We start from the raw sequence: 128,263 nt of genomic DNA, 5'->3' as shown, positions 1-128,263 counted from the left end.
GGACGTACTCTGGGGAGTTCCCGGTCTTTGGACAAATAGGCTGGGTTTCCCAAGAAGAAAAATATTTTAACTAGCATAATACTTATCAGGATTTTTTCCCATACCAATTCAGCCTTTTTTATTATTGGCTTTATTAAAATGGACTAAATTAAAACAGAGGCATTGGAGGAGCCCACCTGTTGCCTGGCAACGTATTCAGCTGTGACCACTAGTCCGGCGTCTGCCGGCGAGTGCGGGGACGATCCTGGTGTTGGCTCGCCCCCGGCCGCTTGTTAAAGGGATTTTCGGCTGGATTTCGGCCGCGGCGGCGTCCTTGCTGGCTCCGGAGGTGGCGGCGGCCATTTTGAAAGCTGCGTGTTGGCGCGCTTTTCAACGGCTGTTTTAGACGTCTGGCTGCATTCTGGGCGCGCTTTTAAAGCGCACGAAACTAGCAGCGGCCATTTTCCCTGCTCACTTTAACTACTAGCAGCAGGGAAAGAGCTTGGATTCTCCGCACCTCTCTGCCTCTCAGCAGATCGCCGCGGAGAGCTTGGAGTGTCCTGCTTGGGTCTCCAGCAGTACCGGAGCCTCTTGATTGTCCCTTCGGCTGAAGGAGCGGCTGTGGAGTGTCCTGGTGCCTTCTTCCAGCCTCCAGAAAATTTGAAGATCTGCAGACGCTTTGGAGCCGGCTGGCCAGCGTCATCTACCCTTCTCCTGCAATTTGAATTGATCCAACACCCGTGCAGCCATGGCAGACGAAGGTTTGGAGCAGAGGGACGAGCTGGCTGGGCCATCCGCTAAGCGCAGTAGGCCAGATCCCTCGGGCCAGGGGAGAAAGGGTGGAAAAGGGGCTGGGGGAAAACCCCTCCATAACTCCTCAGGAAACAAGGGCCCCAAGCACCTAGGAGATAGGAGACTTGAGGGTTCCAGAGAGCAACCTGACAAGGCCCAGGCCCCTCATCTTCCTCAATCCTGTGAGGCTGAGCTTGGCCCTGTCCTGAGCAGACGTGAGAGAGAGGACTCTCTCTCTAACCAAGGGGATCAATCTCCTTCCATTAGTGGTAGGGATTCCAGATCTGTTTCTCCTGCTGCATCTCTGGGTTACCCAGATTCCCCCAGTTCCTCTGTAAGGGACGATTTGGGGCCTTTCCCTGGCTGTTCCCACATGGAGGGGCCTTTAGCTCCCACTCACTATGCAAGGGGTTCAGGCTCTTCTAGGCCCAGGCCTGTTGAGGACAAGGGCCCAGCTATTTCGCCAGAAATGCAGGAAATAATTACTCAGGCCATCTCTCAGGGCGTGGTTGAGGCCTTGCGCCACATGGAGAGCAAAAAGGGTAAGGCCTCAAGGCCTACCTCCTCTCTAGCAGCGGGCAGGGGCCGTGAATCTGGTTCCCCAGGCACCTCTGTCACCACAGAGGTGTCCACATGGGAAGATGAGACTGCAGATGAGTTCCAGCTTTCAGAGGACGAGGATATGCCCCCGGACAAACCTGCCTTCACTGGTTTGTTCAAGCCTTCTCTGTTTAAGGCCATACTGCACAAGGCTAGAACCTCCACAGAGTTAGGGACTAAGCCTAAAGACAAGGCCTCTATCCCCATTCCTCAGGACCTTAAAGCGGGTCTCTTCAGTGAGACCACTCCAGATCCGGAACTTATCCCAGTTCCTGACATGTTTATGGACGTGGTGCAGCGTCAATGGGTGCAGTCGGGGACCCTGGCCAACCCCAGTGGCGCAGACAAATCTCTGTTCCCCCTGGAACAAAAGTTGGAGGATGTACTTAAAATGCCTGAAGTGGATGCTCCAGTAGTTTCTCTGACCTCCCCTTCCTCCCTCCCAGCTGACCTGCTGGAGGGTTTGAAGGCAGAGGATAAGAGGTCTGAGAAGGCCTTCCTTAAGACGCACCAGGCGGCTGCCTGGGCGATCAAGGCCTCCACCTCCTCTTCCTTCTTCCCGAGGGCTTCCTTGTTATGGTTATGCCAATTGAGATCCAAGCCTCCCTCCGAGGCATCTCGCTGGCGTCATGATCTGGACAAAATAATTACGGCTGTAGAATATTCTGCTGACGCTTCCCTAACAGCTGCAAAATTTGCATCCAGGGCGCTCGCTTCCAACGTGACCTCACGTCGCTTGCTATGGCTCCGGCACTGGCAAGCTGACATGAAAGCCAAATGGAAGCTGGCCTCAGCTCCCTTCAAGGGGGGGTTCCTCTTCGGGGATGCATTAGACAAATTCGTAATAGAGATGAAGGACAAACGTAAAGTCCTTCCGTCTACTTTCAAAAAGAATGAAAGAAAAGGTTCTGGGTCCTTCAGGAAGCAGCCTTTTCGTAATCAGGACTCCGCCCAGGCCTCCACCTCTTCCTATTCCTATCAGAGGCCCTACAACCAGTCCACTGACAGGGCACAGGACAGGGGTAGTTTCAACCCCAGGGGTAGGCAGCAAAGCCAGGGCTCCTTTCTTAAGCCCTTTCGAGGGGGAGGCAACAACCGTCAGTTCAGGCGTGGCAAGTGACCACCACAGGACTGCTCCCATCGGCGGCCGCCTGCAACTTTATGCAGATCGGTGGGAGGAGATCACCACGGATTCGTGGATCCTAAACACTGTCAGGAAGGGGCTGACTCTAGAATTTCTATCATTCCCGCCCCGGACATTCATTCGTTGTCCTGTAGCCAGAAATCCCATAAAAAGATCCCTCATGCAAGCAGAGATCGATCATCTTCTCTTGATAAGGGCCATAGAGCCCGTTCCCCCAGAGCAGGAAGGGCATGGATTTTACTCCATTCTATTCCTGGTCCCCAAGAGCTCGGGGGGGTGGAGGGCCATATTAGACCTAAAGCGCCTGAACCGGCATCTGGCCTACAAGTGCTTCAAAATGCAGTCCCTCCAGTCCATTCTCAGCTGCATTCGGCGAGACGACCTGCTCACCTCCATCGATCTCAAGGAGGCGTATCTACATGTGCCCATTCATCCGGCTCACAGGAAGTTCCTGCGGCTGTTCTACAACGGCAAACATTATCAATACAAGGCACTGCCGTTCGGACTCTCTTCAGCTCCACGAACGTTTACGAAGCTTCTTGCAGCTGTGGCGGCCCACCTGCGCAAGCTTCCCATCCGTCTGGAGTGCTACCTCGACGACATCATCATTCACTCGAGGAGCCAATCACAAGCAGCAAGGGACGTAAGTGTCACCATTCGCACCTTGCAGGACCACGGGTTCTCTGTGAACTTAGAGAAGAGCCACCTGGTCCCTGCCACTCGCATACAGCACCTGGGCACCATCATAGACTCGGCCTCGTGCCATGTTTTCCTGTCTCCAGACAGGCTGCGCAATCTCAGAGCCAGAATCCGTCAGTGTCGCAAGACTACCACAATGCCAATCGTCCATCTATCCCAGTTACTGGGGATAATGATATCTTGCATCAATGTGGTTCCCTGGGCGCGTCTTCATGCCAGGGAATTGCAATGGTTTCTCCTGCCAATGCAGAGGGCAAAGGCAAGCAACTCATCCAGGAAAGTTCGAATCCCATTGAAGGTGTCCCGCTCCCTGAAATGGTGGCAGTCACGAGCAGTGGAGAAGGGCTGTCTGTTCAAAGAGCCCGACAGGATTGTTGTCACTACAGATGCAAGCCTCTTCGGTTGGGGAGCGCATTGTCAAGGTCAGCTGGCACAGGGCAAGTGGTCTCGCGCGGAAGCGGCTCGAAACATCAACTGGCTGGAGCTGAGAGCTGCCAGACTCGCTCTGAGACGGTTTTGAAAACAACTCAGGGGCCACCACGTGCTTCTGCTTACGGACAATATTGCCACAAAAGCACACGTGAACAGGCAGGGTGGCACTCACTCCAAGAGACTCATGGCGGAAGCAGAAGCCCTGGGTCGTTGGGCAGAGCTTCACTTAGCGTCGCTGAGAGCAGATCACATCTCAGGCACCAGCAACGTAAGTGCAGATTGGCTGAGTCGTCAAACACTCGACAGCTCCGAGTGGAGATTGCATCCGGATCTGTTCGACCAGATTGTACAACGGTTTGGCCCGCCACAGGTCGACCTCTTCGCCACGGCAAAGAACACTCACCTGCAGAGATTCTTCTCTCGGTACCGGTCTCATCAGGCGGAGGGGACGGACGCCCTGAGGTCCCAGTGGCCTCCCGGGCTGTTATATGTGTTCCCGCCTCTACCTCTGATTCCACAGGTAATCTCCAAACTCCTGAGGGAGAGGGCGGAGCTCATCCTGGTAGCTCCATATTGGCCCAGGAGATCCTGGTTTGCGGATCTGACCGACCTCTCAGTGGAGAGACCATGGAGAATCCCCCCACAGAAGGTGGTACTGACACAGGGGGCAATCACTCACCCAGAGCCCCAGTGGCTCCAGCTAGCCGTCTGGCGCTTGAGGGGCAGCTCCTGAGGGACCTACACCTCTCGGACAAGGTTATTCAGACCATACAAGCTTCCAGACGACCGGCCACGACTCGAATTTACGAAGCGACTTGGTCTGCGTTCTCCACTTGGTGCGAACAGCGGAACATTGTGAGCGCTGAGGCTTCTGTGCCTCAGTTACTGGACTTTCTTCAAGCTGGACTGGACAAAGGTTTGGCACCTGCTACTCTTCGAAGGCAGGTCGCGGCCTTGTCTACCATTCTGGCGAGGCACCAGTCTCAGACATTGAGTCATCACCCCCAGATCAGGAGCTTCCTAAAGGGGGCCTCCAATTTGCGACCCCAGGTGGTGCATAGATACCCAACCTGGAACCTACCATTTGTTTTGCAGGCTTTAACTTCTGCGCCCTTTGAACCGTTAAGAAAGGTCTCCCTTCGGCACCTGTCTCTAAAAACCGCCTTCCTGGTAGCTATCACCTCGGCCAGACGGGTGTCGGAGATTGCGGCTTTCTCTGTCAGAGAAGAACTTTGTATCATCCACCCAGACCGTGTCATCCTACGTCTGGACCCAACCTTTTTGCCAAAGGTAAATTCTCCTTTCCACAGAGCGCAGGAGGTGATACTCCCGAACTTCTGTCCCAAACCTCAGCACCCCAGGGCGCGCGGCTGGCACAAACTGGATGTGAGGCGTGCTGTTCGGATCTATCTGAAGAGAACTAAGGACCTCAGACGTTCTGAGGCCTTCTTTGTATCCTTTCAACCGGGGTCGTTGGGACGCAAGGTTTCCTCATCAACTATCGGACGTTGGCTCCGGGCCTGCATTAAAATGTCTTACGAACACCAGGGCAAGACAGTTCCAGCCCGTGTGACGGCTCACTCCACGAGAAGCGCGGCCACGACTGCAGCATGGGCGACCCAGGCGTCCATCCTGGACATTTGCAGAGCTGCTACGTGGGCATCTCCAACTGCCTTCATCAGAAATTATAAAGTGGATTCCTTTGCCTCCGCCGAAGCCTCTTTTGGGAGGAGAGTATTGCAACAAGTGGTTGAGGCTCCGGCCAGTGGTGACATTTCCCTCCCTGGGACAAAATAGCTTGGGCATGTCCCTTCCTTGGACTCTCCAAGCAGCGCCATGGAGAATGACCATTGTCTTACCTGAACGGTCGTTCTCGGGGCGCTGCGGGAGAGTCCAAGACCCACCCAGGGTTCATAGATAAATATGTGACAATTTCCGTGAGCTTGCAGAGGCATTGAACTTCCTCGACGGTCAAGACTTCGTTTTTAAAACTGACCCTGTGGAGGCAAAGGAGGCGTGACCAGGGGAGAGGTTGGGCCAGTTTTTGTTCACTTAAGTATTCAATGAAATATGTACTTTGTCCAAGTAATTGTATTTCGTACAATTATATGAAGATATTTATTACTCTCAACACTTCTGAATGAATGGGAATGCTGCAATGTCCGTAAGTGTGAAAACTGGTCGTAAGTCACTTTCTTCAGTGTCATTGTAACTTTGAACGGTCACTAAATGAAGTGTTGTAAGTCAAGGATTACCTATATGCCTGAAAGGCCAGTTTTGTCTGAGAGGCAGTTCGAGCTAAATGGATCTATGGCATACTAGGCCCAAAACTAATCCCTATTGATATAGATCTTTTGGGAGTGCAGCAATGCAGTTTGCCACTTCATGTCTCACTGAAAAGCTGAGTAAAGCTGACATAGCTTTTCCATGACACAAAGTTAAAAGTAAATTTGCATATCCATTAATAATTTATGTGTTTGCAGATTCAAAATAAGAAAGCAGTGTGCTAGCTCAAAAACCTGCTGACATAGGTATAGTTGCGTCCATAGGAGACTTTGGCTGAATGCAGCCAAATAGTTTAATAGATTTGTAAATTCTGCATTGTTAACTGGAAATAGTATCAGTGACAACAAGAAGTAGGCATGAAAATGAAAACAGAACTTTTTTTGTGGGAATCCTGCACAATCTTTTCAAGCAAATGTGAAATGATTATTATCACTTTTTAATGGAACATTTGGAGGAAACAAATCTTTTGTTATCTTGACTTCAGACATAAACTATAACTACTATGGTAGTTTGTGCAATTGTGCAATATATGTTCATTTGCCTTCCACTAAAGGTGAGTTTTCATTAAAATGGCTTAATTTCTCATCTTGCAGTGAATAGAAGTTATGTTAGAATGTGCTACTTCCTCTTTACATAATGTTGTTGCAAAATGTTTTGTAATCATTGAAGAAAGAATTGAATAAAATTTTGTTCAGAAACAAATGCTAACTGTATGATATCTCTGTTTTATGATATTAGCATGCCTACTACAGCAGAACAGTAGTGCTAAGGCTACTTGAAAAGAAATACAAATCTTTGGTAAGTCTGTGCTACCCAAATTTTCAGATACTATAGCTTTCAAAAGTTCTAAGCATTTAGAATGTTACTTAATTTAATCAAAATGTTTTGGGGAATTATGCTTTGCGGGCATTTGGGCACTGGATTTAATGAAACCCAGAGTTAAGGTACTTTTGTATCAATAAAAGAAATGAGGTACATGTGATACCAATTTCAACTGAACTAAGAGATACAGATAATTTATCATTTCTACTTGCATACCAATGTGAGCCTACAGGGAATTGCCACATTTTAAATATAGTTTATAGAGAGACACTTTCTGTTTCATCTTATCACTTATATGCCTCTTTTATATAGAAACTGTACCCACAGTAAATTTGCTAATGATCTAAAAGGAGGGAAACATTGTTTGGAGGGTCTAAAAAATTGTACAATATATGGTCTTAGTGGTGAGGTTTGTTAAGATTTGTTGTTTTATGCTTTAGATCATTGCAACTGTTGAGCAGTGTACCATCTATTTGGAAGCTTGTGAGTCAGCAGTGACTGGATCAAGAATGTTGAATATATTTTCTACGCCACATAATAGTACGCACTATTTCTATTTGCCGTATAATTTTTTAAAAAATCCTTTTATTATTTACACTATTCTAATACGGTGTGTAAGCAGAATATCAACAAGACTTTTAATAGCAAATTTTATTTCTTTTTGTATTGTCATTTCTAAGAATCCCAGTCCTGAAAAGCTCTGTGCTGCTCATAAGACACACACACACAAAATTGTAACATTAAGCCAAAAATGTGGAAAACGGCAACAAAACTGAATGAGAGTAAAGTAGCTAAGATATAGAAAATAACTAAGACAGATGCTCACAATTTGATCAGCCTGTGTCAAAGGCTTTCCGGAATAATACTGATTTTAATCATGTATAGACTACTACAAATAGAGCTACTACAGAAAAGCAGTGTGGTGGCCTAGTGGTGAAGATGTTCGTCTCCCACTTGGAAGGTTGAGAGTTCAAACCTAGGTAGCAGTAGATGTTTCTCTCCTACATTGCAAAGAATAAAATGTCTGCTATGAATTCAGGAAGGGTGTCCGGCCAGTAAACGTTTGACTGCATCCAGTTGCCCCAACTCTACCTTAATTAAGGGATTGCAACGTCTTAAAAAGGGAGGTTTTTATAGACTACTACTACAGATATAGGGGACTGTGAGGGCTACTATAGAGTAGGCCTGTTGTTTCCCTGCATGCTTGGTAGACAAAGGATGTAAATTTTAACCAACTCTATACAGGTAATCCTTGACTTACAACCATTTGTTTAGTTACCATTCAAAGTTACACTGAAAAAAGTGACATGACTATTTTTTCATAGTTACTACTGTTGCAGCATCACAACTGTTGGGATATATTCAGTTTCAAAATTCCTAAATCCATTTTTCTGATTGTTTTTCTCTATTTTGTAAAGGTTCCTCTTGAAATGTTGAAACTAGCTGTTGCTAACAGAAGTATTTTGTATAAAATTTATTAACATTAGTGTTAATTATAGGGGTGTACTCTGCATTCAAAGAGAGGGCAAAAGAAAGCACTTTTACTGATATAAGTTCTCTTTTCTTTCAAGGTAATAAACAAAAGAATTTCTACACAGGAAAAGAATTGCAATATATTTATTTTGTTCATTCCCTGAGCCTCTTAGGCAGATTATTAATATACAAACAAGGCAGAAAATTCTTTCCTATTCAACTGAAAACCCGAAAAGGTAAGGACTTAATGAAAAAGATAACAATTTGTTCTATTTTATGACTGCGTTTCTCAAATGTTTCCCATTTGGGATATGTTAAACTCATCTTCTGTTTAAAAAAATGAATAGATAATACTGTGGAAGAGAATGGAAACTTGGTATAAGTTTTATGGACACTCAGAGGACTGTGCCAATAGCAGAGATAGAATGGAAAAAATAGTAATTCAGCTAACAGTAAATCATAATCTTCATATGCACATAGCACAGTGTCTTGGATTTTCCTTTCCCTTCTCCAGCATGACTGCAAACAGATCATTTCATTTTATAGTTTACCGGGGTATTTATAATATATACATTTGTAATTCTGCCAGTAAGAAAGGTCACCAACCCTTCCTTTCCCAAAAAGCTTAGAAGAAAAGCTGCCATAACTTGTATTATTAATAATCCTTAATACACCCCCCCACACACACACAATAGAATCTAGATTGTACCTCCAGAAAAGAATAGACTCTTTTTCAGAGCTACCCTTTAATCTGTTTAAGAAGTAAGTACTAAACTCTCCCCATTTGATGCTGGAGGTGCCAATATGCCTACCGCATCCATACAAACAAACCAGTGGTGGGTTTCAAAATTTTTTGGAACCTACTCTGTGGGTGTGGCCTCCTTTGTGGGAGTGGCTTGCCAGCCATGTGACCTGGTGGGAGTGGCTTGCCGGCCATGTGACCGGGTGGGAGTGGCTTGCCGGCCATGTGACCGGGTGGGAGTGGCTTGGCAGTCATGTGACCGGATGGGAGTGGCCAAGACAATGTCACTGAATTTTTTGCCCCAATGAATGATCTACAAAAAGAAAATATAAAAAAGGAAATTTATTATTTTGTGCACTTACTACTTAAATAAGATTAAAATAAGTACACAAAACAATAAAAGAGCTACTTACGGAAGGGAATAAATACATATTTAATTTTACACATGTTAACAGCTGTTGGAATTGTGTTTGCACAACAGTGGAAAAAACAAAGATATGAAAATGAATAAATATTAGAATGTGCAAGAATGAATAAATTGACAATTAAAACCAAGAAGGCTTTGAATACTTTTTCACGTGGAATTTGTTTTATCAATTGCTAACTAACAGAAACAGCAATTAGAAATCTAAAAGTATGAAAGAAAACACCAATTATGAAAGGAAAGGTCATTAAAATGTATAAGGAAATATTATTAGTACTTGATCATTATTAATGTGTAGATAACTGCAGGACATTACATACCCACAAACACAAACTATGACAGTGCCAGGAAAACACACACACACACACACACACAAAACAATTCCCCCCCAAAAGACTGCAGATGAAACCAGTTTTTTTCCCTAACCCTAAGAACAGGAAAGACAAAGCCACAGGAATAAAAACCATCAAGGCATTGTGGGAAATTATAAAGGACAGTGCCAGGAAGCTCACAGAACCAGCAACCACCTCACAATTACCTAAACAACCAGGTATCACACAGAAACACACAAAATCTGGCAAAGCTGCCTTGCACCAACCTGGCCTGCCCATAGAAAAGAAGCCACCTTGAGACACATACCATACACCAACCTGTACACTTAAAAGCAACATATTGCATCACAAATAAAACATTTGCAAAAAGGAATAACATTTCTTGTAATAAACATTCTATAAACAATAAATAAATAAAAATTCCCTAAAAATAATTAAAAACCACCAGGTTCAGAGAACACCAAAGGACCCCACAGTCCTCTCCCTCCTTATCTTTTTCCTTTTTGTCCTTCGACTTCTCCTCCTCCTCCTTTCCCCACAACCCCATCTAGCACTGATGATGTTACCTAGTTTGGTAGTGAAATGTCTGTAAAAAAAACCACCAAGCTCAGAAAGCAGCAAGGATCCCACTTTCCCCCACCTCCTCCCTCTTTCTCCTTTTTGTCCCCCCCCCCCCCCCCCCAAAGACTGCAAATGAAACCAGTGTTTTTTTCCCCCCTAACCCTAAGGACAGGAAAGACAAAGCCACTGGAATAAAAACCATCAAGGCATTGTGGGAAATTATAAAGGACAGTGCCAGGAAGCTCACAGAACCAGCAACCACCTCACAATTACCTAAACAACCAGGTATCACATAGAAACACACAAAATCTGGCAAAGCTGCCTTGCACCAACCTGGCCTGCCCATAGAAAAGCACCCACTTTGAGATATATAAACCTGGTCTGAACACTTTTAAGCAACATATTGCACCACAAAGAAAACATTTGCAAAAAGGAATAATATTTCTTGTAGTAAATATATTTTATAAACAATTAAAACATAAAAATTCCCAAACAATAATTTAAAAAAGATATTCTATAAATAAAAAAAATCCTTAAAAACCATTGTTAAGTATTCCACCAGCAATAATTTATACTATAACTATTTTAAGGTATTGTACCAACTGTAACCATTATTCCACCAGCAATAATTTATACTGTACCATTTCAAACTACTCCACACACAATAATTTAAAATGAAACCATTAAAAACATTCAATACACAATAAATTACAATAAAACAATTTAAAACAATTCTATACACAATACATTTTAAAGTATTGAGTATAGAATATTTTAAAATGGTTTATTTTAATTTATTTTGGATAGAATCTTTTTTAAAATAGTCTGAGACAATTTTAAAAAAGAATCCATACACAATAAATTGAAGTAAACCATTTTAAAATATTCTACACTCAATACTTTTAAGTAAAAAATTTTTAAAAAATTCTATGCACAATAAATAAAATATTATTTTAAAATACATTAAAAAAATAAAAGAAAAAAAACCAGGTTACTTACCAGCAGGCAGAATCAGCAGCTCTCCGATGCAACAGGCAGCAGACAGGCAGAGAGGCAGGAGGACAGGTAAGACTGTTTAAGACTCTTAGGGCTTAGCCAGCCAGGCGAGGCTGGAGAGGGGAGGGTGGGGGGCTTTTGGCCTAGCCTCGCGGAGGCTTGCCGCCCACGCCAGCCTGGTGCTTTGTCCCGGAAAGGCCCAGGGGCCTCTCCTGGGCGGAGCTAGCTTCCCGGCGGCCGCGCGTCCCACGCGACGCCGGCGCTTCGTCCCGGAAAGGCCCAGCGGCCTTTCCCGGGCGAAGCTAGCTTCCCGGCGGCCGCGCGTTCCACGCGACCCTGGCGTTTCGTCCCGGAAAGGCCCAGCGGCCTTTCCCGGGCGAAGCTAGCTTCCCGGCGGCCGCGCGTTCCACGCGACCCCGGCGCTTCGTCCCGGAAAGGCCCAGCGGCCTTTCCCGGGCGAAGCTAGCTTCCCGGCGGCCGCGCGTTCCACGCGACCCCGGCGCTTCGTCCCGGAAAGGCCCAGCGGCGCCGGCGCTTCGTCCCGGAAAGGCCCAGCGGCCTTTCCCGGGCGAAGCTAGCTTCCCGGCGACCGCGCGTTCCACGCGACCCCGGCACTTCGTCCCGGAAAGGCCCAGCGGCCTTTCCCGGGCGAAGCTAGCTTCCCGGCGGCCGCGCGTTCCACGCGACCCCGGCGCTTCGTCCCGGAAAGGCCCAGAGGCCTTTCCTGGGCGAAGCTAGCTGCTCACCGCCCGCACGGCCCACGCCAGCCCGCCGCTTCAGCGAGGGAAGGCCTAGAGGCCTTTCCTCGCCGAAGCTAGCCTCCCGCCCCCCCTCGCGCTTAGTTGCTTACCTGAAGGAAGCAGCAAGCTCCCAGCGAAGAGAAGGGAGTTTTGAAATGGAGGACAACCCGCTTTTAAACGGGTCGCCTCCAGCCCGCTCACTGATTGGCTGAACTCCAGCCAATCAATGAGCGGCTAGCTGGGCTAGCTAGCTTAGTGCGGACGGGCGGGGGAGCGAGCGAGCTCCGTTGGGATGGCAAGGGGGATAAAGTGACAGGACCGGTGCCGGTTCCCGGTTACTTCCGGGTCCGGTTACTTCCGGGTTCGATCTTCAACCGGTTCGCGCGATCCGGTGCGAACCGGTAGGAACCCACCACTGAAACAAACATACATATAGATATCTGTGCCTATCTCATTTAGTTCATGAGCGCATAGCAATGAAATATGAGAGACACATTCTCTATGGCATGGGTGTCAAACTCGCCACATTACGTTGCTGTCATGTGACATTTTGCAATGTTCTTCCCCTTCGTGGAGCTGGGGTGGGCGTGGACTGCACGTTACATATCCGACCTGTGGGCCGTCAGTTTGACAACCCTGCTCTCTATAGCAAAATCCTAACCATAAGCATTGTTATTTCCGAAAAGGCTTCTGAACTTGAAATAATAGAATAACAGAGTTGGAAGGGACCTTGGAAGTCATCTAGTTCAATTCCCTGCTTGAGCAGGAGACCCTATATCATTTCAGACAAATGGCTGTCCAGTCTCTTTTTGAAAGCCTCCAGTGTTGAGGCACCTACATCATCTAAAGGCAAGCTATTCATTAGTTAATTGTTCTCACTGTTAGGGAATTTCTCCTTAGTTCTAGATTTGTTTCTTTCAATTTGTTTCCATCCATTGTTTTTTGGTCTTGTTTTCAGGAGCTTTGGAAAATAGTTTGACCCTCTCATCTTTGTGGCAACCCCTGAGATATTGGAACACTGTTATCATGTCTCCCCTAGTCCTTCTTTTTGCTAGACAAGACATACTCAGTTCCTATAACCGTTCTTCATATGTTTCAGCTTCTAGCTCCCTAACCGTCTTTGTTGTTCTTCTCTGCACAAATGAAAATAATGGATGGCTACAGAGTCAAGGGCTTTGTTTTGAAATATGCTCCTTGGGTCAAAACAAAGGCAGAAATAATCAGGGAAAGGCCTATGGTATGGTAGATAAGAGAATGTGATAATTAACATCATCCTGGTAGATTCTTATTTTGTAAATGGCAGCCATTTTCAAGAGCACTCACAACATGGTCCCAAAGTTGCAATATGCCCATCAATTTATAAAGAATGGAGATTCTGGTTGGCTATATATAATAAAGCATTGCATAGGCTATACCAATGGTGGCTAACCTTTTTCTGTCCGAATGCTGAAAGCGCACGTGCACCCAAGCACACACCCAAACCCCCAAAGTGCTATGTGCTCACCCCCCCATGCATGCACGCACTTCCCCCCCCCGCACATGCACAACAGAGAACTGAAAACCAGCTGGCCAGCGGGAGACATACTTGCATGCGTGGCGGAGCTGAACTGGGGTGACGGCTCATGTGTCATCAGAGAGGGTGCTGCGTGCCACCTCTTGCACGCGTGTCATAGGTTTGCTATCATGGGGCTATATTGTATGATGTAATCAGTTCTACTTTTCAACTCAATTCATCTATCAAAGAATCCAGCCAAGAAGAGCCAGAAGTAATTTAACATAAACCAAATCATAGACTATATTAACTAAAACTTCTCAAACATAGCTACCTAAACACATTAGAGACTTTAACCTTTGAGAATCCCTGGGATTTCACTGTTATTCTTTTTTTTTAATAAAAGTTTTCTTTTATTTTTAATTTTCAAAAGAAACACAACACATAAAATCTTCCTTCTTTACATACTGTAGAAAGTGTATCAGTTGGTTACAAAAGACTTTTGTGCATCTCTTCCACAGTCATCAAGCATAATTTATATTAACTCAAGTATTTTAACTCAGATATTTATACATGTTACTGTCATCATACCTCCATTTTCATTTGACAATAATTGTTTAAAAGTCCTTCATCATAAAATATACCAAGATTTAATACATGACCACATACTGGCATTTCATTTACTATTTCTAAAATCCTCCAATGACACTAAATCCTTATGTCCTATTCTAGCTAAACATCGATAATATTTAACAACAAAGTTTCTGTCCTTCTTTCCAAATCACTGTTTACAATTTACATCCCATTTCCTTATGTTGTACCCATACCCATAAAGTATATATATATACACGTTATTATCATTATCCCTCCTTTATTTGACTATATCCTGCATCATATCATTTCCCCCCCTAATAATCAAGACTTAACTGAATCTAACTTAATACTTTTTTTATTAACCTTTATATATATAATCCAAAAGGGTTTCTAATCTTCCTTTCATGGGTACCATTCAATATTCATATCCAGTTATTACTTATCATAACACTACACATGTATACATTATTATCATTATCAATTATTTATTTAACTATATCTATTATCACTAAGTTTTGCTAAGTTTAGCTAGTTTTAAATTATACTCTTCCATCTATCAACCTGTATCTTTCCAGTAGCAAAACAGTCTCATATCTTCTGCCATTTGTGGTGTCAGTCCTCTAATCATCTCCTTAATCAACTTTGTATGGACTCCTCTTAGCAACTCTTTGCTTATAGAATCTCTCATGTAATTTCGATGCCCTTCTTCTGTTTCCTTAATCAGCTTATCTTTGATTGTTGGTAGTGTTATCAATGATATTGCTAATAAAATTTCTCTCTATAAAATTCAAAAATTCTTTTGTTTTCCCTTCTTCTGTATCTTGCCATCTGGGGAAGATTTCCCCTCCATTTAATTCCTCTTTCAGTATTCCACTCTCCCTTTTCAGAGACAAACCAATCACCATAAATATCAGCAATTTTAATTTCTTTATATTCATTTTCCTCTTCGATTTTTAGGATTTTAACCGTCACTTTTTCCATTAGCATCTTCAACTTCTTCATCATATTTTGCTGTTAGGTGCACTAAAACTTCCAACTTCTTTTCTATCCTCTCATGTGTATCTGATAATTTCTGTATTTCTGAGAGTATCTTTTGCAGATTTAAAACTTCTTTCTGCCGTTGAAATTGTGCCATTATCTCCAGCTAACAAACACTGCTGCTGTAGCTTAGAAGGTTTTAACAGAATTAAGCATCACAATAACATTTCACCTTTACTTCAAAGGAACATCTGTGTGCTTTTCTTCTTATCACTCTCTATAAACAAGCTGCGAGACCTTGAAGTGCAAAGCCAGGATAATCAGTGAAAAAAGTGTTTCGTTTCCAATACACAAACCTCTAGCCTCCGAGTAGCAGTGTTACAATGTATTTCTTTGTTTCTTTGTGTATCTTTTTTGTATTTCAAGTTCAAAAAAAGTCTGATTCTTAAATGAGTTAGAAAAAACCCCACAGTAATGAAAGAGGAGAATTTTAGTCCATAGATTACAGAGAATAGTAAAAGAAAAAAAAAATAGAAGAAGGAAACTTAATCCATTCATTTTGAAAGGCTTGTATAAATTCCATCCGTGAAGATAGCGTTTAAAAAGTAAGATAACCCACTGTCCAAAACCAGTCCAAATTTAATTCCGCCGCTTATTTCTTCTGTTCTCCAATTTAAATTAATTTTAAGTTTTTTTTAATAGGCAGTCACTTTTAAAACAGTAAAAATTCCTCACCAGCTGGAAACTCTCTTTCCAACCATGGCTGTTATTCTTCATCAGTCACTTGATTAAACCCATTTAAATTAATGACTTCTAGGGAATTGGGAATAGTTTCCAAAGAGAGAGAGATATTCTTCTTCCCTGATTGGATTGAATGTTTTCTAAATGATTCTTACAATGCCAGTTTCACATAAGGCTGAGTCATCAAGAAAGTCATTTTCCTAGTTTGTGTATATCTACAATTAGTTTTCTAAATGTTGCCCTGATTTGCATAATATTTAAGCCAAAATGTCACTAGTCCTAGTGTGTTAATTCTACCATGTTCAAATGTGTATATCTTGCCCGACCCTTCATAGTTTTTAGCTGGAGATTTTATGACCGAAAAGAAATGCAATGAAAATTAGCTTTCTCACTCTACAAATTGGACCACCACATCTCTCCCTCCCTCTCCCTCCCTCCCTCCCTCTCTTAACACACTAGGACTAGTGACATTTTGGCTTAAATATTATGCAAATCAGGGCAACATTTAAAAACTAATTGTAGATATACACAAACTAGGAAAATGACTTTCTTGATGACTCAGCCTTATGTGAAACTGGCATTGTAAGAATCATTTAGAAAACATTCTCTCTCTCTCCCCCTCCCTCCCTCCCTCCCTCCTTCTCTCTCTCTCTCTCTCTTTTTCAGTGCTACAAAATAATTTCAATTGAATTATGATAAAATAATTGTGATGTTAAGATACTGACTAAAGATGAGGAAAGCGGCAAAATGCTGTCACTTTATATGCCATTCACTTATATGTTTATGAATATAACTTCAGTTTTTTCATGGTCATTTGGTAGAAGTAACTTGCAACAGAAATTCATTTTTAATGTGGGCCAGTGTGTTTACACTAAAAAAAATTACTCCCCTCCCACCTCATCTCATCTTGTGGTCATTCATGTAGTGTGCATGTATTTATTTATGTTGTACAGGTAGTCTTCAGCTTATGACCACATTTGGGACAATAACTTCCACCTCTAAGCAAGGTGGTTATTAAGTGAGTCATGCCCAATTTAGGACCTTTTTTGCTGTAGTCATTAAGCAAATCACCACAGTTATTAAGTGAATGACAATGAGGCAAATCTAGCTTCCCCCACTGACTTTGCTAGGAGAGTGATCACACAACCCCAGGATACTGCAGTCATTATAAATACATGCCAGTTCCCAAGCACCCAATTTTGATTGTGTGACTATGGAGACACTGAAAAGGTCATAAGTGTGAGGACCAGTTGTAAGTCACTTTTGGTCAGTGCCTTGTAACTTCGAATGTTCACTAAATTATTAACGGTTATAAGTTGAGAACTTCCTGTATGCAACATTTCTCTGCACTTGTGTCAAAACACTAGGAAAAGATCCTAGAAAATAAAGATGGAATTTCTTTGTATGGTCCCCATACCCTGTGGCTGTTAAAAGAGCAACAAAGCTTTTTGATTAAATTATTTGGAGGAATAAATGAATCCAACAAACTATTTTGACCTTGCTAGAAGAGCACTATACTTGAAATTAGCTAATTATGGTGAATTTAATGGCTTCAGTTGATTAAGCTGAAAGAAATGGTAATGCAGCTTCATTTGTTTATATTGAATTGGTACATAAATATTGTTTCACACATTGTTACTAAAAGGATTTACATTGCTTTCGTTTTCAAGTATTTCCCCCCTTTCTGATTTCCCTAGATCTGATGACACTGACAGACCTCATCATAATGTTTACGCGTCTTATTTATTGTTCCCCAAATTGCCCCAAACCCCTTACTGTGCATTCAGGTAATAATTCTCATTTATATGCAGTTATTTTATAAACAACTTGCTTTGAGGAAAGTGTGTCTGCCGAGGGTTAATCTATTCTGTGTCTGTAGACAGATGAATATCCAATGTGCTAGGAAGCTGCTGTAGCCTTTATTATCTGGCTTTTGGAGTAGAAATGAGGGAGGGAAAAGTAATAACAAGAGCAGGTTATTTGAAGGGCCACCTCACCTTGAGGGTGTCCTACTACAATAGATAGGATAGTCCCTTCCTTTAAATGTTTCACCCAATGCAAGGATCCTCAACCCCTGGGCCACAGTCCACTACTGGGCCTTGGTCTTTTGGAACCGGGCTGCACAAATGCATCCCCGCTCTTGCAAACAGCGGGCAAATGTTTGTGTGCGTGCTTGCCCCACCGTACACACGGAACCACCCCCTTCCCCCCCCTCCACCAGTCTGCAAAGCTGAAAAGGCTGGGGAACTCTGACCCAAGACACTCAGAAGCGTATCTTCTTTGGTGACTATTCCAGTCCTTTGGAAGAGCTTCCCACATGGGATTTGAGGGATTTCTATCCTCTTAGCCTTCCAGAAGACAGTGAAGAAGATCTGTCTCTTCCGCTAAGCATTGACCAGAATGGGGGTTGAGCTAGAAGGCTGTTTGGTCTGATGTCTCTATTGGGAAGGGTACAATTTTGTGAACCATGTGGAATTATGTGTGAACCAGGTGGCTATGTAAGTTCTGTAAATAAATAAGCACATGGTTGTATATTTTTTGCCTTGCCACTATTTTGAAAAACTTGTTTGTTTGTTTTTACATTTTTGCAGGTAATTATTCTCCAGCTGGCCTCATTACTGATATACTCCGGGTGCTTTGTGATGGAAAGGAATGTGCAACTGAATGCCTATATACAAATACAGTGATAGAAGAACTTCTTCAACCCCTACATTATTTACTGAAAGGAACAGAGGTATCTTTCATTTTTATGCAATTTCCTATTGGAGGGGGGAAACGAGGAAATCCCCACAATGGCAGTGTTCCATCTAGAATCTAGTCAAAGTCATGGCTCTGATATAACTGACTATATCCGAAATCCGTAAGTGAAAGAGAATACATATTTCATTTGGGTTGGAAAACACAAGAAAACACAAGAAACCTGAATCCAGATATTTGTGGGAGCTTTACTTAGAAGTGTTCAATTCACTTCTAGCAAGATAGGAATTAGATAATTGCTATCTTCATCCAGAGAAACATGAACAAGGTGGTTTCAAAGCCTTAGAGTATAATCTTGTGATTTCTATTTAAAAGTAAGATCTGTTGAATTCCATGGGCCTTTTTCGCCAAGCAATATAGAACTGCAATGTGAAATTGACTTTGTGCATCAGGTTACTTGCCTATAATTATGCATTAGTGCTAACAAACCATCTGGGTGGTATTTAAGGTGTCACTTTTTTCTTCATAATTGCTGTAATTTTAAATGGGAATGGTGTTATTTTTACTTGTAAGTGAGCACTTGTGGTGACTGAAGCCAAGCAAAATTCTAAATAGTTTGGCAAGCACAGTGAAACGAAACATAATGGATTGGAACTGAATCTACTCTTCAGCTAAGAGAAGGACGTATTCCCAGAAGTTATTTGCATCCAAGATCAATGTGGAGTGGTATAGTTGTCAGTTGTTTTGGTTTAGTTTACTTTTACCAAGCAATCTGCAGTACTAAAAAATTATGTAGCCTTCTGTTGAGGCAGGGGGGAGGGGGGATATAGAGGAGAATTAGCCCAAATAATCTTCACCTTTCTCTGCCTTTGTGTGCATCCAGTTTTTAGAAACTTCTGTCTATGAACTGACTGACCACAGTTTAAATCTGTGAAGAGTTGAAGGGATTGGGCCATTTATATTTTTTTCCAGAAATTATGAAATTAATCTAAACAGTAGGATTTCACTGAGGAAATGAAAAAGAAAGGATATCAAGAGAAATCTATAGTTTCATCTACAAAACTGGTTTATAGTCAGGATTAAAAAAAATGCCTTAAAACCAATTAATGTTGTTATATTAATTTGCTATTAGCTGTGCTTACAGAATATCTTCAAACATTTTTAAATATCCACACAGGTGAATTTGAGTTGTCCAGAAACAACTCTAACACATGTAGCTGATATTTTGGCACGAATTGCTGCTGCAGACGATGGTCTTTCACTACTTCTTTATGGAGGAGAAAAGCCTCCTGCCACAGAAAGCACAAGGTATGACAGCATCCTTAAAAACTGAAAGCAATTCTCTAGCTGTCCCACTAATAAACTGTTTTTCCTTATAGCAAATAGAATGGATAAGATTAGGGTATGATTTCTTTGTATGTTACGAAATGAATGAACTGGTAGATCAAGGGGATATTCTATCTGCAAAGCACTTTGTCTAGGAACCACTTGAAAAATATTTAGGAAATTGTCAAGTTTCTTCATGGATTAATGTGTAATTGCGTTCAGAGGCAACAATGAATGAATTATGTCAGGTGAAGGATATACATGTAATTGCCAAAATGTATAAACTTCCACTAAATTTGAAACAGAAAAACAAGTGAAAGAATATATGGTAAAGTAGGCTACATTTTTTGGTTGCAAAATACAGGTGGGATAATGGGAAAACATGATTATATATGGGAAAAACATGATTAAAAACATGATATATTGACTATTTAGCTAAGTAATTTGGATTTGTACGTTTGGGGTATTGAAAAGAGGGATTTCCTTCATTTTATTGAAGTATATTTTGTGGGATTTTTTTTGTTGTGAAAAGATTCTAATATGAGTGGAAGACTTTCTATAATTGGAAATACACTTAGTAAATCAGTTTGTTTCTGCAGATATAATAATGATGCAATCTTATTTGTTTGATTTGATGATCTTGGGATCTCTAGGAAGGGACAAAAAAGCTGGAAGGTTGCACTCCTCATCTTTTCTATCGACACAGAGTCAAATTCCTGCATCCATATTATGTCAGCTAATTGATCACTGCCTTTTAAACATTTTGTCTTGTCTCTAGCTTGAAGGGCGCACATGTTATTGCCCAGTTTACAAAGAAGCTTCTTGATGAAGATATTTCTGTTTTGTCTGCATCTGAGATGTTACCAGTCCTCAAAGGAGCTTATATCTTTGTATGCCGCCAAATGTATAGTACCTGTGAAGGCTTAGAGGTGCTGCTACCTTACCAGTTACATAAATCTATTGCTGAAGCTTGGAAAAAGGTAACCTTATACTTGTTCTTGTAGAGAAGTTCTACCATGGGTTCATGTATTCCGAAATGTCACTCTTCATATAAACACATTGTAGTATATACTTTAGAGTCAGTTTGGTGTAGTAGTTAAGGAATCGGTCTAGAAAACAGGAGATCCTGAGTTCTAATCCCACCTTAAGAACAAAGCCATCTGAGTGAACTTGAGCCAGTTACTCTCTCTCAGTCCTAGGAAGAAGGCAGAGGCAAACCAGTTCCAAAATCTTGGCCAGAAAATTTGTCCCGACATTACCCGAAATAAAGATTGTCATAATTCCACCCCTACCACAACTCCCCAAATGCAAACTTTATCAAGGGAATAAAATAGATACTACTTTTTTCTTGAGGCATGATTGTCCTATAACAAAGGAGGGTATTGTTACTCACTTTATATAATTGTGGCATACAGCAATGGATATAGTTTGCAGCCATTTTTGTATAATGAACCTCAATTTACAGTATCTAGCTTCATCTTGCTTTGAAAACAAGATACCCAATGTCCATGGAGATTTACATTGTTAGCCTAATTATATCATCATGCAATTGACATAAGTCACCATGGAGACATATTTTCTAATTAAACAGACAGTTGTGAATAATGGGCATCAACTCCTCCCAATTAAATTGAGTTTTAGAAGCCCAATTTGCTATTGTGGTAGTAATGTGGCTTTGACAAGATTTTAAAAAGTTACTTTTTGTTCAATTGTTAAGTACCCATTTATTTTATAGAAGTCATAAAAACCAGAACAATATTTTCTAAACACAATTACAGAATTTAGTTGAATTTTGTTTAAAGGGTAAAGAAGTCCCTGTGGATTTTACTCTCCTATTATTTGCTGATTGTGGGGGCAGTGTTCATCTTTGTTTTAAGGCCATTGAACCAGTGCTGTCCAAAGACATTTCCACACTTATGTGGCCAGCATGACATCATGGAGCACTGTTGCCTTCCCAACAAAAAAGTACTTATTTATCTACTCAGATTTGAATGCTTTCGAACTGCTAGGTTGGCAGGAGCTGAGGACAGGAGCTCACCCCATTATATGGTGCTCGAGTCTCGAACCTGGGCTGCCAGCATTCCAGCCCACAAGCCCAGCATCTTAACTGCTGAGCGTCCATGACACTCTTATTCAGTTGAATAAAGGGTACAAAAATTTCCGTTTGAAAAATTATTTCTACGTATTTTAATTTAACATGCTTTATTGCTCATTAGTACTTAAATTTGTTTTATTCTTATGATCCAAATTTCTGCTCTTTTTTTATCATTCAACAGTCTAGTTTGCTTTCAGAGAGAATTCCAACACCTATAGCTGGGGTGGACAGTGTTTCTTCAGTAAACCAAGAATCTCAGAATTGGTAAGTGATTTTATGTTGGTATGTAGTTGGGATAGCATTTAAAAATTGATGTTATTGCTGATAAAAGAGTTTTTAGTGTAATTTGTTGTTACTATGGTTGCAGATATTTAAATATTGCATGTAATAGTACAAGGCTTAGTGTCACAGATACTTACTCTTGCTTAATTGTCTTCGTACCTAATATTTCTGGTTTACTCATATTCAGTTTTGGCTTATCCATCATTTTTCTTCTTTTCTTATTTTGCTGGTACAGCTTCTATTAGTTTGATTTTCAGCTCTCCTCACATCTTTTCACTTACAACTTTTGCTTTTTCTTACTCCTTTTTTCTTCATCTCTCAGTTAGAATGCATTTAGTCCCTTCCTTTTTTAATGTCCTAATCATTGCTCTTGGTTTTTACTGCTCTTCCTTTTCACCTCACCCTGCCTGGTGACTTTCTGATTCTGCTGTGCAAAATCTGAAGACTCAGCCATGCAGTGAATACCTTGAATTATTTAGGGAAGAACAAGAGCAAATTTGACTTGTCTTCTTTAAGAGTGATGCCGCATTGCTTACATAATTATCAGCATTTGCGCTGTGACGATGATCATTTATTTAGTTTTAGCTGGGTTGCTAGAATTGTTTTCCAGAACTCATGAATTTTATATGTGAATTCATAGGACCCTAGAAATTGCTATAAGCATTGCTAGCCATTGTTCGTTAATAGTGGTTTTCAAGGATTCTAAATTCTAAATGGAGATTTTCCAATTCCAATTCAGGGGGAGATGATGATGATGGTTATATCCCAACTTGATGCACTTAAAGTGGTCAGAAAGATGCCAGGGTTTGAGCCCTGCCCTTCTTTGTCTATCTCCATATTTCTACAAATCTATATAACTTTCTCACAATGACATTAGCAGCCACTGAAACCACTTACTATGTACGTCTATGCCTATGCTTCATGATTCCATTCCGTATATGATATATGCATTTCCAAGGCAGTCCTGAAGGGACTTTTCCAAGAGGCAACTAGACTTTCTTTGTTTTTCTTTAAAGATATTTCATTTCTCATCCAAGAAGCTTCTTCAGTTCTGATTTGAATGGTGAGGAATGGAAGGGTTTGTATTCTTTGTATTCATTGGTCATTAGACTCTTTTGGAAAGTCGTTGAGGCCCCTTGGAGGTTGATCGGTGGCCTCAGCGTCACCTGAATAGTACAAATAGGTGTGGAACATTTTTTGAACTGCTGAAACGACTGTGTTTACAATGGGTGTTCTACATCCATTTGCACTATTCAGGTGACCTTGAGGACTCCAAGAAGCTTCTTGAATGAGAAGTGAAATGTCTTCAAGAAAAACCAAAGAAAGTACAATTTCCTCTTGAAATAGAACCTTTGGGACAGCCATGACCTGGATGACTGAGAACCTCCATAGACATTTGCCAAGGCATTGATCCGTATTCTACACTTTGGTTGATTCTTCCCATTGCAATTGTAACCAGCTTTTTATTTTTTTTTTAATTGTCAGCTTTATGTGTGAAATGTGAGCATCATATTTCTGCCAAATTATAGGAGAGCAGTTATATTGTTTTTTAGTATCTTATACAAAGTATTGGTGCTGAGAAAAAAAATGTTATATAAAGAATCATTAAAAAAACATGTTTAGTTTTCAAATCCTACAAAAAGCACTTTTAATGCCTTGTTTAAAACAGGTTTGTTGCCCATATAATGCCTTCCGTGCTTTCAGTATAAAAACTTTGCAGGGGGAATTTTGTCTATTGAAGGTCAAACCAATCCTCTTGCCTGGGTTTCCTGGGAAATCTATTTGCAGATCAATGTTTTTCTTTAGATCATAATAACTCATGCCTTTTCTGTGTAGTTTGCAATAACAAAAAGGAAAAAAAAAACGTGAATCTTACCTGGTCGTGTTTACATTTAATCATAAGTCATAGTTATGAGGAATGAGTTGTATGCTTGTAATGGCTCTTCCTTATAAGAAGCAAACAAGTCAGGTTTCGTCATCCGTTGTTTGCTTAGCATTATATGCGAATCAGGGACTGATTTATTATTCTCTCAATAATTCAGAATCATAAAACATTCTTTTGTTCTGGCATGCGCTTTTTGCTCTGTTAGGAGCAAAACAGAGTAGACTTCCCTGTTAACACGTATAATGAAAACAAATCACAAATGAAGCCATAGGACCTTTAATTTTGGGGGGGGCCCGCTGGCAGGAGGAATCTAGCAGCAGCAGCATAGAAACAGGTAGAGAGAAAGATGATGAAAACACAGTTCATGCTGAAAGTACATCTCTAGATTTTGGCTTATCAATGCAAACAAATGCCAGCAATATGCTATAAGCAGTTTGTGGAGATACAGCATGCGCTTGTATCCGTGGTGGGGAGGACTATAATAGGCAGTACTATACCATAAGAACGTCACATGAATAAGCAGAGCCAAAATTTTCTAGGATTTCATTTGTTTGTTTTCTACTTTAAGTGTCTGAAGCTTATCCAAGGTCCCGTCTTTTTGTTTGGTTTTGGTAATAATTGTCAGAAAATTAATCATTGGTGGTTGTTATTATTATTATTAAACTAATTTTATTTTATTATTTATATTTATTTTATTTTATATATTAAATTTATATGTCATGCAGCTTACTACTGTGTGACTTTGGGCCACTTGCCACACCACAAAAACAAAGAAAATATAAAGATTAAAATGTTTAAAATATTAAAATTTGTGGGGAATTGGGTAAACTAGGAACCAGTATACGGATGGGATTGTGGATGGGATGTTTTTCTTAACCCAACAGCTAACTCCAATGTGAAATGCCCCCATCGGAGCCCCAAGTGAGTCAAGCAGAGCCAGGCCCTTTGGGTAGGCCAAGAAGGTGGGGTGGATCTCACCTCAAGTGACACAATATTCCACATGTTCTGGACTCTGGACTGACAGGGTCTGCAGCATGCCCTCTATGCTGGAGTGAGTGGTGCAGGCCATAGTGACCTGTGACTATTTTTGACACTTGCAGCTGTGGCAGCATCCCCATGATCATGCGATCAAAATTCAGATCCTTGGGAACTGGTTCACATTTATGACAGTTGCAATAGCCTGTGGTCATGGGATCACTTCTTTTGACCTTCTAACAAGCAAAGTCAATGGAGAAGCCAGATTCGCTTAACAACTTTGTTACTTACTTAACAACTGTGGTGATTCGCTTAACAACTGTGGCAAGAAAGATTGTAAAATGGGGCAGAACTCACTTAACAGATGTCTTGCTTAACAACAGAAATGTTGGCCTCATTTGTGGTAATGAGTTGAGGACTATCTGTACTATGAATGCCACTAGTATTTCTTCTTCGCTGTTATTCTGAAGCAATGAACGTAGCTGTGGGCCCACACCAGTCTCACCTAAATTATATCAATCTGAGAATTGACTTGGGTGGTTCGTTTGTCACACTGGATTATACTTATCATCATGTGTTCTACATTCTGGAACCATATTTTCTTGAATCAAATCAATCTCATCCTTGTCATCCTCATAAAAACAAGAGCTTCCGCTCTTGAATATAGGAATGAGTGCTCTTTTTAAAAGATCCTGCTTTCTTTTTGTCACTCAAAAAGTACAGGGTACAGTTCAGATGCCCCAAACATTATTTTTCAATTAATCCCTGGTAATATCAGTATCTTTGAGAAAGGTCCTGCTCCTTGTGATTGAATTTGCAGATTTCTACTTGCCAGGGACAAGAAAGTAGGAAAATTCTCTGGAATAATATAATATCGAGTAGATGAGCTGTAATTGTCATGAGTTCTAGGAGTCTTTTTTCAAGGTGGCTCAGTGACTAAGACAGTGAGCTTGTTGATCAGAAAGGTCGGCAGTTCGGCGATTCGAATCCTTAGTGCCGTGTAACAGAGTGACCTCCCATTACTTGTCCCAGCTTCTGCCAACCTAGCAGTTCGAAAGCATGTAAAAATGCAAGTAGAAAAATGGAATCACCTTCGGTGGGAAGGTAACAGCATTCTGTGTGCCTTCAGCATTTAGTCATGCTAGCCACATGACCACGGAGATGTCTTTGGACAGCCCTGGCTCTTTGGCTTTGAAATGGAGATGAACACCACCCCCTAGAGTCGGGAATGACTAGCACATATGTGTGAGGAGAACCTTTACCTTTACCTTAGTCATGAGTTCTAGGAGTCTTTTTTCAAAATCATTATTAAATAGGCCTTCTCTCACTAATGTTTACTTTTAGTGGATTGGAGTGTGTGTTTTTTTATTTTAATTCTAGGATTAAGGATTTTGTAAACTGCTTTCAGATTCCTTTCAGTAAAGAGAGGTATAAAGATGTTTTCATAACCATAAATAAAAAGTCTTGACTTGAAGACATGGGGAGTTTTGTTGTCTGGGCATGGGAGAAAAATGTGCTTAGCAGAGTTAATAGCCAAGCCTATTAGAGAATGTTGGACCTTCAGGGGAGACAGCTGCAGTGTAGGTAGAACAGACATGGATATGCAGATGATTTTGCACATGAATTAATTGCAACCAGATGGTGGATTGGGCAACAGAGGCAATATGGAAGGGAAACATTTTCATAACAAACATTATGTGTTAATAGAATAGCATATGTCTTTCATGTTACAAAGACGTCCTCTGTATAAGAAAAACAAAACAAATCTTTAAATGCTATTACAGTTTTTATGGGAGAAGGAAGTGTTTGGTTTATTTTGCTGTTTATTGTACTCAGAGAACTGTATTTGATTTTTTTTTCCTCTCTCTCTCAGTATTGTATTAGAAGAAACGTTGTTGGATGACTTGCTAAATTTTGCTACCACACCGAAAGGTCTTCTCCTTTTACAGAACACAGGAACAGTCACTGAATGTGTCACCTTCATGTTCAACAGGTTCATGAAGAATCTCCAGGTTGGCATTATCGTTCTTAAATATACATTTGGAACAAAAATTCATAAAAACAATTATTTTGCTTACTCAAATAAATAACTTGATTGGGTTGCACTGTAACCTTTTCCTGCCAGAGCTATTTGTTGGTCTCATAATGCTAATTAGAATCTAATGATGCATTTGATTATCAAATCCAAACAAACAAGAGATGTATATGCAAAAATGCATTACTAATTATTGTGTCCATTAAGTTCTGCTCATTTTGTGAAAATGATATGTTTGGGGGCTAACATATTTTCTTGTTTGCACCAGGTGAGTGGATGTGAAAAGTTTGGCTATGGAGTAATTGTTTCACAAATAGCTGCAACTACCCCTGGGGCTGCAGCTCTACAAAATTCGGGTAATTTTGTTTTGCTTGATATCATTTTATTGTACATCATTGTAATTAAAGCTCAATAATGTAACTCCGATTTCTCTCTACATCAGAACATCTCTCCCACATTGATAATTATATTCTATGTTTATTTATTTGATTATCCCTTGATTTTGTGCTAGTCCTGAGGGTAATTTCTAGTTTTGTGTAGAGGAGGAGGAAAAGTACCATGAGGGAAGGGAAAGAGGGAGTTCAGCAGCTCAAGAGACCAAAGAACATGAATCATGTTCTCTGTATTTGCAATTATGGGCAGCATTGCATTGAAATAGACAAAATATTCCCATAGATAATTCATAGATGTGTGAAGTTGGTTATATGTAATCAGAAATGTGCCAAAAAAAAAAAAGGCAGGGTTCCCTGTATGGAACTTTTCAGTATTCTCTGGAATAGAGGCTTTAGCACCCAACTGTAGTTAATGTCATGTAAACTATTCTGTATATGGAGAAGAAGAAAACGTGCTTGATTACTTCATTGGTGTGATGGAATCTTCACTGTATTTGCTAAGCTGTTCTTGCAAGTTTATGATATCACCTTTTGGATATCATCATGGTCAAACCCAGTTCATCTCTTTCCCAATTCCCACCAGGCCCAAACTGACTCTTCCTGTCCCTGATAGAACCTCTCTGCTATCCCACCTAAATCAAATAGAAGCTTCCACACCAGTTGCAACCTAATGTTCCCATCCTCTATCATCTGATACCTTTTCATTCCATCTCCTTTAACAATACACTTCTGCTGCCCTTGTGAAAGGCCCATTTTGCCTAACAATAGGACTAACTCCAGGTCCACTGACAAATACCTAGCTTCCCCACATTGTCCAGCCAACCAGATCTCTAGGATTATCCTCTTTATAGAAGCCCTCAACTTCTATAAAATATTTTCCCCCATTGTCCATGATCCTTCTTTTTTTATAAAGCAAACACCCAACAATTTTTGCAGTAAGCATGATTCTTCTCCTCAGTGCTGTACTCTTTCTTCATACTGAATTCATGCTAGTCCTACAGATGCTTTAGCTGTTCTCAAACAGAACAGGTCTTCCATGCTTCTAGCAACCTATCAAATATCTTTTGTGAACCGCTTTCAGCAAATGAATGCTGGAAAGGAGCAAGGCAACAGTTAAAAGAGGACCTTTGTTTGCTGTATATGTCTGGATGCAGCAGCAGCATGCAGACACTTTCAGTCAGGGATGCTTTAAATCAATTCTTATCAAGTATTCTGCATGCTCCCTTGTCCTTTCACAGAAAGTATGGGATAATAATGTTTATTTATTTTAACTTAGCTGTCTTGGAAAGATCTATAATTAAATAATGGTATATTAACTGATGGAAATCAGGTACACAACTTTTTTCCCCCATGCATGTCTGGACACTGAGCTATTCAGAATCTATAACATTTATTCTGTTAAACCAAGTTAAGGTTTACAAATGGTTGTGAGATTTTGGCTCTCCAGAGCTCATCTTCAGGGATCATGATTGAAGAGGAACATTTGAGGAAAAGAGCCTTTGATTATTTTGCATCATGTCTTATTGTAGTTTTAAAAGCAGTGAAGGAGAGTGCCTAGACATATAAACGGGTCACATCAGATTTATAAGTGACATTTGATTGCACTAAAGACTGTCTCAACATTTGCAGGAAGAAAAGAGGGAAGATAATAATAACTGGACACCTGGTTTGGAAATATAAAATCCACTTGAAATCCAGCTGTTACAGTTAATAGCAATAGCACTTAGACATGTACCACTTCACAGTGCTTTATAGCCCTCTCTAAGCGGTTTACAGAGTCAGCATATTGCCCCCAACAATTTGGATCCTCATTTTACCCACTTCGGAAGAATGGAAGGCCGAGTCAACCTTGAGCCTGGTGAGATTCGAACTGCCAAATTGCAGGTAGTCAGCAGTCAGCAGAAATAGCTTGCATTACTGTACTCTAGCCACTGTGCCACCATGGCTCATAAAATAGGTGCATTGATCTCAGATGGAAGAGAACAAAGAACCAACTTTGTTGGAAATGTATATAAAGTTATCGTCTAGAATGTGGAGTGGTAGTTCTGTGGATAAATAAATAGATAAATTAATAAAAATAACCTCGGAAGTATGGAAGACTGAGTCAGCCTTCAGCAGGTAAGAATCAAACTCCTGGCAATGAGCACTGAGTTAGCCTGCAATACTGCATTCTAACCACTGCACCACCGTGGCTCAACATTAGGAACTTAGTACCAAATTTTGCATATTATATTGTTCTGAAAGAAATATGATGGTATTTTTACTGAATATAGTAGGATAGACAGATTAACATTAATAAGGGAAAGCACTCCATGTGATGAAGCAAATATTCCTGACAATATCTGTTTTTAAGATGTTTGCTAAGTTCCATGGCCACATTTCAAGATTATGCAAGCATTCCTTCTGTTGCCCTTCTTCCTGTATCTTCTAAGTACATCCTCAAAGGTCATGCATGCCTCCACCACAGTAAGTGATCAAGAATGAAGAGGAACATTTTTTTCCCCTTTAGCAATTGTAATACTTTAGTAGATAGGTGACTTTTTGAAAAAAAAACATTATTTCCTAGGATTTATAAAGGCCCTTATTACTGAGTTGTGGGGTGTTCTGGAGTGTGGAAGAGATGATGTCCGAATGACTCACCCCAGATCAACGCCAGTAGATCCAATTGACCGAAGCTGTCAAAAGGTGAATTGATTTTTTTTTTCTCTTCACAAAGACTACTGTGAATGTTCTGTCTGAATGTATTATGTCTCATGTTTTCTTGAGGAAAGCCTTGGGTAGTTTGACATTTCTAATTTTCTTAATTTGATACTAGGACATCAAAAGTTACTAGTCCATGTATGAGCCTCATCTTAGTAGAGTACTTTACATAAAACCGAAAAGCATACACGCTAACTTCTTTTTAACTGTTGGGGTTTTAATCTTTGTCAGTTGCCCAGAGTTACTGCTGAGAGATGGGTGCTCAAATACATTATGTAAATGAACAATTAAATAAATCAAATAACTCAAATAAAAATACTCAGTTTAGGATTCATATTTTCAAAGTACAGCATATTAAGGTGTAGAAACGAAATTGTTTCAAGAAGAGTTATATGTAATCACTTCAGGATATTTTTAGCTTCAGTATATATCAATCCTGTTTTATTATCTCAGCCAGAGGCTATAATACCTAATGCATTTACTAACAACCACAAATAAAAACAATTATCCAGATAAAAATGATTCCCATATAAAATCATGATTGTTTTTTGTTTTTAGAAATATTCATCACTCAGCAAATAATATATTCTTTGTTAGAATGTAAACGAGTGTATTTTGCAAAGTAATATTAAATGGCTACTCCTGCGGTAAAATGAAATTGCTGTTGCTTTGTGAAGCATCAAGTTCTTTCCTGCATTCTATTACAAGCCTCGCTTTTTATTCTTATGCAATACAGCAATAATTTCCTTCACTGATTTTTATTTGGCCAGCTTCTATGTTGAGTATAAGAATATGTGTGTTTTGTTTTTAAAAGGGTTCTGCAAGCTGAGTAAAAAAAGATTGGCCAGTTTATTATGTCCTTAGACTGTTCTATAAGAATTTTTGAACAGTCCATGAGGGAGGGAGGGAGGGAGGGAGGGGAAGGAAGGAAGGAAAATACCATGGCCTCTCAGTGGCATGTGCCACCTAAGGAGCAAATAAGGGTTATATGCTACCAATTTTTGCCAGTGTTATTCCCAGTATAGAAGAGTCTGTTTAGTACTCTTTAGTTGAGACAAGAGGTAGCTGGATGTATCAACATTTAAACTTCAGAATTTGGGAGATGCTCCTGACCAGGTTCACAACTTAAAGTTGTCCTGGAACCAATCTTGATATTAGATTGGCACATGGTGGTAAGGAGAGCATTTATTACAGTCGCATCTATTTGTGGGTGTGATGAATCCTACACTTGGTGTTACATACACTGGTAATGTATGCCTGGAAGATTTATTTCTCTGTCTGTATTTTAAACAATTTATGAGGCCTCCTGCTCCCAGAAGTGATTCCGGGCAGCATACAAAGTTAAAGCCAACAATTAAAACATAATAATTGTCCAGTTTCACAAACAGCAAATTCCAATTTACAACATAACCTCCCAATGTTAGGGAAGGTTAAAAGACACCCCCCCCCAAAAAAAATGTCTGAGGGGAAATAGTATGGAATAGGGCAGCAGGATTGTGTTATACGTCCAGGACTGGTTTCATAATCCCTGTATGGAAACAGGAGAGTGCGTTATTCTTTGTTTTTCAAGCTCACGAAAATCTTATATGGCTTGGACCCAGATTACTTACAGGACTGCCTAGCGATGAGGAACCTTGGCCTTTTTATGACTTGTGGACTTCAATTCCCAGAATTCCTGAGCCAGCATGGCTCCACAAGTCATAAAAGGACCAAGGTTCTCCACCCGTGGCCTAGACCATGCAGCCTTCCATCTTTGCTAGAGGTTTTTTTTTCAAGAGAGTATTTTTTGCAGGTCCACTGCCATACTCAACAGCTAATTCTGCTAACTCAACAGCTAATCTAGTTTTTTTTCTATAGCAGGCCTAGAATATAGAATGGCTTGCTGATGAAGCCGTGACAGGTCTTGTCATTACAATTAAGGAATGTGATTTCTTACCCAGGTCTTTAAAATATATTATAACCATATTTTTATTCTTTGGGAGGGGGGGGAGCTGTTATATCTTCATATATGTTGTATGTCCCTTATATAAAGTGACCAGCTTTTTAAAAATCTGTTTTAATTCTAAGAATTACCGTATTTTTCAGAGTATAAGACGCACCTTTTTCCCTCAAAAAAAGAGGTTGAAAATCTGGGTGCATCTTATACACTGAATACAGCATTTTTTGCCTCCCGAAACTCCACCCCTTTCACCAAAATGGGCGTACATAGCTTGTAGGAGGCTTTCAGAGTGCTCCTGGGGGCTGAGGAGGGCAGAAATGAGCGAAAAACGGGTCATTTTTCCCCTCAATTTTGCTCCCCCAGCCCCCAGGAGCAGTCACAAGCCTCCTAAGGGCTATTTGTGCCCTTTTTTTGAAAAAGAAAACAGGGAGGTTTTGGGAGGTTTGCAGAGTGCAAAACCTTTTTTTAAAAAAAAAAAATCCTCTTCAAAACCTTGCTGCGTCTTATACTCCGAAAAATACAGTAGTTTTGATTTCAGGAAGTTAAGAGTTCTTGTTGCCTGATTGGTATTGAATTTGATTCCTCCTACTCTATAATCCATGGAAGGCCCCCTGCGAATAATTCATTAATAAATAATTACCCATTGTCAGTCTTGCTCTTTTCTCTCTCTCTTTTTTTTTTTTTTTTTGCTGTGTGTGTCTTGAAAGCTTTGATTGAAGCCAAAAGTGGTGTGATAAAATTTTGGATATTTTATACATTTTCCCAAAATAAATGGTAATGCTTGTGTAAAAGGCTTTAAATGAATCACCATTCCTATTGTCTTGTCAACTGTACCACTATCCTCCTTAGTTTTTCCTAGCTCTGATAAATTTGCTGTCCTGCCCTGCTGTTTATGAACTGATAGGTGATCAAGAGATACCTAATAAAGCAGAGTATTCTCTTCGTGAAGTTCCTACAAATGTTGTTGTAAGTAGTTTTTTTTTCTTATCATCTTTAAAAGATATGTGGAATGATTGTTTTGCAAGGAATGATAAAAATGTGATGTTTTGATTTTCTACTTCATTGGCGATAAATCTTTTAATATGTTTTTGGTAGTTTTATTACCCGCAGCATGAGGGCAGTTTGTGTGCAGATTATACTTATGCTTTTTCCCAGAATCATAGCAAAAGTTTAATTTGCAAAAGCTATTTTCTTTTGTCTTTGTACAAATATACCACCTAAATGGTAGGTATGATTATGGTAAGAAGGTTATTTATATAATATAAATCATATATATGAGAAAGCCTGCATAACTAAATAAATACACTTTATAACTAGTTTCCAGCTAAGAGTTAGAAATCCTTGGCTTCTTTTCATTGGAAGACAAATTGTGATTTTACCTTACTGTTTGAAGTGTAAGGAAGTGATTCTGCTTGAAACTTCTGCTTTGCTCATAGATAACTCAGCTAGAAAGATCTTTCGGATTTTTCTTTTTAAAAAAGCAGCTTCATTTCTAGACCTAAAATCAAAATGGACTATGTGTGTGCATGTGTGTGCGCATGTCTGTCTGTCTGTCTGTCTATCTATCTACAATACACTACAATACACTAGTAGAGTTGGAAGGGACCTTGGAGGTCTTCTAGTCCAACCCCCTGCCTAGGCAGGAAACCCTATACCGTTTCAGAGAGATGGCTATCCAACATCTTCTTAAAGACTTCCAGTGTTGGGGCATTCACAACTTCTGGAGGCAAGATGTTCCACTGATTAATTGTTCTAACTGTCAGGAAATTTCTCCTCAGTTCTAAGTTGCTTCTCTCCTTGATTAGTTTCCACCCATTACTTCTTGTTCTACCCTCAGGTGCCTTGGAGAATAGTTTGACTCCCTCTTCTTTGTGGCAACCCCTGAAATATTGGAACACTGCTATAATGTCTTCCCTAGTCCTTCTTTCTCTTGAACTAAACATACCCAGTTCCTGCAACCGTTCTTCATATGTTTTAGTCTCCAATCCCCTAATCATCTTTGTTGCTCTTTTCTGCACTCTCTCCAGAGTCTCTACATCTTTTCTACATCGTGGCGACCAGAACTGAATGCAGTATTCCAAGTGTGGCCTTACCAAGGCATTATAAAGTGGTATTAACACTTCACGTGATCTTGATTCTATCCCTCTATTTATGCAGCCTAGAACTGTGCTGGCTTTTTTGGGAGCTGCTGCACACTGCTGGCTCATATTTAAATGATTGTCCACTAGGACTCCAAGATCCCTTTCACAGTTATTACTGTTGAGCAAGGTACCACCTATACTGTACCTGTGCATTTTATTTTTCTCGCCTAAATGTAGAACCTTACTCTTTTCACCAATGAATTTGATTTTATTAGATAATGCCCAATGTTCAGGTTTGTCAAGATCCTTCTGTATCTTAAGCCTATCTTCTGGAGTGTTGCCTATTCCTGCCAACTTGGTGTCATCTGCAAATTTGATGAGTTCCCCATTTATTCCCTCATCCAAATCATTGATGAAGATATTGACGAGTACTGGGCCTAAAATAGAGCCGTGGGGTACTCCACTGCATACTTCCCTCCATGTATCTATCTATCTGTCGTCTATGTCTGTCTATCTGTCTGTCTGTCATCTATATATGTCTGTCTGTTTGTCTACCTATCCACCCACCCACCCATCTGTCCATCTATCTGTTATCTATATATGTCTATCTGTCAAAAAAATCAGTATGGTATTGGGTTAATGACCACATTATAGAAATTTGTCCCTTTGTTATATACATCATCATGTGACCTATAAGAAAAGGATGGGGTTTCAGTCACACAGTCCCAGCTACCATCTTGCCTTTTTGACCATTCCCTATAGATATGTCTTTGTATAAAGATAAGGTTACTAAGGAGCTCAGTATTTAAAGCCTAGAAGATCTAAAGGTATTTTCATCAAGTATTCATATAATTTGCGGGATCGTATCCTGCCCCATATATCCCTGCGACCAATTCGCTCTCACAGAGAGGGACTCCTCCAGGTGCCGTCCACTAAGCAATGCCAGAGGGCGCCGCCGAGGGGAAGGGCCTTCTCTGTGATGGGCCCAGCCCTCTGGAATGACCTCCCCCCCAACATTAGGACAACTATCGATCTCCGCTCCTTCCGCACGAAACTTAAGACCCACCTGTTCCAACTAGCTGGCCTGGCTTAAATTACAACTACATTTTCTAATCCCTCCTGGACAATTTTAAATTTAAATTAACTGATTTTTTGGGTATTTTAATCATTTTAAATTTTATTGTGTTGTTTTTAACTTATGATTATTTATTTATTTATGAATTGTACAATGTTTTGATTACCTCCTCCTTGTCTTTAATTGTCATTTATTTGTATATTGAGTTGTACACCGCCCCGAGTCCCTTGGTGGAGAGGGTGCGGCCTATAAATTGAATTAATAAATAATAAATAATAATAAATAAATAATTTAAACATAGCTTTTAAAGACTAACAGCAACTGTAGCAATGATGATCAAAAGTTGGTAAAACCAGTTTTTATATTTCAGGATATAATTGACAGGCTTATAGTTGTTAACACTGAAGCTAAAATCCATTCATTATTCAACTATGAGCAGTCTCATATCTTTGGACTGAGGTAAGGTGCTTTTTTGTCTGATTTATTTAACAAGGTAAAATGTATAACTTTTTCTCCTTCTTGTTACTTCATATTGCCAGTGCCAATTAAAACGAGTTCTTAAAAATCCAGGCAAAGTGAGAAGGAATATGGAGACAAGTAAAATATCTCACATTGGTATATAATGTGCATATAACTATTATATTCAGTATTTGATTAGCTAGAAATACACAGACAGCAAGTTTTCCAGTTTTGGAGGGATCTCTTATCGGAACCAGATTCTTCTAAGACTTTTGCAGAATTATGATCTGAGAATGGAACCTTGTGTGACGGCTTTATTTTTCATTTTAATTACAAGTTTCCATTTTGTAGGTATTGTCCTTGGGTGTATTTCTCAAATCCGTATGTACTAATTTAACATAACATACATTTCATGCCCTACGCTTGGAAAATAGAAGATCACAACATGCACCTCAGCCTCTTGCAGCTGATGTCAATGTTGTGTAGGCCAGATGTTTTCTCTAATAGGCATGATGATTTCTAAATCTTACTGATGCATAAGATGTCCATTTTCTGCCTAGAGTTGGCTACACTTAAGTGAACAATGTGTCATGTTCTGTTCTTAGAAGAACACAGGAGGCATGAGTTCAGATACCTGGCAATGCTGCTTAGTCACAGGAGACATGAGTTCAGATACCTGGCAATGCTGCTTAGTCACTGCAATTGTCTAGTGCAGGGGTGTCAAACTCAAGGCTTGGTGGCCAAACCCAGCCCACAGGGTGCTTAGATCTGGCCTATGGGGCCACCCTGGAAACAGTGAAGGACCGGCCCACAGTGTCTGTCAGCGAAAATAGAGCTCGGGAGGGCTGTGTGCAGCCCTCCCGGATTCTGTTTTCACTGGCAGAGGGTTGCAGGAAGCTGTTGCAGCCAAAAACGGATCTCGGGGGCCCGACATGAGTGATGTTGAGCTGGCTACACAGCCCCACAAGGTCAAACACCACCCTGATGTAGCCCTTAATGAAATTGTGTTTGACACCCCGGATGTAGTGCGTTTGTTTCACAAAATCTTTATCTGCAGTATTATGAATGAACATGGGAATATGCATTTCTTCTTTCAAACTGCTTATCCTTTCCCCAAAGCTACCATTTTGAGGGATAGCTGTGCTTGGGAGAATTTGCAGCAGTTGTAGATGCCTGTTCGATAAGATTGCTGGGGAGTCTTAAAAAAAAAAAGATTTCTCCATAGATTTCAGTTGAGAAATCAGCAGTTTCCCAGTCTCTCTGACAGCAGTTCATTAACACTCTTGAGAATGTGCAGCATTTCCCCAAAGTAAGTAATTCAGCATGTTCTCAAGTAAATGTGCTAAAGTAATTGTCATTCAGTTATATATGCATGTCCTTTCTGAGCATAATGATAAGCCCCAAGTTAATTTTAGCTTTTGATTTGTACCTGAAGTGCCACAAGGCTTTCTCAGTGCATAAGGATTTTAAATTGGATTCTCTGTTTTGAAGATGCATTATCTGGATTAAAACCATTATTCTCTTCTAGTAATCTTGCAACCTGTCAAGACTAGTTATTAATATAGTTGTTTTAGTTCATTTCCTATATCAGATATTTTATTGTTGGTCTTCATTGCCTCTCTTAGGAGAGCACACAGTATGGAGAGTTGCTGTAAGGAGTTGCAGACGGTACTCTGTTTGTGCTCCCATGAGCTCGAAAACATATTTTTGGAATTGAAACTGAACCACTGTGTGGCTTTAATAATCAGCCATATTATTACCTCTATTTTTGTTTTATGTTTGTTGGAAATTCTACTGCAGTCGCTCCAGTTTTTATTTAAAACAAAGCAAATGTGATTTATTCTTTTTTCCACATTTAAGTTAACTTTTAAATATATTTTATAGAACATCTTTTCTAATAGTTCTGGAAAGCATGTACAATATCCTAGAAAATTGATATGTTATCACTTTTATTGACAATATACTAATCATGCAACATGCCGGACTTTAATGAATAACATTCTATTAGTTTCTCGTTTGATTTTTCTCTAAACAGCATTTAGTTGGGGAGGGGGGAGATATGCCTCTGAATGCAAGAAACCAAGAATGAAATAAAGCACCTGTTACTCACAGTTTAAGATAGTCCGGAGTTTTTAACATTTAAAACCAAAATTAAGAGAATTTAATGAAAACTTATTTAGAACAATATAATATTTAGAAATGGTTATCAACAATTTTCTTTGGATTTAAATTATACATGTGGTTTAATTTGCCTACAATTTTTGTAACCTGCTCCAGTCAAAGAACTTGTTATTCAATATTATTTAAACCAACATATTAAAATTATTAACACACCCACCCCAATGAGCACCCATAAACTATTAAAAGCATGGTGGACTAATGCTGTTTTAATTGCTTTATGGAATGTCAAAAGAGCACAAACCATTGAAGAAAACTATCTAACCCGTGCTCCACGTTATTCTTGTGGGTGGGTGAACTCTCAGCCTAATGCCGATATTTATGTTTTATTTTTGATGCAATCGATTAAACTGTCAAAGACTTTATGGCTGTGAAAAGCCATTGATGTTTTTTTTTTACAGTTTGCACTGATTTAAGAGTACACCATAGCACTTTTCCCCTCCCCCCCAACTGATTAGTTGTAAATAATTCATACTTCGCTTTTCAGAGTTGAAACATTATAAAATGACATGATCATAAGTCATAAACCTATTGTTGCATAAATATTTACATACACATTGAATACCTAAATATTTACTTTATTAATCTTACAGTATCATTCCTTGAGATATATCAACAAATGAATGATTTTTCTGAAGTTTATGGAAAATAATTTTTATGAATAAAACATATGAATATGTTTTTAGGACAAAATATTATTATTTTTGTATTGCCTGTAGTAGCTTTGTGCTATTATTTACACACAAACGTAGATATATAAGCTCTCAAAGTCACACTTGACTCCTTGCAGGTTACTTGGGCATGTCCATGCAATTTTCTAGGTAGCATTTTCAAACTTTTGCCATTTTTAGCAGCAAACAAATGAGAGGAAAAATAGTCTATTGCTATTATTCCCACTTGCCCATGAAAATAGGTTCTTCGAAAAATAGCAACACTAAGACCAAGCTCTGTGATAGACCTGAAAGTGATTTTTTTGAATTAAAAAAAATAAAGTTTGCTTCCCTGTGAGTTTTTGTTCTATAAAATAATCAGAATTCCTTCCCTTTCTTCATCCATTTTTCTCAAAGAATATAGGTAACATACTTAAAAATTGGTTCAGACTAATGGTGTACATTTTTTTTGTCATCTGTTTTTGATTGATTTAAAAAACAGAATTGTAGTAGCACCAGATTTCTGTAGCCACATGGAGTTGGCTAAAGTTACTCAGCTCAGCTGCATTTCTAATTAAAAGCTTTCTACCTGCAGGTAGAAATTTATTCTTTTTACAGTTTTCTATTCTGCATGTGTACTGCTTTAATTCTGATGAATTTCTTTTTCAATACATAAAGGAATGAGGCTTGAAAAATGATGGGAAGAGCTCTCATTTTGTGGTAGTAAAAACTAAAATTGGTCCACTTGACAGTCTGCTTGAGACAAAGCACCACAAAGCAATATAATTCAATGCATTGTTTTTTTTTAAATAATCAAATACTGCTGAAATGTCATAGGGATCAGTTTTCTTCCCCTATTTTTTAATATTTATGTGAAGCTGCTAGGGCAGGTAATTCAATGATTTTTAATATTACTAGTAGGGTGATGACACCTTGTTTTACATCATGACTTTGGTTATAGCAATAGCATTTAGACTTATATACCACGTTATAGTCCTTTATATCCCTCTCTAAGTGTGGTCAGCATATTGTCCCCAACATTCTGGAACCTCATTTTACCAACCTCAGAAGGATGGAAACTTGAGCTGGTGAGACTCGAACTGCTGAACTACTGAACTGCAGTACTGCATTCTAAACACTGCTCCACCACAGTTATGCTGGAGCTGCTGCTGAATTCTGGTGATTGAAGTACACACATTTTAAGTTGCCAAGTTTGAGAAACACAGGATTAGAACAAAGCTCTTTCATAAAGAATTTGGGGACTGGTGCAATTTATTGTTTCTTTCCTGTTTGTTTATTTATTTATTTTGAAATCTAATTTTTACAATCAACATTTTAATATCTATATCTGTAAACCACTGAGATTCCTTAACTGGATTTCAGTGGGATATGAATGTAACATAAATAAATACTGGGGGTGCTTAGATAATGTAATTTATTTTAATCTATTTTATTGGAAAAATAGGTTTTTCTTTCTCCTTTGGTGAAAAACAGATGGAGTGGCTAGAGCAATGTCTCTCAACCTTGGCAACTTAAAATGTGTGGACATCACCATGGATAGATTTAGATTTTAGATTTATTAGATTTGTTAGCCGCTCCCTCTCCACGAAGGGACTCGGGGCGGTGTACAATAAATAAAAAGCACATATTATACAATTAAATATTTCACATTTCACGGAGGAGGTATAAAAACACACAACAATCATTACAGTACACAGAAATAGTAATAATAAAATTAAGAGTTAAAATACCCCAATATAAAATTACGAGTTTAAAAAATTGCCAGGAGGATTAAGATGGAACTATGGGTGAGCCAGGCCAGCTAGTTGAAAAAGGTGGGTCTTGAGTTTTGAACGGAAGGAGCGGAGGTCGGTGGTAATCCTAATGTCGGGGGGGAGGTCATTCCAGAGGGCTGGGCCCATCACAGAGAAGGCCCTGCTCCTGGGCGCCGCCCTTTGGCACTGCCCGTGGACGGCACCCGGAGAAGTCCCTCTCTGTGAGAGCGAATTGGTCGTAGGGATGTATGGGACAGGATGCGATCCCACAGGTAACTAAGTCCTCTGTCATGGAGTGCTTTGAAGATGGTAATCAATACCTTGAAACGCACCCGATAGACCACAGGGAGCCAGTGCAGCTCGCGCAGGAGAGGTGTTATATGGGAGTATCTGGTACTCCCCATAATCACCCGCGCGGCCGCATTCTGGACCAGCTGTAGACTTCGGGTGCATCTCAAGGGAAGCCCCATGTAGAGAGCGTTACAGTAGTCTAGGCGGGATGTCACCAGCGCATGAGTGACTGCGCGAAGGGCATCCCGGTCCAATAGGGGGCGCATTTGGCGCACCAGGCGAACCTGGTGAAACGCCCCCCTCGCCACGGCTGCCACATGGTCATCCATGGACAGCCGGGCATCCAGGAGGATGCCCAAATTGCGCGCCCGCTCCATGGGGGCCAGTTGTTTGCCTCCAATGGCCAGGGATGGAATCAGCTGGTTGAACCGGGGGGGGGGGGGCAGAAGCCACAGCCACTCCGTCTTGGAGGGGTTGAGTTTAAGTCTGTTGTCACCCATCCAGACCCGTACGGCTTCCAAACACCGGGACATCATTTCAACGGCCTCGTTGGGGTGGTTCGGGGTGGAGATGTACAGCTGTGTATCATCAGCGTACAGATGATATCCCACCCCAAAACCACAAATCTCACCCAGCGGCTTCATATATGTGTTGAACAGGAGAGGCGAGAGGACCGACCCCTGTGGCACCCCACAAGTGAGAGGCCTCAGGGTCGACCTCTGCTCCTCTGCCAACACGCGTTGCGTCCGGTCGGAGAGGTAGGAGCAGAACCATTGTAAAACGGTGCCCCTTACCCCCAGCCCCTCCAGCCGGTGCAGTAGGATACCATGGTCGATGGTATCAAAAGCCGCTAAGAGATCTAATAGGACCAGGATAGAGGAACAACCCCTATCCCTGGCCCTCCAGAGATCATCTACCAACGCGACCAAGGCCGTCTCTGTGCTGTGCCCGGGTCGGAAGCCGGACTGGCGCGGGTCTAGATAATCATTTTCCTCCAGGTGACGTGGGAACTGTTGGGCCACCACACTCTACAACCTTCGCTAAAAAGGGAAGGTTGGAGACAGGACGGTAATTGGCTAGCTCCGTTGGGTCCAGGGAAGGCTTCTTGAGTAAGGGTCTCACAACCGCCTCTTTCAAGGCGGCTGGTAAGGACCCCTCGCCCAATGAAACGTTCACTAGTCCCAAGAGCCAGTCTCGTGTAACCTCCCAGGATGCCAGTACAAGCCAGGAGGGACACGGGTCCAATGAACATGTGGTAGCTCGTAGTCGCCCGCGCAACCTGTCCAAATCCTCGATGGCAACCGAGTCAAACTCCTCCCAGAATGGTCTCTCAAGACTCGCCTCGGGCGTCCCTCCTAGCCCACTGAGAGGGACCCATTCCCTCCGGATTTGAGCGATTTTATCCTGCAGATATTTCCCAAATTCCTCTGCCCTGCCCTGTAAAGGGGCTTCCCGCGGCCTCTGCGACAGAAGGGAGCGGGTCACCTGAAACAGGGCGGCAGGGCGGTTATCTGCGGACGCAATAAGAGTGGCACAATGTCGACGTTTGGCCGCTCTTAATGCCACAAAGTATGTCCTTAAATAGGTTCGTACCTGTGTTCGGTCAAGTTCGGAACGTGAGGATCTCCATCGGCTCTCTAGGCGTCTCTTGTGGCGTTTCATCACCCTTAGCTCCTCGGTAAACCAAGGGACCAGGGTGGTTCGTTGCCGCAGGAGAGGCCGCAAGGGTGCCACCCGGTCTAAGGCCCCGGCGGCCGCACTATTCCATGCGGCCACCAGGTCCTCTATCTGGGGGCGGGTCAGGTCTACAGGAGGTGGCCCAAGCTCCGTCTGGAACCTATCCGGTTCCATCAGGCGCCTGGGGCGGAACCATCTAGGACATTCCGGTTCCACCTCCCCGCAGCGGGGGGTAGCACCAGGGAAGTCAAGTCGGAGAAGTGAGTGGTCTAACCATGACAGGGGAATAATAGCTAAGTCCCCTATTCCCAGATCACTCATCCACTGGCCAGAGACAAAAACAAGATCCAGCGGGTGGCCTCCCTCGTGCGTGGGGCCCTGAATTAATTGAGTCAGGTCCATGGCTGTCATGGAAGCCATGAACTCCCGAACCACCTCGGATGCTTCTCCCATCGATGGCAGGTTGAAGTCCCCCATAACTAAAAGTTTGGGGGTCTCAACCGCCATCGCTGCGATCAGCTCGAGGAGTTCAGACAGGGCCGCGTATAGCGAGGAGCCAGGTAAACAATCAGCAGGCCCAACTGTCTCCCTGGACCCCATCTCACGACAAGAGACTCACACCCGGATATCTGTGGCACAGTGAACTCTCTCGGCTCCAGATCTTCCCGGATAATCACTGCTACCCCGCCGCCCCTACCCTGGGCCCGTGGCTGGTGGAATGCTCAATAGCCTGGTGGGCACATTTCCACGAGGGGTACAACTCCCTCGTGGCCCAACCAGGTCTCTGTTATTCCTGCGAGGTCCGGCTCCCCCTCCAAAATCAGATCATTAATGAGGGGGGCCTTGTTGACAACGGACCTCGCATTGCATAACATCAGCCTCAGGCCCTGGCTCTGTAGATCCTGGCCACCTAGAGTGCGGGGGTTGGTACAAGCGACCGGGTGTGACCAACAACCACGGTCTCCCAACCGACTGCAAGTTCTTAGTCTGTCCTCGCACCCACCCCTCGCCATGACCGTTGGTATGACAGAGCCCTGTGCTGGAATGTTATTTTCCCTCTCCTCCCCCACTCCGCTCCCTCCCCTTCCGACCACACCTATTCGCCTGGCTCTACTTTCACTCCTGGCCTGATTCACCCTCCCTCCTTCCCTGGAACCCCTTAAAACAGTTAAAAAACAATTGATTAAAAACCCCCTTAGTTTCCGCTTCCTCCACCTCTCTGGGTTAATAAACCCGTCATCAAGGTGGGCCCTTGAAAGGGCTGGGGGCCATACCTGCGAGAGGGGGGACTCTCGCAGTAGCAGCAGGTCTGACCTTGAATGTATTGAGTTCATATAGTTGTCATAGGGGCGAGCTCATTTTCGGGTGCTGTGGTTGGAGTCATGGGTTTGTTCGTAAGCCAGGACTCCCTACAAAAGGAGTAAGCAGATGATGGTTGTCCTTACCTGGATGGAAAGGGTAGGTTAGTGAGCTAGCCGGCTAGCCAGTTGGATAGTTGGAGAATTCTGGTAGTTGAAATATTGGGCTAGAGAAGTATTGGGCTGGAGAAATTATATAATTTATTTATCAAATTTATATAGCTACTCATCCCCCCCCCCCGCAAAGGATAGTTTCAATAATAAGTGAAAGGTTCAAAATAATTGCATCAATTGATATCTTTGTGTGGAGAATATGTGAGTTATCTTTTGCCTGGAGTGTATTCAAATCAGTCCTGGCATCTTAGAAGGATCCCAAACAAGGAGGATACAGAGCTGTTCATCAGAATAGATGATAATACCTAAGTGGATGAATCGCCTGACTTTGTACAAAGTTGACTTACATGTGATGTTTTTCCAGCTCAAAATGCATAATATATTAATTTTTACAACAAGTGGGGATAAAAAACAATATTAGCCTCCCATATTATGTTACTTCATGTATAAAGGACAAGCTGAGTCTGAAATCTTACTGTTTAGGTTTTAACATGACTGCATGACCAAGATGTCTAACTGTCATTCCTATATATTGTGTCTTGCAGGTTATTAAATGTGCTGTGCTGTGATCTAAATACACTTCTTCTTCTAGAATCTCAATACAAAATATCAGAAGTGCTTTTAGATGCCCAGAATGAAAATGTCATCAGTATTTCTGAAACTCCTCGGTAAGAAACAATCATTTAAAATGTTGTGACTCCAAAACATGGTTCTCTGTATTCTTCCCGGTCCTCTGTGCATATTTAGAGAAGCCAGTTTGGAGTAGTGGTTAAGGTGTTGACCCCGAAACCAGGAGAGTATGAGCTCTAAAACACCCTTAGAAATGAAAGCTGTCTGGGTGATTTTATGTGAGACACACTCTTTCAGCCCAACCCACTTTACAGGGTTGTTCTGGAAAAAATAGGAGGTGGGATAAATGTAGTAATAATAGTAGCAGCAGTAGCAGAAAAGTGCTGACTTTTTTTTATTACAGCTTACTCTTGTTTTCTTAAAACTTGTCTCTAAAGGAGTTAACAATGATTAGTATATCTGTCCATCTGTTTTCTGATTGAAGATGTCAACCACTTCCAATTTTTAGCTTCTGTTTTATAAGATGCTCTTAAGAAGTAGTGTTAGTAGTGTTAGCTCAGAAACCAGATGAATAATCCAAATATATAGGAGGGGGCCGCACCCCAGGTCCGTGAACCGGCACCAGTCCACAGCATGCTAGAAACCGTACCATGCAAACAAGCGAAGCCCCATCCGCAGGATGCAGACATTACACAAAACCACACCCTCTCCAGTCCACAGAAAAATCTCTCTCCATGGAATCAGGCCCTAGTGTCCAAAAGATTGGGGGGGGGGGCACTGCTGTACAGTATAGATCAGGGGCGTCAAACTCAAGGCCCAGGGGCTGTATCCAGCCCGCTGGTGCTTAGATCTGGCCAGCAGGGCTGCCCTGGAACAGTGAAGGAGTGGCCCACAGTGCCTCTGCCAGTGAAAGCAGAGCTCGGAAGGGCTGTGGGTGGCAGAGGATTGCAGGAGGCTGGCAGAGGGGCAGCTGAAAATGGAGCTCAGGAGCCCGTTTTCTCTGGCAGAGCGATCGAGCCACACATGGGCCCCTGACGAGTGATGTCAAGCTGACCACGTTCACCCTGGCCATGCCCACTCCGCCCCCCCTCAGGTCAAACACAATCCTAATGCAGCTCTCAATGAAATTGAATGACTCCCCTGGTAGACCTTTAATAAACTCATCTTGTGTGGCATTAAGGGAAGATTATGTAATGGAAGATGGTGTATGCCAATTCCCCATTTTTGTAATTGTAATGCCAATTGCTGGAGCCTTGCTCAAAACTGAGTTTGCCGCTCCCATATTGACAAAAGGATGGGAGCTGTTTTGTGGATGATCTGGATCCCAAGTGTTACATTTTGAGTTTTGTAGTCATTTCTCAGTTCAGTTTTGTTTTGCTGCAGGCAATTTATAATTGATGGCTTATCGGTTGAGAGAAACCATATTCTTGTTAGAATAAGTCACGTTGGGGGTCCAACCGAACGGATCTTGCCTCTGAGAGTACTGCATAAGGTTGTAAATATATTTTATGTTTTCCTTTTCCTCTAGCCTCACTGTAGGTTGCAATTGATTATTTTCTCTTTTATTTAATCAATGATTTGTTTAAAACATCTGCTGCTCTTCTGAACAGCTTTAGAAAATCAGTGTTGGAATGCTTCTCATAACTTCTGAGATTATGCCCCAGATATGCATTGCTTATTCAGTGTTAAGGTTTATTCCCCAAATAGGTGCAAAATATTAAACTCCCAAGGTTGAAGACTCCAACTGTTGAGAATCTATAGCAAAGCTGAGCTACCGCTACTCCAAGTAATCCCTCTATATCAGGGGTGTCAAACTCAAGACCCGGGGGCCAGATCCGGCCTGCAGGGTGCTTAGATCTGGCCCGTGGGGCCACCCTGGAAACAATGAAGGACCGGCCTGTGGTGCCTCTACCAGCAAAAACAGAACTTGGGAGGGCTGCAGGCAGCCCTTGCAAGCTCTGTTTTCGTTAGCAGAGGGATGCAGGAGGCCATCACAGACAAAAACGGAGCTCGAGATCCTGTTTTCGCTGGCAGAGCACTTGGGCCTCCACAGGTGCCCCTGACATGAGAGACGTCGAGCTGGCCATGCCCACCCCGCCATGTCCAACTAGCCCCAACACAACCCTGATGCGGCTCTCAATGAAATTGAGTTTGACACCTCTGCTCTACATGCATGCATTTTAAAAAAATATTGCACTTCATTTAATTTTGATTAACCCTGTATTTAATTTTTATTAATTAGCTATAGAATTGATAAACTGTTTCAATCTGAAAAAGACAATACGAACACTCTACCAATACAGTAATTATAATAAACTAGCTGATAACCTGGCGTTGCCCGGGTATGTATTTATCCCAATCCTGCATTAGACAGGAATGGCGAATGTCAAGTGGCAACGTAAGTGCGGAATGGGCTGTCCTCCTTCCTTCCATGAACGTCGCCGCAATTCCTGAATAGGCTAACAAGTGTCTTGCTATTTCATATACTAATTATATCTGTAAATGACTTGTAATACCTCCATTATGTAGTGTTCGTTTTGTCTATCCCTCTATTATCTTTCATAATTATCTATGGATTGTTGGTTTTTTATAGACCAACATAGTCAGTCTACTTCTGCCAGTGAACTCAATGTATAAAATTAGGAATGATACGCTTTTTAATAATAAAATTAAATTGTAGCACCAAGAATAGTATGCTGGAATTAAGATGCCGATTCTTTGAACAGTTAAATCAATTAAGTTAGTTGAACAAAGTATACAACTTTCTTCTTCACTGTGCTCTTCCTTAGGGTGATGATCCATATCCTTGGCCAATGTTTTCATCATATCCCTTGCCAGCATGCTATCTTGCTGAATTTCCTAGAAAAAACCATTCAAGGAAAGGTACATTGTGGTTTTATGATGTACTACAAAAGTATAAAGTATGCATTGTTTAATGAGGCTACAATTTCATGTGTTAACTACAGTAGTATATATTCTCTGTAGCTATTTGGTAGTTCAGCCATCTTTACCACTTCATTTTTTTATACATTGAAACGTATCTTTAAGGGAAATTCCTGTATGTGAGATGAAATATACACATTGTTTATGAGGTAACAGAAGGTTGTTGGATTCACTATATTTTCTTTCACCTTTTGGCTTGTATGTGGTCATTGAGATGCAGCGTGATTCTGTTTACTGTTGAATTATTCACTATCACAGATGTAGCAATCGCACCAAGCACAATTTAAGTGGAAAGAAACAGAACATGTGGAGATACCTGTCCAGACAGGCACTGCAGTCAGTTCATAGATTCTAAGCATGTACGGTTTTTTAAATAGAACAAATACATAAAATATTTTCTTTCTTAACTCTGCAAAGCAAGGAATTTTCCTTCACTTGATTACTGTTCCAAGGGTAGTATTTATTCCCTGGAGAAGATCAGAATTGAGTTATCTGTACCTATTATACTTTTGTTTTAGTTTGAAATATAATTATTCTTTGGGTATAACACCTTGGTTCATGCTTATGTACATTAATAAGCAATGGATCAAGAGGAGATAACTTTGCTATTATTCTCTGAATTTAATATGAACACAGCAGATGTTTTTAAAATATGATTTTATTGAAAATTTTAAAAACAAAAGTAAAAACTAATACAAACTAATAAAGTAGTAGAAAAAATAACTTTGTTTAATAAATAGGGTTATCCTCATTTGTAAGTTATTATTTTATTTGGAAAAATCCATTTGAAATGGGGCATTAGCAATCTGATATTAGTTAAAGGTAAAAATAAGTAAACTGTAGCACAAATCTTGTCAGTATAAATAGGGAAAAAAAATCTCGATCACTGGAAATCCAATATAGACTCATTTCTAAACAATAGCTTGCTAAACAGACTTTTTAAATTCCATACATCTCAAAGGAAATAGTTTTCAAATAGGTTAATTAATAATATTACATACATGGGGGGCGGATTGTGCACATGTAAATAAACCATCTCAGATAGTATAAATGTAAAAACAAACTCAAAAATTCCTCACCTACTACATTTTACACATTTAAACATAGAGGTGAAACTCGAAAAATTAGAATATCATGCAAAAGTTCATTTATTTCAGTAATGCAACTTAAAAGGTGAAACTAATATATGAGATAGACTCATTACATGCAAAGCAAGATAGTTCAAGCCGTGATTTGTCATAATTGTAATGATTATGGTTTACAGCTCATGAAAACCCCAAATCCACCATCTCAGAAAATTAGAATATTACATGCAATCAATAAAACAAGGATTGTACAAAGAACAATATCAGACCTCTAAAAAGTATAAGCATGCATATGTACTCAGTACTTGGTTTGGGCCCCTTTTGCAGCAATTACTGCCTCAATGCAGCATGGCATGGAAGCTATCAGCCTGTGGCACTGCTGAGGTGTTATGGAAGACCAGGATGCTTCAATAGTGGCCTTCAGCTCTTCTGCATTGTTCGGTCTCATGTCTTTCATCTTTCTCTTGGCAATGCCCCATAGATTCTCTATGGGGTTCAGGTCAGGCGAGTTTGCTGGCCAATCAAGCACAGTAATCCCACGGTCATTGAACCAGGTTTTGGTGCTTTTGGCAGTGTGGGCAGGTGCCAAGTCCTGCTGGAAAATGAAGTCAGCATCCCCATAAAGCTCATCTGCGGAAGGAAGCATGAAGTGCTCCAAAATCTCCTGGTAGACAGCTGTGTTGACCATGGACTTAATGAAGCACAGTCTACCAACAGATGACATGGCTCCCCAAATCAACACAGACTGGAAACTTCACACTGGACTTCAAGCATCTTGCAGTGTGTGCCTCTCCATTCTTCCTCCATACTCTGGGTCCTTGGTTTCCAAATGAGATGCAAAAGTTGCTCTCATCATTAAGAGGACTTTGGCCCACTGAGCAACAGACCAGGTCTGTTTTTCTTTAGCCCAGGTAAGACACTTCTGACATTGTTTGTTGTTCAGGAGCGGCTTGACAAGAGGAATACGACATTTGAAGCCCATGTCCAGGATCTGTCTGTGTGTGGTGGCTCTTGATGCACTGACTCCAGTCTCAGACCACTCCCTATGAAAGTCCCCAACACTTTTGAATGGCCTTTTCCTGACAATCCTTTATTTTATTTGTTTCGATTTATCAGTCGCCCCCTCTCCGCAAAGGGACTCGGGGCGACGTACAATTAAATCAAAAATACAGATGTGGCATGGAGGAGGTGACATCAATATTTTACAGTCAAATACAAATGAAAGCCACTAGGTTCAAATAAATAGCAATAAATTAAAACAATTGAAACAGTTTAAAAACCCCAAAATTTACATTTAAAATATTAAAATATTAAAATTGCCAGGGAGGTTAGAAGGTTCTAGTTAAGCCAGGCCGGCTAGTTGGAACAGGAATCCTCTCCAGGCTGCAGTCATCCCTGCTGCTTGTGCACCTTTTTCTTCCACACTTTCCCCTTCCATATAACTTCCTATTAATGTGCTTTGATACAGCACTTTGGGAGCATCCAACTTCTTTTGCAATTACCGTTTGAGGCTTTCCCGCCTTATGGGGGGTGTCAGTGATGGTTTTCTGCACAACTGTCAGGTTAGCAGTCTTTCCCATGATTGTGATTCCTACTGAACCAGACTGAGAGACCATTTAAAGGCTCAGGAATCCTTTGCAGGTGTTATGGCTTAATTAGCTGATTGAGTGGGACACTTTGAGCCTAGAGTATTGCACTTCTTCACAATATTCTAATTTTCTGAGATTGTGGATTTGGGGTTTTCATGTGCTGTAAGCCTTAATCATCACAATTATGACAAATCACAGCTTGAACTATCTTGCTTTGCATGTAATGAGTCTATCTCATATATTAGTTTCACCTGTTAAGTTGCATTACTGGAATAAATGAACTTTTGCATGATATTCTAATTTTTCAAGTTTCACCTGTATCCAGAAGTCGTCTCCTTCCAAATCTGCATGAATTAGCAGCATGCTGTGTTGATATGCCACACTTTCGATCCTCAGTGTTTATCAGATTTGTAACTATGTGGATAGCATTTTAGTTACCCGATATTTAGAAGCAGTTATGTAAATATTTCATCAGACTAGAGATTGCAAAGATGAATAGATAGATAGCCTTTATAATGACTCCCATAGGGGGTTATGACATCTATCAATGAAATACTATATGAGGTGACAGCTTTTCATCCGGTCTGCAGCTAAAACAGGCCCCACGAAAGCAAAACAATCACTTTTATATGCTTAGAGTAACCTTAACATTTTGTAGAAGTAGAATCAGCCTTGGGAGGGAATACATCTCAAAAGGAGCCCAAATTAAATGAGGAATAAAATTTCCCGATAACTACAGAACGCTAAAAAAATTTCTGGTATGGAAAAAGAAACTAGGGTGCATGGTATATGAGTTGTGTAATATGAGATGTACATATGTGCATGGAAAGTGCAAGGGATGAAGCTGGTGAGTATCTGAGCTGGACAAAAGTATTGTGTAAACACTGAGCAAGTACCTGCCAGACTCACAGTAAAGGATCGCCATAGATCCATTGATTTGAAAGGGTAATAGGAAAGGCATATGATTTATATGTACAACCTGATTGTTATGTTCTGCAATAGGCCAGTCTCTATTGGTAGGTAGGCAGGTAAGTATATGCATGTTTTTCTTGTTTGCAGTAAAGCATCTTATCCAGTTTCATTCAGCCAGTGAAGCTTCTGCTATCATGAATGCAGATTGAGTTTCTGGAGAACAGACATATATATTCCTGTCCCTGTGTAAAATTTGACAGATAAGAAAACGCCATATTGCAACTAACTGAATAACCCTAAGTGTGAATACAGTAACATTAACTAGAAAAGCTAGCATATCTCTCTGAATAATTACAGGGGACAAATGGCTAACTCTGAAATCCCATTTATAATCCCCTGAGTAAATTTAGCATATATTTGTCATAGAATCAATGTTCATTTCCATGAGGAAATATTTCATTCTTTGGCAACTTAGTGATTTCATAGTGGCTAAGTATTATATCAAGGTCTTGGAGTAAATATTTGTACAGAATATAACTCCTTTTTCATCTATGTGTAGGTGAAAAATCAATCTAATTCCAGTTGCTAGATTTGGACCGCTTTCTTGAACTTCATGTTTAAAGAGTTTGAGTGTTTTTCACTTCCGAATTGAACACTCTGACTTTGATGCCTTTGATAGGAGATATTCTACCAGTCATACCAGCATTGAACTTGACTTCTGGTGATAACACCGCCATTGCAATGGTGCTGTCATCACCGGATGCAAGGTGGGGATTAGGCAGTTCAGCCTTCTCCCTGTTGCCTGCCACCCTCTTGCCATCTTCTTGAAACTGTGGACTAATTTTTACTTTAACTTTCCTCTTTTTCTGCACAAGTCCACAGAATCCTTTTTGTTATTTTTGGAATTCTTAGCAAACTTTAAATCAGTTGTATCCAACCTATGGCCCAGGACAGGTAGTAATGCTGCCCCATAAGATAGTTAAAAAAAAGATTAAAAAAACAAGTTTGTTATTTATGTAACTATACTATATATTTTATATCGGTGTAAGGCAATTCCTCTTCACTTATTGTGACCCAGGCAAACCAAAAAGTTGGACACCCATGCTTTAAATCATACTAAGCCTTAAGTTTTCCAATTCTTTCCTTGCAAATTTGTGTTATTTGGAAATTCTGCCTTTGTTATACGCCCTTCTTTACATTTTTGAAACTTATCTGTTGTTTTCAGTTTATTGGAGCTACTTGGTAAAAAAAAAAATTGATAATTATAGCTGTGCTTTCCCAGTTTGAAGTTAGACCTGAATCCACAGATAAAGCAATTGTTTAAAAGATATAGAACCCATTTTCTTCAAATTTAGGGCAACAGAATAGTCCTAGCAAGAGACCTTTTTACCACTTTCAGATGTGCAATGGTATTTTCATCTTTGTTTCAGATGATGATGTTAGCAAACTTTTATCTATATTAAAAAACCCAAATAAACAGACGGGATGGCTTGAAAATGTTCAAAGGCAGTTTTGTGAAATCATGCAAAAGAAACCAGATGTCATAAGTGGAGCCAGTAAGTTTATTTCTTTGTTTATTTATATACAAATGCTCTTTCAGGTAACTATTCAAAGAGACTGACAAGATTTAAAAATTAAAAAAGAAAATGTAAAAACAAAAATTAAAAGCAATGTTAAAATTAATACTGAAATAGATTAACAATGAAAATCCCTGGTAAAAGAAATGCACCTTTATGATCTCCTAAATATCAAGAAAGAGGAGGCTGAAAAAGGAGTCGGAAATGCATTTTGTAGCCCATAATTCCATATTTTTATCCAAAACAAGTAACTTTTCTTTGTTCACTTATATCAGGGGTCGGCAACGTTAAACATTCAAATAGCCTCAAAGATCTGAACTGGAAGCCCCCCGTTCAATTCTGGAGCTGAACGGAAGTCCAGTTCCCCCACCATAGAGTCTCCTCCTAGTGCGGCATCCTTTCTCCTCTACCTACCCTAATCAAAAGCCCTATCAATTGTAGAGCTGACAAAGACAAGGAGCCACAGCAAAGGGATGAAAGAGCCACATGCGGCTCCAGAGCCATGGGTTGCTGACCCCTGACTTATATTAATAACCCTCACTACAAAGCATGATATGCCTGTAGGTTGTAAAAGAGGAAGGCTTTATATCCAAATGTTATTTATCTGATGGGAACTTATTTTGGAGGTTAGACTTATGTTGGGAAGGATATACTGTAGATCTATAGTTGGTAGAACCTTTCTGTTTTATGAAGAAGATGCAGGTTCACTTCCTTTCATCTCCAGATATTGCAGGGAAACCATTCCAAGGTCAAGCATAGAATGCATAAGGATTCACTTTGTGTGAATATGAGTTCTCCTGTGCACTGCTTGGAGAGTCCAAGCATGGGTTAACACAGTCTATCTGCCCTAGGACTGAGTGAATTTTTCTTTGACCACACCTCCCTTTGCCTCATTGGGATCAGTTTAAAAACGAAGAAGTATCCATTGCGGGACGCCCATCCCATAGTCAATTGAAAAATAAGAGTCTTGAACACCTCAGAAGACCCCGGGTGGGTTTGGACTCTCCCACAGCACCCAGAGAACGACCGTTCAGGTAAGCCAACGGTCTTTCTCCTGTGCGCTGCTTGGAGAGTCCAAACATGGGACATACCCAAGCTATTGTTTCTCAGGGTGGGAAGTGTCCAGATTGTCCGGAGCCTCGGCAACTTTTTGCGAAACCCTTCTTCCAAAGGAAGCTTTGGCTGAGGCAAAGGTGTCAATTTTATAATTTCTGATGAATGCTATGGGATAAGCCGATGTAGCCGCTCTACAAATGTCAATGATGGACGCTTGGGTCACCCACGCTGCTGAAGTGGCAGCACTCCTCGTGGAGTGTGCAGTCACGCAACATGGCATGGCCCTGCCCTGATGTTCATAGGCCATCTTGATGCAGGCCTGCAGCCAACGCCCAATGGTGGAAGATGACGCTTTGTGGCCCAGTGACCCAGGATGAAATGATCCAAAGAAGGATTTGGAGCATCTAAAGTCCTTAATCCTCTTAACATAAATGCGGACAGCATGTCTCACGTCCAACTTATGCCAAGTACGCTCCTTGGGATGCGTAGGTCTAGGAGAAAAGTTGGGAAGAATCACTTCCTGGGCTCTATGAAAGTTAAATACATCCCTGCGACCCACTCGCTCACACAGGGAGGGGCTACTCCGGGTGCCGTCCTCTAGAGAGTGCCTGGGGACGGTGCCCAGGAGTAGGGCCTTCTCTGTGGTGGGCCCTACCCTTTGGAATGACCTCCCCCCAGACATCCGGACAACAACCGATCTTCGCTCCTTCCGTATGAAGCTGAAGACCTACCTGTTTTGTCAAGCCGGCCTGGCATAACGTTACTATCTTGCCACCCCAGGTCATTTTACAATGGGAAATTTTGTTTTTAATATTTTTGGGGTTTTAAACTTTGTAAGTATGCTTATTTATGGACTTATTTTTACCTCCTCTGCACGATTTTATGGTGCTATCTTGATTATTGCTCTGTACGTCGCCCCGAGTCCCTGTGGGGAGAGGGGGCGACTAATAAGTTCAATAAAATAATAAATAATAATAATAATAATAAATGTAGTTAAATTTTGAGTATAATGTATAAGACAAAGTAATAATAGCTATAGTCAAATAAATGATCAATAATGATAATAAAGCAATTATATATACTAGATTGATAATATGAAATTTTATACAAACTGTAAGTGAGGATGATGGAGATGATGTTGAAAAGCCTTTTTATAAAAGATAATTCCATATAGAAGACAATATAAAGATGTAATATCATTGGATGATTTCAGGATGATGGAATGAAACTCCATAATATAAATTTATTTCAAATTTAATATGCTTTATATAAAAAGGATGTAATAATAGTTAGTTTAATGGATGTTTAACAATTATACATATTTGTATACATGTATATTAGATTGATGATACTAATAATGGAAAAAACATGGAATTGAAAATTATTAGAGAATGTTATCAATGCTAAAATAATAGAATGATTTAGAATAGGATATCAAAAAATTCTTTATTATTGGATATATTGAAGATGATATAATGAATTATTATAATATAAATGGATACATATTTAGAATACCATGCTTAAAAGAGAAACAATAGTGATAATCAAACAAATGAAGTATAATAATAATGTATACAAAGATATTTGATTGACAATATGTGATTTTTGATAAAACTCAAGTGATGACTATAGAAAGTATGCAGAAAGACTTTTTGACCAATCGACACTGTATGCAGTTGAAGAGGTTTTTATGTTGTATGTTTTGTGTGTTTGTGTTTGTTTGAAAATAAAAATTTTATTTAAAAAAATAAAATAAAATCTTGATGTCCCCTCTGTGACATATAATTCTTATTTTATTCAAAAAGGGAACTACTCATGCAGAGGAAATCTAAAAGACCATTAACTTGGTTTAAGCAAGGTTCAAATTGCCCCCATTAAAAATCAAATTGCCCCCCTGCGGGGCATGGGCCCCACGTTGGGAACCACTAATGTAGGCCTTCTTTCAATTTTTTTTAAAAAAATAACCTTGCAAATCCCTACGAGACCAAATTGCATGAAGGAAAATAATATGATTACATACAGCAACATTGTGAACTTAAGGAAAATTGTTTAGCTTCTAAAATGAAATGTTCTGTGATAACTTTATTGGGATATTGTATTTGAGTGCCATATGTTTGTTGTTGTTATTCATATTTCTCAATAATATATCTGGGTGTTCAGCTTTTGTTTTGTTTTGGGAAGGTTGATGGTCCATTCCCAGAACCACTTATATGATTATTTTTAAAAGAATTAATGCAAACTGGTTTCCCATTTTTCACACTTTTAAGCAGAAATTCTATTGAATTTTAGAATTGTAGTAACCATCCTGTAATTTATCCATCTCCTGGAAATGTAGGTATAACTTAGGACAAGGGCCATCTTTTTAACTGGGGCATTTTAATTCCTCAGTTTAGAATCACCTGAGAGAGATCAGGAACAGGAATGTGTCTTCGATTATCTGAAGCAATAAAACTAGGGAATGCATTAGAACATCAGGTGAGATTAACTTATTTAAGGCAGCATTATTTATTTCTCAATCTGCTACTTAAATTGGCTTTCCTATTATTCAGTGAGAATAGATATAGAAATAGAAATAATAGATTAGCAAAAGCTAGCAATTGTTATATTTCAATATTGAACCATCAGTAACCGGAAAAAGAGCTGCTGGCAGTTTGCCTTGTAATCTCATACCGAAGTCTAAGAATATAACTCCAAAGCTAATTTCCTCAGCCTGAAGTTCCGTTTTGAAAAACACTGGAAGCATGAGAACTTGGACATTTTGATTACTTTCCATCTTTTGATAGATTGGATATGTTCCCATCTCCCAAACCCTGTTTTGCTGCATTTGCAGAAACTGCTTATTTGCTTCCTTCTTTTCAAGTACAAAAACTAGATGGGCTACAATCATGACTTCCATTTCAGGGCCTGTTATGAGTATCTGTGTCTTTTAACATATGAATAACTTACTGTAAACTACAAGGTGTAATACATTTACTCCAATAATATTTTTATGTAATTAAAGTTTTATTAATAATTACAGATCTTAGTATTTTATTGTTGTACTTTCTGGCCCATAGGTCCTGACAAAAGTTTGATTTGATTTGGATATCCATTGTAAATCACAGATTCTTGGTCATTATTTTTATGAGATTATGTAATGTGAGAACCAGAAGAAAAATCTAGGACATTCTGGAGGTTACATTTAACTTGGTCACCTAAGTGAAATGTAATGTTTTGCCCTATTTAAGCATTTTTTAGGGCATATGCTGGCTTTAATAAGACTCATCAGATGAGTTGCTTTATAACTCAAACATATAAACAAGTGCTTATATTTGAATGATTAAACCTGTTTTGTTGTTTTCAAAACATCTTGCAAAAGATATGATTTGAAGAAAAGAGCTTAGCATTACTGCCAATTACAAAATATCTTGTTCAAATGCTTTGGAGCATCTACTTCAGGGCCATCAAACTTGCAGGCCGGATGCGTCATGCATTGGCCACCACCACACCCCGTTTAGCGAAGGGCGGAAAAGTCCCGATACATCATGTGATGACGCTGTGAGTTTGACACCCCGATCTATATTTTTAGCATATGTGCTTATCACATTCAATTCACAGTAGAATATATAAAGATTGGTGATTCATTAAACACATCACACATCTCTATATAAACAAAGGGCCTATATTTCTTTAAAAAACAAATTTGGTTTGCCATTTATCAGTGTCCATAGTCACTTTTTTTTAAAAAAAAATGACACATAGAATACTTTGGTAAATTTTATGAATATCTATGTCGGTTTGTCTATTAGATTTAGTGATTGTATACGAAAGGGGTGTCAAACTCATTGAGGGCTGCATCAGGGTTGTGTTTGACCTCAGGGGGCTGGAGTGGGCCAGGGTGGGCATGGCCAGCTCGACATCACTCCTGTCAGGGTGCCTGTGGCGGCCTCAACACTGTCAGCCAAAACAGGATTCCGAGCTCCTTTTTCGGCTGCCACGGTCACTGCAGGACTCGCAGTGCTTCTTCCCCCCTAACTCCCATTTTCACTGGCACTCCTGAGCTCCGTTTTCACTGGCAGAGGGTTGCAGGAGGCAGTGGCAGCTGAAAACAGAGCTCAGGAGCCCATTTTCGCTGGCAGAAGCATCGCGGGCCAGTCTTTCACTGTTTCCAGGGTGGCCCCACAGGCAGATCTAATACCCTGCAGGCCTTGAGGTTGACACCCCTGGTATACGAGAATAAGCAATGATCAGTCTAATTGTCAAACTTCGGTACTACCATTCATAATAAAGCCATATAAATAAAAGGATCTTGCTTATACTGAAAGAAAATATCATTGCAGATATGGGATTTTTTTGCCCTATAACATTTAGCATAGAGACACTACTTCATGCAAAAAATGCACATGAAATTTATTGCCCTTTGAGGTAATCTTGCTCAATTCAAACAACTGTCTGAAAAGTGGCTTTTTATGCAAAAGATGTGGATGGCTGACCTAGAGCTCTTTATCACAAACTGACCTTTATATCAAAATGAAAGCCAAACTTTTCTCCTCAGTAGACAAACATAGACAGTGAATGTAATTACAGCTAATTTTCCTTATGCTAAAACTGTCTGACATATTCTAAAGCAATCCTCGGAGAATCTAAGCATAACAAATGTTTCCCTTTCAGTTTACACTGAATAGATTGTCAGTGAAGCCATTAAAATTTTAATTTAAATTGGGAATATTATGAATACAAAACTAGATGATAAGTTTTGAATGGTTTTTACTCTGCAAGTATGAATAAACATTCAGTTCAAATTGCTTTCCTCACCTATATGCTTTAATTTAGTTGTTGCTTTGGTTCTGCATTTTATTTTATGGTACTCTTCCTTTAATCATTTTGTCTTATTGCAGATCTGGCAGAATTAATTGAAAAAATTGTGTTGCACCTCTTTGAAATACCATCAGAACATTATTTCAGCAGCAAAGTATATGAAGGTAATTTTCCAATATTATTATTCTGCCTGCATTAGTGAACTAAAAGAAAGATACTTTCCTGTTCAAGCTTCTCTTTTGAAGCTAAATGGAGCTGTGGAGAGAGCATTTCTGGCTTAGGTTGATGTGATTGATTTATATAATACCCATATTGCTTTGGTTGCTTTTAATTCTTGGCCCTAAAACAAAAATATAGCATACAAACATAATATATAAATATATATATATTAACAGAACAATCATTGTTTTTAATGTTAATTGTATTTGAGTAATTTGACCTGAGCCAAAAGTTCAGTTTCTAGGTTACCATAAAAAATACATTTTAATTATTTTTTTAAATAATTATTAATTGTATGCTTGCAATATGTCTGTCTATTCTTCCCTATTAAAGTATAAAAAATACTGAATTGTTTATTGCAGATACAAAAAATAGCAGATACAAGAATTCCAAATAGAATGACGGAATATATAAAAAAAATCTTAGTATGTCTTAATATTTTTTAAAGAAACCTGATAGATTTGAGATTTGCAATGTCAGCAGATTACCTAGTACAGCTAGCATTCATATCCAAGCACATAAACACTTTGGCTAAGTATCAGAACACAAGGAGCATGAGAAGACTTGAGTTTAGTGTTCTGGGGAATAGAATCAATCTGATATGGAAGTGTGTTTCCGGACAGTGCATTGATATTCTATGTTATCATGTTTCTGGAAATGAGAAATTGATTACCTTAAATTACAGTGGCTTTCTAAACCCTTGGGTGGTTAAAATTAAAATAACACTGTTCATCCAGCTGTTCTGAAATCTCTCAGGATTTGAATCCATTAAAATGTGCAAATCAGGAAAAATCACATTAATTTTGAACGAGAGTTTCAAAAGCGAAGGAGAATAATAAGCTCATATATTGACATTTATATAACTGTAGTTTTTAATGGTAATAAAAAAGAGTTAACTCAGGATTGCCTGCCAGTATTGATCTGGAGGAGCACTCTTCTATCTAACTGAGTGAGAATACAGCTTGTTATCATGGGAAAATGTATAAATGACTTGGATGACTTACCTTTATATTCTGCCCAAACAAAATGTTGCGCTGCATACAACTTTGAACATCTCTCCTAGTTTCAAATAATGAAAGTTGCATTACGTATATATGGGAGGAAATTTTGCCTTTTTACATTTCTATTTCATAAGTAGCATCCAACTGACTTCTAGCTTAGTACATGAGGTACTGGGGAAATTAGTGAAGCTATAATATTTATATCTGCCAGTTTTGAATTAAGATATTGTGAAGGGAGGACAACCCAGGTGTGGAACTCTGTTACTTCAAAATGCTTATTAGAGGTTTTACATGTCTTTATAGAGTGGCAAGAAGTAGTAAATTGGAGCACATCTTCCTCATTGGCTGATTTTTATAGACACACACAGAGAGATGTATGCATACATACAAACATACACCAACACACCAACATCACATACAGAGAAAGATTATATTAGTAGTAGTACATTATTGAGTACAATGATTTTATGTAGTACTGACAAAAGATTATAGATACTCCTTGGTTAAGAACCATTCATTCACTGATGGTTCTAAGTTGCAATGGTGCTGAACACTTCTGATTGCTGGCTGTTACAGCAGCCCCACCATCACGTGATTGTGATTTGAGTGCTTGTCAACTTAGAATATTTGCAGTGTCACATAATCACTGGATCACCATTTACAACCTTCCCTGCACAGCTTCCAAAAACAAAGTCAATGAGGAAGCCTGCAGAGAGGGTTGCAAGTTGCTCCTGTTATTTACTCGCACTGCTTCTTCTCCCGAAGAGCCTGCTATGGAGATCTCAGGAATATTGCACTCTTTAATATATATCTGGTTGCAACACCTCACATATGCCATTCTCAAGTAGTGCTGTAGCATCTCATCCTCTGCTCACTTATACTTGTGCCATTGCACTCCACCTGTCCATATTCATATGATGCTGCTGTACCCATCTGGACTTTGTAGCATTCACCTGCCCACTAGGTTGCTTGCAAGCCCCCCAGGACTTACGGTTTTTCTACCACCTTCCCCATTGACTTTGCTTGTTGAAAGCTGCAGAAAGTTGCAAGTTCCTGTCACAGGATGGCCTCACTTAAAAACCCTTGATTCCAGCTTAGCACTGGTAAGTGATTACTACTGCTGAGTGATGCCACATTACTCAGTGGGATACTCCAGACCCAATTGCCATTATTAAGCAAGAAATTGAATTGAAATTGAATTGAATTGAAACTAGGTTGAGTTAGATAACTTAAGCTTTTAACAATAAAGAAAAAAATTAAAAAGTTATGTTAACTATGTTTCCTAAAATGTTAATGTTTATAAAAATAAGATTGCTTAAATTTTACTTCTACAGTTGGGTGTAGTATTGATAAACAAATGTAAAAATAATTTGTTACATAATAATGCCCTCTATCTTAATCTTAATACTTAAAACTGAGGTCTCCCTTGCATTATTACTTATTGTTGTTTGTATTAGAATTGATGTGCTAATTTTCTGCATGGTGGGATTATTTTTACTTTTCTTTGGTTCTGAGATAACATTAAATTTTATGGTCTCTATTTCCCTTTGAAATATATGGTTGAATACCAGTTTCAATAACCAATTTGAGATGGTATGTTCTCTCATTCCTTATCAAAGGATATTTAATAAGTGGTTTCTTTTATGGATCATTATGTTGCAATGTTGAAGGGACTTGTGCATTGCACCGACATCATGAGCTATAGTGTTGACTATATATGTTCCCTAAAGAAACCTATGATGAATATGTTATAGAAAAGCTAAGAGGGAAATGGCAACACATTCTGCTATTCTATAAAAGGGCCAAGTGGGCATTCTAAATTAAATCAAGGCCAACATGATTTCCCCCAGGGTTGAAAGGTCTCCAACAAGCAATTGAAAAAGCGCCTGTATGTATGAGTAATACTAGTGTTTATGATGTGACTGGATTAAATCCAAAAGAATGTCCAGCTCTTGACATTCCGAGAGAGAAATAAAAAAGTTTGAGGTTGCAGAGGTAAGTAGCGCATTGATTCATGGAATGTCAGAACCATAAACTAAGGTGAACTTGTTATGTCACAGCAGATGTATCAAGACTGATTCAGCAAGCTGAAATGGATTGAAATAGAGAAGACAATATAGCAAAGTTCTCTTGCATTAGTTTCTTACTCTGATCTATCTTGTAGGGCTGACAGTAGTGCAGGAGGATGTGCAAATATGATGTAGACAGCTCATACCTTGAAGAAAATGACAATATATATTTTATACATAGTTTTACAAATGCATTCTTACAATCTGATGAGCAAACTGTACCAAATGGATCATATGAAATCAACACAGATCAACGAACTTAGTTGTCCACTATTTGTTTGAGTTCATTGTTCAAGAACTTTTAAAATCTTTTAAATCCCTACCCATGACTACAAGAGCAAGAAATGTAGAAAGATTCACCATAGCATATTCAGATTTTAATCCCAGTCAATAAGGACCTCATGATAGATCACCTAATGTGAAATAATTAAAATGTAACATACATTTTAAAATCACATGATCAGTATAAAGGACTTGCTGTAGAATCATATCTATCACCTCACAAAATCGTAGAAGAAGTGGGATAGCCATCTTTATTAAGAAAAAAGTGCAGCCCTCAGAATGAATCTAGTTTGAGTTCAAGGCAATAAATTACATATTCTAACCATTGAAACAGGAAGCAGAAGTTGAATAGCTCTATGGCAACTTATAATAACACACAAAGATGTCTTTCTAATTTTAATACTGCTAACTCTGAAAGAAAAACAGCAACTGGAATAAGAGGAACATTGGTCTCAGTCTACAGAACAATTCAGGAAATAGAATTTGGCATGGAAATTGAATGGCAAATATCTAACAAAAGATAAAAGAATTCATCGTATTGACATCATTGGATAGAGAGCACTGAAATTAAATTGTGTACTTTCAAGCAAAGCTACATTTAAGTAGAAGATATTGATGATATAAATATGAACTCTTAAAAATGTGAAGAAGCAGTTAGAGACAGCTCTGGTTAGAGTATGTGTATGAGGTCACAAAAAGTTAGAAGTGACTAAATGAGCATTAACAAAATAAGAAATTAGGAAATAAGTCTTCCAAACAATCAGTTTCTGAATATCTTTTTTGCCTATCATTATTGTTGATGCTCCTTGGTTGTATGCCACATTGGCATATGAGGACGCTGGAAATGTTTTAGTGCTGCAAGATGTTCCTGGCAACAGTTATTCATGGTTTTATTACCTCAAGACTGGAATATTGTATTAGATCACTCAAATTTCAGCTAATGTAGAATTCAACTCTGCAACGTGATTGGTGAAAGCATTTTCAAAGCTCTCCCAGTCTTGTGGAAGACAGGTATAGATGACCTCCTCCCTCCTAGACCAAGGCTTTAGGGAACCATTAAAGTAATTGCCCCTTTTTTTCTGAGAAAACTTTGAGGCACAAGTCAGTATCAACGAAAATGAAACTGCCATTGCTTGTAAGCAGATATAAACTCCATGTTTATGGTTTCATTTTATCACAAGACTCAGCAATAATCACATACTTATAAAATATAATGTGTTTGCTCACTTCGGAATTAGTTTTTAAAAGAATATTTTTTCTTTTGTTGACTTCTACAAGTATTTTCATTTGTGTGGTTATTATTTGATTCGCTGGGATTAACTACATCCTCTTAAAGAAAAGATCTGCACTTTTGGTGTTAATCTTTTTTTCCACCCTTGAAACATTCTTGTCAAAGGAACACTTATTTATAATTCACTTTGAAGAGAGGTTTTTAAATGCTGGCTAACTTAATGCTATGTTAGTACTTCGAGCTGAATATGTCTTATTTAATTATATCTAGAGTAGATCATACATATTATTTTCATTTTAAGGTAGTGATAAAATCTGAAGCATCAAGTATAATTTACAGTAATTTTATAAAATTGTGAAATGTCTTCAGCTATGCCCAAAACTAACTAGATAATTCCGCCCCAGGCGCCTGATGGACCCTGAAAGGTTCCTGATGGAACTTGGGACTTTTCCTGAATCCCTTGCTCACAACTCGACCTAAGCCCTAGTGGAAGCCTGGGATAGGGCTTCGGTCGAGGGCATTTTCAGGGCGCTGCGAAGGAGAGTCCACCCCACCCTGGGGTCTAGCTCCGTTGGTGACAGTTCAAACGTTTACGGTTCCAGTTGGTTTGGTTTTTCTTATTGATTTGTTTACATTGTTGGACAGTTCATCGATCTCTCCTTTCCGTATTTCGCACTTATCATTTCTTTCCAATCTAGATTTGCTGTCAGTGTCAACAATTTTCTTATCAATTTCATATGTCTCTGTGTTTTTTTGAACCCTGTCCTCAAATTTCATCATTGTTTTATAAGTATTTTCATCTCTTCCCTCCGTACCTTCTGTATTTTGATCTATAATTTCAAGTCTCTTTTCAATTCTCTCTATGATTATTAAGACTTTTTGAATTTGTAGCATAATTCTTTGCAATGTTAGTCCCTTTTCTTCTTCATATTGGGCCACTTTTCCAGGTTATAAATGCTACCACTAAAACATCCAAGGCTTTTTCTAGGTTTCAAACAAATTCAGTAAAGTTTTTCAGGTCAAATCCTTCTCTTTCCTTCAAAGAAACATCTGTATAAACAAGATGTTTTCCACTGACCCTTTCAGTAAACAAAGCCAATAGCTTTGTATTATCAGATGTTGCCAAACCTCTAGCCTCTAGATGGCAGTGTTCCTTTCCCTCTGTTTTTGCCTCTCTTTCTAAGCTCCGAACTCCGGAAGAGAAGAAAAAAAATGTTTAAAGATTACGATCCGTCCGAGCCTTGCGAGGAAAGAAACTTTTAATCCACAAATACAAAAAATGGAAAAAGTATAGAGGAAGAAGGGGGAAAAAAAGACCAGTCCAGTTTAAAGATAAGAGGCATTTGTAAAAAGTCCAATCATAGAAAACAAACAAAATTAAAGTGAAAAAGATAACACAATAGTTTTTAACCAGGGTTAATTCGCTGCTTGCTTCCTTCTGTCTTCAATTTTATTTTAACTAAGTCTTTTGGATTTTCTCTTCTCTAATAATAAGGATTTTTCTCACCATTTCGACACACTGTCTCCCGTCTTCTGCTTCCATTTTAGGGGTCTATCCCAACCTTCTGCAGCCATTTTGGCTGCTTCTCTTGTAGCCTGCAAAAAGAGCTTTCTCCTGGATCAATCAGAGGCTTTGCAATGCTTCTGAGATCAACAGGACATATTCTTCTCTATCACCGTTCCTTCAGAATGGTTTAGATCCAAAAAGGATCGTCCAGCAACAGAGATATCGACAGCAATCCTAGAGCCCCAAGATTGCATGTCATGTCATAGTGACGTCAAGCCCCGCCTCCCCCTGGACATCAGGATTTTAGAGACGCTTAAGTGGGGCATTGCCAAAAAAAGATTGGGAACCACTGGCCTACATGAAGGAGTTCCTGAAAAAAGCATTGACAATCACCATAGGAAAATGCTTGCCTTATCCAACATATCCTTATCAAAGTTGGAACACACAATTCCTAGACAGACAATGCTTCTGGTTTGGATAGGTACACCTGTTTCAGGAAGGAGAACCTTGTTGCCAGAACAGGGCACAATTTTTTTTCTCAAGGCAAATCTAAGTTACCCTTAGTTTTCTTGAGGCTTTGCGATGCCCCTGAGATCAGCAGGACGTGCCCTTCTCTATCACCGTTCCTTCAGAACGGTTTAGATCCAAAAGGATCGTCCAGCAACAGAGATATTGACAGCAATCCTGGACCCTGAAGATTGCATGTCGTGTCGTCGTGACATCAGGCCCCGCCTCTCTGATGAATCATTTCTTACTCTTGCAGTCATGTATTAGGATTTAAAAGATTTTTAAAAGTTCTTGTACATGAACTCAAGCAAATACTGGACAACTAAGTTCGTTGATCTGTGTTGATTTCACATGATCCATTAGGTAGAGTTTGCTCATTAGGTTGTAAGAATGTATTTGTAAAACTATGTATAAAAATATAGTGTCATTTCCTTCAATATGTCAGCTGTGTGCATCATATTTTAACCTCCTGCACTACTGTCAGCCATACAAGATATATCAGAGTAAAAAACTAATACAGGTCAGTATTACATTTCTTGTAATAGCTATAGTAACAACATTTTGCAAGTCTGATTGTGCTTCACCATTCCCACACTTTATCTAAAGTGAACTAGGGAGGGGGCTTGTCTGAGTCATTTTCTCAAATTATTTACTTGGTCTGCGCTCAAGTTCCACTTATCTGACTCTTGCCATAGTACAGCTCTTCCTCCTGTCCTTCAAGGCCATTTTCTCTTCCCTCCAAGCTACAAACTTTGGAAATGTGTACAATCTAAAGACTTAAATGTTTTTCTAGCTTCATAATAGTCAGGGAAGTTCCAATTGGGGCATTTTAAAATGTGTATTAAATGTCACTCTATCCATATCTAGCTGAAATTTGTCAAGAAGATCATAGTTGCAGTAGGTCTCCAACACTGAAATGAATTTCCTCCTTTTATATCAAAATGTAGAGAAACAGTGTCCAACCTTTACAACTTAAGATTTGTGTACTTCAGCTCCCAGAATTGCAGCATGGCTGGCTGCGGGATTCTGGGAGTTGAAGTCCACAAGTCTTAAGGTGCCAAGGTTGGACACCCCTGATATAGAGCTTCTTTATCAATGAGAGAAGTCCCTGGTATTCCAGCATAAATCTCCTCCTGTAGAAAATGGACAGAGTAGACAGAAATGAGAGAAGGTTGGCTTCTTTTAAATCATGTCAAGAAGGGATAATTCCATTATATTTTTTGCTTACTGCTATCGGGCTTGGAAAAGAATATCGGGAATATTCTTGTTGGTAAATTCTCTGTAAATTCTCCATGGTAGGCATATAATTGATTGTAAAGAGTAAATCATTTGTCCTCCATTTCAAAGAAGCCAATTGGACCCTGAGAGAATTTGTTCTTCAACAGTATAGGGAGCTTTGAAGTTTCTTAGGTTTTGAAAGGATATTTCATTCTTCCTTTTTTTTCAGATACACCGGTCTCTGCCTGAGGCAGAAAATAGAAAGAAATATTTCATGGTTTCATTTTATTGGACTGTATTCCAGTGAACTTTGGGTTTGTTTCTTAGATATTGCTGTGATATCCAAGGTTGAAGAGTGGTTTAATACATAACATCGTTTCAAGACATTCAGGTCCATTCTGCCAAGGTCTAGTTCAAAAGTATTTCATCAAATTTAATAAACCGTTTTAGTGTAGGACAAATAGCCCTCACTGCTCCCTTACTCAGAAGAAAATCCTCCTTATATCCAAAGAAATTTATTTGGGTAAATCAAATCAAGGAATAAATAATAATGAATTGGTATCAACATCATCTGGTATACACATCTGACTCAGAGGTGGGTTCCTATTGGTTTGGACGGGTTCGGATGAACCAGTAGTGGTTTGTGGGCCTGGGTTGCAGAACCGGCAGCGACCCAGGCTGACCACGACCCCGAACCAGTTCCACGGTCACCGCCATTACCGGCACCATCTTTTTTTGGGAGTTCTGTGCATGCACAGAACAATTTCCATTGAACTCTGCATGTGTATGCATCCAGCACGCGCAGCGGCATCCGACACATGCAGTGCACATGCACAAGCGGACAAGAAGTAACACTGGCTAGAACCCACTCCTGATCTGACTACAGCAAATATTTATCAGATTACTATTTGTGTAACATGTAAGGCAAAAGTCAACTCTGACTGTAAAAAGAAAATGAAACAATGTTATAATGCATGTCAGTCAGACAGAATGCCTTCTTACTCTGCTCATGGTTTCAGAATTAAGGAGGATTAGAGGCTGTTTTAAAGGCACAATTATTATTAAAATGTTTGTGCACAAGTATCAGTTTTGTATTATTTTTATTTCATTTTAAACTACATCCATTCACTTCCGCTTTAAATCCTTTTCTTGAATTAGACAGCTTGGGAGCTGCTACTCTAGGGTACTTTATTGTTTCACTGTTTAGTCTGACAGTTCACAGGTACTGCAGCCTTTGTTTAAGAAAAATGACTTTCTTTATGAGCCTTGAAACCTACAGTAATTTGGGACATTTTAATGAAACTAATCTCACATCAGGTTTTTTTGAAATCAAGTATCACAACATGAATATACCAAATATGTTTTCTATGCATCACAACTGCAAAATGGTTGTAGGAGGTTATGCTAGTCTTCTGATCAAAATAAATATTTGATTGGTTGTGGGAGGGCCTCCTAAACTAAGGTCTAGTTTCTATTGTTTTGCAAAAGGATGAAGAAACTGTAAGATTAATAGGGCCAATTAATCCGGACATGCTTTGGGGCTATTAAAAATTATATTTAAGTACTACCATGTTGGATCAGGGATTCAGTCATAGGATCCTATTATATATACTTAGTTGCAAAAGTTCTCCTTCAGATTGTTTTGATGATTTAAATTGCAAACTTTGCAGCATGTAAACTGCGTATAAAATGCAACACAACTAACAACAGCGTTTACAGCATATAAGTATTTGCTCAGAATACATGACTGGAATAATAATCAAAACACTGTTTTTCACATCCATTTCTTCCACGAGTAGTTTTGCTCATACTGTTTTATATAGTTACTCTGGGAGAAGTAAACTGTGATTTAATAGTCCTTTATATCTAACTTAAAATTGGAAGTTGTACTGAGTACAGTTGTTAAAAGTAAGGCCAAAGGTAGTTAAATGTGTATTTTACTGTGATAATAAAAACTAAATTTCTTTCACTTCATGCATAATATATAAAAATATATCACACACACCCTTTTAAAATATATCTTAGCTGAACATTAGTAAATGTACTTATGTTTTTAGTTAAAATGATTATGAAAATTTTTATTTAGCCTTTGTATGTTTTTTCCCTTTTTGTTTTCAGCTGATGTAAATATGGAGATTAAAAACCTTACAGCAATTCAGCAACTTGGTATTAAAATGACAATAAGGTAATTTTCACTGGAATATTTCATATGGATATTTATAATAGGCTTCACTTTTCTGATTATTTCCATGAGTTGATGTGAAAAGGCATTATTTTAAAGATAATGGCAGTGAACTATATAAATGCTTGTAATATTTGGCCAGAACCCTGCACCTTTAAGGAATCTGCTAATTGTGTTCCTTGAATAAACATTGTGCTAAACATGATTGGATTGGATTGGATTTATTAGATTTATATGCCGCCCTTCTCCCAAGGACTCAGGGCGACGTACAGCATTAAAAAACACATAGTACAAAAGTTAAAAGGAAATTATATTTGATATAATATATAATATGATTATTAAATGATATAATAAATACAGTCCTCCAAGTCCTTTGAGACAAGCAGGCTGAATGACAAAAACTAAAACAACTCTTTAATCAAATAATAGTAGTATGCTGTGTTTTGACTAATGAATGTGAGTGATTATATCACTGAATATTGTAAAATAATAGTCCAGAATTTTTCAGGGAGAATCTGCAAATAAACATTGAATATTGATATTGTTTGGTTCAATTATTGGGGCTGGTAAAGCATTCAGTAGGGACGCCAAGCAAAGCACATGGGCACAAAGGACTCTCGCTGGAGCATTAGAGTAGCTATATCCTTTGGAAAATGTACCTGCGTTTGTGTATATGAAAAGCCTTTCTACAGGATCTGCCTGCAAGGCAACTGTGCATGCATATATAGATTCAGGCAGCTGCTGAGGCAGCTCTGCAAGACTTCCAGGTAATAGAATTACCTTTTAATGAAGGATTTGTGATTTTAATAGTGATTTCTTGGATTTAATCTGAACATGTGTAGAAGGAATTTACAAACTATTTATCCTCAGTAGCAGATCAGTGTGCTCTAGGAGAAAGCAGGATATCTAGAAACATTAAAATGACTTTCCCTTGAAACCCACAGTTCTAAAGCCCACTGGAGACTACTACTTATTATTTCATTGTATGCAGACACTGTATGAAGCATTTGTGAGCAATCATTGTCTTCTCCTTGCTCTGGAGAGAATTTCCAAGGAGCTAATCCATTCTCCGCTCCATGTTCTGCCATAGTCAGTTACACTCTTGCAGAACCATTTTCAGTCCAGCTTTGCCTCCCCTCCATTGCTTTAATCTTGTTATAAGAATGACAACAATTTCATTTATTTGTTCATTCACTTATTTATATATCATATTTATGTGGCTGCCCATGTCACAAAACATGACTCTATGGATATACAATAAAAAATCATGAAACAACAACATTGAAAAACATTCTGCATTTAAACGTAAATACTATTATTAAAGAGAGCATGTTATAAAAATAATGAACAATGAAAAGGTGATTTCTCAGGGGCAAAGTAGAACAATAGATAATAATTGCTGAAAAATATTAGAACCATCACCAAAGCTACAAAGCTAATTTTTTAATCTACGAATATAGCAATAATCATAAAGATCATAATTTTCATGTTCAGAAAAATAAATTCACACACCTTAGCTATTTGAAATTTTAATGAGGAGCCTAAAGGAGCCTCAGCTTTCTACGTCCAGTCTTTCGGAATGTAGATAAGGTTATGCAGCAGGATTACTTATTTAGTCACTCTTTATTTAAAGCCTTTTAACCTTATTTTTTATCTAAAATAACTCCCAAAATAGCTTTTCTTAGAAGTCTCACAAGAGAAATATTATGGGAAGGGAGGAAGGGTTAAAAATGAAGATCAGGCACTTAGATGTCAGTTCATTTTACAATCTCTTTGGGCAAACACTTCAAATAGCCTAATGGACTTCTTTAATGGGACAGCTGGTCCCTCCAGAAGAAGTCATGGGCTAGGCTCTCCCCCTCTGTTTGGCAATGTGCTAGAACAGTTGGTAGCATACATCCAAGAGATCTTGTCAAGGCTGTTTTATAAGCATATTACAGATTGTTTCTTCTCTTAAGACATCTTACCTATGGTCAACAAATGTTGACATTAATATTATATACTTCTTCCGTTTAAAAAATAATTAAAAAGTGTTTTGCTTCTACTTAACAGTTTATTTCTTTTAAAGCTATGGTAAACATTTGAATCTGCTGAAGGAGAATGCAGAAAATGATCTACATCAAGTGCTAATCTACTGTGAGAAATATTTGAAACAACAGAAAGTACCTTTAAGGAAATCATTACGTATCCTTTTGCTGTAATAAGGTAGAGTTGACCAACTGTTTTGTCAGTAAAGGTTTTCCTGTCCAGTTGTGTCCAACTTTAGAGTGTGGTGCTCATCTCCATTTTCCATGGTCATGTTGCCAGAATAGCTATATGTAAAAGGTGCACGGAACACTAGTACCTTCCCACCAAAGTGATACCTCTTAATCTACTTGCATTTGCATGCTTTCAAACTGCTAGACGGACAGGAGCCTAGAGCAAAGACTGGGAGTGCACCCCATTGTGTGACACTTAGGTCTTGAACCTGGGCTGTTGGCTTTCCAGCTGACAAGCTCAGCATTTTTCACAGTTGAGCCATCACATCCCCATTTTGTTAGTATAATTGTCCAAATCATTCATTGTTTTCTTAAATTTTACAATAGTTGCTTATAATTAATAAAACTAAACATTGATTGATTGATTGATTGATTGATTGATTGATTTGATTGATCATATGATTATCTGCCATCAAGTCATTTTCAGCTTTTTGCCACTACATAGATTTTTTCCTATGGAAAAACAGATCCAGTTTTTATGAAATATATTCATGTTGGAAGGAATTACATTTCTTTTTGGAAATTACATTCTTTTTCACCCATTCCTCTGTAAAAATAGATATATAACTGTGCTTCAAATGTGGGTTCACTATTGGAAAGAATGGGGTGCCACATAATTGTAAGATGTAGGTGATCCTAATTTGATCTGAGTTCTGCAATCAAGTTTATCTCTATAGGGGCAGATACAGTGAAAACAGTGTTTTCTTTTGTATCTGGGACAAAACATCCTTGCTATTCCATTGTGTTTCTTTTGAAATAAAACTTGAAGCATTTCAAGTGTTTCGGGCTCCAAAGGTATCATTATTTAAAGCATTTCAAATACACCAAACTTTCACATTTCAAATTTACTGTGGGAAACAATTGAAACTTGAAAGAAGCCACTTGTTTTTTGTTTCTATAATTGGAAGTGAAAAACGTAGGGTGGAAATCCATGTTGGCTGTTGACTACCTCCCAATCTACAAGAAAAAAAGGCCAAAGAATGTGCGTAGGGTGAGATAAAGCTGTTGGAAAATTCAGACCAGGGTGTTCAACCTCCAAAAACCACCATTTTTTTCTTTTTGCCAACAATTTATATTTTGTCATGTTGACCTTTCTTTTTCTAATCTATCGTGATGTTAGTAGAGATGCAGGGGCTCAGTGACTAAGACGCTGAGCTTGTCGATCAGAAAGTTTGGTGGTTCGAATCCCTAGTGCCATGTAATAGAGTGAGCTTCTGTTACTTGTCCCAGCTTCTGCCAACCTAGCAGTTCGAAACCATATAAAAATGCAAGTAGAAAAATAGGGACCACTTTGGTGGGAAGGTAACAGCATTCCGTCCACTTTCAGCATTTAGTCATGCCGGCCAATGACTATGGAGAGGTTTTCAGACAGCATTGACTCTTCGGCTTTCAAATAGAGATGAGCACTACCCCCTAGAGTCGGGAACAACTAGCGCATATGTGCGAGGAAGACTTTACCTTTACTTATTGTGATGTTTGCTAATTGTCTACAATGGAGAAGACAAAAACATTGGAATTCCTTAATTATTCTTACAGGTAATCAGCAGGATGGATACGTATGCTACGACTGGTTTGTATCGTCTGTGTTTCTAATAATGATGGGAAACCGAGAGAAGACATTAACATTTCTCCACCAGTTCTCCTATCTCCTTGTTTCAGCCTTTCTTTGGGCACCACGGCTGCATAATTCTGTAAGATTTCGAAGGAAACGTAACCTTGACAAATTGCTTTGAGCATTTTTAGTGAATGCTTATTAATTTAGCCTCTTTAAAAGGACACTCACTTAAGGACTTTCCAACTGGATATTTCATCCGTACAAACGTACTCCCATGCAAAAATAATGTGGATTTGACACCAGCTCGTTTTCTAACAGGAGGGGAAAATAGACCGATATCAATTATAGTTATTGGATTTTAAAATGAGAAGTAAGACACACTTTATTAGCAGTGTTAAATTGTGTGCAGGCAGAGAGAGCTATTCAGTGCCCTTTTATTACTATTGCTCTGTGTATTGTTTTCGTTCTCTAGATTATTAATTTTTGTTTTATTATACCATAACTAGGCACTGCAGGTAGTCCTTGACTTATGACCACAACTGAACCCAAAATTTATGTTGCTAAGTGAGGCATGTATTAAGAGTATTTTGCCTCATTTTACAACTTTTCTTGTCACAGTTGTTAAGTGAATCCCTGCTGTTGTTAAATTAGTAGCACGGTTAAATGAATCCGGCTTCCCCACTTACTTTGCTTGTCTGAAGGCTGAAAAAGAAGAGAGAGAAAAGCTGGACAGAGGGGGAATCAGAATCAGTACTCATGTCTTGTCATTATTTTGGCATTTGAAATAGTGAGATTTTTTAAAGTTAGTATCATTAAACAAAATACACAATGTTTCAAATGTTATCATATACTTTGCCCCTATTTGGAAAATTAAGGATTTTTTTCAGTATCCAAAAGTTTTAGCATATTCTGAATGCAAAATGGAAGGAAGAAACCTAGAGACCTTGCCTTTACGTAATCTATGAGAAACAAATGAAGATTCCCCTACCCCAAAACTCAAAAAGGCATCTTCTTAATAGCATGTCTTCTAGAAATGTCCAACTCTATAGTAGACTTGGTCTACCCAATGTTCTTTCCCATTGTGATGCCTTAGTATTTTAGAAAATCATGGTTCTAATCCAAGGCTTCTTCGACATTAAGAAAATTCTAGTGTTGGTGTTTTGTCACCTTTAAACATATGCTATGATTTTATATAGGTGTTCAATACTTTGCTTCGGTTAAAGTTTAAAAAATAAAAAATAAAATCTAATGTTAAAATGAGTAGTAAAATGGGAAATCCATAACCACATTACTGTTATCCCTTTCTTTACTTTAAAAGTGGATCTCACTATGTCTGCTTGCCTTGGATCGGCCCTGCCCTGAGTTGATTTCTGGGTTAAATCCTAGAGATAAGAATAGAACAGATGGTACCTAGTTCTCTCCCTATCCCTTTAACTCAAAGCAACTTTAAGTAGCTGAATGTCTATGGAGATTCTCAGTCATCCAGGTCATGGTTGTCCCAAAGGAGGTTTTTCAAGAGGCAACTGGACTTTGTGGTTTTTCTTTGAAGATGTTTCGCTTCTTATCCAAGTTGTCCAGTTGTCTTTTGTTTAAATAGCTGAAGGTTTAAAATGGCTGTCCTGTATGGGTGGGTGGGTAGCAGTATAAAATATTCCTCCACATCATGGCTTTTAAGCAAATCTTTTTATTTTTAGCAGCAACCAATTATCTTCTGCTGGCCTGCAAGATGCCTGGGAATTGCATCTTCCTGCCAGTTGCAAGGAAGTGCTTGCTTAATGACCCACACTTAATGATGGCAATGTGGATCGCAGGGATCCATTATCCCTAAGCAATAGGGATTGCATCACTTAGTGATGGAAATATATGAAAGTGTACAAGTAAAAATGGTGCTATGGTGTCATGTATAACTTTGTAAGGAATTCAGGGGCACATATTTTGGTATTGGCAATCATTTGGCTTGGTCTAGTTTTACTCTGGGCCTGAGAAGGGATAGAAATGGGGTTCTTAGTTTCCTTTCTACAAGAGGGGAAGGAGAAGAGGTGTATTCCTGCTGTTCTCTCCATCTAATTCTCCATGTCTGATAACTCAATACTCTGGGATTTTCAGGAGACTACACAGAGGATCAGAAAAGAAAATTAAGTTATGAGTTGATATATGCACATCTTTGTTTCAATTTGTTTTTCTGACACATTATAATGGCTTCAGGTCTTAATTGCATATAATATGCAAGACATTCCTAATGCCTTTGCTTATCTGAATTTGGAATAGAAAGCAGCATGGAGTGCTTACCTTTTCCCTGCCAAAAAGCTCATTCAAAACGACTCTCTTTTTCCCCCCTCTGGCAGTAGAGGGGTTCATAGTTGTTTTGCATATTCATTTGCAACCTCTTAACTATCTCTGCAGTAAATGAAAATATTCCTTTACTGCCAAGTAAATTGAAAATCAAGTGAAGAAAAGAATGCTCATGAACTAGTATCAATAATAATTAAAAGCTAGAAAATGTTGCTAACATTTGTCATATATTATGATGAAGGTTTCTGTTTTTTTCTCGAACCCAAATTATTCCTTTTGAATTCTCCAAGAACAGAGCCAGTCTATGAGTAATAGTAACAAGCTGCTCCAATTGCTGTGTAATAAGGAACCATTTTGTGTGTGTTTTTCCAATGGTTAGATACATCTGCCTGTAGACACAGCAGCATCTGGCATCCATCCAGTCTACTTCTGCAGTGCTCACTATGTTGAGATGTTGCTGAAAGCTGAATTGCCACTAGTTTTTTCTGCTTTCCATATGTCTGGATTTACATCATCACAGGTAATAAGAAAAAGTAGCCTTAGGGATTGTCTTAAATGTACCAGTGAAAAAGACTTTTGCATAATTGTAACCAAAGTGATACCCTTTTCAGTAATGTGATCCTATAATGTTACTGAGTTCAAAGGAGCTTACTGTTTTTTAATAGTAATTTTATTAAAAATTACATTTGCAATGATAAAAAAACTAATACAAGCAAAACAAAAGTTAAAAGTAGATGATGCAGAAAAAAATTGAAAAGAAAGAAGAATATAGTAAATACAAAAAATAAATATATAAAGAAATGACAAAAAACATGTATAAAATACATGACATTTTTCCCATATTCCATATCTAACCTATAAACAAATCCTTAAAACCTCATTTCAATCTTGATCATCAAATGTCCATTCAGAATTACTGAAAATAAAAAAAATACTTATTTTAGCCTTGATAAAATAAACCGACTTCATATTTCTTCTTTTAACAATCTTGATGTTTAGTCTCTTCAAATAATGTCCTAGAACTTGATTTCTTTTCATTTTTTCTTTGTCCCTTCTCACAAAATTCTTCAAAGCCTTAACAAGCCTCTTTTGTAAATTCAAAATTACCCAGGTCACTCTTTTGGTGTATTACTTGTACAGATGTTTTAAGTATGAAAGCATCAACTGATTTCTTTTGTATATCCAGTGTAGCATCTTTTGCTGTATGATTCTTGCAACCTATCATTTTTAAATACACTTCTGTGTATTTTGTTCTTCTTGCACAGCTTCTTTTAAATACAGTCTGCCTATAGAAGCAACTTCTCAGTCCATTTTCAAAAATATCCTTCAATTTGGCCAATGTTAAAATATTTTGCTTCCTTCTGAATTAGTAAATCAAATTTAACTGTTCTCCTTTCATTGTAATCTTTAGTTTCTAATTCTCTCTAGTGGAAAAATCCCATCCTACCATGTCATTTTTAAAGCATTCAAAACAAAAACATTTCTCCACAAAACGGATTCTTATAATTAATTCCAAAATCTTATTTCAAATCTGTCTGGACTCTTAGTCCATTTGGTATCTTTCCAAAATGAAATTTGTTTTGTTATTTATTCCAAAATAAAAAAGAATTAAGTCCTTAAACTTGTAGCTAAACTTCTTTTACTAAGATAAAAGAAAACTCATCTGGTGCTATAGCACTTAGGCTTATATCCCGCCCAGAGTGCTTTACAGTACTCTCTGAGCGGGTTTACACTGTCATCATATTGCCCCCAAAAATCTAGGTCCTCATTTTACTGACCTTGGAAGGATCAAAGTCTGAGTAAACCTTGAGCCAGTCAGGACCGAACTCCTGGCTATGGGCAGAATTAGCCTGCAATATTGTGCCACCACTGCTATAAAATATGTTGATCCAAAAGTTCCTACTAATTGATAAACAGTTTACAAGCAATTTCTGAAAATGACAGGAGTAGGAAGTATTCGAACCACAGTCAGTACTTTCAAAAGGATACTGGATTCCAATACTTCCTTCTCCTGCCTTTTTCAGAAATGACAGTGCTCCAGACAGTTGCTCCTTGTGAGGAGAATAGCAGTCTCCTATGGGTTTAAACTCTGGGAGACTGCTATTCTCCTCACAAGGAGCAACTGTCTGGAGCACTTGTGGGCAATCTCAAATCCTCTCCTTCTCTGGAGAAGAATAACAAAGAGCTGGTCCTTCATTTGTGGATCTTCATTCAGCTGCAGTCCTTAGCTCCACTTTTAGCGTAACTGTCATCATTTTGCTATTTCTTTCTCAACTGTCAAAAGAGCTTACTTTCAAGTAAGTTTCACTTGTAGAGGTGAAATCACTTTATGCCTGGGGTTGTAAGAGAACCTGAGCTGGAAATTATAAAGAAAAGAACAATTATAGAATAATTCATCAAATTCTTAAATATACACCAGTGGGCACAACTCATAGTATAAATTAAACTTATTTCTGGTGTGTAATCAGCAGGGAAATCCAACTGTGAGCCTCCGAAATAGCATTATTTTGCTTGCTTGAAAATTAAAAACATATCATAGGTGGCTTTTCTTTGTAATGTTTTGCTGTTACACAGCAGCATGCAGAATTGATCAGCATTCAGTTTGAATCCATATCCTGGTCTATGCCCACCTCAGCCCTAATGTCTTACAGAATATATCTTATGAACTCACTATACTATTTATATACACAATAATTAGTTACACTGAGATCCAAGCATGCATGATTAAAGTTACCAGGGAAATTAATTTTGCCTAAAATTGAATTGTATCATTATTAGGTTCCTTGACAACAAATATATTTGTCACAGTGTCATTTATACTTATGGGGTTTTTTTTATTTCCCTTTTTGGCAAACCACTCTTAAATTAATTCAAAATTTATCTGAAAGTTTCTTTCTGCAGTCAAATTAAAGTATTGTTTTTGGGTGTGAATATGTAGGGCAGATTAACCAAATAGTAATAGTTAAAGAAAATGTGCTAGAGTTTAAATATGAAAGATAACCATTCTTTTTTAAAATCAGTTTATAAGCACTGTTTGTCAGATTTATTGAAAAAGTATAGAACTCTTCTTCATTGAAACACATATTAAACTAATACAAATACTACTATAAAGATTCCAAACAATAATTTTGGTGTAATGTAGAAGGTTTTTTTGTTCTAGCTATGCTTTAAAAGGATAGTAACTGGTTTTTATGCTAAGGTGGAGACCTACTTAAGCCTATGCTTGACAGATGGGAAGGATGCCGAAAATTATGATGCAAATACTCATGCCCAAATTTAAGCCTGCTCAATGGCATAGGAATCTGTGTGGACAACAGTAAATGCAAATCACAGAAGATGTGCCTCCTACCTCTGAACATTATAGGATGGCTATTATAGGGAGCTGTGCCTTCTCCTAAATGTAATGGGACAACATAGATCCTATCTGAGCCTTTATAGGGATTTCTCATCTACCTTCCTTCAAAACTTCCCCTTAAGACCTACTTGGTCCCTCCCTTCAGTGATTTCTAAGGCTTTTCTGAGGGGGGGAGGAGAGAGAGATTTATTTATTCATTATTTATTTGATTTTTTTTATCCTGCTTTTATTACTTTAAAAGTAACTCAAGGTGAATATAATTAATACTTCCTCCTCCAATTTTCCCCACTGTTTTAATCAATAAAAGAACATGAATTCTTTTGTTTATATTCCTGATGCCTTGTTCTCTTTCTCACCTCCAGGAAAATGGAGGGCAGCCTACAACAGAGAGTGAGGAAAAGTTGTATTTAAACAAATTACTCTCAGTAGTGATATGGCCAGTATGGAAAAACCATTTCTTTACTAGAAAAGAATAAAAATACTTTGTCACTAAAATTGGATTAGATTAGAATGATCCACATATGGAATGCTTAAATAAGACTTAAATGAATAGTAGAATACGGAATTAGTCAGAAATGTTCAACTTGTGCTAACATAAAATACGATGAAGATAATAATGATGATTTTTAAAAAAAATATTTTTCTAGATCTGTCAGCAGTGGCTCACACAGTGTTTCTGGAATTATATGGACTGGAGAGAGATTTGTCATTATATTGCCATTTGTATTTTCCTTGGCCCAGATTACCAGATATATATGTGCATATCTGTGTTTAAACATCTGCAACAAGAAATCCTTCAACACACCCAGGCTCAGGACCTTCAAGTTTTTCTTAAAGTAATTGCTTCTTTATCTTTTTGTTGGACTGGACAATCTTTTGGGGCATTGGTATCCATACATGGTTGGGAGGGGTCTGTGGTGAAAAATGGCTGAGTTGTTGTTACCATTTTTTTCCCTCAATAGATTAGGGAAAGCGCTTTTTAAAATACTATTTGGATTAGAATTTACAAATGTTTTTGTTTTTTCTTCCTTTAAACTGGGAAGCTATTGTTTGGTTGCTGTCTTTGGCAGTCAGGTCAGAGGGGGACTTCAAAAGACCTGTGAAAAACAGGATGCCCAATTCTCTTTTTATGGTTTACAAGTCTTTGAAATTAGTCATTTGGAGACATCAAAAGCAAATGTTTTATAATGGTAATTTTCAGCCGGTTAATTTTTATTTATATGCTTCTCTATTGACAAAAAAGAAACATATTAGTGCTTCACAGCAAAAAGTGCATAAGATATCTATATCACATGGCACAGATTCTTGTTAGTTTATTCTACCAGGAATGAGCTATAGATCCAAAAACCAAACATAGTGACTTTGACAGACATTGAATCAATTATCTCCTCGTGGAATTTTGGCTGACTCCATTAGAAGTAAAACATTGGTTTAAATAGGTCTTTGAAATTCTGATCCAACAAGACAACTTTTAATGTTCCTAATGCATTTAGACTGTGCATCAAGTATGCAAAGAAAAGGGTGTAGTACATTAACTCTACAGAACTGATAGAATTTTTGTTATCTTTTTTGTAAAGAACTCAACAGTTTGTACTTCTATTTGTGGTTATGGGGTGTTGGGGGTGTTGGTCTGTTTATTGAAGAAACAAAATCACAGGTAAAAAAACTGTTTTTAAAAATTACTGGATTAAAAAGAAAAATTGGAAAAAATAGAAGATGATTTTTTTTAAAATGGAAGGTTGTGTTTGTATTTATACTGAGTATATGGTATGCGTCTATATATGTACAAACATATGCATGGACTTATGGAGAAATACCAAGATTCCTGTTCAGCATTTCTGCCCAGTTTGATGATTGCGGCTAACCACTAGGACCATAAACTAGACAGAATTGGACACTTGGTTAGTACTCATAATCATAGGCAACAGCAAACACCTTCCATGAGGTTGCCAAGACATTGGTTTCAATACTGAGCATTGCTTTAGGGTGACTTTATACTTTGCTCAGTAACTTTATCAAGAATGTCATTTATATGGATGAAAGTAATATAAAGAAAAAAACATTGGATGGGGAAGGGATGATTTCTCTCATACAAACTACATGGTCCATCCTGGAATGTATCTCCCCCCGCCCAACCCTTTCCTGGAATGCACAGATCTAAGAATTCCCCAGCTGATTTTCCTATATTTTCCAAAAATTCATGCATCTATAGAAAATAATTTCATTGAACAGGAAGTGGTTGATCAACACCTTGAAAAATATATGGCCAGGCATTTTGATTATATTAAAAATAGTGAACCAGGTGAGTGGAATTCCCTTACCTAAAGCCTTTTCTTGAGATCATGTATTGTCATCAGATGATCAGGGTTGAACAGACAATTCCTGTTCCATAGCTCATTCTGTTCTTTATCAGTTCAAGAAAGGAAATACTAATTTGTAGGACTACTGTCTTACCAAGAGCTTGTTGAAGAATTCTACTTTAGTGCTGACCTGTTCTAGAGAAGAAGTGAATATGTCATTTTGTGATTGTTAAATTGGGTAGTATATTTTCCCCTAATCCCTCTCCTCTCCTCTCTCCCGGGTTCCTAATGTGGGATTCATATTTGTCTTTTTATCTTTTAAAATCTTTTAATTGAATATAAAACTAAAATTCCAAGCTTGACTTTTGTGTATGAAAAAGAAATGACTTCACGTTTGTAATTAGCCCAATAGGCAGAGTAATATTTTTAAATAAGAAAAATCAAATTAATTGTTAAAGCATATTATTAAGCCTCTGTCTATCTATAACAGCCTTATCATATGAATGCCCAAGTATTCCATTAATTTGGTATCTTTGACATTAATTTTAAAATACAGTGGCAGAATTTTAGGTCTCATCATGTAGTAGGTGACAATATACCAGAGCAACTCTCCTTATGTTAACATCTGATGACAAGCTGTCAAAACTTCATAGTTCTTAAGATACAGAGGCCAAAGTATAGGTCAGACTTGTAAGGCTCTCATTAAAACGCACGGAACACAATTGGGAAGAGCAGTTTTTATATTCTATAAAAGAAAAATATTTGAAGAAAAAGCACAGAATCCTGATTTAATTGACTTGGCAGGGTTGACGAATCAAATCCACAACATACTGATTCCAGTTGAGGCTTAATTAAACCACTCTGGATTTAGCTGGTTAGGGATTACACTCTTAAGAATATAATATTTGTATTAAAATAAACAATGCTAACAATATAAAAGCAAACCAATGCATCATTAAAATGGCTATTTACCTCTAGCTCTAGCTCTGGATACGAATTGGTTGCAAATGAGCTTGTCTATTCCTATCTTAAGCCACTCAGCCATCTTCCATTTTAATGGAATTCAGATGAGCATTGTAACAAAAGAACATCTGTATCTATATTGGTGACTTCCATTATACCTTGGTTTTGCATACAAATTTCCCATGCCTTATTGAAGCAAGTGACTACAAAGCTGTCAGATAACAGGAATATTAATTGCTTTATGATTTTAGGGAACAAAAACTTTCAGAAAGGAAAATAATCCTGCTCCAGGTTGACTCAGCCTTTCATTCTTCCAAAGGGGGAAAATTAGGATCCAGATTGTTGGGAGCAATATGATGACTCTGTAAACCGCTTAGAGAGGGCTGTTAAAGCACTATGAAGCGGTATATAAGTCTAAGTCCTATTGCTATTACCCATTATACCACTGATTCTATTATACTACTGATTCGAATCCTTATTTGTTCCTCATTAGAAGTCTTGACAGTTCCCTTCTCCCCCCTCCCCCCTCTTTCTCCGCCCCCCCTCTCTCTTTCTTTCTCTTTCTCCTATAGGACTGAAAGGTCTAGCTTTCTCTGTTGACATAATGTTCATTTAGCATGTTAAATTCCCCAAAGTACCAATTAATAGGAAAAAATTAAATAAATATTAATAGTAAATATTAATAGGAAAAAATAAAATTAGCTTGTTTTGAAAAATAGAATTTCTTAACTTACTATCACATTCTGCGGTTTTGTTTTTCCCTCCTCTGATAATACTTTTCTTCTGTACAATGTGCAGGAAGAAGCACTCCATGGATTTCAGGTGAATAATTACGTTGAGTATATGGAAAGCTTGGCTCAAACCTACCGACCAATTCTATTAAGAGACATGAGGAATATTGGAGTGCCAAGCACGTAAATCAAGCAGATGAGCACATCATTTCAAATTTTGGTTATGTACTTTAAGGGGGCAGTGATTGTTTTATTTCCTTCTCCGTAAAAAAATGTATTCATTGTTGCTATCCTTGCAGCCAAATCAATAAGGTTTTTCAGCATACCATTTTCACAAGACAACATCCTCTAAATTGGATCATTTGAAAAATAATGTGTTTTTCTAGCCAGGTGTCATTATTTGTTTACAGTTGGTTTCAGAAACTAGCTTTGAATTACTTAAATGTTCTGTTTATATTTTCCGAGAAGCAGTGTCTATACTATTAAACTTGGCTTCCTAACATTTCTAAATTGCTGAAGGTTCAGTAGTAAGGAACGGTAATTTGAATGTGCACATAACTTTTGAGCGCTACAAAAATTATCTTGGGAGGTCAAAAAATAAAATACAGAATGGCTCAGTTTGAAGTGAAATGAAAGGTTTGTTATTGGTTTTTGCTGTAAATATTTTTTAAAATAGTACTGTACACTCTAAAGCATTTACTTGAAGTTGTAGAAGGGAGTACATTAACACTTCTGTAGATCTGTTAATACAAATGTAGATTTTATTCTCTGTTTTATTGAAACTAAATGTAAAAAAATAAAACTTTGGGAACATGCACGAATATTGGTAATATGTTTATTTGATCTTCAGTTATGCTATCAACAGACCTGTTGAGAATCATTATGAATCTGTAGGTATCCATCATGGTACATTGAGGAATTGTGCCTGTTTGATAGCATGAGTCCTTTGGAAGAAGTTAAAATTTTTGTCCAGAATGAGTGAGAAGCTTCAAATGAGTTCTTTTCTGAACCCTAAGTTGTTTATAAGAAGTAATTAACCAAAGCAAAACCCTAGGTCATTGATGGCGAACCTATGGCACGCGTGTCATAGGTGGCACATGAAGCCATTTGTCAGGGCATGCGAGGTGCTGCCTTGTCAGCTGGCCAGCGCGCATGTGCATGCTGGCCAGTGGAATTCACCCTTTTTTAAAGCCAATTTTCACCCTCCCCAGGCTCCAGAGGTTTTATAGGAGCCTGGGATAGGCGAAAAGAGCCTCCCCTCCCCCCCCCCCCCCCCCGGAGGCCTTCCAGAGGCTTCATGAACTTCCCTGAAGCCTCCGGAGCACAAAAAACTGTCCCTACGGGCAAACCAGAAGTTCAGGAACAGACTTCCTGTTTGCTCAGAGGGTCGTTTTGACTGCTCCAGAGGCTTCAGGGAAGCTTCCCGAAGGTCCCTGAAGCCTTCGGAGCACTCAAAACGACCCTCTGAGCAAACCGGAAGTCCGGTTTGCTCGGAGGGTCGTTTAGACTGCTTTGGAGGATTCAGGGAAGCCTCCTGAAAGTCCCTGAAGCCTCCGGAGGGCTTCCGGGGGGGCAGGGGAGGCTGTTTTCGCCCTCCCCAGGCTCCTATAAAGCCTCGAGCCTGGGGAGGGCGAAAAAAGCATGCAAAAATGGGGGTCGCGCCTGTAGTGCATGCATGCGCACGGGGGGGGGGGGTGTCGTGCATTGCATTATGGATGCAGCACACCTGCAAACGACCCCCCTACGCTCCCCCCACTTATGGCACGTGAGCCAAAAAAGGTTCGCCATCGCTGCCCTAGGTAGAATCCACAGGTGGTCTCAGGGCAAATCTTTGAACTGTATAAATATACTTGGCTCAGATCCCCTAGGTTATCATATGAAACTATAGTTGCACAGAAGACCTGCCTTTTGGAAGCAGTGATTCACAATTCCAATGGATGACAAGATCTACAAAAAAATAAATGAAAGGCATTGATCTGCTTTGTATCAGTTCCTTATCAGCAGAAATAGTATTGACCATCAGAGTTATTGAGCCTAGTTCTTTTATCCTAACTTACTTGGGTTTAGCAAGCAATCATCAATTCATTTTTGATTGAATCAATCATATTCATTACTTTCAATTTATGCAACCCTAATGATAAGAAAGAGGGACGTAGTAGCTCTGGCTAAGACGCTGAGCTTGTCGATCAGAAGGTTGGCAGTTCAGCGGTTCAAATCCCTAGCACCACATAACAGTGAGCTCCTATTACTTGTCCCAGCTTCTGCCAACCTAGCAGTTCGAAAGCATGTAAAAATGCAAGTAGAAAATAGGGACCACTTTGGTGGGAAGGTAACAGCACTCTGTGCGCCTTCGGCATTTAATCATGCCGACCACATGACCACGGAGATGTCTTCGGACACAGCTGGCTCTTCGGCTTTGAAACGGGGATGAGCACCAGCCTCTAGAGTCAGGAACGACTAGCACATATGTGCGAGGGGAACCTTTACCTTTAATGATAAGAAAATGCCAGATAATATTTCTCAACCCATCAATTATGCTGACATCTTACAACATGAGTGATTATTGCACAGATCCCTGGATGCTTTTCCCCTCCTTTAATAAGGCAATTGGCTGAGGATGGTCTGTGATGGCTTTACAATGTGGTGGGAAATAAGTCAAATGCAGTTATGTGACATTTCGTGATTTCATTGCTTAGTGATGGATTTGTGAATCCCAATTGCGGTCAGTAGGTGAGAACCTCCAGTACACTTGGAAGTCAAAGCCAAAATCTATTAAGTCTGTCCTCCATTTTATTATGAAGAAACGTACATGGAGATCTGTAATCACTAGATTTTCAGCATGAATTGAAGGAAATGTTATCTTTTCTCAATGTTTCAAAATTTAATAGAAGTTACACATATGTATAAGAAGATGCCACTATTCCTGTCTCAAACTATGTTGACTGAAGCAGATGTTCTATGACTCTTTTGACTATCTGATTCTTAACTTGAGATCTCTCTAATGCTCCTTGAAATTGCTCAAATGACTCCAGCAGAAATTCTTATCTCAAAAGCCTCTAGTGATTTGTCTATTTACCACTTATTTTCTTGGGAATCTGTGTATCAGATTCCTCCAAATAAATATGCTATACTAAATTATATATAGTATAAATATACATATACATATACATATGTCAAGTCTGTATTGCAGACTGATGCAGAGGCTTTCAGCTACGGCTTCTTGAACAGCTAATTGGCGTCTAGAAATAATGCCCAGAAGATCTTTCATTCCTGATTGCTGCTTTCTTTTTACTTTATGCCAGAGGCTGATCTGTAGGTAAACTGTATTTGTAGATTGTCAGCCTCCATGCCATGACTAACATACTACCCACACACTTCATCTTAGCCTAAAGACAGAGAAGCGATTAAGAAGTTGTCAGTGTGCTTTGAATATTTCAAAAAAAGAAGGCTTACAGTTGTAAACATATTTTATGTGCTAGACGCATGATGGCGAAGCTATGGCATGTGTGTCCAAAATGGCATGTGAAGCCATGTCACCTGGCACATGTAGCCTTGCCTGTGTGTTCCGGGTTTCTAGTGTGCATGCGCATGTGATGATCAGCTGTCCTTTGCGCACGCTGCAGTGCTGAAAACCAGCCTGTGCATGGCCACCTGCCAGCTGATTGTCAGGCGTGCATGCATGCTAGAACCCAGAGGTTCGGCTTTTCTGGAGCATGGCCCCGACGGGTGCACATGTGCTTGCCCACGATGTTTCCGCACAACCTTTTCGGCACTCGGTGCTGAAAAGTTTCGCCATCACTGTGCTAGACCATCATCTACTGAGTACTCTGGAATGAGACTTCCAAAGCATTTCAGAACCCAAGCCATAGCTATTCTGAAAGGAGAATGGTAAAGAAAAAAAATACAGCTTTTATTTATCCAGACTGCATTTGAAGATTTAGTGACAATCCTACAGCAAAGGAGGCAATGCTTTTGAAGAAAGAAACACCAGTAGAATACAACTTGTAAGCAAGAAAAAAAGGAAAGGGACATTCTATTTAGCTTCTGTCCTTAATGTCTATAGTAACACTGCCTGCCTTCAAATATACCTTGCAATACAGTGTTAAAACTGCAGTCTGCGTGGTACACATGCTTTCAAAATATCTAATTTAATATGCTAACAAAAAAAATTGCCTGTTTTGGAAGAAGAGTTTTCCCAGCCTTTAAATTCAACATTGATTTAGAAAGCCCAAGATGTTAAAATATTTTTAACAGCATCTAGTTTTCAAATTTAATTCTGTGTGGAACCTGACTTGCTGATATCTTATATTTGTTCTTCGTGCTAGTTGACTAGAGACATACTAATTGCTTCTTATCCAATTTCATAATTGTATTGAACAAAGCTGCATATTTAGATGCATTGAAGCCCATGGCTGTTGTCAGCATGTAACCGATGAACTGCACACAAGATTGTTGATCCAACTGCTGGATCACCTTCACAACTGGGAAGTGCATTTAGAAAATCCCAATGCAGAAGCTGCCATCTATATTTCCAATGACTATTGTGTTGCCAGTTAAGGTAATATAGAAGTGACTCACTCCAGAAATATTTCAGTTAGTTCCAAATGAATAAACTCCAAGTAAAGATGTATATTGCACCACAAAAATATTTCAAAGACGTGTATGATACGTGTGATATAGAAATGCAGTCACTGGAAAAACTGGAGCCTTGGTGGCTGTGAGCTAATTTAAACACAAATACGCACACAAATTACTGAAATAGTACAAGGGTAAAATATATATTCTATTAGTGTTCTTCATTACTTGCTAGGCTTCTCTGGAGACAATAGCATGCATAAAATGAAACCCTATTCAGAATAGGGGGAAGTGACATGAAAAAAGTGTGACTGAGTGTGCAGTTATTAGCAATAAAAGCTGCTTCTACTGTACATTAATTGCATAATCTGAATGTTAAAGCCTAGTGCATATGAAATACTGAATATGACAATGGTTTCAGATTTATTTTCTATGAAAGCACTAGGAAATAGTTGAACTTTTTTTTTCATTGTACTTTTTTGCAGAGCTATTGCAAGTTGTACGGTAGTAAAAATCAAAATGGTGACCCTGACTGAAATATAAACACTCCCTGGTTTATTTGTTTGCTTGCTTGTTTGCAATTTGTGACACACATAAAAAAATGTCCGGAGTTTCAATCTCACCACCATTACAATGAAGTGGATATATTTTGTTCAGCTATTTTATTTTGGCTGCATTGCATGGAAAGGCTAATCACAATGAATACATAGATATCCAGGAAAAAAAAATATTCACGATTTCCATTTTTACACCATTTCCTAATGCACAACTCATCTCCGATGGAACAGCACTTGAAGAAACCATTAGAATATTTTAGAGCTGATCGTGGACATCAGTCTGTAGGAAGTATATAAAATATGCAGTTTAAGGGCATTTCCCACAAAATCAGTGGCATGATGGATGCTCATCAGTTTACAACCTGCTTGCTATGGTAATTAGGACCTAAAAAATCTGGATGGCCCTTCCTTCCCATAACATGATTTTTTTCCATTGCTTCAGCTTAAATGTCATGCAGATGGGCATACTTTGGGGGGGGGGACTTCTGGGCTACAGGTTCCTGTGCACAGAGATATTCTCCCCTTTTCTTTGTAGCATGTTGGCTTTCCATTTACATTTACCAAAAGAATCTAAACCAAAGGGTTTGAGCCTTTGGTGCCAGGTGTCAAGTTCAAGCTTTTCCAAGCATATTGGTGGCCTTAGAGTCATCTTACCTACCTATGGACCATGTGTTCCATCAATTCCATTTGAGAGCCTTGAGTATACTTGGAAATGGCAATTAGAAATCTTCCACAATCCACTTCTGAATATTTAAAAGAATAGTACATACTATATAAGCCTATATAAGAAACATCTTTGCCAATAGATCCATCCCATTCAATGAATACAAAATGAGCACTGCATGTTCCAGTGGGCCATAGCTCTCAATATGGCAGTGATGGGGCCTGGGAACCCGTATTTCTGTGCAATCTACCTTACAAATATGCTTGATATATGGTGCGGTGACATTGGTCCTTTATTAACTCCGTTTAAAATGATGATTTGAGGCAGCAGAGTAGATTCTGCCTTGCATGTTAACCTAACTTTTCTTTCTCTCCAAGAATTTACATTCATACTGTAAAAAAATATCTGTACAATTTACATTTTACAAATGCAAATAATGAATCTGGGGAACTGGAAATCAAGATAAATGAGTAAAGAGTTTAAAATGTCTGAAGAAGATCGTCTGATTTTTCCATATTAAGTCTGTGCAAGTTACTCGGGATTCATTTCAAATGAAGAAATAAGCAGGTTCCAACCAGATCAAACTGGTTGAGACTGAATTAGTTTGAAATGTGTTTTTTTTTAAAAAAATATTTTGACCTTTAATAAAACAGAAGAGGAAAGATGATAGAGAAATAGAGAGATAGGTATGCTTCATGTATAAAGTTTTAAACAACAGTTTCAATAAAGGATGGCCATATTTTATTATAATTGTCAGTACCTAATCTATATCTGGAAACCATTCATAAATTACTGTAAGTAACATCATATCTTCAATCTTTTGAACAATTGGGGCCATCAATAAGGTATTATTGAGAAGCCTCAGAAGCCATGGAGTTGCTTCAGTTGAAGGAGTGGGTAGCAGGGATAGTAAATTCTTCAATGGATGTTAATCCTGACATGTTTCAGCAAAATGCTTCCAAGGGTTTCACTGAAAAGGTTTTTAAAAATGATTTCTCTGGTGTCCCTTTTAAAGCTGAGAAGGCAAGAATAAGGAAAGGATAACATGGCGAATCTCCAAAATACTGTATAAAAAGAGAATTGAAGCTATGTTGATAGAACCAATGCAAAAACCAACCTCAGCTTTAAAAATTGTCTCAAAAGTAAGTTATTTTCCCCTTGCTTTTCTGAGATTTCACACTTGACATGACCCTGAATTATATTCATTCACTTGTCCTTTAGCAGCTTTGTCGTCTTTGACTACTGATTTCTGTGAGAAACTAGTTGGGAAATTTGGCCTATCCTAGCAGCACTATTTTGGCAGGAGAAGATCCATGTAATGGTACTGTTAGATCGGGTGAACAGATGAGACAGACTCAGGCTCAGTGACAAACAATAGCTCTTTATTAGACAACTATTTATAAATCCAGCGCCGGCCTGTCTGACAGCTAGCCCTGTTAGATGGCTCAGCCTATCAGCTTTGAGAATTCTGCCGAAATGGAGGACCTTGGTGGAGCCTATCGCTCCAGTCTCAATATGTAACAGGTAGAGTATGTGAGAAAGACTATGGGAGATAAGATGGAAACGTTCTGCCTAAGGAATGGTCATATAAGAAATAGCATAGCCCCACAACTGTATTGTGGATTGAACAAGAGGCTCAGAAGGGATCCTATCTAAGAAAGATTCTGTTAATGTAGCTTTACAATAAGCTAGAATTAATTTATCCAGTTGTGTTTCCTGTCTAACTAACTGCTAAGGCTGACATCAATCTTGCAATTCTGAAGGTACAATTCTGCCACCATCACCTTTACAGTCAAGAGTGCTTAGGGAGGATCTCTTCTGCATCCCCTATCCCGCCCCACTCCTTCTGCCATTGTGGACTATGTTCTCCTAGCTGACAGTTTCATAGGCAATATCTCTTCACCCCGTTTCCCAAGCTCTTTTCCACATAATTATTAGCAAAGTTTGGCCTTTTCTGGATATGACTTATCTATTTCAGGATGGTGGTTTGCTGTCCAAACTCTTGTTAGCAGGGACAACAGAAATTGCTAATCTAATATCACAAAGATAGGCAGCCACAGAAAAAAGGCAGACAGAGAAAATGCCATTTCTAGCCTTGCTATGGCTTAGTCTTAGAAGCAACAATCCTCAGGCCATTATCTGGCACTCATTCATTCACATTCTTGTTATTGTTAGTTGCAAAATCACTTCTGACCCATCACACCCCATGGACAACGTTTCTCCATGCCTTCCTGTCCTCTACCATCCTCTGGAGTCCATTTAAGCTCTCTCCTACTGCTTCAGTGACTCCATCCAGCCACCTCATTCTCTGTCTTCCCCTTCTTCTTTTGCCCTTAATCTTTCCCAGCATTAGGCTCTTCTTCAGTGAGTCCTTCCTTCTCATTAAGTGACTGAAATATTTGAGTTTCATCATCAGCATCTGACCTTCTAAAGAGCAGTCAGGCTTGGTCTCTTCTAGGACTGACTGGTTTGATCGCCTTGCAGTCCAAGGGACTCGCAGGAGTCTTCTCCAGTGCCATAGTTCAGCCTTTCTTATGGTCCAACTTTCACAGCCATACATTGCAACTGGGAAAACCATAGAATTCACATTCTAGTCAAGCAGAATTTACACACTTCACATTCTAATCAAGCAAGATTTGACCCAAGAGTACATATTGGACCACTCAACATTGGATCTATATTCAGAGTTCTGTCAGCCAAGTTCAACTCACAACAGCATCGAGGGGAGGAGTACAGAAGTTTATTGCTCCCTTAACATAAAAGAGAGCAGCAGGCTGAGAACTGTCTCTGGCTTTGAAAAAGTAAATGAAATTCAAATCAAAGGCAAACTGTCTAAAAAAGTCTGATATGGATGCCACAGTGAAAAAGCCATTCCCAAGTACTTCATAGGCATAATGGATTTGATCCATTGCACTAAAATGGTTCTCTTCTTTGTCTGATCCACACGTTTGCTTCAGTGGAGTGATTTACTTGAAAGTTGGCCCAAATGAAGAATCCCTGTAAAGCTTTGGTCAGCTCTGATCTGTATAGCTGGGTCATCTAACAGAAAATGAGCCAGCAGTGTGCAGCAGCTGCCAAAAAAGCCAACACAGTCCTAGGCTGCATCAACAGAGGGATAGAATCAAGATCACGTGAAGTGTTGATACCACTTTATAATGCCTTGATAAGGCCACACTTGGAATACTGCATTCAGTTCTGGTTGCCATGATGTAAAAAAGATGTGGAGACTCTAGAAAGAGTGCAGAGAAGAGCAACAAAGATGATTAGGGGACTGGAGACTAAAACATATGAAGAACGGTTGCAGGAACTGGGTATGTTTAGCTTAAGAGAAAGAAGGACTAGGGGAGACATGATAGCATTGTTCCAATATCTCAGAGGTTGCCATAAAGAAGAAGGAGTCAAACTATTCTCCAAAGCACCTGAGGGTAGAACAAGAAGCAATGGGTGGAAACTAATCAAGGAGAGAAGCAACTTAGAACTGAAACTAATCAAGGAGAGAAGCAACTTAGAACTGAGGAGAAATTTCCTGACAGTGAGAACAATTAATCAGTGGAACAGTTTGCCTCCAGAAGTTGTGAATGCCCCAACACTGGAAGTCTTTAAGAAGATGTTGGATAGCCATTTGCCTGAAACGTATAGGGTTTCCTGCCTAGGCAGGGGGTTGGACTAGAAGACCTCCAAGGTCCCTTCCAACTCTACTATTGTATTGTATTGTATTGTATTGTATAAAATGGTCTCTATTTTGAAACAAGTCTGCTTCCATTTGGTTAGAACAAATCTACCAGTTTGGTCACATTGTGATTGATTCTAATTCAATCAAAGTTCAAAAGCCAACACGACACATATATCCTGAAAGCAATAATGTGCTGGAAAATATTTTAAAGTCAGCTCTGATCTCAACCAGCTTGTAAAATTTCAGAAAATGTAACAATTGGCTATCACGAGCCCAAGCACATCACTACTTGGAAGTAACATTTGAAAGCTGCTCTCTTTTTCTCAGTGGGGATGAAAGTGCGTGTTTCTATTCATTTAGAGAATCTTAGCCTTTCAGAAAATATCCACTCAATGAGAGGTAATGCACATGTTGTTTTTTTTTACTTAAGGCAGAAAGTTAGAATCAATTATTTGCAAAAGAGTCACTAATGGAGTCTGTTCATCTGGGCAGATTAAGCATCCTGAAAAATGGCAACAAAAAGTATTGAATCTATTTTTGTTTTATTTATTCACTTTTTTTTTTTAAAAAAAGGCAGCCTTGAAGACCTTCACAGTAACTTAGCTATTACCCTGGATGGATATGAAATGTTAGCATGGAACAATGCATTCATCATAACTAGGAGGCTTACTTCTCGTTCTCCTCACCCCACCCTTTCTCATTTGCCTCTCCTTCAGTTTACTCTTGACCTAGTTAAGGAGTTAATTAGGCCTGGGTGTACATGATGCCACTCTCTGAAGCAGCATCCTTCAGAGATAAGGATGGTATCTTATCTCCTGGGGTTCTGGGAAGCTTTCAGAATCTGGCTTTGACCCCAGATCAAATTTATTTGAGGTTCCTATTTTGTTTTGTCATTTTTGTTGTTTTTTAAATTTTGTTTTTGGTCTGGCCTGTCTGTTTGAGGTAATCTTTTTAGCAGCTTTTTTGTGTTTTTTCCTAAGTTTGTATGCCTCCTTGTGTTCCTTGGACATTTAAATGAATGACTGAATAAATTCAAAAAGATAGAAAATAATGAAATTTATTTCTCAAGGTTGGAAAGTTTCCTTGAAGCCCAATGCTATGATCATAAGAACAACAACAGAAGGAGTAGCCATCTTTTTTTCTTTTTTTTTTTGCCAATGTTGGCCAAATATTTTCTTCTGCAGGTGCATCTTCTATAGATTGAGTACTGCTCATCTCCTTCTGAACTTCATATTGTGGCTCATTGCTTTTATCATGTTGCATAGTTTCTGTTGTGTACTTCTTCTTCTCAAGAGGTCCAAATAGAAGTCACTTTCTGCAAAACCAAAACCAAAGGAAATTTTTATGTTCTGAGGTAAATGACGAAGAGGCTACTGAAATGGTTAACTGTTTATTGAACACTAGTACAACAGAACAAGAACATACCGGGCTGACAGCTATTTATACTGACAGCTGTCAGACCGGCAACCAATAGGAGCACTAGGATTTTCCCGCCACAGAGATTGCTCGGTTGGGCCAATCAGGGGTGAGCTGCTGGTCGAGCTACCGAGCGTCACCTGCTGGTGGACACTCTTGGTACATAACACCCCTTCCCCCTTGTCCGCGCAAGCGTAGTCGCGTAAATATAGGGGGCGTCTGCGCACTCGCTGAGATCTTCTCAATTGAGGTGTGGCCGTCGTTGCAGGAGGAGTGTTCTTACTGCCATGACTGGGGAGTGACCGAGTAGGCCGAATTCCAAGAGTCCCATTGAAGTTTGCAGGTAAGTAGTCCGGCGAGAGCGGGGCGGTTGGAGTGGCGCCGGAGCTAGTTGGTTTGTGATGGTCGGGCCGGCAGGCGGCGTTGTCAGGGCCTGGTGTACTCTGAACTGGAACTTGCGAACTGTCCGGTGTACCTTCATCGATGCGCCGCCGCAGCTGGTCTAAATGCCGCCTCCAATGTCGTCCATTGCCAAGGAGGACCCTGTAGGAACAGGGCCCTGTTAACTCTGCAATGACTCCGGGTACCCACTTCGGGTCACCTGCGAAATTTCTTGCAAACACCCCCTCCCCCACAAGAAAAGTCCTAGGGGGTGGGGAAGAAGGAAAGGAGGGGAAAGAATAGAACGGGTGCAAGCGGTCTAGGGTAGTGCGGAGTTTTCGACCCATAAGGAGTTCGGAGGGGGCTTTGCCCATGATCGGGCATGGGGTGGTGTGTTGGCAACGTAGAAAGGTAGCCACGCAGAGATGCATGGGCAAGGAGGACATGCGGGAGAGGGATTCCTTAGCGGAGTGCACAGCGCGTTCTGCCATGCCATTCCCCGCCAGGTGGAAGGGAGCTACGGGGGCGTGGTGGATGCCTAAACGTTGCAGGTAATGTTGGAATTCTTGGGAGGAAAATTGGGGCCCATTGTCCAATACTATGATGTCGGGCAGGCCGTGAGTCGTGAATAGGGTATCCAAAATGCGAATGGTGGCTGAGGAGGTGGTGGAGTGCATGGGGAATAGTTCCACCCACTTTGACCAAGCATCTATGATGAGGAAAAAAGAGGTGCCATCAATGGGGCCCAAAAAATCCACATGGAGGCGACTCCATGGAGCCCTAGGTTGTTCCCACTCTCGGGAAGGAGTGGCGGGAGGCGCCGCGTGGACTTGTTGTCAAGGCGAGCAGTGCTGCACCCAGGCAGTGATGTCCGCATCCATGGAGGGCCACCAGACGTAACTGCGACCCAGGCATTTCATACGGACAATGCCTGGGTGGCCCTCATGGAGGCGGGTCAGCACTGCATGGCGCAGGGAGGCAGGGATGACCACCCTATGGCCCCATAGTAAGCAGCCTTGGATGGTGGACAGTTCGGTGCGGCGGCGATAAAAAGGAAGGACTTGTTGGTCTATAGGGGTAGTTGGCCAGCCGCTGCGAACAAAAGTGATGACCTTAGACAAGGTAGGGTCGGAGCGGGAGGACAGGGCTATGTCCGAAGCGGACACAGGAAGGTGGAGATCGTCCAGGAGGCAGATTGATTCAGTGGGAGCAGGGTCAGACACCGGAAGTGGCAAGGGGCAGCGGCTCAGAGCGTCTGCATTACCCATGTGGAGGCCTGGCTTGTGAGTTAATGTGTAGGTGTAAGCAGAGAGAAATTCTGCCCAACGTGACATTCGGGGTGAGAGGATGGGCGGGGTGGGGCGGTCTCCTGAGAGAATACCTAGTAGTGGCTTGTGGTCGGTCAGGAGGGTAAAGGGCCGCCCATAGAGGTAGTGGTGGAAGCGTTTTACTCCTGCGACGGCGGCCAGCGCCTCCTTGTCCAGCTGGCTGTAGTTTCGCTCAGGCTTGGACAAGGTGCGGGAGTAGAAGGTATAGGGGCTTCGGAGCCGTCCGGGTAAACGTGGCTCAGCACAGCGCCAACACCGAAGGGGGAGGCGTCGCACGCTAGGAGCAGCGGCAGGGCCTCGTTGTATTGGGCTAAAACAGGGGGAGCTGTCAAAGCCCGTTTGACAGCCGCGAGCGCATGCGCTTTGCAGCCAGTCCAAACCCAAGGCGCTGAGGAGTCTAATAGGCGGTGGAGTGGTTCCGCTAGGGATGCCTTGTGAGGGATGAAAGAGGAGTAGAAGTTGAGGAGACCTAAGAAGGCCTGCAACTCAACTTTGTTAGTGGGGGTAGGTGCAGAAAGAATGGCGTCAACCTTTGAAGGGGAGGGGTGGATTGGATTTAGAGGCTTTCAGATGAAGACCAGCGGAGCGGAATTTAAGAAGGACAGCGCGGAGGGTTTTGACTAGTGTAGGGGCATCCTGCGCTGCAATGAGGACATCATCGAAGTAGGGGGTGACCCCAGGAATGCCGTGGAGCAGTCGCTCCATTAGCCCTTGGAATATTCCTGGGGCCACGCTGATGCCAAATTGCAACCGGCGGCATTTAAAGGCCCCGCGGTGCGTCACGATGGTCTGCGCAAGCGCGGTGGCTTCATCAACAGGGAGCTGCTGATATGCTTGCGCCAGGTCCAATTTAGCAAATATTTTGCCGCGTCCCAGGGTATGTAGGACATGCTGGACGACAGGCACAGGGTGGGGGTGGGCTTGGAGCGCTTTATTTAAGGTTGTCTTAAAGTCTGCGCAGATCCTTATGGATCCGTCGGACTTCAAGGGAACAACGATAGGGGTTTCCCAAGGGGAGAAGTCGACGGGTTGGAGCACCCCCTGGGCCAGAAGTTTGTCAATTTCCGCGTCCACTTTCACCTTCAAGGCGAACGGCAAACGCCAGGCCTTGAGACGGATGGGAGCGACTGCCGGGTCAAGATTTAGAGAAATAGGGGAACCAGTGTAGCAACCCAGGGAGGGTGAGAATACGTCCTGGAATTCGGATAGGAGAGAGGAAAAAATATTAGGAGGAAGAGAGGCATAGTGGGTGGAGTGAATGCCAGCTATGGACAGTCCCAGAGCCCTGAACCAATCGAGCCCCAGTAAAGAGGCGAGAGGGTCTCGGACCACTAAAAGAGGCAGGCGGCCAGAGAACAAGCCGTAAGCGACTTGGAGAGTAGCGCAGCCTAGGAGCTTAATAGGATTGCCCTGATAGTCCCGCAGATGGCAGTTTGCAGGGGCGAGCTGCGGAAGGCGGTAATGGGGCAGAATTGAAGATAGCGTTTGCCAGGACATGATGGAACGGGCTGAGCCGGTGTCAAGTTCCATCGAGCAAGGGCGTCCCTCGATGAGGATGGAGAGGTGCAGCTTACCACGACCTCCCGTAGAAGCGGAGGAGGAGTCGACAACCCATTCAGGGGAGTACTCTTCGATGTCTCCCAGGGACAGGGAGTTGAGCCGGCGGGTTGGTGGGGCCGGTGCAGGAGAGCGGTAGGCAGAACTTTGAGGAGGAGGCCGGTTTTCAGGAACAGGAGAGCGGCATACTGAAGCCAAATGCCCCTTTTTTCCGCATTTTCGGGACACGGCTGCACGGAAACGGCAGGTGGAGCGTGAGTGACGGCCGCCGCAACTGAGACAGGAACGGCCATCCTTGTGGGTCAGTGTTTGCAGGCGGTCAATAGCGAAGTCAATCTCGGATTGTAATGATGGGGAAACTTGCTGGTGGTGAACTTGAGGCGTTGGCACCGGCAGGCCCGTAGGTAGAGGCTGAGGTAAACGGCGACAGTCAGGGGTGGACTGATCAGCCATTTCTGAGGCGCGGGCTTCGTCAACGGCGATTTTTAAAGTGAGGTCTGAACGGGAGAGAATACGGCGGTGTAGATTCACATCCTTGAGCCCGTAAATAAATTGCTCAAGAAGAGCTTCATCTAGGTCAGAAAATTCACATGGTATTGCAGCCGTGCGGAGCGCAGCCACGTAGTGGCTGATGGATTGTCCCTCCAATTGGATGCAGTGGCGAAAGGTTTGTCGCCGAGCAAAACGGGAGGGAGCAGGTTCATAATGCGTCTTTAATTTAGCCATCAGGGTGTCCCATGGCACTGTATGGACGGGAGTCGGAGCTGAGAGAGCTCGAGCGGTCGCGAACATTTCAGGTCCGCAGTAATTGAGGAAAATGCCTCTTTTCCTTTCTAGCATGAGGCTGGTAAGATCGTGAGCGAGCAGGAAACACTCAAAGCGCTCAACGAATGCCTCCCAGGATTCTGCCTCCACACGGAACGGCGAAAACATTGAAGAGGTCGTCATTTTTAGATCGATGGTCTTGGGTCAGTTTCGCCAACCTTCGTCACCAGTTTTATGTTCTGAGGTAAATGACGAAGAGGCTACTGAAATGGTTAACTGTTTATTGAACACTAGTACAACAGAACAAGAACATACCGGGCTGACAGCTATTTATACTGACAGCTGTCAGACCGGCAACCAATAGGAGCACTAGGATTGTCCCGCCACAGAGATTGCTTGGTTGGGCCAATCAGGGGTGAGCTGCTGGTCGAGCTACCGAGCGTCACCTGCTGGTGGACGCTCTTGGTACATAACAGAAATCTGTACTGCAAATCTTCCTTATTTAGTCCTTTGGTTCCATCAGTATTAGAGGATGCTGAATGGCTTTGGACCAAGCTTTCCGTATCAGACTCCCTACAACTGTATTGAACTATAATTCACAGAATTTCAAGGAGCCTGGCCTCTGGAGTTGTGGGAGTTGATGCCTAGCACATCTGGATGGGATGAACTTGGTCTTCAGTGGAAAATCTGGTCTTATATAGCCTTTTATATTCTTCCATTTATATTTTCCCTTCTCCTGGTAAGGCTCTTTTTCATCCCCAGAACCAATGTATTATATATCTCTTGATGCAGGAAAATAGGATTCAGAAGACAATCACCACATTTTTTTAGGTGGGGCAGGATATGAGGGGGGAGTATTTCCCCTGTAAATTATGTAATGGGACAGGAGAGACTTTCTCTCTTTGAATGCATTCATTTATTCTTGGGAAATGATGAAGCGCCCAGGAAATCAGGAAATGCAGTTAGTTCAAATGCTATAAAGATTTATTGAAAGCTTAAGCTCTCTACAAGAATCTGGCCAACTGACCATTAAGAGAAATACAAGGGAGATAAGAGGTGGGCTGAACTTAAATCTCTTGTGGGCGCTAAGGAACTCGTGACTTAAGACATGTTTGGCTTCTCCCTCAGGCTCAGCCTGGTCATCTCCTACAGAAATGTATTCTTCATAGTCCTAGATACATGAAGCATTTAAAGACCATGTTGGAAAAAGAGATATAATGATTATTGCACCCAAACAACTTAGATCCAAAAATATACTATAATAGATGCCATGGTAAAATTAATTCTTGATTTATTATCTTAACTTATTCAGTGTATCTCAAACCTCAGCAATTTTAAAAAAATTATTGATTTATTTTGTAAATTTTTTATTGATTTAATATTTTTATTGATTTTATTGATTTATAATTTTAGAATTGTAAGATGTCCAGAGTTGGACGGCTAAAGAAATTGAATAAAATAAATAAATAAATAAAATGTATGGACTGCATCTACTATTTCTTAACATGCTGGCTGGGAAACTCTGGAAGTTGAAGTTCACACTTCTTAAAGTTTCTGAGGTGGAGAAACACTGTTCTGAATGCAGGCTACATCTAAAGGAATATTTTGAAACCACACACTATAACGTGATAACCATCATTTTCAATTTATGTTTGTAATAATCTTGTAGCAGTTCTTATGCCTGGTGGTCATATCATCTGAATTTTTGATCAGTACAAAATGTTACTTAACAGAAGAGTGTGCCTGCTTTACTTTCCGTAGGGTTTCACAGATTATAACATTAAAAGTGACTGTAAACATGAGACTTTGAATTTATTACATCTAGAGTGATATTTTGACAGTTGACCTTAGTTCTCCTTACAATTGGAAAAGGATCTTTGATGACAACAAACTAAACTTTAAGATATCCAAACACTACTTTCTTTTAGCTTCCTTGTCTTAGAAATGAGCACAGATACCTTCACATCTTTGTTTAAAAGGTTCATCTTCAATTAGCAACTCTTATTATTATTTTGTTCTTTGCACTGTGAAGCCGAAGAGGATCACTGTTTTGAAAGAGGGGTTAAAGAGCCATTTATGTCAAAAATTGAACAGACCTCTCTCAACAGAGGAGGAGGGATATGACATCATCTATCTCCAAACTACAATACAGTCCTTTTCAACAGTTCCAAGAAGGCTCCACACCAATTTGCAATGGCCAGCTCTCTGCAAGGCGTATAAATCAGGGGTGAAATTCAGCAGGTTCTGACCAGTTCTGGAGAACCAGTTGTGGAAAGTTTGAGTAGTTTGGAGAACCAGCAAATACCACCTCTGGCTGTCTCCAGAGTGGGATGGGAATGGCGATTTTGCAGTATCCTTCCCCTGCATGCCCACCAAGCCACACCCACTGAATCAATAGCAAAAAAAAATAATTGAATGGTATAAATCCTTCCATGCTCCACCTTCTTGGATGATAAGCCAAATGTCTCCAAAGAAAAACCAGAAAGTCCAGTTGCCTCTTAGGAAAAAAAACAAAACACCTTTGAGACATTTATCTGAAATGAGTTTCAGATAAATGAAATAAAACTTATCTGGGATATTTTTGTTCACAAACACCAAGCATACTGGTAAAATGGGAGATGCAGAGATAAGAGAACACCGAGAATTTTCCATTGCATATTTTTATAATTAAATACAGTGTTTGCAATAGTCTACATCTGGAACAGCACCTGAAAATCTACAGAAGACTTCTCATAAAGCACTTAAAAAACTGTTCTCTCTTGGTTTTCTGATGCTTTGTGATGGATAGTCTTATTTGTTGGTTTGAGAACAGCCTGGTCTCTAATTATGCCTTTGGCAGCACCAGTTCACCTTTTAAATTACGATCCTCCCCTCCCCCATTCCAAATTTATAAGCAGAAACTGCTTTCTCTCCTAATAGTTTTAATATTTCAACAGTATCAAAAAAGACTTCTCGATTGAATCTGGATATAAAAGATTTTAATCAAGAGATTGTTTTCTTTCTGATTATATAAAGATATGCAAGTGAGCTTTTCTCTCTTTGAAAAGCAAGTCTTATTTTCAAAGGAACAAATACAGGTCATACTGTTCTGCAATGCAGTATTTTGCCCATTACACATTTAAAATGTACACAAGCCATAAGAATCCAGCCAGAGGAGAAAAGGGCAAAATCTGTAGACCTCAAATATGATGCAATATTTAAAAGTTCATGTAATTACTCAGGTTGCTTTGAGTTTAATTTTTGAGACTTTTTAATTTTTGATTTGATGATAATTTCCCAATTAAAAGGTTCGAATATTTGCCTTGACTTGTGTTAACAACTGGTCTAGTTAAAAGCAAGAAATAGTAAAGTATAGATATAGGATTTGCCTGGAAAAAGTAATGGAGGCTTTGAATAGCAAGCAAGAGGATTGAGCCATGGTGGCACAGTGGTTAGAGTACAGTACTGCAGGCTTCTTTTGCTGACTGCTGGCTGCCTGCAATTTGGCAGTTCAAATCTCACCAGGCTCAAGGTTGACTCAGTCTTCCATCCTTCCGAGGTAGGTAAAATGAGGACTAAGATTGTTGGGGGCAATATGCTGACTCTGTAAACCATTTAGAGAGGGCTGTAAAACACTGTGAAATGGTATATACTGGTAAGTCTAAGTGCTATTGCTATTAATTCCAAGAAAAGATCCAGTCTGCTCTTTACCAGAAAGCAGAAAATTGTTACTAGAATATCCCAGGTCAGTACATACATTTATTTCATTGAATGCTTGAAAGATTACAGTGCAATCTATCTGAATGTCAAGGGCATTATTTGTTCATTAAAGAAAATAAACCCTGAGATTTTGCAAGCTGTCAGAAAATATCATGGGATTTTTTCCAAGAAAGTGTTAATGAAGTCATGGCTTCATTTATTCCATTGATCCAGACCTTTCACTGTGACATAGGAACCTGCTGGGTCAGTCCATTGGTTTTTCTAAACCGGGGTAGCTTACACTGACAAGTAGCAATTCTCCAAGGTTTCAGGATGAATAATTACTCCAGTGCTGGGAGAAATTTGAAATATTTTCCATTCAAAACATTTCTTCTGTCCTTGAGCTACAGCCATTCCCTCCAGAACAACTAGTTGAATGAATATATAAGGTTTGGTGCATTTGAGTGGACACGGATGCCTGGATTTGACAAATGGATGTAATCTAAAAGAATCTACAGTTCAAAGATTGGATGATTTTTTTAACACCTCAAAATACAAAAACTTGAGAGTTCCAGGTGTAAATGGATCATCACAGATAGAACTTGTGCATCCCTTCCAATGAAATTATGTGGGGTAATCCAATAATGGATTCAGAATTTCAGCCAAGCTGTTCCACTCAGTTGGTACTTTGTCAATTTCTGAACATTTTGGTAATCAAGCCTCAATGCTTTACACTGGAGCCGATCCATTTTTGGACCTAAATTCAGTATTTGACACACCCGGCCATTTGAGATTGATGTTGAATAACACTTTCTGGACTTCGTTGTCTATGTGCATGATTGGTGCAAATTTATTCTTTCACAATATTGCATGCTAGACTTCAATTTTGGGAATTTACTTTGGGAAAACTTCCCATTCCTAGTGTCAACTCTGAAGTGAACTTGGTTGAAGCCATCTTGTGCTGCCTCAAAGTTGCCACAAAATTGCCTGAGAAAGGAGGGGAAAAACCTGCCAGCTGTATTCATTGGACCATGTGACTGGTGACACTGGGGAGGGGAAAAGTCTCATTCTTTTAATTAGGGGAAAACTGCGGGAATCTTCAGAGTTGGTTTTCAACGGTTGTGCTGATATGATGTATTCAGTAAACATGTTCTTAAAGGGCTCTTCCTGCCTTACAGTTCTGCTTTCAATCGATGCATTACTCAGAATGCTGACACCTAGATTAATACTGTTTTATTTTAATGATGGATATCCTTGCATTCAGTCATATAGCATATTGTTTTAAATATAAGTGTCTTTGTGCTTGGTTTGTTTTACTGTTAGCATTTACTTATTGATTTGACTGATGTCAGTCTACAATCACTGTATTTTTCAAATTTTTACAATACCTTTGTAAAGGAATCTTCATCATCATCATTATCATCATCCCATCATCTTCTATTTTTGGTGTTTTATTCTCTTTTTTCTTTTTCTCCCTGTTTTTTCTATAGCATGGTTTTCTTTCTCCTCTGTGTATTCTATTTAAAGGCAAAAAATGAAACTATTGAAATATAATAATATTATATTTTAGATATTTTTATACTTTTGATTTTACTCATAAATTGACCAGGGTCACTTTTCAGAGTGTGATGGGTGCATATACGTTTGATAAATAACTAGCTATACCCTTATTCTCCAGGTATCCAATTGTACCTAAACACTCTGCTCAAAAAGCTTTCATACAGAATTAAAAATAATCCTCGTTTCTTCTTTTAAGTTGGCGACCTTTCCTATCCTGCAAAATAGCAGCAAGAGCTACATCCTTATGTCTATCTTTTGCTAGAATCAATAACAAAATTAGCAACAATCTACTCTTCAGTTTGTCAGGATGCAAAGGCTTGAGCAAACCTTGGGGGAAAAAGTGGCATGCTTTTGCTATAACCTAACCCAAAGGACTATCACTAATTGCATTGATTTATTTTTTGGGGGGGAGGGGGTAGATGCAATGTCCAAATTAGAAATGGATTGTTATCAGCATTTTTTCACCTTTGCCAAACCCTCTGCCCATGTATCAGTGTCCATGTTCCAATAAAAGTAATTAAAAGATTCTAATATGCTTGAATCATCAGAAGGAGCTGTTTGAGAGAAAGATTAATATTCCCATCCAGCTTCATTGCTGTTGCCTTAAGTGCTGGACACTGACAAACAATTGCCTATAAAGACCCTGTCTGAGCTTTCCAAGCTATTTAAAGCTTTGCTTTATTTTAATGCCATTGTTGATGGATTTCACTTTGCTATCTTGCCTGGAGCGATTAGGTTCAGGCCAATGCTGAGCTGTAAATCCAACATGCCTGATCAAGGTGAACTTTTTTGCCATGGATGTGATATGTGGAGGCATTATGTTTCCAAATTGTTCCGTTCGCTCAGGCCTTTACATCTTATCCTATCTGAAAGATGTTTCACCTTCTAATGTGGTACTACTTCTACCACCAGAACTGCATGTCTCCTGGTAGATTTGCATGGCTCAGAAGAAGACTGGCATTTGGATTCACATGATTAAGGGCAGGGTGGATTTCCACTATCATGCCTGCAAAGTATGCTTGGATATGGGCAGGTTAAAGAAATATTGTTTCCCCTCCACCCATCTTGTTATCCCTCTGATAAAATTAAGGATCAAAATACTTTTATTTTAATAACCCAGGCTTCATCAATGGGATCTTTTGCGGCATGACTAGAAGACAGTGGGGCGGCCTTGCAGCCTCATATATTTGCTGAAAACAGGGAAGGCAGAGGTAAATAATTCACTGCTCCATACTGATGTTTTCTGGCTTCTTACTTGCTACCAAATGATTCATGTCACCTCTTGGGCAACGCTTGCTTGACAGCCTCATTCTCCAGATGCTATTATTTACACCTGATTGTCTTTTCTCCATGAAAAGCCACCTTCTCTGAAAAAAAAATCACATCTCAATCACAACTGAAGAAGATTTAAGGGATTCTGCCCAGGAAGACAATTTACTTTGTTGGCTATTTATTTTTGTTAATCTCTACAATCAAAATCCATATTCTTCCATTTCACAAGGAAACCAGTGCCTGGACATATTTAAACATTCTGTGAAGAAGTTGTTGTTTGTCTTGTTTTCAGCAAAGATACGCCTCTGTTTGTGTGCTGCTGTCCTCCTTCCATCAGTCAAGTTTAACCAATCTTAAAGAGGCTTGACCAGATAATTCTTCTGCTGATATTTGGAAAGATTAGAACATTACTTTTGCTATACATCTATCATTCATTTTCAGATCTCAGTCTAATTTCCTTCTCATCTTATTATAGCTGATGAAATCTTGCTGGTTTTGTTCACTTCGAGAAAGTAGAGGACGAGAAAAGAAGAAGATAAATCTTCTTTCCTACCTCTAATATTTATAACCTGAGCTTAGTCAGCATTAATGTTTTAGAGAGAGGGTGCTGGTGGCATTTATTAAGATGGCCCAGCTCATACTTTACAATAGGTATGATTCTGTGATAATGAGAGCAGAAGACCTGGAAGCAAAGGTCCTTCCTTAAACATACCAGCTTCAGAGTTCTGTTGGTGCTTCCTGCCACACACCAAAAAAGCAATTATACTTTCCTGTTGATGTTGAAGCACACCTCCCAGGAGTCTTTGCAAGCATAGCCAATGTCGACAAGTTAGGAAATATGATTTAGTAATCCCTGCAGGCCACAGGTTCCCATCCTTGAAATGGAGACATTTGCTTGAATGGTGGTGTAAAGAGTGGACGTGTGTGCCCTAATCCCAGCATATATAGGTTACCCTTGATATCTTTGTATGATGACATGAGCAGGAATGTCTGGAAAGATCTTTGAAGCACTTTCCCATGAATGACTTTATAACACACTGTAGAGTTCTACGCCTTTCATTGATGTCATTGTATGAACATCTTAAAAGAAAACATCTACATCTGTGGGAATGTGGAGAAAAAGGACTTGTAGCCTTGCACATAGAAATAAATTCTTGAACTGGTACCTAAGACTCATTTCAGGGGTCTTGTTTAAGAAATCTAATTCTGTAATCCACATGACCAGATTAAGAAGCCTTCTAGAATGAGTGAGACAAAGTTCCTAGCTCTTCAGGGAAATCAAATCTACTGCCTCGAATAATGAAGTTTCAGGAAAAGATGTCAGCTGCCAAGCACAAGAATTTTTGTCTGATTCTTTTGCCATCTCTTTATGCTTTCTCTGTCATAATCTTTGCCTGGGGCGCAGTCATGTTTTGTCACTTGATGTGTAGGAGCTATTCTACCATCAATAAGATGGGCACAGTTTATTGATTTACAACTCTATCCTATCTTTGGCCCACTTTGCTGTGGAAATGGGAATAACATTTTCCTTCCAGCGAAAGTCTACAACAATAAAGATGCAAGGAGCCTGATTGGTTCATATATAATATTGATTCCCAATATTATAATGTATAATGTATAACCAATCTCTACCCTGGATATTTTCTCCAGATCAACTGAAAATTCCATTTTACAAGCCCTGCTTTCAACTTGAGCTTTGCCTTATAAAGTATCTGCTACTTGAAGTAAGTTAATGTCTTTCTTTGTTTGTTGTTTAAATTTATATTGTTTATATTGTTTTCTCATGCTTAAGGAGGTTCTTTCACCTGGAAGCAATGAAGTGCTCCAGTGCAGGATCCAGGTTAAAATATGTTGCTTTAAAGAGTTATATTTCCAACCTTTTATTCTGCCTCAACCATGAAAGAGAGTCCGATAGGGGATTCCTGCTTAAGTGCCATACAGTATATTTGTTAAAGTGAGACTTGGACAAGACTAGAAAGTTTGGTTAGGCAGGAGTGGGGAGTTGATACCTTTCCGGTGCCTGAGTAATAAGTCACTGATTTGGAGATGGTCTGTACAGGAAAACTGATACACAATTTCTGGACAGAAGGCTACTAGTCTTCTGAAACTGAAGTAACAGCAAGGGTGATAAAGTTGTCTATCAATAGACCAGTCTTCTGTGAGGCTGGTAAATGTTCCCAAATAGTTGGTAATTTTCTCAAAATAGTTCAACTGAGAACTAGGAAAATGAGGGTTTTAAAAGTGATTAAAATTTAAAAACTCCAGTTCTGTGGTTGCAGAAAAGGCTCCTAAAAAGTTATAGGACATGGTGTTCTGACCCCCATCCGTCCAGTAATGAACGCCGACACAGGCTTAGCTGTTTGCCACACTTTATTTACAGTACTATAATCTTGTTGGCTGAAAGCCCAAACACGACTCACAGGCAAGACGTTGGCAGCAACCCAGACTCCAACAGATACAGACAAGAACTTCTCCAGCTTGTTACAAATGGAAACACAAGGCAGATCAGACAAGGAATTCTCCAGATTACTATGAATGGTTGTGTCCTGCAAAAAGCTTCCTCCCAAAGTCCCTTCTTATATACGCTCTTGGGAGGGGCCAAGCCACAACCACCTGAGCTTGATTATCTCTTAGGAGCTTGTCTCCGGAGCAGCTGTTATCTTCGTTTCTCTGCCCTTCTTAATCTTGCATCAGGGACACTGCTCCATGCCTCAGGCGCTTCCTGGTTGCCAACCAGCCGCTCTGGTCCCTGTTCTGGGTCTGAACACTGCCCAGGGTCCTCCATCTCTTCCATAGCCGACTCATAGGGTTCGTCACTATCTGAGTCCCTCAGCAGCTCCAACGGATCCTGCTGGGCCACAACCCTTAGCTAGGCATCTTACCTATAAAGGTTGAAAGACGTTTTAAAATTACTCTTCCTAGCTAACATAAAGAGTTGCACTTCTCCTGGACCTCTCATAAAGGCACTCTGATATTGAACAAGATAACAGCAACAAATCATACATATGATATCAATGGATCGAAGAAAGATTGAGGATCTTCGTCTCACTATTTTCCAGGCATGCCCTTATTGTAGTGAATGAAGAATATATTTAAGAAGGCAACTAGGATTGCCTGCCAGGAAATCTAGTTAATTTCTTGTGAATTCTTCATTGCAAAGGGATACCTTTACCCTCAGCCTCTCTTCTCCCTCCCCCATTAAGATTTTAGAATTGTAAATGAAAATATTATCCAAATATATATTGTATAACTAAATCTATTGACAAATACAGTGCAAAAAATGCCTCCCAATTTGAAAGAAATTATGGTTATAATGAAAATTCTCCTGGCTTCTCTCAGCAGTGAATAGACACACACACACACACACACACACACACACACACACACACCAAAGTCTTCACTTGCCATGATGTATATCAATGTGAAATAGAACAAATAGCAATTGAAAATGGATTGTTTTAAAGGGGTAGGGAGAACAAAAGTCATGTTTTAAATAGCCCATTATGATGAATAGTCTTCATGAGATGCCACAAAGTGCATGTTGGAACTTATGACTGAAAGTTTAAATAACATTTTAGTGCTGCAAATGAGAAGTTGGACAGGGGAAAAAACCCTGCTTATCTTTCCAATAGCCAACCTCACATCAACCTTTTGGGATTCAATTCTGTCTCGCAAATTGAATTTAAGCAAAAGGATGTACCATTTCTGCCCTCTAAAAGTCTGTCCATTCTAATCACTGGAAGAAATCTAAACAACTACTGAAATGCTTTCTGCGCAGTTCTGCCCAGTGTGGCAACTGCCTCTAACTCTCCAAGCAAAAAAGTAGCATCGGTCTGTCTGTTCTTTGTACAGGCTGGAATAAAGTTTGCAAGGATACAGTGACCTGCACCTTTGTTTGCCATTCTGTAGAAAACCTTGGGAAAGGGGTGCAAACACATCTCAATATCTATTGTAGGGCACATAAGGAACAAAAGATATGATGCCACAAGAGTGTCATATTCATTTTTCAAAACCATTATGCATTCTTTTTATTTTGTACATCAACATAGTACGTCTGATGGATTGATTGATATTTATTGATTATGTGCATTAGCAGATGTCAACTCTTAGCAGCCACATATATTGAACATAGAAGAATAGGGTTGGAAGGGACTTTGGAGGTCTTCTAGTCCAATCTCCTGCTCAAGCAGGTGACCCTATATCATTCCAGACAAATGGCTGTCCAGGCCCTTTTTGAAACCCTCCACTGATGGAACCAGAGATGGTATTCAGCAGGTTCTGACTAGTTCTGGAGAATTGGTAGTGGAAAGTTTGAGTAGTCCGGGGAACTGGTAAATAGCACCTCTGGCTGGCCCTGCCCCCATCTATTCTCTGCCTCCCGAGTCCCAGCTGATTGGGAGGGAATGGGGATTTTGCAGTAACCTTCCCCTGGAGTGGGGTGGGAATGGAGATTTTACAGTATCCTTCCCCTGCCATGCCCACCAAACCACGCCCACCAAGCCACACCCACAGAACCGGTAGTAAAAAAATTTGAATCCCACCACTAGATGGAACACCCACAACTTCTAGAGATAAGCCTCCAGAATATACGGTACATTTCCTCTATGAATATAGAAATTTCCTCTATGACAATCTTTCTTTAACCTGAACCTTTTGGTCTTCTAATGGCAAACTATCTCCACTGTAACTGAGTCTATGACCTTTGTTGCTGGTTATCCTCTTCTTCTCTTTCCACCTTTCCCAGCATTAGAGCTTTCTCTAAAGAGCTTGATCTTTGCATAATGTATTCAAAGAAGGATAATTGAAACCTGCTCATTTGTGTCTGGGGTGAAAACTCTAAGCTGATTTGTTTGATGATCCATTTTTTTCCTTGACTCTTCATGATATCTCAGGAGTCTTCTCCAACCTCAAAGTTCAAAAGCATCAATACTCTTCCTATCCTACTTCTTCAAAGTCTAGCTTTCATTTCCATAGAGTGCCACAGGGAATACCTTTGCTTGCAATATTGTGATTTTTGTAGGTATAGATACAATATTCAAGCTGTTGGTTATTACTTTTAAAGTCCTATATGACATAATAATAATACTTTATTTACAGTCACATACCAAAACACGACCACTACAAAAGAGACACAGCAGCCAGTCACCAAAAGCCCAACTAAGGGAGGTTACAGCTCTCTCCTCTAATGGTCACAGCTCTCAAGAAAAACCTGGAAACCTGAGAGGTGATGTACAAGGAGACATCCCCAAGGCAATGCACAAACAAATCACAGCCATCAGGTCCAGAAGGGACAATTTCAGGAAGAGACAGTAACCTAGATCTGTCCGCGCTATACATAGGGCAAAATAGAACGACATGCTCCGCTGTCTCAACCTCAGCTCTGTCACAAGGGCACAGCTGCTCATTAATCGGGAGCCTCTTGTAACGACCATTCCTGGATTTTCTACCAAGTGCTAGTCTGCAGCTTATTTCTTGACTGATTGTTCCTTTTTTTCTTTTTCTTTTTTCCCTTTTATATACACTGACAGCATATGCGCCAAAGAAAATTCCTTGTGTGTCCAATCACACTTGGCCAATAAAGAATTCTATTCTATTCTTTACTCTCAATGGCTCATCCTAAAAGACAGTACTATCTATGACTTCAGTATCTTCATAATCAGGTCTAAGGCTAATTATTGTATCTGTAGTCATTTGCTTCTTCTTTCCTTCTTTATATTTCATTTTAGTTCCATTTGTTTGTCGTGCTCCTTGATTTCTATTATTAGACCTTTCAGATCCTTTGCAGTTTCAGCTATTAGAGCAGTGTCATCAACATAGCATTAGCAATAACAATAGCACTTAGACTTATATACCGCTCCATAATGGTTTGCAGCATTCTCTGAGCAGTTTACAATGCCAGCATATTGCCCCCAGCAATATGGCTCATTTTCCTGACCTTGGAAGGATGGAAGTCAACCTTGAGCTGGTCGAACTCCTGGTGTGGGCAGAGTCAGCCTGCAGTACTCCATTCTAAACACTGCACCACCATGGCATAGCACAGATTATTGAAGTTCCTTCCTCCAGTTTTAAAACCACACTTATCTTCTTTTAATTCAGCATATAATCCCAAATAAATAAGAGGAGAGTATATAGCAAGGCTGCCAAACTCCCAGCCCGCAGGGCGGATGTGTCACATGCTGGCCATGCCCACACTCAGTTTAATGGAGGGGGGGGGGAAAGTCCCGATACATCATGTGACACCACCTTGATGATGTGAGTTTGACACCCCTGGTTTATAGCCTTCCATTACTTCTTTGCCAATGTGGAGCCAGCCTGTTCCCCCATGTTCTGACCATACCATGGCTTTCTGATCTGTACATCGGTTCTCATGAGAACAATCACATATTCCAGGATTCCTTATTTTTCTGAGCATATTCCATAGCTTTATGCAATTCATATAATTAAAAGCCTTTCTATAATCAATGAAGCACATAGTGACTTCTTCTTGATATTCTTTGGCTTTCTCCGTTATCCAACCTGCATGAGCAACAATGTCTCATGTTTCTTAGCCAGCTTGAACATCTGGCATCTCTTTTCCCATTTAGGACTCTAATTTGCAATCAGATTATCTTAAGCATAATTTTGCTAGCATGTGAAATGAAGGATATAGTAGAATACTTTGCTCACTCCATTAAGTAGCTTTTTTTTTGGCATTGGAACGTAGATTAGAAAGTCAAAGCCCCAGAGATACTCAACTGAACACACTGAAAGGGAATGCTCTATTATGTTTGGGGGGAGGGGGAGCTTTTATAAGGAAGTAAAATCCACTGGGATTCTCCAATTCAGCTTCCATAGCTCTTCAAGCATCCATTTTGTATTATCTAGTGAGAGAGGAAGAACAAAAGGTGGTGTCACAATACAAAATTAATAGGACTTCCACTCTATATGTTATGCAGCCATCACAGATGTATCTTTGGGCAGATGTGTTGCCTGTGAAGGCTGGGAAAAACTGCATAAATCTCTTAAAGTGAATCCAAAATATGATTCTACTGATTCCCTCTTAGGGTGTAAATAGAAGCACCGCACAGTCACAAACAATAGTCATCTGGATTAGCAGCAGGACTCTTTCCTCAGGAACCAACACTTCATTTTAATGCTTGAAAAGTTCATTTTCTCCCTGTTTCTATTCTAAGCTCCACAAATGTGTTATATTTCGGTCGCCAACCTTTCTGCTCTGTGGACCAGTGGCAGCTGCAATGGAGGAGGGAGAGGGGATGGTTTTGCATCCATGGGCTGCTTGCACAAATGCAGCTTTGGATGCTCGCACACTTGCCTGTCACTTGTGCTGCTCGGTTCCCAATGGGCCACGGACTGGGGATTAGGTACCTCTGTTATATGTCAAACCTGAAACTATAAGAACCAGTATAATACATAGTTAAGTATTGGATTGAACGACTATTCATCTCACTGAGATTTTTCCTCTGAGCTCGCTTTTGATGCTGTGCTGCAAAATAATTGTAAATTCAGCTCAATCACAGTAAGTGAGTGGCTCTGAGAGCTTTGGATGGTCTTTGCACACACAGAAGCCACTTCTGGTGAGAGGGCTTCTGTTATAACTTCTTTTATGACACTTCAACCAGAATGATTGAAGCACCACATTAAATAGAACCGGTCTTTTAATCCAGATATACTGTAGATTAGCAAAGTTGGTAGGGACCTTGTAGGTCATCTAGTCCAATTCCCTGCCCAAGCAGGAATCCCTACACCATTTATGACAGATGGCAGTCCAGTCTTTTCTTGAAAGCTTTCAGTGATGAAACTCCCACAACTTCTGAAGGCAAGCTGTTCCATTGGTTGATTGCCCTCACTGTCAGAAAATTTATCCAATTTAAGATTGCTCACCAAGGCAACATCTACTCTATCTAATTGTAATTATACTTGTAAATAAGCAAAGCAATCCAATGTAACTTTCCACTTTCTCCTTATTCTCATTTGAACTGATATATATTTCAGGACAAATTCATAAACGAAGGATACTTTTGCAAGATTGGGATGGCGAACCTGTGGCACACGGAGCCATTTGTCAGGGCACGCGAGGCATTGCCCTGTCAGCTGGCCAGTGCACATGCACGCGCTGGCCAGCTGACTTTAGCCTTTTTTTGAGGGCATTTTTTTGCTGTCCCCAGGCTCCAGAGGCTTTATAGGAGTCTGGGGAGGGCGAAAATAGCCCCCCCTGCCCTCCCTGGAGGCCCTACGGAGGCTTCAGGAGCTTCCCCGAAGCCTCTGGAATGCAAAAAAAATGGCCCTACGGGCAAACCGGAAGTTCGGGAACTAAAAACAGCCCTACGGACAAACCAAAAGTGACTTCCGGTTTGTTCATAGGGTCATTTTTCGTCCTCCCTAGCCTTCAGGGAAGTCTTGAAGGCTCCGGAGGGCTTAAACCGGCCCTACGAGTAAACTGGAAGTCTGTTCCTGAACTACCGGTTTGCCTGTAGGGTTGGGTTTTGTGCTCCGGAGGCTTCAGAGAAGCTCCTGAAGCCTCTGGAGGGCCTCTGGGGGGGGGGGAGAAGGCTGTTTTCGCCTTCCCCAGGCTCCTATAAAGCCTCTGGAGCCTGGAGAGGGCGAAGAAAGCATGCAAAAAATGGGGGGGGGGGGTTACGCCTGTCATGCATGCAGGCGTGCTGGGGTTGTGCATTGCTTTATGGGTATGGCACATCGACTCATGACCCCCCTGCACTCCCCCTGCTTTTGGCACACAAGCCAAAAAAGGTTCGCCACCGCTGGCGTAAGAGATGTATGCTTTGGTGACCTTTTGCTTTTGCCTTTTTTTCCCACTGATTTCTCCTCCTGCATACAATAATACATATTCTTCTAAAAAGAGAAATTTATATATACATACATACATACATACATACATACATACATACATATATATATATATACATACATACATACATATACATATATATACATACACACACACACACACACACACACACACACACACACACATATATATATATATATATATATATATATATATATATATATATATATATAAATTAGAGGCTGGAATGATTACATTTATCCAAATATATATTAAATAAATTTATGTACAATGGTTGTCCTTGTCTCAGTCATTATTTCTTTGGGAATGTGTCCTTAACAAGGGAAAATATGGTGCAGTGAGATAGCACATCATTCGGAATGAAGGAAATTGCCATTGGCTAAATCAGACCATTGAGTTCTCCAGCTGACACGCTCAACACAATTTCACCCTCCAAATGTTTCCAATTATATCTGTCACAGTCATTTGTGAAAGGATGTGCTAGCTAGGCTAGTGGGTACTACATCCAACATCTTTGTAGAGGTACAGATAGTCTAGCCTTGTTCTACTGTGATAACAGAAGCTTTTTGAAAATTCTAATTCTTTTTTGGTCCTATGAGAAGGTATAGGGGACCAAGCCAGGGGTGGGTTCCAGCCAGCGCTACTGCCGGTTCGTTCGGGCATGCACTGGATGTGGGATGTGCACACATGCACAGTTCAATAGAAATTGTTCTGTGCATGCGCAGAACTAAAAAAACAAGATGGCGCTAACAGCGCTGACCGGGGAACTGGTTTGGGGCCGTGGCAGGCCTGGGTCACTACCGGTTCCAGTGTCCCAGGCCACCATAGCACTACCAGTTTGTCCAAACTGGTCTGAACTGGTAGGAATCCACCACTGCACCAATTTTCCATATCCAGAGCGGTTTAGGTTTTTTTTTTGCCCACCTCACTTAGTTTGAGTGATGTATCTTAAGTACTTCTGCCTGGACTGCAGAATGAAAATTGAAGAGACTGCATTTCTTAGAAACCATTGTCTTAAAAAACAGTCGAGGAAGGGTCCATGGGAGAAATCTATTGATGAAAAACAAGCTGATCTCTTCATTGCTTTGACCCCTCTAGTTCAAAGCTCTCAGAAATAATATCTAGCTCTTGGAAATGTAAGATGATGAATCAATATGAAACTAATCTTCCTTGAGAGCAAAAAGAGGGAGAATGGAATGTCTTGTTTGGCTGCTTTGTTAAGGGATCCCATTCTGCCAATCTCCTGCTTTTGAAGTTAATTCGCTTTTTTCAGACTCATGGGAAAGTCTCGGGTGAGTACTGTATTTCCATCTTAAAGATTTTCATGTCAGGGTGAAATGCAAAACCTGCTGAAACTCATCAACCTGTAGCTAAATTAAATGATGAAGGAGACCGAGGCTTTTCATCCGTCACTTGATCTGGAAACTGCCACTGCTTATTATTGTCACTATGTCATCTGATACAGGTGATACGCATGTTAAAGAACCCTTAAGAATGAAGTGCCAGAAAACAAGATGTGGCATATCATTAAGTGCATGGAGACTTCCTTTGCTCACCACCTATTCTCCTTTTACTAGTCATGTATATATGTAACAATGTCTTGAAGTCAAGTCTTAAATCAAGTATGTCTCCCGATGAAGACATACAGTACATGTAATATTTGTTTGCAACAGTTATGGAAATAGCTTTCTATTGTCTTCTTCTGAGATGCTTTCCCCAATTTCCCAGTCTAATCTACATCCCTAGTATTTTCTGGAGGTCTCCTATCCCAGTACAACCCTGTGTAGCTCTAGACAAGCCAAGATCAATATGGAATAGTCACCTAGCCCCAGGCAGTAAGCATTGTTCCCTAATGCCAAATTCAACATTGATAGTATAGGGGAAGAAGCTATAGCTGAGGGGATAATATCATTTCAATGAAAATTGACATGGTTAAATGTATACAATTAAACAATTGATATACTTCAAGGAAGCTCTAGAACAGAGTTGAGAAAATCCATCTAAATATGAAATTCTGCATAGCAGTTGGCTATCATAACAGATAATATTCTACAGGATGAGCCAATTTTTGATTGTTAATATCAGTTGCTTCACATGTTCAATCATGGGCAATCACTATCATGGACAAGTGGCTGTCCAATCTCTTTAAAGAAAACTCCAGTGATGCAGTATGACTTCAGAGGCAGGCTATTCCCCTGCTTAATAACTCTCACACTCAGACATTCCTCTTTATTTCAAGTTTGGACCACTCACTGTGAGCTTCTACCCATTGTCTTGTCCTCAGGTATTCTGAAGAATAAATCTACATCCTCATTCCTGTGACTGCCTGTTATATATTGGAAGGCTGCTATCATATCTCCCTTAACCGTCTCTTTTTAGCCAAACATTGCATGCTTCATTAACTGTTTTCCATAGAATTAGCCTCCAAGTCTCTCACAATCCCTGATGCCCTTTTTTCAGTTTCTCATCATCCTTTTCCCACTGTGGCAACCAGAACTGGACACAATATTCTAGCTATAGTCTGACCAGTGCAACATAATGCCGTGCTATCACTTCCTGTAATTTTGCATCAAACCTTTGTTGATGAAGCCCAGAATTACAATGGCTTTTTTTCTTCTTGACTCTTGAATCTGTCTTCTGGCTTGTTAACTATCCTCCCTTTACTCTAGTTTTGTGTTATCCACAAATTTTATGAGTATTCCTTCTATTCCCACATCAAAGTTATTAATCCATCTAAGGATATCTCAGATAGTAGAATCCCCCAACTATGTTAAGAATTTCTAGGAGAAAGGTGCTTTATATCATGCTTTTCAATATGGATTATTCCAAAAGTTGATGGGTTAGTAGAGCACAAGACGAACTGAAAAGTGGGATACTCAAGTAGTTGCAGTAATTAAACCATCTTAGCCTTTTAAAATATTTTCATAATGGTGCTTTAGAACAGGTAGGTATTGTTTCTCTGGTTCAATGTGAAAGGAAATATATGAACTTTACTTTTCTTTAAACTAGCCATCTGGAGTTTCTAGTTAGCCATCCTGCTGCTTGAAAAAGAATTGAACCCCAGGGCTTTCAGAAGCGTTAAGATTTTATAGTGGAGGTAAAGAAAACATTTAATCTCATTTGTAGGATTGAGATCGAGATTGCTGGGGAGGAGAAATGATATATAAGGCAGCCTTTGAATCCATGGGAGCTATTCATTTCACATAAAAGAGAGAACTGTGGGCAGGATGAGCTATTTATCGAAGTCAATGCTTCGGTCCCAAATCTTTTGTATCTAACAATTAAACAAGACAAAAATAATGCCTGTTAATACAATCATACTTACCTCCCTTTCCTCTTCCTTCTTTCTTACTTTCTTGCCACCTGTATTATAATTATGTAACAAGTCCTTCTGACCCTTTCTGCTGGAAATCTGGAATGGTTGATGTAGACATCATTTTGTCTGGCATCCATTCATTCCACCTGTGTCCAGAAATCATTCTGCCCCATCATAAATTAATGGTATTCCAATCTGGTCTGAAAATTAATTGCCATACCCAGTGAAGAGAGAAGTTAGTATCACCGTGTTACCTTACTCTTTTCAGGATGTGATGAACAGCAGTGGATATTTCTCCCTCTTTTTCTTTAAAGAGCATGTGATGAAGTGTACACCTGGAGAAGGAGTGTGTGGGGAGACTCAGCAAGAGCACCATTGTTTCTAGGGTAGGAGGTAGCACATTTCAGACAGGGTCCCAAGGTAAGAGACTACACAGTCTTGAGTGGGGTAGGAGAGGAAGGTTCAGAGTAGATCCCCCTTAGAATCTTTCAGGGTATATCTATGAGGTTAAAAAAATAAAGCTTTAATCTGGCAAGATCCTGTCTACTAGGTGTAAGCAAGTAAAGGTTTGGACTTAATTGGATTTCACTGTCTGCTCTTTGGGCTTGACAGAATTGGATTAAGTAAGCCTAGTTTTACGGTTCCTTTCAATCAATCAACAGTTAAAATCTTCAGGTTTCTGCATATTAACAGTGAGTCTTTTGGTCAAACATTATTGCTGAAAACTGAGAACCATAAAGGTAAAGGTTCCCCTCACACATATGTGCTAGTTCCCGACTCTAGAGAGTGGTGCTCATCTCCATTTCAAAGCCGAAGAGCCAGCGCTGACCAAAGATGTCTCTGTGGTCATGTGGTCGGCATGACTAAATGCCGAAGGCGCACCGAACACTGTTACCTCCCTACCAAAGGTGATACCTATTTTTCTACTTGTATTTTTTTTAAAACAAAGTTTTATTGGGTTTTTTATATTTTACAAAGGGGAAAGGTAAGGGAAAAGTTACAAATTTTGGCAGCTGCGAAATACGGTAGATGCACCCCCCCCTCCAAACTCATAGTATACATTTGCATAAAATTCAATATTAAGTAATAACATGAAATCAGTGTGGTAAATTCAATTGGTAATTTCGATCAGTTTATATCAGATGACTTTTCTTACTCATTTGTGTGATCTGAGCTTTCTTGTTGTCGCCCCATCTCCCCCCGCTGGCAGAGCTCTGGCCTCTCCCGTGTCTTGTATGTCTGTTGAGGAATCATCTGGTTTTTCTAGAAGTAATTTATTTTTCTCCATAAAGGCCTGCGCCTCTATGGGTGTATTAATCCTAACTCTTGTCTCCTCCCAGAATATTAACATACCTTCAGGCATCAACCATCTAAACCACACCCCCTTCTGGTATAATTTATTTGCCAATTGCGAATAATGTTTTCTTTTTTCCCTCACTTTCTTGGGGATCTGTTTCAAGATGGTTATCTCCTTATCTTTGTATGTCAAGGCTTGCCCCCTTTGTGCATTCAGGATTTCATCTCTTGTACTTTTCCTAAGAAATTTAATGTGTACCTCCCTGGGAACATTGTGTGTTCTAGCATAAGCTGAGTTTACTCTATAAGCCAGGTCTATTTCCCACCCCATCTGTTGTTTCTCCTTCTGAATATACTCAGCCAAAATGTTTGTCATGATGTCCCTTATGTTTTCATCATCTGTCTCCATCACGTTTTGGAATCTAAGATAAAAAGACATTCTCTCAAACTCTATTTTCATTTGTTGGGTGTCAAGTTCTTTGTTTCCCTTCTGCACACCCTCTATCCTCCCCCTCATCTCAGCCACCCCATCCTCCAAAAGATCCAGTCTCTGTGAGTTCTTATTAATTTTATCCTGGTTCTCTTTAATTTCTTCTTTCATCTCCTTCAGTTGTCTCTTTATTTCCTCTTGTCCCTGTAGAATTTGTTGAAACATTTGATGAAACTCCAGGTCTGTAGATTTAGGTTGCTTGAAGGCTGTTAATGTTGATTGTGTGCTAGGACTGGAGGTTGCAGATGTCGGGGCAGAGGCAGCAAAGCCTGACTTTCCAGGAGGTGGTCTTTTAGATGCCATTGTTTATGAAGTAAAGAGTCCAGTCAGTATAGAGAAGGATCAGTCAGAAGAGTAGAACAGCCAAGAGAGTCCAGGAGACAAAGAGTCCAGGCAGAGGGGGATTTTCTAATCACCCTGGCAGATGAGCAAAAGTTTTTCACTCCAAGGAGTTCAAAGGCAAGCAATCAACAAGAGAGTTATCCAAGTAGCACGGAGACAAAGACCGGAAGCCTGAAGTTTGGAAGGTGGAGTCAAGTTTCACATTTCATAAAGACAACGGAAGTGTGCCATCTTGCCCTGCCAGCTTCGGGTTTCGAGGCAACAAATAAAATTTTCAAAGTTCAAAATTCCCAAAGCTTCCAGATCTCATTATTTTATAGGTTTAAGTCCGAAAATCCACTTAGTTAGGGTGTGGCATCTTTGGTTTGGCTCTCCCCCTCCTCCTTCCCTTGGGGCTGAGAGCACACTTGTTTCCAGCCGCTTGTCCGAGGGGGGGGGGGAAATCCCTCTCCCCTCCAGCCGCACCTAAGTCAAACCGAAAAAAAAGTTTGCACAACTGACAAGTTTTTAAGTTAGTAATGGGGATGGAGGAAGTCTACACCTCACCGCTCCGCCACCGCATCCTTCAGTTTTCTTTTTCTCTGCACAGCCTCTCAGCGAAGACGCTGGAGCATCTCCCCTTTGTGCTCCTCGGTGCCTGGAGCGAAGCGGGGGCCCCCGCCAGCCGCCGCCAGTCCAGGGGTCCCCCCGCTGCGCCGCTCCTCCGGCAGAATGCCTCTGCGGGGCGTCCTGTGCCCCCCAAGGAGTGGGGAGCCCACCGGGAATGCGCGGGGCGAGCAGTCGCTGCTGGTCGCTGTCAGCCGCCAGAACCGGAAGTCTACTTGCATTTTTATATGCTTTCAAACTGCTAAGTTGGCAGAAGCTGGGACAAATAACGGGAGCTCACTCTGTTACGTGGTGCTAGAGATTCGAACCACTGAACTGCCAATCTTTCTTATTGACAAGCTCTGTGTCTTAGCAACTGAGCCACTGTGTCCCTTAGGAATAATAGCCAGTTACATTTCAGGACTTGCTGTATGTTCTCAGAAGGCACACTTCAGAAAGGATGAATATTTTTGTCAAGCGTTATCTTATTTCCAATTTTATTTGTTTAGAGGTGGCTAGTAATGCCTGATTGTCCCAGGAAATATGAAATGTAAGTGCATATGGGTAAGACATTAGAAAAATAAGACAAGGTTTAAAAATAAAACAACCCCCCCCCCAAAAAAAAGGCCTACATAACAATGGTTGAACCTTTGCTATTTAGGATTTAGGGGTGTTTTTTTGTTTTAACCTTACCTTACTTTATTTTTACACACACACACACACACATGAAAAATTATTATGCCAACTCAAATTACATTTAATTCATTCAATAAAAAATTAAATTTCAAGGTAAACTCTCCCAAGGCATTATACAACAAAATTATAGTTATAAAACACAATAAATCAGTTACTTCACAGTTGCCTGCCTTTAGTAATAGAAAGTGCGTGTGTTATATATAGATGAAGCAGATTTTTTTTTGTCATTTTAAATGGCAAGTGACATTGCAACATTACTTCCAAAGGGAGAACAAATGTTCAAAGCCCTGTGGTACCGAAGGATTGGGACGGCGGGGGGGTGGGGGATAGTTGGGTCTCTCATTTCAAATTGCTCAGAGGGTATGGTGTTCCAAAAGGTAGGCGTTGCAACAGAAAAGACACACTTCCTGGGTACTACAAAAGGCACAGTTTTCTAGACAGAGCCAGAAGCATAAGTGGAGCATAAGTATAACATGAGATGTGGCCATAAGGGCTGTGCAACTGCATTCTAAACTAGTTGCAGCTTATGAGTGGTTCAATGTTGGATGAATTCCAATAACCCCCTCAGTGACCATAGCATGAATATGAATAGTGTCTTCTGATCCAGCAAAGGGTGAGATTTGTGCTCAAGCTTTGAGGAAAAGCCCTCCTAGCCACATTTGTTACAACTGCTGTTTCATTTGCATCAGCATATTTTTTTAAAAGTGTAATATTTCCCTCTTCCCAGCTGATGAATTAGGATTGTGCATAGGTTTCTTAAAGAGTGTGTTGGAATTGTATTAATGTACAGGCTCGTGTGACAAAGACAGATTCATTTCTAGAAAGAATGGAACTGTGGAATCCTAAGACTAAGTAAATAAGCAAATAGATGGATTGCTGGATGGATGGATAGATGGGTGGATTGCCCTGAAAAGCAAATGGAAATTAGCTTTTTGAATACAATTATTTCTAAGAATTTCAGTACCGTGTTTCCCCCAAAATAAGACAGGGTCTTATTTTCTTTTGACCCCCGAAATAAGCACTTGGCCTTATTTTCGGGGAGGTCTTATTATTTTTGAGGTGCAGAAGGTGGCGAGCGTGAGCACCTCATGGCTGCTGCTGTGTTGCAATATTTTTTGTGGAGGGCTTATTTTTGGGGGAGGGATTATTTTAGCGCATGCGCTCAAATGCCCAATTGGGCTTATTTTTGGGGAAACAGAGTCATCAATTTTAGTGGTTTGATTAAGCAAAAATAGAAAAACATATATTATTAGGCAAGAGATGGCAGCAAATTGCCATTTACGTTGGAATTGAGTAATTTGTGTCATAATCCTAAAGATGTGTAGTAACGGTTTATGCATAATTGCCAGAATCAGTGGCACAGTTTCCAGCCCATTGCAATGGGATTTGTGTGAGAGGTGCTGTAAGAATAGGTGTTACAATCCTAGAATAGACTTAGCCCCCACTGTGGAAAAATATCCTCATACTGTAATAGGTGCAACACAGATCTGCCTTACCTCTTGCTGCCATTCTTAATCTGTTCCTTAGTCTCCCTCAGAAGTTGCTCATCTTTATTTTAGATGGCTTGGATTTGGGGAGTCTCTGATATCTTTAATTTTAAACACTATAAAATGTATATAAATGCTTTGTTTATATTTAAATACCACATAAATGTTTTTTAAATAAATAAGTACAACTCAAAATGCATTTGCTTGAAATTCAATGTGTTATCCCAATTTAATCCCTTTTCACAATTGGCAGCAGCAATTGGCTGGCCCTTTTGGACATGAAGACAATGATCCATGAAGGCAGAGCTGTTTTCCTAAGCTTTGTGTTTTACTGGCTCCCAAACCGGGACATCAGAAATAAGTGTTATGTTATAATTGGTCCAGACAACATTCTGGCTCAGAAAGGAAGCTATTTTCCACCAACTTCAAGTTTTATTTAACACCTGCAACAAAATGCCAATGCTTGGCTTCCTTTGGGAAGTATACAATATGCTCTGAAAAAGTTCACTGTTACCCAGCTCTGTGAATTGGTGAAGGTAATGTCAAGTCACAGTCTAACTTCTTTCCTCCAAGGGAATAGCTCATCAGATACAAATCAAATGTGGGGGTGACTATCAAAGAAATTTAGAAATCCACAATGACTATAAATGCAGAGCAAATTGTATCCAACCATGCTCAAAAAGTATTATCCTGGACATCTAAGAGCACCAATTGGAAAAGATCTAAGTATTTGTAGTTAGATGAGACAGCGGCATTTGAGCAAACTGCAATGAAATCAGACATTATTTCATACCACTAATGATGTCTACTACTCTTTCTGTTTTACATAAAACCAAAGCAGCAGGCCTTATTGATGCCAGTTTTAGAAGTCTATAAAACCTTGAAGGGTTGTTAAAATTCTGCTGAAAAACACCCTGTCATGAAAAATCATCCTTAATGAAGAAACCATTCTGCAATAAAGGTATTCCATCATCGATTGAAGGGACAGGATCAACTTTTTATTCTATATCGCAGATAAAATGTTTCCAATTTTGAATAAATTGCTCCAAGGAGCACAATAACCTGACATTGCTCTAAAAATGCTTACCCATTTAATCTGACCCTATTGGCCAAGAGTTGACAACTGTCCAAGTTAAAATGAACGAAACTCTACTTTCAGTGCTTCCCTGTGCAAATTGAAGTTTTTCTGCTTCTGTCTGCAAACCCCAGAAAGCCTAAGCTCCTTGTCTAATGTCTAGAAGGACTACCAATAACTACATATGCAGAAACAGACCTTACACTTCCAAGTGTGCTGAAGGTAAAAAAAAATCTGCACAACTCACTAGTTAGCAGTAAAGAATACTGAAAGCTGTGAAGTTCTCCTGCAATCCAGTAGGCATCCAGATGTTTGCAGCCCATATAAGGTACCTTCTTCAAGTGCCGAGTTCCTATTGTTTGAGGAAGATCCCCCCCCCCCCGGTAAGCCAAAATTAGACTAGTTCTGATGAAATGTAGTTTTTAAAAAATGAGTCCTTATTAGTAAGTTATTGAAACTGATCTGCGTCTGCGCAATGCTCCGCCAAGCAGCTGGAGCGTCATGGAGGCATTGCAGAGCATCGCAGGCGGTAAGTACGCATGCGCTTGCTGCGTACGTTCATGTGGTGGATGCCCGGCCTCATTTTACTACATAGCCCTTTTTGAAGACTCAAAATAATTAGCAATAGCACTTAGACATATATACCACTTTACAGCCCTCTGTAAGCAGTTTGCAGAGTCAGCATATTGTCCTCAACAATCTGGGTCCTCATTTTACTCACCTCGCAAGGATAGAAGGCTGAGTCAACCTTGAGCCTGGTGAGATTTGAACTGCCAGAAGTAGCCTGCAGTACTGCACTCTAACCACCATGCCACCATGGCTCATTACAACTAAGAATGATAGAGGACAAGTCATATAGGGGCATTTGTTTCTGGGGAAGTGGGTGTGGTACAGTGGTGGGTTACGACCGGTACACCCAGGTACGGGTGTACTGGTGCCTGCCGGGAGCACCAGGTACCATTCCGGTACAGTGCTCCAGAGGGCCTACCCACCCGCCCATGCTTCTTATCGGTATTTGAGGTTTTCAGGGCTTCCGCAGACAGAGTGTATGGCGTCTGCGCAATGCTCCGCCAAGCAGCTGGAGCATCATGGAGGCATTGCAGAGCATCGCAGGCAGTAAGTACGCATGCGCTTGCTGCGTACGTTCATGTGGTGGATGCCCGGCCCCATTGCACCATACCGTTTGCAAAGGGATTTGGAACTCAACACTGGTGTGATATGGAAAGATCTACTCAAATCTCAAAACAAGGTTGAATCCACACTTAAAACCCCACCAAGTAAAACCAGCAGGAGACTAGCTTGGGGACCTCCTGGACAAAATCTATCTAAGTAGTCATTAAGAATTGACATTGATTTGATGGCACATAATCATCAAACATCATCAATGACAATAGTATGATAGCAACGTCTCTGATGCAAAATACCAGAGATATTGTATTGCCGGAGATATTTTGCTTTTTTGGAACAATTAATCAATGCATCATATCTCAACTGTAAAACTCCAGATTTGTGAAAGTGAAAGGCAGCCAAGAATGAGAGTTTTCAGTTTCTAATCTTTGCAGCTCTAATATGGTACATTACACATTTGTGAACTGTAGAAAGACATGTTAGGATTTCAGGAAAAGCTGCCTCAGAACTCCTCAGCGACAACTGTTTATAAAGGTAAAGTGTAACAAAAGCAGTAAGAGAAGGGGAGTGGAGGAATGGAGACTTGCCCTGAGGAATTTATTTATTTATTTATTTATTCATTCAATTTATAGGCCGCTCCCTCTCCACAAAGGGACTCGGGGCGGCGTACAATACAATATACAAACAAATGACGAGGAGGAGGTATATACAAAAACATTTTACAATACATACATAAATAATCATGAGTTAAAACAACACAATAAGATTAAAACAATTAAAATACCCAAAAAGTCAGAATTAATTTAAAATTTAAAATTGTCCAGGGGGATTAGAAAATGTAGTTATAGTTCAAGTCAGGCCGGCTAGTTGGAACAGGTGGGTCTTGAGTTTTGTGCGGAAGGAGCGGAGATCGGTAGTTGTCCTAATGTTGGGGGGGTCATTCCAGAGGGCTGGGCCCATCACAGAGAACGCCTTACCCCTCGGCGCTGCCCTCTGGCATTGCGTAGTGGACGGCACCCGGAGGAGTCCCTCTCTGTGAGAGCGAATTGGTCGCAGGGATGTATGGGGCGGGATACGATCCCGCAAGTAACTCGGTCCTGTGCCATGGAGCGCTTTAAAGATGGTGATCAAGACCTTGAAACTCACCCGGAAGACTACAGGGAGCCAGTGCAGCTCATGCAGGAGAGGTATCACACGGGAGTACCTCATACTCCCATAACTGCCCGCGCGGCCGCGTTCTGGACCAACTGCAGTCTCCGGGTGCATCTCAAGGGGAGCCCCATGTAGAGAGCATTACAGTAATCCAGACGGGACGTCACCAGTGCATGAGTGACTGTGCGAAGGGCATCCTGGTCCAATAGGGGGCGCAATTGGCGCACCAGGCGAACCTGGTGGAATGCCCCCCTTGCCACGGCTGCCACATGGTCATCCATAGACAGCCGGGCATCTAAGAGGACGCCCAAATTGTGCGCCCGCTCCACGGGGGCCAGTTGCTCGCCCCCAATGGCCAGCGATGGAGTCAGCTGGTTGAACCGGGGGGCCGGTAGCCACAGCCACTCCGTCTTGGAGGGGTTGAGTTTAAGTCTGTTGTCTCCCATCCAGACCCGTACGGCTTCCAAACACCGGGACATCACATCAATGGCCTTGTTGGGGTGGTTCGGGGTGGAAATGTACAGCTGCGTGTCGTCAGCATACAGATGGTATCCCACCCCAAAACCACGGATGAGCTCACCCAGCGGTTTCATGTATGTGTTGAACAGGAGGGGCGAGAGGACCGACCCCTGCGGCACCCCACAAGTGAGCGGCCTCAGGGTCGACCTCTGCTCCCCTGACAACACACATTGCGTCCGGTCGGAGAGGTAGGAGCAGAACCACCGTAAAACGGTGCCCCTTACCCCCAGCCCCTCCAGCCGGCGCAATAGGATACCATGGTCGAATTTGGGGAAGTTTGTTTATCACATCTGGAGGGATAGATGAGAGGAGAATTTAATTTGCTTCCTCTATTTTTTGGGGAAAAAAAGAATTTACCAACATTCTTAAATGTTTGTTTGTTTGCTTATTTACAGGGCTTAAAGTGTGTTCGAATCAGCAGCATTTTCGATAAAAAAATGCTGAAACAAATATTGAAATGTGGAGGAAAATAAAGCTGACAGATTCACCCATGCAAGCAAATGGCTTAGAATGTTTAGCTTTTAAAGGACTGGGTTAGAATTCTTATGTATTCCACCACATTTGCGGCAATGAATCACAGCTGCCACATCTCATATTTATGCTACATGGAAAGTGTGTTCAGTATGATGCTGGAACAGATTGATGTATTGAATTTGGCCTGTGGAGAAGGGCATGGATTTTGTTCATGCTGTTTTTTACCTAAATTCACAGATTTGTTCTACATAAGATAGAATAATGAAAAAAATGGATATAAGAGAAAGTTGAAAAGACAGGTCTTTCCATGTTAAAAAAAAATGTTTCTTAGGAACATGTACCAAACCCTAAAATGTAACTGTTCATGCTTCTTAGTTATTTGCATAAAGGATCACTAGTTATTATTAATCGGCATTCTTCACAATACTATGGACTGTTCAAAGCAAAAGAATCAATTCCATGTTATCCTAGAGAGCATTAGAACTAATGTGCAAGGCATACTACAAACTCCCAATCTCTCCCAATGTCTGCGACATTTATAATTTTTTTTTAATGGGACACCCACAATCAAGACCATGCCCCAACTGTTTGGATTCAATATTTCAGTGGGACAGAATTGCATATATTCCAGTAAGATTCAAAGAGTCCTTACAATGCAGCAATTGCTTTTCCCTCATGAAGAAAATTCCAGAGATGATTTTAGCCATGACCTGATCATCTTCATTGGTTCTTCTTTGCATCATCATTTCAAGTATCTCTTGAAATCCCTGCTCTTAATATCAATATTTGAAGAACTGTGAAATAAACAAAGACAAGATGATGGGGACACTATGAAGACAAAACATCAACAGTTTTTCAATACTATGAATGAATTATAGGTTGGGGCAGGAGCAGCATCTTAAATGTCCTGCACACCTGTCTTTTCTTTTTCTAGATTGCAGTGTTATCTCTTAGGGTCTGCCACAAAGAAGAGGGAGTCAGGCTAATTCTCCAAAGCACCTGAGGGCAGGACAAGAAGCAATGGGTGGAAACTAATCAAGGAGAGAAGCAACCTAGAACTAAGGAGAAATTTCCTGACAGTGAGAACAATTAATCAGTGGAACAACTTGCCTCCAGAAGTTGTGAATGCTCCAACACTGGAAGTTTTAAAAAAGATGTTGGATAACCATTTGTCTGAAATGGTATAGGGTTTCCTGCCTAAGCAGGGATTTGGACTAGAAGACCTCTGAGCTCCCTTTTAACTCTGTTATTCTATTCTATTCTATTCTATTCTATTCTATTCTATTCTACTTTACTCTATTCTATTCTTCTCGTGGCAAGTAAGAGATGAAAACATGCTAAGGTCTCTTCCTCCCAGCTATGTTAAAATTATTCCTCCAGTCCTTGAGTTGGCAGCAAAGTATACCATTGCAAATTGTGTTCCCTGCGTAGCAAACCAGTTCTGTTTCAGTGGTACTAGTCTTAAAGGGTTTAATGCTGTACAAATTAAGGAAAATAATGAGTGGATTCTCCAACATCATTCTCCCTTTTCTAAGCATCACATACTGCCAAGAACAGCCTCCAATTCATTAATGGATGCAAGGGTGGAGTGGGGCAAGAGTAAATGGGTGCCCGGGACAAAAGGCTTGGCCAATTTGCAAGTTGCCTGCATGATAGGTTGGATGTGTACTGCTGCTGTGTGACATCACCTGCTGCTGAGGTTTCCTTCTCAGTATGTAAAATAATAATACCTACTATGAAGTCATGAAAACAGGAACTAGTATGGCCAGATGGAGCCCAGTGTTCAGTAGAAAACCTAGACAGGTTTATTTGTGACAAATCTGCAACACACAACTGGCAGAATCTGGATGACTTTTCTACACTTTTTGTGCAGTACACAAGTTTAGCATACTTTCAAAAGTGGAACAAATTTGTGTTTACAAACCAGAGGTTATGCTAGGAAATTCCACAAATGAAACCATAATTAATAACCAATAAATACCATGTATTATATAATAATTAAGACAAGTGGTTTAGTGGCAGTCAATAACCTATGGCAAAATTAATAACTCAATTCAAGGAGAGTGGAAAAAAAGAAAATTGGTGATGCAGGATATTTGAAGAAATTGAGTAATTCACTGTAATGAAGGGTCTTTATTATAGAAGATTCAAGGAAATATATCATATTGTTCTGGGTTTGGTTTGATTAATGACTTTCCTTCCTAGTTTGAACAAAGGATAGTCAGAGAATGTGGACATTCGTTTATTACTGACCTGTCAAAAAGTCATGATCAGATATGCCTGGTCAATTTTGTTTCTGTTAAATCTGGCACTATCTTGTTAAAATTCCACAATCAGTCATGCAAAGGGGGAGATTGTGAGGATGTTTAAACAACCTTAGATTTGAGAGTTAATCTCAGATCCTTCTAAATATAGTTTAAATTATGGCCTTGAGTTAAAGAATGAATAAAATTTGGGATGTCATCTTGGGAGAGAGGAAACCAATAAAACAATCGAAGTCAGCTATTCAAATTATGAACTGAGTTGCATCTTAGCCATTTCCCAAAATGTAGAAAAAGTCATCCTCTGAGTCTTTTAAATAAAAATTGGTTCGTGGCTTGTCTAGAGAAAAGCATTAAGGCAAATTAGAAGTGTTATAGAGATGGTGGAATATATAAGGTAACCCAGTTCTAGCTTTTTTAAAATAAAAAAAGCATTAAACCTATGTATAAAAGGAGCCTATGCAACATCTGACCTACTGTATGCTTTTCACAGTGCTGATCAGATATTATATAAATGAATGGTTTTGTGGAAGTTTCTCTTGTACTGAAAGCCAAAATGGCTATGGAACTTAGTGTCTAGAAACTGGAGGAAAGGGACTGCCTGCAAAGTAGTCAATGGGAATTGGGCAGGTCCAGCTTGTAAATTGCATCATCAACCATATTATCTTAAGTGGTGGCCCTGGCAAAAACTGTTTTTGAGAAGAGGGAAAACACTGTTTTAAAATTAGAATGGGTAAACATGGCTTTAGGTTGCCTCCAAAGTTAACTAGGGTATGAAATAAAATCATCATGGTAAGGACAGGGTAGCATGCAATTTTCATGACACAATTAGTAAGGCATGAAGTTGAACTCTGAAAGAATTCTTTACTTGTTATAACTTTAACTTATATATAATTTAAAACTAAATTATTTTCCTCCCGTTTGGGGCCCTTTAGATGTAGTGAGCTGTAGGTCCTGCCTTTCCAATCCACCATGCCCCAATTACAACAGCTGGAGTCCAAGCATCTGGAATGCCACAGATTGGGCTACATTACACTACATCAATTCTTGGGGGGGGGGGGGATAGGTAGGATCAAACTCCCTCATTCCATTCTCTTTTCATTTTATGCCAAAATGCAAAGTAAATGTGGAGCTGAAAGCTGCGGTTTAATTAATGCATCTCATTTCATGAATCCAGAC

At 40.0% G+C, this 128,263-nt stretch overlaps 1 protein-coding gene across 2 annotated transcripts; it reads left to right on the top strand.

The window, feature by feature from the left end:
- The first annotated feature begins 6,608 nt into the window (after window positions 1–6,608).
- Window positions 6,609–82,825, top strand: TBC1D32 (TBC1 domain family member 32). Of its 2 annotated transcripts, XM_081940259.1 has the most exons (24): window positions 6,609–6,730; window positions 7,195–7,294; window positions 8,326–8,463; window positions 17,525–17,614; window positions 18,419–18,561; window positions 19,702–19,832; window positions 20,629–20,830; window positions 22,127–22,209; window positions 26,961–27,099; window positions 27,391–27,478; window positions 30,081–30,199; window positions 33,003–33,119; window positions 35,680–35,768; window positions 44,357–44,479; window positions 45,765–45,873; window positions 47,171–47,264; window positions 52,341–52,466; window positions 58,421–58,504; window positions 68,493–68,559; window positions 70,625–70,740; window positions 72,351–72,505; window positions 75,041–75,181; window positions 78,664–78,852; window positions 82,078–82,825. In XM_081940259.1, exons 2-24 carry the CDS (start codon window positions 7,264–7,266, stop codon window positions 82,195–82,197), a joined length of 2,694 nt encoding a protein of 897 aa, XP_081796385.1. In that variant the 5' UTR covers window positions 6,609–6,730; window positions 7,195–7,263; the 3' UTR covers window positions 82,198–82,825. The 2 variants fall into 2 exon arrangements, with proteins under 2 accessions (XP_081796385.1, XP_081796386.1); XM_081940260.1 differs by lacking the exon at window positions 78,664–78,852.
- The last annotated feature ends 45,438 nt before the right edge of the window (window positions 82,826–128,263 follow it).

This window comes from Natrix helvetica, assembly GCF_964273705.1.
Source record: "Natrix helvetica genome assembly, chromosome: 2".
Taxonomy (NCBI): domain Eukaryota; kingdom Metazoa; phylum Chordata; class Lepidosauria; order Squamata; family Natricidae; genus Natrix; species Natrix helvetica.
The sequence above is the reverse complement of the archived record's forward strand: the minus strand, read 5'-3'. Positions and strand labels throughout refer to the sequence as shown.

Bases quoted from the DNA above. Each gene is read 5' to 3' on its own strand.
- TBC1D32 (XM_081940259.1), top strand. From the start codon at position 7,264: ATGTTGAATATATTTTCTACGCCACATAATA. The intron at 19,833-20,628 runs GTATGACAGCAT...TCTTGTCTCTAG, and splicing joins CCTGCCACAGAAAGCACAAG to CTTGAAGGGCGCACATGTTA. The intron at 70,741-72,350 runs GTATCCTTTTGC...TTATTCTTACAG, and splicing joins ACCTTTAAGGAAATCATTAC to GTAATCAGCAGGATGGATAC.